Source organism: Pavona decussata, unplaced genomic scaffold (genome assembly GCF_977016875.1).
Source record: "Pavona decussata unplaced genomic scaffold, jaPavDecu1.1 SCAFFOLD_156, whole genome shotgun sequence".
Lineage (NCBI taxonomy): Eukaryota > Metazoa > Cnidaria > Anthozoa > Scleractinia > Agariciidae > Pavona > Pavona decussata.
The window spans coordinates 2,897,002-3,001,945 of NW_028145568.1; the positions used below are offsets into that span (position 1 = coordinate 2,897,002).

Here is a 104,944-nt window from a genome sequence, read left to right on the forward strand (position 1 = left end):
TTTCAAGCCTCCTCAATCGCCGCACGAACTGTTGTGTTGGAGATGTAAAGACACCTGAAATCCGAATTTGGACTAATGATTGCTTTCCAATGGAAGCAGCTAAGATTCTTGAGGGAAAACTTCATGTACGCGCAAGACCTTATCCCTTTTCTGCTGTTTATATTTATACTAGCTTTGTAAATTTAACACCAATAGTTTATTACGTACAGACCGGTAATTTAAATGCTTTCAAGCACGCATACCTTTTTTCTTTTACACATAAGAACCTTTCGTATAGAACGTTGAGACCTTAATTATAAGAACACACTTAAAGCTGAGAGTCAATTAAAAACGTCTTTATTTTTACCGTTAAGTGGATATTATTGAAGCGGGTAAATAAGAACATAAAAATTTAGTCTAAGAGTTCCAATTAACAGCATCAGAGCGTCTTGAGTACCACGGACGCACATCCCTAAAAACATGAGTCACTGAAAAGGAAGTTCAGACTCAGCCCCCCAAAAATAAAACCTTTTATAAAAAAGGGGGATGCGTTTATATGAAATTTAAGATCTTTAAAACGTCCTACTAGGCTTTGTAACGGCACCGGTTTGCATCATCACAGTAGCGGTACGAGGAGTGGGTTGGTTCCTCGGTGAAAAATAGAGAGCATCAATCGCCGGTTAGGACCCTTCTCCAAATATGGCAGAAGCGGAAATAATTATTTGCAAGTTGTGATCACGTGTGACACGTAATTTCAAGTACCCTCGCAATGTGTGGCGTGATGTCATTGATCACAGAACGTTCAGTATGATTACTGGGCCGATATGTCGACCGATATAGCGGTGCAATCGAGATGTCGAGGAAGTGTCGAAAGGAGATACCGATAAAGTATCGGTCGCTAAGCGGTGGGATATCGATGAAGAATGGCTGATGTGTGTCGATGGAGTGTCGGTGTATTGCTACAATTGCTAAATCGGCCGACACACACCTTAATCGATGCGTGGACCAATATAGTGGGACACTGTCCGCGCGACCGAGTCTTGACCGACATTTCGAAGAGATATAGAGCGATTGCTACCATCGATCGAGGCCCCGTCCTGTTCCCTTGATAAATTAAATTGACTTCTAAAATTTCGGAACGACCCCATTAAAGATTGGCACGTATGTAAACTAACTTGATTGGTTTCGCTACTGATAAGCGTTCGGTTTTCACGTTCATCCGATCGATGCTTTGATCTCCAGCGCCACGTTTTCTACTTGGTCAATCATTTTTCTATACACCTCATCGAATTCTACACAGTACTTAATTCCCTCCTCGTGCTTAATTTCTTGGCCTTTGCGAATCGCAGTACTTACTTAGTCGCTTGCAGTATTGCCGTGCAAATGAACTCCGATACTCAGCTCTTATAGAAAAAGGCTGAGGTCTTTAGCCACCATTCGTCGATTAAGCAAGTAGCACTGCTGCTGATTTATGCCGCTTTTTCCCAAAATCCGAACCATTCCAACAGATGACGTGAATTGAAGTGTCTTCACAAATTATTGATCCACAGGAAGTCAGTAACTCTAGTCGTCTAAGAGTAATTTGATTGACCATAGATAGAGAGTGGCTAAATAGTGATTGGATCCAGTGTTACTTGGGAAGAACGTTAGTAAAGGAAAGCCGACGTCCGGCAAGCAGGCCTTTGTGGAGGGGAGGGTAATACGACTCTTCTATAAAAGACTGGCAGCTACCTAGGGTGGTGATGGAACAATAATTTAAATGCGCAATACCTCAACACCTATTTGGCGTTGCCACTTCGTTGGGTTTAATATTAACAAGTGCATAAAGTCTGCCAAGGTGAGGATCTATATCTCGCCAAACAACTCCTTTTCTCTAAAATATGTTTTTATATGAGTTCGTTATGTTTTATTATGACTTCTGTTATATAGGATCAGTAAAGGTAATAAGTATAAATCCAGGCGTTCAGCTAGTGGGGATAAACGTGAGGAGCTGAAAATAAATGAGAAGAGACTGGTGATACAGCAATGACGTCAGGTTTGTATATTACAGACATTGAAATCAACCTCGCAGTACCACGAAAATTTGATCAGTCAACGTAAATATACCTGACTTAGTGTCAGTGACAAAAATAAGCAAATTTTAAGTCTTTCCCAATTACGAGGTATTTTACACGAACGTTCCTTTTCTAACACTATAATCTCAATACAATACATCGCAATGCAAATGGTGTAATGTAACGCAATAAATATATCTTATTGACCAAGCACGAGGCTCGTACTGGGGAAATATCGCGGTCTTGACAGTACGGACCGAGCGTAGCGAGTTCTGTAAAAACAAAAACAAAAAAAAACAAAACAAAACAAAAAAAAAAACAACAAAAAAAAAAACAAACAAACAAAAAAACAGAGGGCCGATATTCTCCCAGTACGGTCCCGAGCAAGCTCGGTCAATAAGAGATTTATTACACGGCTGAAGAGAACTTTTTATTTTATAAATGAAGCATTTCGTCAACAACAAAAACAAACAAACAAACAAACAAACAAACTAAAAAGACCCGGTACTGGTTGAAAAGGATTTTTCAAATCAAAAGTTATGATTAGCCGTTGCAGTGCAGGAATCAGATTCTCTTACTTTTAATTGAACCAATCAGATTATCCTAGTTTTTGGTTAAAAAAATATCAAGCGTGTCAGGAACTGTCAAAACTGTCAAAAAAACTAACTTTCTATTTTCATTCAACTCACTTCTATAAAAAGAAAATAGCTTTGATTCTACGAAAATCTTTCAACGAGGAAAGGAATAGTTTAACAAAGTGGAACGGTTTAACGCTTTGTGGTTTTTAACACCTGGAAAATTAACGTTTTCAATTTATGGCTCTTCTGTCATGTCGAAACTCAAGTTCATTGCCAATCGTCATTGCAAGGTTGATCGGTGGGCAGTCAACAATCACGCGCCGTTGAGTCAGAGCTACAAACTTAATTCAATCTTCGTCGTCGGTTTCAATGATGAGCCTTCTTGGTCTTTTAAATAGAACTGGTTTATTAATAATTTTAACTGACCCTGTCATGAACTGGAATGTGCAGGCCGTTATGGATGACATTTATGTTAGCATCAACAAAGACGGCCAGCTGAGACGGCTCCAAGAGCGTATGAGCTTGAAGAGTAACCTGAACAGCTGACGACGGAGGTCACAACGTTCTGAATTTTAAAAACTGAAGCCAACGTTGACGTAATCGTAGAAACCATGAAAATTTACATCGCTGGAGCTTCCAGTTGTTGACTCGTTTCTTGATTCCATTGAGTGAATCGGGCATCTGACCTTGGTGACTAAAAGAAGCCAATTTGTACGCGCTGAATATAATAAATGTGCTCCCTGAACTTCGCCACGTAGTTTTCGGAATAATTGGCGTTAAGCAATCTACCGATGCTGGTTTTCCTCACTGAATGATCGGACAGCTTTCTCTTGCCCGTTTGAAGGCCAGCATGCACCAGAGGCAGCGTCTGAAAAAAACTTGCATCGTCCGCCATCTTGATTTGAAGTTGAAAGCGGGACACAACGCGAGATCATTCGGGACAATACCCGGTCCAATACTTGGAAAATACTGGTCTGGCAATAGAGCGATCTGATTGATTGATTTTATAGTTATTGGCCCTCGGACTGCCTTAGTCGTGTAATACAATACAATACAACACAATACACAATATTTATTTATTACAGTTCATGGCACATAAAAAAAAAATACAATGCAATAACACATGGAGATAACAACACAACACAATACAATATAATACATTATTATATGGCCGTGTCTCAAAAGGACTGGAAACGATCAAATTCAAGAACTTGATTGGCTAAAATCGATATTAACCGCGGTCTAGATTTTCCCATCTAGACCGGCATCTAGACCGATCTTATTGTAATATTTGTCCCCAAAATGATACAAACAAAAAAATAAAAAAGAAAGAAAAATTGGCTTCTTCCTGTTAATAATACTAAATTGAAGAACCAGTAACGCTAAACGTGGAAACAGGTAAAGAGAATGAGCAAACGTTGGCAAATTTGAGTCCAGCAGAAGAAGCTACGAGCAAAGATGAAGTCGAAATTGAGAAGTCTTTGCAAGCGCAGAAATCTGAAAACACTCAATGCAAGACTAAGAGCAACTTAAACACATGGAAGAAATTTTGTGAGTCACTGAAAGAGTCTATAGAGCAATTGAAAACATACCTGCCCGAATGAGCTCGACCTTCTTTTGTCCACTTTTTTTTAATCTCCGTTCGTAAACAAGATGGCAGCGAGTACGAACCGTGTACATTAAGCGGCTTCCAGCGAAGGTTTAACGCCACTTGCATGAAAAAGGAAGTCTGATCAACATTCTTAAGGATAACGAGTTCTCCTGTAGGAAAAGAACGGTTATTTTGTCTTCATACATTGACGAAGTTTGTACAAAGTTGTACTTTGAACAGTTATCACTTGTCCCGTTTGAACAGGAGACTAGTGACAGAAGTAAGCCAGCTAAATGCTTGAGCCCGCGCAGCCGGGAACAAATAATTTTTTCCTTTTCATTTCCTGTTTGGCCATATAATAAACATCTTGGTTATTAACCGAGCTAGGTCGGTCTGTATGGGAGAATCTTGACCTCGGTCGCTCGCACAGACCTCACAAGGACCGCGTCAGCAAAATAAAAGTGTATAGTCATTGCTCCAGGTAACTAAAAAAATAAACATTCTCAACGAAAACATGACTGAGATATTTCACAGCCGTCAAAGGTTGTTAGACAACCGTCCCAAAACAACAACAACAGCAACAGCACAACTTTATTAACGTGTCAATAACATCTTGTTTACAATAGTAATAAAATAATTAGGGGCACCTATCTGAAATTCTGTAGAAAAAAAAAAAAACCAAACAAACAATAAAACTGAGTCAAGAAGTGATAAAAAAACTTAATTGTTACATAAAAAGTAGGTTTGAGATGTTTCAGTGATGAAGTCCTTAATTAAGATTTAGTTTGTTTTCTTGGGAGACGCTAATAATAAGCACAAGCACTGCACTTCCACTTTCCATAAATCTAAAAGTCTATCCGAAAAATGATAAAATGAATCAAGAAGTAATCAAAAAATCAATTATTGGTTACATGAAAAGCAGGTTTGAAATGTTTCAGTGATTAACTCCTCAATTAAAATTTTTAAATGCGTTTTTTTGGGAAAATCAGAATCCGGATTTTTGAATCCCAAGACCGATTTTGCGTTTCTTTACTAAGATCAATGATCCAAGATCATTCGGATCATGGTGCATCAAAGGAACCGACGAATCTACTCTGGTTAAGGATTCGTCGGTTCCTTTAATTTGATGCACCATGATCTGAGTGATCTTGGATCATTGATCTTAGTTAAGAAACGCAAAATCCGTTTTAGGATTCAAAAATCCGGATTCGGATTTTCCCAAAGAAACGCACCCTTAGTTTCCTTGTGAGTAATGATAAGCGTAAGGACTTTGTTTTTAATTATGCACTTCCTCTTTCCATAAATTTTCAGAACATTACAAACAGTATAAGTTTCTTGATTATAGGTACTGCTGAATTATGAAACTGCATTACAAGACACTTTTCATAGTTGACACGTAATGACAGCCTTAGTATAAGACATCCGAAACGGAAATTCAGGGACACCCAGGGGATTATTTAGGGGGATACCTGTTCGGAAGGCCTTTATTCGCCTCAGAAATTCGGACTAAACAGTAGAGACTGAAATCTATAGTTTTCTTCAGAAAAATGCCAGAACAAAAGCAGCATTGTAACAATGAAAAACTGATTCCTTTCGTTTTCGAAACTAAAAATACGTCGTTAAAATGCGGAAAAGGGTCCGGTTAGTGAAAACCAAAACAGCAAGTAAATTCAGGGAATAAGCAGTTCAGTTTCCTAAAACATGCTGTAAATGAAATTTAAACCACTCCAACAGTTCAATCTGTACTAGCTGACAAAAAAGCCTTTAAAAGGGCACAAAACGATCTGGGAACACAGGAGATAACATTTGAAGTGTCTTGGTTAAATGCTGGATGTGAGCCAAGGCGACACTTTATGTCGCACTCGTTTTGTTTTTAGTGGGGCATGTTTGTTAGCAACACTAGTGAAAAGTTGTTTCCAAACATCCCACATTTCATCTGGCGAATCCCAAAACTCAATATTTCCCCAGGGTAATGACTGCAGTTCTTGAATAAAGAGAGAGAGAGAGAGAGAGAGAGAGAGAGAGAGAGAGAGAGAGAGAGAGAGAGAGAGAGAGAGAGAGAGAGAGAGAGAGAGAGAGAGAGAGAGAGAGAGAGAGAGAGAGAGAGAGAGAGAGAGAGAGAGAGAGAGAGAGAGAGAGAGAGAGAGAGAGAGAGAGAGAGAGAGAGAGAGAGAGAGAGAGAGAGAGAGAGAGAGAGAGAGAGAGAGAGAGAGAGAGAGAGAGAGAGAGAGAGAGAGAGAGAGAGAGAGAGAGAGAGAGAGAGAGAGAGAGAGAGAGAGAGAGAGACAGAGAGAGAGAGAGAGAGAGAGAGAGAGAGAGAGAGAGAGAGAGAGAGAGAGAGAGAGAGAGAGAGAGAGAGAGAGAGAGAGAGAGAAAAGCCTACATTTATAAGTTACAATTGATTTATAATCGTAAATAAACTGACTGAAGTGCAATTTGGTCTGAAATAATACGCGTGATTTCAAAATTGAACGAGCGCGACGCGAGTTCGATTTGAAATCACAAGTAGGATTTCAGACCAAAATTGCACGACACGAAGTTCAATTACCACTTTATTACACCCATTTTGAAATCGCACAGTTTATTTTTGTCAATATTAATATTTATTTATCCACATCAGGAAACCTGACTTTTTAGAAAGAGGGTGAATTTGGGTAATAGAAATTTCAAAATTTTACCCCAAAATGACATGTTCCCCCTTTGTTTTCTGCAATCTGATTGGCTAGTGCAGGTAAACCATGACATTTGACTAGTTAGTATTATTTCATATTCATTTTGAAATAGGGCTGAAAAAAGATGCGATTTAGAACAAAAAATAAGGCGAGAGTCACTGAATCAGATTGCAAGGATCACCAGTGATTTCAAAACGGGTGTAATCAATTATTTTTAATAGAATATAACGACATCAGTGACCCCGCTGCTATCAACGGAAGTCCTATTAAACGATACATTTCAATTTTTCATTGTTTAGTTTTGAAATATTCTTCTGGAATCACTATTACAATCTGCTTCAAGATTTCACTATTACAATCTGCTACCATCCCTAAATAATTAATTAGGTTCATTTTATTAGGTAACTTTAAGGCAGTTTACTATAACTTTATTGTTTCGTTACCAGAACAATACTAATATTGTATTACAAGGAATAATAAATTTTCTGAGCGTAACGGTTGCCCTTCTTTCTCTAAGCTGGATTTTTCTTAATATTCTTTCACAAGCTATCAAAATGGTAATTATATACTACAACTAGAAGCCCATGGGCACTAGACCACAACTGTACAGGGTGAAAACAAGCATCAAGATCCTCTCCCCCTTCTGTTTTTTCTTTTTCAAGATGTGGCACCAATTCTGCAAAGTTAAAAAACATTACGTTTTTCGTTGGCACCACCTTAAACCAAACTTGCAGAATAACTTACTCACCATTGGTAATAATAAAAACACAAACAAACAAACAAAACAACACAAAAGAATTTCAAAAAGAACAGTAGATAACAACAAAAAAAGAAAAAAGAAAACAAAAAAACAAAAACAAAACAACAAACAAAGAAAAATGCTGAAACTGAACAAAAACACCATTGCTAAAAGGGCTTTTAAGCAAAAATAACAGGATACCTATTTTGGTTTTATGCATACTTCCTGTACTAACAATATAGGAAATTATAACAACTGAAGTTTTAACTCGGTCGGTTGCTACATTGCTCATCAATCTACTGAGTTTTACTCGCTTTCCCTGTCAAGTCCGCCTTGTACCTGTAACTTGATAAATGCGCCCACTTCTTTCGACCACAGCAAACCATAACGAGATAACCACCCAAAGCTGTTAACTTAAGCGGTTCCCCCTCGCCGGAGGATAATAGCACACATCAACGAGAGGTTAAAAAGGATAACCGTAAGGCATTTTAAAATTGTTTTTAACATAGTCTCTACGGAATCAAGGCGTATCTAATCGATAAAAGTGGATCATTGGAAAGCTACTCGATTAATCGCCAACACACGATAATTGTCGAGTGAATTTAAGCAATGAAAATCGATAATAAACACGTTGTGGCCTTTGATCGTGTAACTCCAACCTGCAACGTTTGTAATTTTCCTCCAGAACAATCGAGAGTCTACAAACCTGTCTGGTCGGGGATTCTGACAAATTAGAGGTCAATACCATTGCCATCAACTACGTGCTAGACACTGGGTACTAGAAACAGTTGGCCTCCAAATCTGTTTATAAGTGTTTTATTTTAAGTATGTAAATAGTTTTCTAGTCTTGGATGGAAGCCTTCTTGTTACCGGAAGCGGCAGACAATCTTTAGATAGGATTGCTGGCAAGATTGAAAATGGCTTAGACGTGGTTTTGTTAAGTACTGTCTAAACTGTCTTTTACTAACTGACCCGAATAGTTCAGGCTCAGAACAAGGAGATCGCAAAAGGAATAAATAACAAACGAAAAAACGTTACTATCACTATGTACCTTTCGCAGCTCCACCATTGGAAAAACAAGCCACAAACAATACACAATGTCACTTAATCCAGGATGCATATTTTCCTAGTCCAATCATTATTTATTTGAGAAATATGACTGTTAGGTGACCCATAACTGTGGAAAGTAGCTTACGAAGGTTCAACAGTTCAACAGTTTGAAAGTTAGACATGTTCCAAAGTAATCTCATCTACTCTGACCCTAGCTGACCTCGTTTTCTGGGTTGTTTGACGAGATCCTTTATCGAGGTGTCCGTGTGATTTTCTGCCCAACATTTGTAAAAATGCTGACCTTATATTGGTACTAAAGGCGATGTACAACCATGGGTTGATGGCACTATTTGCGTGGCCCAACCAGAAAGCCAAATACATCAGGATATCTGGCAAGTCAATGGTAAATCTTGTTACTGCCCAAAAAAGGTTAAGCGCCTGCCCGGGAAGCCAGCAAATAGCAAATGTGATGACGATGATAATAAGCATTCGAACTGCCCTCTTCTTTGAGATCTCTTGCTGATGTTGCTGATTTTCATTTAACTCATTCCCGGGAACGTGGCGAAACCATATTGCGTGAGCTGTTTTGCCGTACAGAATGGAAATGACAACCAAGGGAACAAAGTAGGTGACGATGAAAAGGTAGAGCATAAAACCACGAATGTTTCCCGGAGGATAAAAGCCGTAATTGCCGCACTGAGACGTTTTCTGATTGATCTTGTAATAGAGTGGAACGATGGACATCAAAACCATTGACACGATCCAGATCAGCGGTGTAATGTACTTGGATTTTCGAAACCAGGGAGTACTGCCCATCAAAGGAAAGATGAATGCGTAGAATCGATCAATCGCCATGACTGTCAAGCAGAGGACAGACGCCATTACTGTGGTATGAGTGATAAATGGGATTGCTCTACACGTGATTTCTCCAAGTAATCCGGGTATCATCCACTTGAAATCACTGTTTAAATCGGAAATGCTCGACGGCATCATGAACACGGTCACCATTAGATCAGCGACGGCCATGTTGACAAACATGAAACTTGTTAGTGATTGCACTGCGGGTCTTTTCCACACGATGTAAATGATGATAATATTTCCCAGCAAGGCTGCAAGCATCGTCATCGCGTACATCACGGTGAGTATGACAATTTCTGCGTCACCGAGAGCCATTTTTAAAATTGAAATTATATCTGTGAATGTCAATTAATCAAATTTTAGTATTTTTGAAGGTAATAGCCCTGATTGGAACCATTATCATACAACTGACCAGTAAAATCGAGTTAGTACGGTTTGTTTAACGGGTATGATGAGTCAATGGGTCCGCTTCTTCCCAATTGATCATATCTACCTACAGTATCTGAACACTTTTTTAAAGTAATAAATGGGAGAAAACGTTTTGAAGAGTAGACATACAACATTTTTAATAGCGAGATGCGGTAGAAAGACCGTGCTATATTTATTCGAAGGAGTGTTTCTAAACCCTTGCCATCTTCACACTTGGTAACAATCGGATGCTAAAATCTAACAGTGCGAAAGCAACGCTTTGTCTAGGGCCGCAGATTATTGTTCCTTAATCATTGACAGGGCTTATGAAAGTTATAGAAATAATCAAACGAACTTTGCCCAAAGCGGAACATGCAACCTTCACTCATTTTGTAGCGGAATGAAAGCAAAAAAAATTAGATGTTATCGAAACGGCTTGAATATGGCCGGTGTTGTTTTCAGTTCAGTTGACAATTGCTTTCTCTTTAAAAAATTCCCCTTGTATATCGAAGGTACTGATAAACGTTGTTCAGTAGGTGAATGTGCACCACAACATGAAACAGTGTTTACTTCGTTTTCTAATCCTGTTATTCTATGCTTAATATTTCATTCTGCTTTCCGCGGATGAAATATTTTGCACTGAACATGTATTCGCCCTTATGTTTCAACTTAGCAACGTTCTCAGCTTAACCGCAACGCGACTGTGCGAGTCGATTCTCTTTCCCGTAAACGGAGGCCCTAAAAACTGGCATGCTTATTTTTATTTCGTTGATACCCAACATGAAGTTTTCTTGGTGCGTCCGAGTTCGACTTTCTATTTTTGGCACTCTTTACTTATACACGAAAGCTGAGCAGACATGGCTTTAAATGTGTTTAGTTGAACGCGAATGGAAGATCAATCCACCTCACCGAAAAAGATTGTCACTGATACATCTACCGATAATTCTTAGCGTACGAAAACCCGAAAGGGTCTCATGAAAATGCACAGAAAAGTTCTAAAAACTTTAAACATAGCTTACACAATGTTGTTGGTAAAGGGAAAATTTTGCAGAAACGTGAATATTATATGTTGCTATTGGTTGCGTTAGGTTCGCATGCAAGGCATTATGGTAAATGTGCAGCCGCGATATTAAATGAGATAATGATAGTACGGTAAAAGATTATCTCATTGTCCTGGTTTGTCATAATAAGCCCCATTAGTCAGATCGTTCAGTCATCAGTCATTTTGCAAATACAATGCAGGACAGCTTTTTTATTACTTTGTGTCCTTTTTATTCAGCCTAATAGCGAGCTTAATATTGGCAGAATTCACCATTGTGTGCAAATCATTTTTAACTCAGCTTAGAAAGAAAGCAAAAATAAATTTAAAACAGTCAAATAAAGGTCTACTACTCGTTTAAATCGTTAGAATACGACTCTTTGTTTTCTTCTGTTGAAAACGACAACACTACCGACAATTTCATTGGCTGCTGTTTGTATGTTAGAAAAAAACTTTCATTTAAAATGCTCCATCTGTTTACTCTTGTTCCACTTTACTTTGACAAGTAATCCACCTTATCGTCTGTAGGAGGAGGAATAGCAAAACTGCCTGAATATGTTGGGTTGTTAGTTATATTGATCACAGTCCTTTGTTTTTTTTTTATTGTGACAAGTCCTGTTTTTTTTGTTCTTCGTATGAACTTGGAATTGTAACGCAAATCCTAGTGATGCTTTCTTTGACTGCCTGGTTGTTACTCAGAGCGTAGTGTCGTCTCTGAGGGAGCCTGGCCTGTCAATTCCGTTTCTTGGGTTTTTCAGTTCATCGTTGTTCTTTTAGTGAAGAAAAATTTTGAACCACTTCAGTTGATATGGCGGTTTCTCAACCAAATGTAACAGAGTTTTTTGCATGGGAATTTAGCTCCGTGGGTCAGCGAGAGGTGCCCCATTACCTTCGAGATTTTGTTTTACATCAAGTGGACCCAGACCTTCAAGGAACGTAGTGTTTATTGCAGATCTTGACTCATTCTGTTACATGCAGAACTCGAGAGCTTTTAGTGAAGAACATTTCTCATATAAGACCCGAAGCCAATAGTATTTCGACAACTTAGTTTCATTTGCGTAAGCTTAGCAAAAGGAGGAAATTATAAATATAAATTATTGTTCTCACCTTTACAAACTGAAGCTAATTTCTTATTCGAATGGAGAGCAGGTGTTCAACACCTATGTAATTCACTTGACGGTTACAAAGGCTGCGATATTTCCTAAGCTGAGTGTGATCTACTTTTACTGAAAAATGTCCCGTAACAGCTAAAAAGTGATCTTGTTCAGGTTTTGACTTATTTGTCCACTGTTGCAACATAGCCACCCTGGATATTGAAAATAATTTGAAAGACAACATAATATGCACGATGCCTTCCTTTTAAGTTACTCAAATGAACTAGATTGACAGGTATAGCAGTCGAAATTACTTTGAAAACGTCCGAATTCTTAGCAATATTAACGTTTCTTGATAGTGTTAGGTAAAATGCAGAAGCAATTAGCCCATATTACCATATTCGAGCAGTGTTACAATGAATATTTCCAGCATTTTTTTGGGGTTCTCGACATTTTGCTTATATCCAAGTACTATCACAAGATAACACACCACCTGAACATTCCCAACTAAAATCCGGGCAAACTGAATTAGCGACTCTTGGTTTTTTGAATTTTTTTTTTCTTTTTCAATAAACTATTCCCAAACAGAACTAATCAACATCTTTACTGTATGCCCCCCCAGTTTTCTATTCAATGTTGAGTAGAAAGCATGTCGATATCACGCACATCTTTGAACATGATAAGGGGGAACGATCTCGAGGATTGCTGGGGGTGCGGAGGAGGGGGAGAGAGCGAGGCGTCTGTCCTGACTAGTTTGGCCCGGATTATACTCATAAAAAACATGAAGCAATTCTAGTGAATACATTTATATATAAGATGAACCCTGAAAAAGGACGCTACGAAAAAAAAAAAAAAATTACATCTAAACCTTGAATTAATTGGGTCCTTAACTTTATAAACGAAGCAACTAAGATTCAGAATTCAGTAAGGACGTGCATACTACAGTGACGAGTCGGCATGTACAAACATGAAAACAAATGAAAACGGGTGGCCATATCCATCACATTGTTAAGAGTCTGCCATTTTAGCATACCCCAAACACGAATTAATTTATTTTTTTTCATATGACAATTTTTCGCTTCACATTACATCCACTTAAGTTGTCAATCGCCGAAAATTTTAGCCCGAGGCTGAATTTGTCATTAGCTTATACAAAATAAAGAAGCATGACTTATGCGAACATAGTGTGTTACATTTTCGCTTTATCTCATATAAAGAGTGCTAAACCTGACTAAACAGTGATATTAGGGATATTTAGGATCACGTTTAAGACGAACGACAAGAGAAAATAATAACCACGTTACCAATGTTCTCCTATATTTGCCGCTCGCCGTGTCCCGTGTCTAGGTGAAGTTGAACAGCTTCCCGTTTGTAGCAAATGCCAGAATTCTTTGCACTATTCTCACCTATTTGCTAGTTCTTTTGATGAAGCGTAGACGCGAATCGGACGTCTGCCTTTTGCCGTTAGACATGAATCTCTATTTTACACCCCTAATTCTCGTCGAAAAGTAAATTATACCGGAAAAGACATTGGTAAAAGTAACTTTGTAAAATAACAGACAAAAGCATTTTCCCTTTGAAAAACGCGACCGCGACTGTATTACTGCATGGAAAAAAAAACGTGACATTCAGTTCGCTAGCCAAATTCTTCTCATGGACATCAACACTTTACAGACATTTGAGGCGTTTTCTCGTCGCTACTGAGGCTCTTGCGTTTCTGCGTCTAGAAAGTTTTTCACAAATGACTATTATCTGCTAAAAGCGTTTAAGGTATTTTTAACCAAAAAGTACCGTTTTTTAAAAAAGCTTCTAGTGAAAGGCGTTTGCGAACGCTATTTCTGCTTTATCTCACTGAGCAGATGATTACGATGAGATAGGAGTCGTCAGCTTCAAACGGTGTTTGGCTTTTATAGCTGATACCAGTCTTAACCACTTATCCTAGACTCAGAGTATGTGTGAAGGTGCGATGAAAGATAAAATGCGAATACCGAACACGGAATGCAAAATGCGAATAAATTACGCCAGTAAAAACAGGACGCTGAAGATATTAAAGAAAAAATATGTCATTGCAACAACTAGCTATGTAGCTATGTACAGCTATGTATTGTAACAATATATTAATTGCGCCCTTACCCTGTTAATGTAGAATTTAGAATCCAGTATGGACATACACAGGAAGATTAATCGAACGTTCATGGTGCTGACCCAAATTCAGTCTACCAAACTCACAACCCATCTTTAAACAAATGCTAGCAGGTGACTGCTTTTGCCTTTTGTGTTTTTGACAGACTCAAATGACCGATCCTTGGTCAGTATGTAATTTATAAATTGCCAAACTGGTGTATTTATTTTTTACTTCAAATTTAAAAGCCTTTGGCTGACACATACATCAACTAGTACAAAAGCGCAATTAACGTTTAGTGTTGAAAAGGTAATTTTCTGCCAGCTGAATAAATAGGTATTTAATGTCGTTTGGACAAATTTCCATATATATAGCTATAAAAAAAATATTGTTGTAGGTTAAATTATAAGTGTTGCTAACGACCCATCAGCAAGTATTTGTCGTGATCCGTACAATCGGCAAGTGTTTGCTTTGACTACTCTTTTCGGCCATCTAATTTACGCTTCTTTGGGTAGCCATTTCAATTCAACAGAAAACTGTGAGTCGGCCTGACGAAATAAGACAGGGCGCGTGCATTAATAGTACTGCCAAAATTCCCATTATCTAGGAGTACAAGGTTGATAATTTCCGAATGGGTACATGTTCTTTGCCAGATAAGAAAGAGCAAATAGCTTTTTGAAGTTGTATCTTCTTTTACATGACGACCGTTGTCAACGAACAAAAGTTAAGCCGAAAAACAGTAAGGAAACTCCTTAAGCAGCTGAGATGTTGCGAAACAACAGAAAGGTAAAAAAAAATTATGAAAGAAATAATAATAATAATAATAATAATAATAATAATAATAATAATAATAATAATAATAATAAAAATAATAATAATAATAATAAATCTTTAGTACAAAACCTCAATTAAAATCTCATTTACAATCAACCTGCTGTTACAAAAAATTCAATCAATTCATCAAAACACTATTCATTCACAAATTCTAAAAAGTAGAAATAACTTAACCTTATATAAAAAAGAGGAAATAGATATAATTAAAAGTTCAAATAATAAAAGCTCAAAATTCTATAAAATAAAGAATTCCATAATAATAATAATAATAATAATAATAATAATAATAATAAAACGATTTGGGCTAAATTATCTTCAATTTTCTGGAGTCGAATGCGTTAAATTTTCGCTTTCATATTGCGAAATTATCTTTTTGTCCCATGTCCCAAGGATCGGCCTTTTGGGCTATTTACGCACCCACAGATTGACAACCCAAAGATGACTGAAGCGCGGTCTTCGTAGACCCGACTGACGAACGGACGGACCTAGATACAACCGCCCATACCCACTACTTTGCTTCCCTAGAGTGGGGGAGATTTGAATTCATCGTTGAAATTAACGTGTCGTGAATATCTGTACAGAAAAAAAAATATGCGTATATGCTTGCCTGTTTTGCATAGATCGTCGGATGTGACTACTACTACTACTACTACTACCACTACTACTTTATGTGGATCTTTGATTGAAATACTGGGTGATCCACAGAAAAGAAAATATTCAATCACAATGTTGTGAGAATTTTAATTGATGGACGTTTTCCTCAGCTGGAAGCACACATTTGTCCACTGGCATAAAAAAAATAAGCTACTTAATTATAAATACTACAAAATTTGCAGAATAACATCTTTGTTACCTTGTAAGGCATAGGTCCTTTGCTAATCCGTTTTTTAAGAAAACGAAGAAACAAACGAACAATGTCGTCTATCTACTAATAGAGATAGTGAGGGCTTAGCCGTATATTTTTAATGCTTCATATTATAAATAACCGACTTTAGAAAATTTCAAATTCAGAGTACTGCATAATAACTACTTGGGTCCGTGCCAGACGAAGACGTCTGCTCACAGGCTAGCGACAGAAGAAAGAAAAAAAAATGAATAAATAAACGAACGGAGCTTTGCTGTTATGTTTCTTTAAAGTGAAAAATTTGGTAATGCTGGGATATAGAAGTTCGTATTTCTCTCCCCCTCAGTGGTATGATTATCAAGTCAAATAATTGTGGTAATTGTTATTTTTTTTCTGCTTATTCAAATACTACCATTTGAGTCATGTGTCTGTTCTTTCTTAGCCTTGAAATATTAGTCTCCTTGTGCTTCCGGGCATCTGTACATCCGATAATCGAGAAATTATAATCATCGGGTGAGCAGTACCGCTCGCTTAAGAATGTTAGCTTATAAAATGAATGCGAACATTGAAGAAAACATTCACCTGGTTAATTTGGTAATGCGTCTCTCTGTAACATCTGAATTTTGTATACGGACGGTGTCAAACGGACATGGAAACGAACCATAGCGAGAAAATAAATAAAAGATATTTAAACAAACCTTTTCAGTTGCCAGTTTTTTCCAAGTTCCTGATCTCCCAACGGGTATGCATTTATTTATTTAGAATCAGCATATTCAAACAGGTATCCATGCCCTTGAGGTGGACGGGGGGGGGGGGGGGGGGTAGTACTATGAATGTGGCTTTTTGCTAAGCTTTATCACTGAGTTGTCAGTGTCTAGTGTCGTCTTTCAGAAAGAGGAGTGAAACGGGCTTTCTGCCTTGGTGGGGCATGCTACCGCTGATTGACATCCACAGATCAAAGTATTTAGTGTCGTCTGGAGTGATAAAATTTTCGGAAGAGGTTAAGCAGAGCTTTAGATTCTCTTGCTGAAAGATTGTTTAGCCCCCAAATGGGAGATGAAAAGTAGCACTCGATACGGCTGCTGCTAATTGTTCAAACCTTGCTAGCAATGTCAAAGGAACATATTTGTGCTTTAGTTATTTTCTTTATCCAAAATATCGTTCAGGACCAGAATCTAGAGGCTTCCTCGATGGTAATAACTTCGGCCTCGCTTCCTACTAAAATGCGATCTTGTTGCAGTTGCTTAAGTTGTGTACTAACTGCGAGGATCTTTCTTCTATTTAAGTTATCGACGAGTCTCATACTGCAGACAAAAGGACAGCAAAAGACGACAACGTAATAGTCTCAGTAATCTTACCAGTGGTGTGTCTTACTAACCATTTATTGGGTTCATATATGCGTCCTGTGTTGTGATCAATAACTTTAGAGAGATGGTAAATTTTAGGCCGGTGACATGATGAATATTACATCCTCCTCATTTCGCTAACGAGCACACTCGATCCGAAAAGAACTCCTGCTATCATTCGGGACCAACACTTAAACGGATATCGGCGGGAATTTTAGCAAAAAAAATCATTTCTTTTTGATGGTCTGAAAAGATTTTAAGACGAACTGTATATTTTTGGCTTTCCTGGCTGTGGACCAGCTCCAGATTTTACCTTAACGTTACAAAGGCGAACAACGACTTTACCTTAGAACACCTTGGATTTACCACTGGTCGATGATGTCAATACGTTTTTACTTCACGCTCGCTCGTATTTTGATTTTCAGGTAAGTGACGCGAATTTCACATTCTTAGGACATGCTTTTCGAAATTTGTTTTTCGTTTTTGTTTTGTTTTGTTTTGTTTTGTTTTTTTTTTTTATGAGAAATTGTAAGCTTATCTGCATAATTGTGACAATTTTGCGCAAGTTAAGCAATCCTCTTTTGTTTGTGATTACTTGGATGGTTTTCTCTGGTTTAAGAGAAACTCAGTAGAAATCAAGAAATCGAGAAGACGGAAGCTCCAGTTCGCGGTTGGCTATAGTGCAGAAGAAACGATGTTATTGCCACCCACGCCAGATGACTTCATTGCCCCATTTTGTGGACCTTGAAGGAAACGGTTCTGTGTATTTATTATGCCATCATAACTAATATATACAGCTATTTCAATTAACGTTGTCGGATTAAAATCAAGCTAAAAGACAAGACGGAAATGTTTTGTGGGATTATTTTTTTATGAATAATTTCATCAAAATCATCCCTGCACGTGCAGGTCATTGTACTGCTAATTACAACCTACTGTTTGCTCCAGGCATGACTGATTTTGATGAATTTATTCATAAAAATCCCACGTAAACTTTCGGTCTTGTCTTTTAGCTTCATGCTTTGAACCGACAACATTAATTGGAATAGCTGTATATTTAGCCAAGCCTAAAAGCGGAGCTCCACTCATGCTACTCTGCTTATTATATGAACGAAATAACGTTACAAAATCGTTATCCTGCCTTCAGTTATATATATCAAGCAAACTTTTGACGTGTCAGCGGAAAATGTTTTGAACCATAAGCTGTTCTTGTTGATCGTGCGAGAGCCGGTCGATTAGAACGGCAAAAGTTCGGCTTCGATTCAGACGTCGAACTTTACATGTGCCGAACCAAATGCATACGTTACGTATAAATTATATAAATTATATCTATCCCAGAGCTCTGCGCGTTCCATCGACTTGGCATGCGCAAAGGACTTCATTCTGCACAAGATGGCGGGAAAAGAGGAATGTGCTTGTTCTTCTTGTTTCGAAACAGCCAAATATACTTCTCTGAGATGCAAAAGACTATGAGAAAAAAAAAAAAGGAATCTATTCTTGATGTGCACACGCACTTCAAACGGACAGAAACTTTTCAATACAGGCTATATCAAAGGCAAAGCCTCAAGACTTCTCAGAACAAAATTTTCAAAAACAACATTTGAAGAAAACATTACTCTATTCAAACAGAGATTACGCTACAGAGGTTACCTCGTATAGATAAAACTGTTTCAGAAGTCAATTTTCGCGAAAGAATGTCGGCACTACAAAACAAACAAAAAACGCGCAAAAACATTTTGCGTTTGTTACGGAATATCGCCCTTCTGTGCCTAACCTAAAACAATTCAGATGAGTAAGTGGCACTTGATAGAAAATCAGCCTCTGCTAAGAGATATCTACAAAGACCCTTCCCTACTTTCGTACTGAAAAGAGAGATCTTTGAAAGACGTACTCGTAAGAGCAAATTAGCTTTGAAGGTCATACTCTTCCTATCTAGACACTAGGAGACGTGTTTGGCCTGTCTTCATTATTTTACCAAAGAAGCTCTTTCATCTTTCCCGCCATTTTGAATCTTGTTTAGTAAAAATAACAGCCGCTGACCACGAAAATCTATTTTCTCACTTTAACTTCAATTAAGTTCGACCTCAATTAGGTTCGACGTCTGAATCAACTACCGAACTTAATTATTTGGGTCTACCTTAATAGGTATTACGTTCGGCTCATGTAAAGTTTGACGTATGATTTAATATTAGGGCGTACTGTTCACAAATATGCACTGCGAATGACGTGCACAAAGTGTTCAAAACAATTAATGACTCTAGGAATATTTCTCCTAAAGAAATAATTCTAGTCTCTGACTAAAATTTAAGAAAAGAATACAGGAAAAATAATGTTCGCTTGTGGCCGAAATATTTTAGTGAGCGCTTAAAATTAAAGCGTGTTTGCAAAACTTATGCGCTGTGAATTGCGAACGAATTACATAAGTCCAGCACAAAATGTTCAAAACAATTCAAAACTCTGTGAATATTTCTCTCACAGAAATAATTCTAGTCTCTAAGTAAACGTTAACAAACGGAAAATACAGGAAAAATAATGTTTGGCAGGGCCTGAAATATTTCAGTGAGCGCGTTAATTTAAATTAGAGCATGTTTACAAAACTTATGCACTGCGAATGGCGAATGAATTAGAGAAGCCCAACACAAAATGTTCAAAACAATTCATAGCTCTGTGAATATTTCTCCTACAGAAATAATTCCAGTCTCTAAGTAAACGTTAACAAACGGAAAATACAGGAAAAAATAGTGTTTGGTTTTGGTCCGAAATATTTCAATGAGCGCTTAAAATTAGAGCGTGTTTACAAAACTTATGCGCTGTGAATTGTGAATGATTTACACAAGTCCAGCACAAAATGTTCAAAACAATTCATAACTCTGTGAATATTTTTTGTTACAGAAATAATTATAGTCTCTAAGTAAACGTTAACAAACGGAGAATACAGGAAAAAATAGTGTTTGGTTGTGGTCCGAAATATTTCAGTGAGCGCTTAAAATTAGAGCGTGTTTACCAAACATATGCGCTGTGAATTGCGAATGAATTACATAAGTCCAGCACAAAATGTTTCAAAACAATTCATAATTCTGTGAATATTTCTCCTACAGAAATAATTTTAGTCTCTGAGTAAACGTTAACTAAAGGAAAAGACAGAAAATATAATGTTTGGCTGTGGCCTGAAATATTTCAGTGAGCGCTTTAATTTAAAATTAGAGCATGTTTACAAAACTTATGCGCTGCGAATGGCGAATGAATAAGAGAAGCCCAACACAAAATATTCAAAACAATTCGTAGCTCTGTGAATATTTCTCCTACAGAAATAATTCCAGTCTCTAAGTAAACGTTAACAAACGGAAAATACAGGAAAAAATAGTGTTTGGTTGTGGTCCGGAATATTTCAGTGAGCGCTTAAAATTAGAGCGTGTTTACAAAACTTATGCGCTGTGAATTGCGAATGAATTACACAAGTCCAGCACAAAATATTCAAAACAATTCATAACTCTGTGAATATTTTTTGTTACAGAAATAATTATAGTCTCTAAGTAAACGTTAACAAATGGACAATACAGGAAAAAAATAGTGTTTGGTTGTGGTTCAAAATATTTCAGTGAGCGCTTAAAATTAGAGCGTGTTTACAAAACTTATGCCCTCGGAATTGCGAATGAATCAGAGAAGTCCAGCACAAAATGTTCAAAATAATTCATAACTATGTGAATATTTCTCGTACAGAAATAATTCTAGTCTCTTAGTAAACGTTAAGAAACGGAGAACGCAGGAAAAATAATGTCTGGTTGTGGTCCGAAATATTTCAGTGAGCGCTTAAAATTAGAGCGTGTTTACAAAACTTATGCGCTGTGAATTGCGAATGAATTACACAAGTTCAGCACAAAATGTTCAAAACAATTCATAACTCTGTGAAAATTTCTCGTACAGAAATAATTATAGTCTCTTAGTAAACGTTAACAAACGGAGAACACAGGAAAAATAATGCTTGGTTGTGGTCCGAAATATTTCAGTGAGCGCTTAAAATTAGAGCGTGTTTACAAAACTTATGCGTTGCGAATGGCGAATGAATTAAAGACGTCCAACACAAAATGTTCAAAACAACACATAACTCTGTGAATATTTATCCTACAGAAATGATTCAAGTGTATAAATAAACGTTAACAAAAAGAGAATCCAGGAAAAATAATGTTTGGTTGTGGTCCGAAATATTTAAACGTTTACTGCGTGTTTACAAATGTGCCCCTGCGAATGAATTACACAAGTCCAACACAAAACATAACTCTGTGAATAGCTGTGTGATTGTTCAGAATTAATTTATCCACGAATATTTGTCGTATGGTAACGATTTGAGTATTTGTGTACAATTTGAACCATTGAAAATACGGAAAATTACCGACAGTTGCCTGCAAAAATGCATTTAATTTCTATGCGATTACTCACCAAGCTCGCCACCTGTTTGTTTTCAACTGACATTTCGCCTGTTTGTTCGTCGCTCTCGGGGTTCAAATTTGCTTTAGTCGCCTGCTTTCTTGACATATGTAGTTTGACAACATATTCAACGAATACAAGAAGTTAGTGTTCTTCAAAATTCTCGTTTGTTTTCTAAAAGAAGTAAGCCATCCCACTTCCCGCCAAAAAAACGCGGGTTGCCGCATAGGTTGAGTGTGACATTTCACAATGGCTCACATAGAGGGTACGTACGCCGGACGGACAGTGACGTCATAACCAAATTTTTTAGGACACATGGGTTTACCAAAATCTCTTATCAATGGGGCTCCGCGAACGCGCCTCCAGCGCGCGAAGCTCCGCTATGACATTGAAACCAGGGGGAAAGGGGGTGTCTTGAAGCTGCCGGGGGGATTCTCCCCCAACCCCACCCCTCCACCCAAGGTCAAGGACTAAAACAAAAAAAGAAGAAAAAAAGGTAGGTGATACGGGTGACTCAATAAAGCATGAACCAAGAAACAAAAAATTGTAAACTGGCAGTGAACGCCGTATCAGTGTCAGTAGAAAGACATGTTCGTAAATAGAGGTTTAGACTTCCGGAAGAGTTTCCACGGAACTCGTACATGTTGTAAAGAACCGATTAAGTTTCCAATTTTAATGATTGTTTTGTTTTTGTAAGCTTTACAATCCATACCCATTTATATTTTTTCGATTCTGTTTGCTGACTACAGTGTGTTTAAGCAGCTGATAAATCTGCTATGAAGGTAATGTCGGTGTTGGGAACGGGTTCATTGTGATAGCTGACGGGAACGAGCAACTAATTTAGGCCAATAGCTTTAAATGGCTTTTGCTGTTTTGCATAATGCGTCGCTCAATCCAACTCAGTCGGGGGAATTAAAAGCTTTGTTTTCGCATGGCAAGCCTCGGCCTGACGCGAATTCAGTGCGAGGCTTTCCGTGCAAAAACTAAGCTTTTTATTCTCCTGAGACTCAACGCAACGTGGCCGCTGTCATTCGCTCCATATTTTTCACTTATCAAACCCGCATGTTGAGTTCACTCTGCTCCCTCATAGATTAATTGTAACAGCCTGTGACCTTTGATCAGTGTGGTGTTGCGCGCCGGCCATTAGGAGACAAAAAAGTCATCAAAAGAATCATATGAAACTTCCATGACGCTCACAAAAGATCTTTCCGCCTGAAAACGTTACGTATTTGCGTAGTGAGCGAGTTCAGCTGGCATGAAAGTGATGGTGCACGTGTACGAATTGGAGCCCAAAAGTACCAAACATTCCATAGGGCACACACAAATGATAATAAATAAGACTAAATTAAAAACTAAATCTACAGAGTGTACTCTAAATTGTGGTCTCCCGGCGCCTTCACTTTCTCTTACCTTACAGATGCGTGATCCTGAATTTACTTTCAGAACGTACAAATAGCGCTGGGATATCGCCAGCTTCACTTTAAGTAAATGCGTGCCAAGTTAAGAATCGATTAATGCTGTCATTCATAAGCCAATCGTGCAGTAAATGACTTGTTACCTGTCGTAGAAGTTCAAGACAGTGCCGCCAGAAACGAAAATTAAACCGAAAAAAAGACCTAGCGGGGCCTTATCGTGTCTTGTGGCACAAACGGAGGAGGTTGATAATCAAATGCAAGATAACGATAATTAGTTAGACACGTCATAAACAGCGGGCTATAAAATTGTGAGCTCCGCAAAAGCTGTTTAGCTTTCGAAGCGTACGTTCGGTTTCTTTCTTCGAATCCTGGCAAGTGCAATTTCATAGCCCTTACCTGTATTCAAAGTAGTCATTTTCCTTTATTGTTTCGCAACTTAAGACGATGTATTTTTTTGGTTTTAAAAAGTGATGTTTTTACATCCTTTGTTATTTTTCAGGGAACTTACTATACCTTAGGTATTTAAAAACAAGTTATTATTGTTATCATCATCATCATCATCATCATCATCATCATCATCATCATCATCATCATCATCATCATTATTATCATTATTATTATTATTATTATTATTATTATTATTATTATTATTATTATTATTATTATCAAACAAGACTACCACACACACCACGCAGTGGTTTGCTCACCCCCTAGTAGCTATGTCCGGAAGAGAAATGCGTACGCCTCTAGTTTTTTTTCTGCCCAAGTGCGTTTTGTCACATAAGCAAGCCTTTTTATGCTGTAAGATCACTTCTAGTGTTGACTCCTCCATATTCAACAATGGGCCACTCTTTTATCTACACTGGCATTGGTCTTCTGCATATCAAGTTAATTTAAGTTTAATCAAGTTTGGTGCTTTGGCAAACCAAAGTGAGCAATGTATCTATTCTATGTTTTCGTTCCTTACTATCGCCTTTCAGTTAAATGTTATCAGTTTCTGTTAAGGTTCATTTATTCGCTATCAATATAAGGGGTATCGAGTTAGTGTTCTCGGAAGGCTGTTATGCTATTATCGCTAGGTTAGAGTTTATATCTTTGTATTATTATATTATTAGTATTATATTATTATATGCTTGTATGCGCTAGTTAAGTTCGGTTTTCTATTTTTCATTATTGTACTAAAAAATTCATTTCAGTTCTGACCGACATTATTAACGACGTTATCGACCCTTCGACATTAGACCTATGTATCAATCAGCGTATCATGATCTGTCTACTATGAACTTTTGTGGACATTTAAATGCTGTTCACTTTGTAGTCAGAAATTCTCGTCGAGTTCGTCTTTCAAACCCTACGCACTGCTCTACCGAATGTGATTCGTTTAGTTTGGTTCAACTGTATTCATTCATATAATTTTAGAGCTTGGCTTTAACGATCTAGTGGACCTCTCGCAACATCTGTTGGATCGGAACTGAAAAATTTATTTCGAGAATTGCACGATACATACTCTGCTGAATTTGTCATTGTAGGGCAGGTACTACATCGTTATACGCGGGACTCGGATGAATGAAATTAATTATTTTTAAAGTGGGCAAGCTTCACAGGCATCTAAGGTCGTGCTAGTGCAGTTAGGTTTTTGTTATAACTGGCGACATAGAGTTTCTGTAAATGCAAAGAAGACCTCTAGTTACCCGATGGAGACTTTGATAACTTTTTAAATATAAAAACAAACGCCGCCAGTTATCTGGCAACAGTTCGAATCGATATAATAAGTGATTATTCACGTGAATTGATATTTCCATGAAAACAATAATTGAATTTCTTTACTTTTTAATGAGACTTTCAATTTATTATTTTAACGTTTACATTTTTACACCATTTAATTGTTATTTATTGGTTTTAATAGTTTTTGAACAAGGAGGGAGGATGGAAGATGGTTGCTGTGAGAAAGAAATTACGTGGCTCTCAGGAGATGTGACGTCATCCGTTTAATCGGGTGAATTCAATTCAATTCAATTCAACCTCAAAGGTGGACCTCAAAGGAAACCATTTGGGACATACTATCCACCAACCAGAGGGGGGAGAGGGGGGACAATGGGAGATGGGGGGATTGGGGGCGGTAAAAAAAAAAGACCAACCCGGGGGAATTAATAAGATAAAGCAAACTTTTATTTTATTTTTCTACTTTATAGTTATACAGTCGAACCCCTACTAGGTGGCCGAGGCCACTTATCAAGTCCCGAAACTATTGTCAGTTTAATACCGTAAATATATAAAACCCCTGTTAAACGGCCACCCCTATTAAGCGGCCTTGGCTACCTACCGATGAGCCACCACTAGGAATTTTATGCACTTAGTTTGGCCTTGTTTTGAAAACAACCAAACAACAACAACAACAATAACAACTGATGACAGATTAGAGTCCGCAATCGAGGTTGTCACTAAAGCTGACTGGTTATCTTTTGTATTGTGACAATAAACCCTGTAAACCATAAACAACATACAAAAACCGTGCAGGTTAGAGCGCCCCAAACTTGAAACAACAGTAACTATCACTAGTTGTTGACTCTGGAGACTTAAGTCCACGGTCCATTACAATGAGAGCTAGGGAATGGAGAGAGAAGGCAATGGAGCTAAGGGAACAGTTGGGACATTTCGCGAAGTTTTATGGATACTTCAACTCACATTGCCCGTCGCAATCAAATGATCTAATTTACTCGTTGCATCTCCGTGTTACCAGCGACGGATGCCTTTGCGTGACTTTTTTAAACAGCACTCTTTTTGCAATTACATGTACTGACGTTGCCGGGTTTTTTCATCGGTGATGCCGCTTGTCCGTTGTGTAGTGTTAATGTTTTATGCATAACACTTGTCACAAGCCTCCAGGCGTGTTTGTATTCAAATAAATTGACGTTCCTGTCACGCCTTTTGCTGATTGCTGAAGAACCCGTATTAAGCGGCCAACCCTATTAAGCCGCCGCCACTTGCCATTTTCACGAGGGTGGCCGATTAATACAGGTTCAACTGTGGTTTTATGTTTTATTTGGGATACTTTTTTTACAATGCTTACACTGTGCAAAAAACAACTTTTACAACAACAACAGCAAGATAAAAACGTAAACCACGCAAACCGCAATACATTAATCGAAAGCTCCACAATGAAAACACACGAAGGAAGACGGGGGGGGAGGGGAGGGGGGGGGCGAATTGTGCAAACATTTATATTTTTATACAAATAATTAAAAAAAAAAAAAAGAAGAGATCGTATACAAAAACGACCATATGTATTTTCACATGTCAATTGATACCGATTTTCATAGGTGGTTGGAAAAAGGAATGACCTTAAAAATTAATTGAAGCGAGTGCCATTTAACAAAGCGTTGTTTTTAAAAGCGTCGCTTTCCTATTAATTGTCCTGAACCTTTTAGCAACGACATAACATAATATAATTGGCGAGTAGAAATACCTTAAGGAAAGTCAGGTCAAGTAATATTCTGATTAATAACTTAGCCAATCAGATGAAGGAAAGCGTCGAAATCAGAGCTGACTTGGAGTAACAGAAAATACTCAGTTTGCCAGTCGACCAAAAAAAAAAAAAAAAAAAAAGTCGGCAGGTTCAAAGACTGAACACCATCTTAGGTTTGCTTATTTTGTTTACGATGGACAAAAGTTGAGTCAAATGAACGCCTTGTCACAATTATGTTCTTCGCGAGCGATTCACTGCAGCAGCATATCCTGGGGCCAATTTAATCAAAATGTTTACACTTGTAACTTACAAACTGGACCCTTGGTATTGCACACTCATGCACGACATGAGTTCGCTTAACATTGTTGGAAGTCTTTACCAATGAGTTTTGAACTCGTTTCTGAACTAATCATTCTGTGGGCTTGTCAAACTAACTGCCTAGCTGGTAAACTACAAGTGTAAAAGTTTTATTGAATTGTTCCCTGGTTTATTCTCGGGCATCACAGTAAAAAATTCATCTCCAAATCCAACTCGAAAATCTAACTTAAAATCCAACTTGAAAATCCAACTCAAAAATCAAACTTGAAAACGCAGTTCAAAATCCTAACTCGAAAGCTAGTTTACCACTTTATTTCACCAATTTTGAAATCACACAGTTTTTTTTTTGTCAATATTAATATTTATTTATCCACTTCAGGAAACCTGACTTTTAAGGAAGAGGTTGAATTTGGGTAAAAGAAATTGCAAAATTTTCCCCCCAAATGACTTTTTTGCACTACATTTTTCTGCAATCTGATTGACTAGTGCAGGTAAGCCATGACGTTTGATTAGTTAGTATTATTTCATATTCATTTTGAAATAGGGCTGAAATAGGATGAGATTTAGAACAAAAAAAAAAGGTGCAACTCGTGAATAAATCGCACCGTTGAGAGCCATTCAGATTGCAATGATCACCACTGATTTCAAAATGGGTGTCATAAATAATTTATAATATATTGAGTGTGACGCCATCAGTGACTGAATTTCCCTGTTGTTGACGGGAGTCCTATTATATGATATATTTAAGTTTAATAAGGAATTTTTGATTGTTTAGTTTTGAAATATTCTTCTGGAATCACTATTACAATCTGCTTTGATATTTCACTATTACAATATGCTTTCAATTTCCTAAATAATTCATTAGTTTTATTTTATTAAGGCTCTAAGGCAATTAACTATAACTTTATTCTTCCATTACCAGAACAATACTAATATTTTATTGCAAGGAATAATTATTTTTTTGGGCGTAACGGGCGCCCTTCTTTCTCTGGGCTGGATTTTTTTTACTATTTCTGTTTCAATCTATCAAAGTGGTAATTATATACTACAACTAGAAGCCCATGGGCACTAGACTACAACTATTGACTATTGACGTTTATTTGCCTTTTTCCTAATATATTTACAATTAATTCATTGCTTAATGTATGGCGAGGTGACCTCTAGAAACCACTAGGCTTATAGTTGAGGCCACCTCGTACCTAACAATATATGCTTACATAGTTTTTGCAACAAGTGTGCGGCTTTGCCAAGTCAGTAATTATTTTAATAAAAACCCTAGCAGTTTATTCTTAAAGTTGGGAAAACTTGTCAGAAAAGTGATTGTAACAGGAAGGGAATTCCAGATGTTTGGACCTTGGTAAAGAATTGTGATTTTTTTCAGATTAGTTCGGCAATGATGCACGCGATAGTTGTTGGCAGTTCTGGTGCTGTAGCCATGAATTTGACTGTTTGTAAAAAACAAGTTGAAAAACAAAGGAGGCAAAAGGTAGTTATGATAACAGTACACAAATTTCGCTATTTGAAACGTGTTGATTTAATGAATGTCTAAAATTTTTAATTTGGAGAATAAAGGAGCAGAATGTGCTCTATAGTCTGAATTGGTAATAGCTTGCACAGCCCGTTTTTGCAAACAATAAATTCTATTTAAGTAAGTTACGTATGTAGACGACTTTGTAAAGTTACAATAGGTGATATAAGGAAAAATTAGCGAGTAGTACAAAGTGAGGTTAGTTTTTGAGGATAGATAGAAGCGGGACCTGAATAACATTCCAATTGATTTAGAGATTTGTTTACATAAACAGCTGATATAATCTTTCCAAGTAAGGTGCTCATCAATGTATACCCCGAGAAATTTAGTAGCGTTGGGTTGTGTTAAAAGCTGGCCACCAAGGGAGAAGGAAAAGTTGTGGTTACTTTTCTTCTGCCAAGGTTTGAAAATCCTACTCCTTTCACCGGGTGAAAACAAGCATTGTGATCCTCTTCCCCTTTTATATTTTTTTTTTCACGATGTAATAGATGTACTGACACCAACTCTGCAAACTTAAAAACATTACGATCCATGTCTTTTGTCGGCACCACCTTAAACCTAACTTGCAGAATCAGTCAGGAAAAAAAAAAAAACCCAAAATAATACAAAAACAAAAAAGAACTTCAAAAAGAACAACAAACAACAACAACAACAACAACAACAACGGCAAAAACAAAACAAAAACAAAAATAAAAAGAAAACAAAACAAGGAAGTCCCATTGGGACGATACATTGTTAGCCACGGAGGCAATTTAAAACCAATTTAAAGCACTGTTTATATTTTTGTCGTTTAACAATGAATTGGCTCGGAACGGATTAACAATAGAATCTATAATACGCTAATACGCACAATATGGGTCGGTGTTATCGTTTGCTAACTGGGCAACTATTTTGTATAATTAGGAACTCCTAATCTGCAAGAATGAAAAAAAAATATATAAGAACAAAAAAGCAAAAAGGATTAAAACAAGACAACAACAAACAAAGAAAAAAAGCTGAAACTGAACAAAAACAGTTACTAAAAGGAATTCTAAGCAAAAATAACAGGATGACTAATTTGGGTTTATGAATACTTCCTGTACTAACAATATGAAAAATTATAACAACTGAAGTTTTAGCTCGGTCCGTTGCTAACTTAATTGCTTATCTTCCAACCTACTGAGTTTTACTCGCTTTCCCTGTCAAGTCCGCTTTGTACCTGTAAATTGATAAATGCGCCCACTTTTTTCGACCATGCCAGCCCATAAAGAGATTACCACCCAAAGCTGTCATTTTAAAAGCTAGCCTTTGTCGGAGAAGAATAGCACACATCAACGAGACGTTAGACGGCAAGACAATCCGTATTCATTGCAAAGTGTAATCCTTACAAACCCGCACGGTTGAAAGGAAATTCTGCAGCGACAAACGAATAAAAAAAATAAGACTTGGGAGAGACTCGTATACGAGAAGGGCGTGCGAGGCAAACGCGCAGGAATCCACACTTTAAGCACCTCGCGGCTCGAGAATTCGCGCTCGCTTTCGGCGATTCCTGTACCCTGCAGGAAAATCCAAGGAAGAAACGATAGTTTTGCCGTCCAACAAAGCGTTCAAAGAAATGGTAGAGACACACCTTACCCTGTCGTTAGACGCATAAATCTAGCAAGACGTAACTGTCTGCTTTCTTTCATAACACTAGGTTAAAAAGGTTAACCTTAAAAGCATTTTGAAACTGTTTTTTAACATAGTCTCTACAGAATCAAGGCGTATCTAATTGATGAAAGTGGATAATCGTAAAGCTACTCGATTAATCGCCAACACACGATAATTGTCGAGTGAATTTAATCAATAAAAATCGATAATGAACACGTTATGTAATCGATGAAATTCGACTATCGAAAGGGTGACTTATACGTAGTTTCCTAAACGAAAAGGCTATCGAAAGCTATTATATTTTTGTCGAAAAACTTGTCTTACAGACTTCAAAACTTTCCTTTGATCATGTAACTCCAATCTGCAGTGTTTGTAAATTTCCTCCAGAACAATAGAGAGTTTATAAAACTCTTTGGTCGGGGATTCTGACAAATTAGAGGTCAATACCATTGCTATCAAGTTAACGTGCTAAAAACCTGAAGGGCCAGTTATGTAAAAAGTCCAACTTAATCCACGGCTTGAGACAATCAGTGGGCCTCCAAATCTGTTTACAAGTGGTTTATTTTAAGTACGTAAGTAGTTTTCTAGTCTGAGATGGAAGCCTTCTTGTTACCGTAAGAGGCAGACAATGCTTAGATATGATCGCTGGCAAAATTGAAAATGGCTTTAAGAACGTGGTTTTGTTGAGTACCGTCTAAACTGTCTTTTAATAACTAACCTGAAGAGTTCAGGCTCAGAACAAGGAGATAGCAAAAGGAATAAATAACAAAGGAAAGCACCTTATTTTTTTTTATGTACCTTTCGTAGCTCCACCACTAGAAAAACAAGACACAAATAATACACTATGTCACTTAATACAGGATGCATATTTCCTTAGTCCAATCATTATTTATTTGGGGAAATATGACTGTTAGGTGACCCATAACTGTGGGAAGTCGCTTACGAGAGTTTAACAGCTCCACAGACGGTTTGAAAGTTACACATGTTCTAAAGCAGTCTCATCTACTATGACCATAGTTGACCTCGTTTTCTGGGTTGTTTGACAAGATCCTTTATCGAGGTGTCCTTGTGGTTTTCTGCCCAACATTTGCATAAATGCTGACCTTATATTGGTACTCAAGGCGATGTACAACCATGGGTTGATGGCACTGTTTGCGTGGCCCAACCAAAAAGCCAAATACATCAGGATGTCTGGCACGGTAATGCTGAATCTTGTTACTGCCCAAAAAAGGGTAAACGCCTGCCCAGGAAGCCAGCAAATAGCAAATGTGATGACGATGATAATAAGCATTCGAACTGCCCTCTTCTTTGAGATCTCTTGCTGATGTTGCTGATTTTCATTTAACTCATTCCCGGGAACGTGGCGAAACCATATTGCGTGAGCTGTTTTGCCGTACAGAATGGAAATGACAACCAAGGGAACAAAATAGGTAACGATGAAAAGGTAGAGCATAAAACCACGAATGTTTCCCGGAGGATAAAAGCCATAATTGGCGCACTGAGAAGTTTTCTCAAAGAACTTGTAATAGAGTGGAACGATGGACATCAGAACCATTGACACGATCCAGATCAGCGGTGTAATGTACTTGGATTTTCGAAACCAGGGAGTACCGCCCATCAAAGGAAAGATGAATGCGTAGAATCGATCAATCGCCATGACTGTCAAACAGAGAACAGACGCCATTACTGTGGTATGAGTGATAAATGGGATTGCTCTGCACGCGATTTCTCCAAGTAATCCGGGTATCATCCACTTGAAATCACTGTTTAAATCGGAAATGCTCACTGGCATCATGAACACGGTCACCATTAGATCAGCGACGGCCATGTTGACAAACATGAAACTTGTTAGTGATTGCACTGCGGGTCTTTTCCACACGATGTAAATGAGGATTGTATTTCCCAACAAGGCCGCCAGCATCGTCATCGCGTACATCATGGTGAGTATGACAACTTCTGCGACGCTGATGGCCATTTTTTATTTATTGAAATGATATCTGTGAATGTCAATTAATCAAGTTTTAGTTTTTTGGAAAAACGAAATGCGAGTGCTCCTATCAGGAGTCGAACCTAAGACCTTCCGATTACTAGTTCGGATGCTCTACCACTGAGCTACAGGAGACTCGTGGGAGCTAAGGCCAATAAACTAGGTTCGTCGGATTTTTTTTTTCCGAGTATGCCTGTGTCACTTTCTTGAATAATACACCATTCTCATTCATTCACCAGGCTGGAAACATACCATCACATTTATTTCATATAACACGTTCGACATTCAAATCCTAGCAGTATGCAGGATGTTTGTCCCACGAACCTAGTTTAATGGCCTTAGCTCCCACGAGTCTCCTGTAGCTCAGTGGTAGAGCATCCGAACTAGTAATCGCAAGGTCTTAGGTTCGACTCCTAATAGGAGCACTCGGATTTCTTTTTTCCAAGTATGCCTGTGTCACTTTCTTGAATAATACATCATTCTCAGTATAACACTTTTTTTAGGAAATAAATGGGAGAAAACGTTATAAAGAGTAGACATATAACATTTTTAATAGCGAGATGCGGTAAAAAAGACGGTTGCACATTACAAAATATTTATACGAAGGACTTTTTATGAACCCTTCCCATCCTCACAGTTGACAACAATCGGGTGCTACAATCAAAGAGTGCGAAAGCAACGCTTTCTCTAGGGCCAGAGATTATAGTTCCACAATCATTTGCTGGGGTAATGAAAGTTATAGAAATAATCAAACGAGGGGCGTCGAACTTTGCCCTAAGAGGAACATGCAGCCTTCACTCATTTCGTTGTGGAAGGAGAGAAAAAAAAAAATAAATCTTATAATTACCGAAACGGTTTGAATATGGCCGGTGTTGTTTTCCGTTAAGTTGACACTTGCTTTCTCTTTGATAAATTTCCCTTGCATATCGAATTTGTGAAGTTGTTTAGTAAGTGAATGTGCACCACAACATAGGGCAGTAGAGTAGTATTTTTTTCGTTTTCTAATCCCGTTATTCTGTGCTTAATCGGTTAGTTGTCTGGTTTTCTGCTTTCCGCGGATGAACTTTTTTGCACCGAACCAGTGTTCGCCCTTACTACACGCAACGTTTTTAGTTTAACCGCAACGTGCCTGAGCGAGTAGATTCTCTTTCCTGTAAACAAAGGCCTAAAAAATTGGCATGCTTATTTTCATTTCATTGATACCCAACATGAAGGTTTCTTGGTGCGTCCGAGTTCGTCTTTGTATTTTTGGTACTCTTTAGTTATACACGAAAGCTGAGAGGACTTGGCTTTATATGTGTTTAGTTGAACGCGAATGGAAGATCAATCCACCTTAAACGAAAAAGATAGTCACTGATACATTTACCTATAATTCTTAGCGTACATAAACCCGCAAAACTCTCATGAAAATGCACAGGAAAGTTCTAAAAACTTTAAACATAGCGTACACAATGCTGTTAGTAAAGGGACAACTTGGCAGGAATATGGATTTCCAATGTGCCTATTGAATGTGTTAAGTTCGTGGATAAAAGTAGTGTTTGAATCGTAGTTGCTTTATTTTGCAAAGCTGCAACCTTATACAAAAACTGTCGGAAACCTTTCGACAGAAAATATCTCATGGAGAATGTTGAAAAGACCATTTCCGAGCCTCTAGATTTCAAAATTTTATGGAGGAGGATGGATCCAGCCCCCGTACAAACTCGCAACCACGGCGCTCGTTTTAAAGCCCGCCTCCCCTCCCCCCCCCCCCCCCCCACCCCCCTCCAACCCCCACAGTTGACAACAGGGGCCGCCGTCCCTTTCAATTCCATTGATTCTGTTTTAACTGACTTATTTTTCTTTAAGATTTGCTATTGACGTTTGAATATTTGCTAGCATTTCTCTAATTTCAATTAAGCTAGGTTCCTTTGACGAATTTTCTGTCATCTCTGCATTCTCTCCAGCTTCACTCGCGGCCATGTTGCTTCGTTTGGCGTCGCTGAGCTCTTCTTCCACATCTAAAGAGCCTTGTTCACCTCGTTTGTTCTTGCGGCTTTTTCTTGTCATCGGAGTTTAACACTTACTTTTAATCACCAAGGGTGAGACAGATTTTGTTCCGCTCATTCGACACATCCGACTAGGACGAACGCACGCATGCTCCTCTTACACTGCAATATGAAAAATTATACTTTCAAAGAACAAGAAGCTGTGGTCCCTCGTTTTCATCCGGTTCTTTTTTAATGATTGCATGGGATTTAAATTTCAACCACCGTTGTAACTGAAAAGTTTCCTTTCTCATAGAAAACGCTCAAAAACATCACTTTTCTGATAGCGTGGGGTAAACTTTTTAAAATTCGATTTGTTTACCGCACAGTCACGCAATGTATAATGCTTTAACTCAACAGATCCACTCAATAAATTTTACTTTACAATTTGCAAACACTAAAGATTTTTAAACTGACTGGAATTCTCATTTTCATCCTTGATCTTTAGTAAGGCTGGTGTAAACGGATGGACGTTGAAATTTACCTCCCGGCTAAGATCACCCACTGGTTGTTTGCGTGCGATGGCGATTCTAACGGGAACTTTTCGCTCTCAAGGAACTTGTAGTTGCGGACAATCAGTCTCCATAATTTACGCCTCCATAAATTGTAGGATGGCGTTTTGTTCGAGTGATCCTGGATGGAACTTGAAGGAGCCAGAGAACATTGCACGGAACTTTAATCCCCCTTAGGAAATATCAGCACAACCTCGACTGCCTAATATTTGAGATGCTGTTCATCCGCGAGTTCAAACCAAAGCTTAACAAACAACGTGATTCTATCCACGCGAAGTTGCTTATTAATTATCCCATATGTTTCTTACTACACCTTTTAGCGTTTTTATTACTATTAATATCTAATCACTTTTCATCATGTGATTTGTGTAAGGTTATTTATTCTACTAGCTTTTTATGCCCCTATTCCTTAATGTTTCTATGTAAATACTTTAGCACTCTCATTCACTTTGGCGACTTAGTTATTCAAAGACATTACAATTGCATATTCAAAGACATTACATTGATCGAGGCCCTTCGATCTTCCTAGATAAGTCGGGAACTTATCTAGGAAGATCGAAGGGCCTCTGCTCGCAGGGTACGCATCCGGCGCTGCACAGAGTAAAAGTTCTTGCTCTGAACTAAAAGACGTACTGTAAAGCGTCGTGCACTCAAAGATATAAAGCGATGGTACTGGCAATACTGATAGCTCTTTTCAATGTCAAAACAGGAAAACAGTCGGGTTTGTCGCGTCCAACCCGAGGGTTGCTTATTATTAAACGGTAAAATATATTCACACAAAATGCCCAACGAACTGACAGGAAAACACTACTACGGTTCAGACTCACTACAAATCACAGAAACTGTTTTTCGCAATCAACTAATCAGCACCAAGGTTTTCATATGCAATTGTTGTTTGGTCAAAGCCTCAAATCTAAACCGAATGTTCGCCTTCCTTTCAAAAGTATGCTTTGAATTTTGTTTCGTATCCAGATCTTTCTTTATTCAACCAATGCCGATCGTTATAAATTTCCCCAAACTTATAAAATTCCATATTTCCACTTACTGCCCAAAGAACCATGCTATACTTACATTTAAAATATCACTACCAAATGGCCTGTTTCGTACTCTCCGAGGGTAGGAATTTTTTTCCTTAAACATCAGTTGAAAAAGCGTATACGGTCAGTCACTTTCACGAAACTGTCTCCTTGCTGTTTAACTGTTTTCGCTAGTTATTGGGAAGTTTCAGACCGCATCATATAACACTCCTAAGCAGTGCAAGGAATTGTTATCAACCCTAGCAGCCTCATGCCTCAGGAAAATGGTATACAAACATTCAGTTGGTCATGCCAAAATTACATTCCTCAAGGTCTTCTGATTACAGCGAATCCCGTAGAGTAAAAGTTTGAAATTTGTTTTCTCGCCGTCAGTTAACACTTTGAACTTGATACCAATATTTTGCTCCTCGAATTTTAGGTGTTGCCTGAAGCTATATTCTGTGTGATCACGTTCTTTGCTAATTAAAAGAGCCGCTATTCATCAGTGGTGACCATAAGAAGCTTAAAACAAAGAGCATTTTTATTTCCAGGGGCGTTGGAGCCCACTTACTTTAATCATCCATAAAGCTAAATAATGGAATGTCCGGCTGAGACATCAATCAAGTCGAATTTGGATGGCGTCATATAGTGTGACAGGTAAAATCAATTCTGGCGCGGCATTTTTCATTTCATGTTTCAAAACCTTCCTAGCACAAAAGTACCTCCAATATGCAATAATTGAGTCTGAGAACAAATAATACTGCTTCCTCTGTTAAGGCACAGAACCCCCTCATTTTTACCTGTACGACTCAGGTACACTGGGCCTACTTTAGCTAACCCTTTTGTTTTCGTCTTTTTTTTTAAGGAATTACTCCAGTGTCCTTGTTTTTGATAGAATCTTAATCATCTGGATTGCGTTTCCAAATTATTTCCTCCATATGCCGTTTAGCCGGCGTGCACAAAGGCGAGGAAAAGAAATGAAATGCTCTCTTAAAAAAATTAGAATACTAAGAACAAATGACCTGGTCAACTGTGTTGATGAAGCCAACCATTCGTATAATCGGGATAGTCAGAAGTGAGATTCACTCTCGTGATTGATTTTTGGAAAAGAGTGGAGATTGTGTGAACCAGTATACTTCTTTTTACAGTATACTCTGGCGGTATACCAGTATATCGCGAGAGTTTAATTAGCCACTTGAGTCGCTGATACATAGAGGTATGTGGAGTCCTCTTAAGAACGGAAAGTAACTAGAATACGACAAAATTTCAGTATGGAAAATATGTCTATCCACACTAAACGTTTGATCTTTCATTGAGTCTCAAGGGAAAAAAACTTCCTCGATTTAAATTTAGTTCAACTGCTAAAGTATTTAATGAAGCTATCAGAATTTCCCGTTACGACTGGGTGACATCGACAATCGGCCAAGAACATCGACAAAGAGCCGATGAAAACAAAAGCGACCTTCTAGAATACTTCTTCCATTGGAAACAAGAGATCAATATGATTGTGCTGACGAACTTCATTGTAGAAAAGGAGCTACTGCAGTAGAACCCCGCTAACTCGAACTCTGAAGGGAAACGAAATCTGTTCGAGTTAGCGGGGTTTCGAGTTATCGGGGTCGATTAAAATATTTAATTTTTTAGGTTAATAATAAAAAGTTTATTGATTTTCAGCACTTCGGTATACAATGTAGTGCAAATTACGGATATTAAACTTATTTCAAGAAAAAAAAAATACATTTTAAACAAATACGATAAACTGCAACAAATGTATTGTAAATGTAACTGTACGTAACGTTCTCACTGGTCCTTATTGTTCGATCACACAATAAGAAAAGCTAATGGGATATGTCAATTGGCCTTCCTGTCGAGTTATAAGAACCAGAAATTCGAGTTATCGGGGTAAACTTTGGTCAAGGGAAGCGAAAATCTGTTCGAGTTAGCGGGTTGGGGGTTCGAGTAAGCGGGATTCTACTTTAGTTTCTAAAGAAACTGTGATATTGCGTCGGTAGGAGGGTAGAGACAAATCAGTGTTTGGTTTAATCAACAGAGTTGATAAGTAATTTAGTCAGCAAGAAATTTCAAAGCTGAGGTTTCGAGTGTTAACCCTTTATCAGAGCGGATCACAGTTTGCAGTGTATTGAGTTGTTATGATGATGGCGGTGTAGTTAAAAAAGTAAAAGCAAATCAGTGATAGACTCATATTTGGTTTTTCATCCAGTCCAAAGCTATTTAAGGTATGAAGTTATTACTTGCTTGAGTTTAAAAACAACACATTTGAAGCTCGGCCTTGCATGCAAACTCGAGGTTCTCTGTCAAGAAATATCTTTGAAGGTGTATACTAGCTAGGGTGTGAGAAATACGTGTAACCTACAGGGTAATGTCGACATTAAGCGCTTAACCGAAAAGCACGGGAAAAGAATACTGCGAAAAAATTGAAGTGAGAACTAAACGATTTCTCCTCAACTCTTCCATTGTACATCCCCTAAAATAATATTTCTTATTGAAGATTGAACTTACCTTCTAGATATGTCGTCGCCAGATCCTCAAGAAAATAAAAAGGATTTGTTATTATTATGACTACATTCAACATCATTGAAATACAAATGTGACATGCCCTAGCTAAAATTATGCCAATCAAGTAGACAACCTTTATCTTTATCCAACAGAGCGCAGCTTAATTTATTTTAGAAGACGTATTCCAGAGGGTCGCTTTTGTTTTCATCGGCTCTTTGTCGATGTTCTTGGCCGATTGTCGATGCCACCCAGTCGTAACGGGAAATTCTGATAGCTTCATTAAATAATTAATCAGTTAAACTAGATTTAAATCGAGAAGGCGTCCACTATTTCAGCACCTCGTGAATCTTGTCATGTTTATTCGATTTCTTCGAATCAGGGAGTTCTTGGAGCGAGATTTAATTATAAAAGTAAACGCTAAAAGCGATCGACGGTTCGACCGTTCAATGGTCCGTACCAAGTTATAATAAACCATGCATATTAATATGCAATTGTAATGTCTTTGAATCACCAAGTCACCAAAGTGCATGAGAGTGCTAAAGTATTTAAATAGAAACATTACGAAATAGGGGCATAATGCATAAAAAGCTAGTAGAATAAATAACCTTACGCGAATCACATGATGACAAGTGATTAAATATTAAGAGCGACTTTTCACAAATATCGACCAAGTGGTGGCACAAGTCAAAAAAATCGATTTCGTTCATATTTTGCTCATAGGTAGTCCCTAGTGAGAAACAAACTGAGCTGTAGTTAGTTTTTCCAAATACCGCTAAATCCTTTCGCGTAATTATGCGAAAAAAGTCCGCTTTCGTTGGGATGGAATTTTCCTTAACTTTCGACGGCTCGCGTATCAATCCACAGACTGTTACTAACCTTCAAATGGCTTTTGTTGTTCTATCAGGTGTTCTTCTTCTGTTTCACGGAAAAACATTTAAAACCTAAGTTCCTTTTACATCTGGAATAGGTTTAGAAAAGCATGGCAATAAATGCAAATTTTCAGCTACCACATTTTAGCACTAAAACATTGCCAGTTTTACCCACGGGCGATAACTTAGATTTCCCTATAATGACTTTTTATGGCTTCACTGTATACCTATTGATCATAACATAAAAACAGAGCTCTGGATAAATGAAAATAAATGACCCGCTGGGTTTCAGATTTATCAGCATTTTCTTGAAATTTGGCGATTGAAGCGCAAAAAAGATGGCGTGACACACTGTCACGGGTACAAATATTTTTTCCTTTTAGAGAAAAATGAAGCGACATTTACATGTAAAAGGAAGTATTTTTCATTCGCAGTAGAAAAATCTTTGGATCGAAAGTTCGGTAGCGTTACGGACAAATTTTTATTTCGGCCGCGTTTCACAGATGGAAATTTCAGAGTATCCGTTCGCTCTGATGCGGAGTCCAGTGCGTTATTGTGTAATATTATTGTGTTAAAACAAATAATTGAAAAATTTATGTTTCTCTTTATCACTGCGGTGAATAAATTAAACTAGAAATAGGGAAAACGCAGCAGATTTGTATTAATTTTCGCAACGCTAAAAAACCGTTTTTGTCTATCACCGAGGGTTACAGTTACACACTAAAAGAATGCAACAGCATAAGCTATTTAAACTTAAATTCAAACGAAAATACAATAGTTTCAATAACAAAAGGAAATTCACTATCACCGATGGGAAGCTTAATTAAATTTTCCTGACAAGTAATGTCAGTGTCCATACATTAAAGTTCGAATTAGCAACCGTCAAATCACGTTCTTTTTCACAATAACAACACGCCCACTTTTGACGTTGCTTATTTGACAGTTTTTCATTCCAAGTCCGATAACAAGCTTCTCGAAGGGATGCTTAGGTAACAGCTTCGTCAGAATGTCCACAATCATCTCATGAGTGGTCACATATTTCAAAATAATTGTTCCGTTTTGCACTCCTTCGCGAACAAAATGATAGCGTATATCAATGTACTTGGTCCTAGCATGACCCACAGGATTCTTTGCCATTGCAATAGCTCCTTGGTTGTCTTCATTAATTACGATGGTTTCCTACATCTGTGGGCAGCCTTCGAAGCCAAATTGCTTCCTGGGTCCTGTAGTGGAGTGGCGGTCATCCACATCACCCGCCCTATCAGCATCTGAGTAACCAATCATGTTTCCATCAGCACACTTCTTGTACCTCAGGCCAAGATATCCAGTTCCTTTCAGATATCTAAGAATCCGTTTTGCTGCAGTTAAGCGGTGACTTTGTGTAGGATTTGCACAGAACTTCATCACAACTCCCACTGCTTGGGCGATGTCCGGACGAGCTGTGATTGCAGCATAAAGTAGGCTTCTAACAATTGACTGGTACGAGATCGTAACGAACTACAGGCGAAAAAATTTCATTATAATCAATGCCATATTTCTGGGCGTAACCCTCCGCTACTAGGCGTGCTGTAAAACGTTCCACTCTACCGTTCACATCATGCTTCAGCTTAAACACCCATTTGCATCCTATAGCTTTCCGACCCGGGGGTAATTCAACCAACTTCCATGTCTTGTTCTCAATCAGAGAATTGTACTCTGCATCCGTAGCCACTTTCCATTCTGCAGCATGATCACCCGACTTTGCTTCTTGTATGGTTGAAGGCTCATCTACCTCACTTAGATGATAGGCAACATGGCGCACGCGGTAGGTGGCAGCCGCGGTGTCTTCATATCCATCGTAACCATAGTTTTATATGTCAGGTGTCTCACGTGTTCTTTCTGATCTTCGGAGTTCTTGCTGTTCTTCTTCCTTTTCTGATCTCCTAATTTCTGCTACTTCTTCTTCATCTTCATCTTTTGCTGTAGTGTCAGCATTCTGTTTCACCTTCATGCTTTTTGGGTCTGGATCTGTAGTCATGACTGACTTCTGTCCGAAATTACTCTCGTTAAACTCAACATCTCTCCCGATATAGAGCTTTCGGTTCGTCTCATCAAAAAGACGATATCCCTTTGACGTCAAGCTGTAGCCCACGGAACGCATCTTCTTTTGACTTCGTGTCAAACTTTCGCCGTTCGCAGTCTGGCACGTAGGCGTAGGCCATACACCCAAATACTTGAAAGTGGCTCACATCCGGTTTCCTACCATACCACCGCTCACAGGGAGTTTCTCCTTCTTTTAGGGCCGTTGTGAGAAGGCGATTTCTCTCATACGCAGCTGCAGAGATAGCTTCGGCCCAAAAAATGTTCGATAATCTTGCATTCGCGATCATCAAGCGTGCTGACTCAACCAAAGTTCGATTTATTCGTTCTAATACACCATTCTGTTGGGGTGAGTGTAACACTGTCAACTCATGTCTAATTCCTTTCTCCCTTAGATAGTTTTGGAATGCAGGTGACAAATACAAATACCATTGTCCGTCCGCAAAGTTCCTATCGCTCTGCCAGCATCGTTGGTAGTTGTGACTTCAAATTCCTTAAATTTGTCAAGCACTTTTGATTTACATTTCAAGGAGTATACAGCGCAGCACCGAGTGTAATCATCAATAAACGTGACAAAATAGTTTGCTCCTCCAATCGACTGTGTTTGCATTGGACCACATATGTCACTATGCACCAGGTGTAGTTTACGCGTCGACCAAATCTCTCCCACTGTGGGAAACGGCTTTCGACACATCTTTCCCGCCAAACATCCTTTGCAAAATGACAGATCAGTAATTTCGTCGACGTCAATCCCTTGCACAGATTTATTCTGAACACATTTCTTGAGGCGTGACTCGTGCACATGTCCAAGACGTTGATGCCACAGGTCACTACGAGATTGTGCAACTGAGGCATACCCAGTAGAGACAACTTGACAATCTAGTTGATAGATTTTATCAGACAGTGACCCCTTTCCACGAAGCTTTCCATTCTCATCCCAGATACGTCTATTATCAGGGCCAAATCCGACAGTGTTACACTTGGCAACTGCAGCTCGTACAGAAAACAGGTTGCAGGTGAGTTTTGGTACTACAGCACAACAGAAGCTACCGTGAAACAAGATGCCCCTAATGGCATTTACACGGAATGCTTAATGTAGCCCCATTTATTCCCCATTGTATGCGTCGCAGATTTTTAAAAACTATCCTCCCTTCGCAATTGAAGTAATTGAATGGTTTTATTCAGAGAGACTGGGTGATACTTTATCGTTGTGTTACAGGAAATCATAACGGAAATTACTCTAAGATAACGTCATGACCCCTCTGAAACTGGTCTGGCTTCCTTTGCGGTGAATTATTTGATCTGTTTGTGAAAGCGTAATTTCTTCGCTGTGAACTCTCCCAATTTCCACCGTTTAAACTGTCAAGTACTACATAGAAGTTATTATTTCGATTTACCGCTTGAAAAAGGTTTGTTTTCTTTCTGAAAACGACAGATCAGAGTCTTAAATTCATACAAGTGGCCGCCATTGAACGAAAGCGACTTCCATATGATGATTTGCTTTCACACAGGTAGAGATGAGTGGGTCCCCTCCCTCGTGATATATGTTCTGATAATGGATTTTGATCGGGCCGTTATTGTTGAAGACAATCAGAACAATAGATCCCTTCTGGGAGAGGGCAGTATTTAATGTAGGTTTAATGAATAAATCAAACGATGATTTGACGTCATACAGGAAGGGATGAGTGGGTCCTCTCTCTCGTGGTATGTGCCTCAAAAATAGATTTTGATTGGGTCGCTTCTGTTGAAGACAATCAGAGCAATGCATCCCTACGAGGAGAGGACAGAGTTTAATGCATAAACAAGACGCCTATACTAGCATTTACGCGTGATACTATGGCTGATTCATTTATTCTAGTTGTGTGCTTCGCAGATTAATAAAACTATCCTTGCTAATGGAATAGTTTGAGTCATGAAGATTGCGTTTTGTCACGCTATTTACGGTTGTACCGGAAATTTTTGAAATTCCATTACGATAACGTAAGCTTATCAATGACTTTTTCTCAGTCTCTTATCGTGGTTATAACACTGTCAAACAAAGCACGATTCCTTCGCCTGGAACACTACAATGTCCACCGTTTTAAGTGTCGAGTGCTTCTTAGAAGTTATTCTTTCGATTTACCGCTTCAAAATGGTTAATGCTCCGTTTGAAAACGGCACACTTGAATCCACAACATGTTAACAATATGGCCGCCATAAATTTAATCCGGGTTTAATGAATACAACAAATTATGCTTTGACGTCACACAGGTAGGGGTAAGTGGGTCCCTCCCTCGCGATATAAGCGACAAGAATGGATTTTAATTGGCCTACTTTTGTTGAAGACAATCAGAACAATACATCCCCAATAGGAGAGGGCAGAGTTTAATGAATAAATTAATGTGCAGATTTGAAGCTACCATGAGAAAAAAAAAAAAATAATAAAATAAAATAAAAAAGATACGGAGCCCGTTTTTAGACACGGTATGCCCCTCGGGGCATCCCACGTAATGAATGTGCAGATTTGTGACTGCGACGAAGAAAAAAAAAAGATACCCGACCCAACCCTAGACACGGCCTGTCCTGCGGGCTTACCGGGTAAAAAAAGATACGGAGCCCGTTTTTACACACGGTATGCCCCTCAGGGCATCCCGCGTTTTCAGGCTTCAGGTTTCCCTAAATTCGCTCACATTATGAGGCTTAAGCTTTCAGGACGCAATCACAAATCCTATTTGGGAATTAATTTTAACTGCCTTTTTCTTTTTAATTCGGGTAAAATTTTCAACGAGGGCTCGTCTTTTCTCGTCTGGTCTAAGACCCAGCGGAACCGTTAATTGACTCACATTTAAACCAGGTCTTTAGTAAAAACTGCAGTGCGAAGACTACGATTATGGAAGATAGAGAGGTAAAACGATTACTACATTATCTACGATCGGACGTATGATGGCCAATTAACGTCTCACTCTACGTACATGTCAGTCTTTGAGCGAAAGCTAATTGAGGATGATTGTTTGGAATTTAGCGAGCAAAGAGGTCCCTGTTTCCCTGTCTCCTCTCTGTTTTAGTTAATTTCACTTAATGTTACCCTTGAATTGAAGATAACGAGCAAAAGATATCATATTAAAGGCACTTACTTCATCAGTTGCCAGTTGTTTGGTGATCGACCCCGCTATTAGACCCTGCTTGGAACTTGGATCTCGGGGTAATAATAGCCGATGCAAACAGCACGTTTTTTCTGTCGTGAATTGTAGTACCGTCGTGAATTCTAATACCTGTCGTAAATTGTAATAACAGTTGTCGTGAATTGTAATGACGAACCTATCGTGAATTGTAATAACCTGCTGTCGCAAAATAGTTTCAATTCACGACAGATCGAATTATTACAAATTACGACAACAGGTTATTACAATTCACGACAACTGTTATTACAATTCACGACAGGTATTACAATTCACGACGGTATTACAATTCACGACGGTATTACAATTCACGACAGAACACACGTTACCGGAATAGCCTTCAAATACTCTCCAAAATGAGACCGACCGTATGGTGAATGGGAGTGAGCGATATGCACGCTGGCTGTTTTCCGCTTCTCACCTTCAATATGAAGGAGCCCAAGTCACTGCTTTTAATGTTTTTTTTTTTTTTCTCAGTAGCTGTTTGTACATTCCAACTCGCTTCACTCATCTCTATACGAAACTTGCTATCTCTTAAACAACAACACATGATATAGGTTGCTCGTTGTTTGGGGGAGCTAAGGGAGGGGGCAGCCTACACCATTTGCAACGTCTTACTTGGTTTATCGAGAGAACGAAAAAAACGAACAGCAGAACAATGCTCCTAACCCTAAAAAGGAAAAAAAAAAAAAAGAGAGACGCAGGTAATTAGGGCCAAGTGAAAATAGAACTTTTGAAAGGTGTACATCTACTGAGCTAGGGTATTTACCTCATTCTCTTATTCACGCTATCATTGTAGTCCCGGAGTCTTGATCAGTACTAACGTTTTGTATTTTTGCCATGACGCGCACTCCGTAAAACATATGGACTATTCAAATCCTTGTCTTTAAATCGTCAATGATTTAAGGTAAGATCTTTATTTAAACACTGTGATTCCTTTAGGTATTACAGTAAAATACCCTTAATTATACAATATAAAATATGATAGAAAGATAATACTAATGCTAATGTATGCTATTAATATTAATAACAATAAATGTACAAATAGACGTCATTTCGATTTGAATTGAAGCACATTTCGATTGTACCATCTCTTGTAACGTTCTATATGACTAGTATTTTCGAGAATCGTTAAATGGCTTTTTTCTGTTTTATGATCCGCAAATAATAACAATAAACAACAAGAAATACGTTCCCTGACTTCGTGGCAAGAACCCCCGTCCTTTGCCCACTGACGCTCCATGCATAATACCCAGTTTCTGCATATTCTAAAACACGTATCAAACATTCATCATCCAGCTAAAGATATGAAATGGGCTAAGAAATGATTAGGATAAAATCAAGTTTTTTTTTTTGGACGTCTTGTTTCAGAACAAAGGCGTGCTGCTACACTGATACAGATGATTTAATTAATTAATAGTTACAATCAAAGCAAAGGAACAAAATTCTTGTGAAATCGGATGTGGCATTTTAGTCTTAAATGGGTAGCACCTTGCAGTGTTTTCTCGGCGTGAAACGTTCTAGGAACTACTAAACTCGGTGTTTTTTTTTACGTAACCTTTTACTCCCCTGCAAACATTTATTTATTTTTTATCTATCTTATTATCTGTATGTAACCAGTTGTTCATGATATTGTTAGGAGAAATTGCAGTCCCACGATCAAGAAACAATTCGTTAAAAGGTAAGAAACATTGTTTGCACCTGTCACGCTGGCAGTAGAGAGTCACGCTCGTTAAGGCATTTGCACTCACGGCATTAATTTGTTCGTTTACAGGGGATTTATGAAGCAACATTAACATTCAGGGAAAATTGGCACCCCAAATTTATCCAAAGTATTGTTTTATATTCTAATTTTCTGATGTTTTTCCATAACAATAAGCTTACTTTCAGCAAACTGTAACTCAAAAGCGTCTGCGCGGTTAACTAAGGCATAATATTGTCTTTATGATCTCACGCTCCGCACTTCGTTCTGTGAGAGAATGAAAGCCAAATTATGTTTGATTACACATCTGTAGCCTGTAATGCGCTGTTAGAGCAGAAGTTTGGTGTTAGTTCGCGATAAATTTTGTTTTTGGACTGATTAGACATCTACGACGTTGAAATATCAGGCGCTAGCGTGACCACCGTGAGACATCTATTTTGCCGAACAAGAAAGGGCTCCCATGAAATTAACTTAAGCTTATTCTATGTTTATTTTTTGTATTTTGTTTCATCAAAGATAAAAAAAAAAATGTTAATAAATAAAGCATCTACTGTTTGTTATTACCGCGTGCGAAACTCTACTCGCAAATATTAGTGGACACTGGGTGTTGATAGCTATCTTCGACAAATGAGTCGACAGGGTCTTGGAAAGGAGAGCAGCGTTCTTTTTTCGCTATTAGTTCTAGAAACGCGGAAAGAAAACATTCCCGTACTGAAAAGTGCTTTAGTGTGTAGTTACCGCATATGGTGAGAGCTTTCTCTAGCTACAAGCGTGTTTCAGCGCACTGTTTGTTTAATAAGGCAGCCCTCGTAGACTTGGTTCTTTGGCTGTAAGTTTTTGATTCTCCATTAATTCGTCTGCTCACCATTCTTGTGAATGCCGATTTAATCCTGCTGCTTAATCGAATGTAAAGCCATGGGTTGATGGCGCTGTTTGCGTGGCCCAGCCAGAAGACCAGATACATAACAAAATCTGGTGCGTGAACTTGCCATGCAGTTATTGCCAGGAAGAGGTGGTACGCCTGCGCAGGAAGCCAACAAAGAGCAAATACCACGACAATGATGATGAGCATTCGGATTACTCTTTTCTTTGTGATTTCCTGTTGTTGGTGAACTTCAACCAGCTGATTTCCTGGCGCTTTATGGAACCATATCTTGTGAGCGACTTTGGCGTACAAGACGGAAATGACAATCAGGGGAAACACGTAGGTGGCGAGGAAGATGTAGACGAAAAAACCGCGAATGATCCTTTCTTTGTAAGTGATTCCAAAAAGAGAAAAGTTATATCCACACGATTGACGCTGCAGGTCAAAGAAAACCAGCCAAGCAGACATCAAAACCATTGACATGATCCAAACCACAGGAGAAACCAATTTGGCTTTTCTGAACCATAGGGAGCGCCGATTTAAAGGGCGAATAACTGCGTAGTATCGATCGATCGCCATGAACACTAAGCAAAGGATGGACGCCATAACTGTGACATTAGCCGTGTAGACGACGGCCCTACAGGTGATTTCTCCAAGTATCCCAGTAATCTGCCACTCGCTCTCCGTATGAAAGTGAGCAATGGACCAAGGCATCATAACCAGAGTAACCAGCAAATCCGCCACGGCCATGTTGACGAACATGAAGCTTGTCAGTGATCGTACTTCGGGTTTCTGCCACACGATGTAGATTAAGAGGGCGTTTCCTAACACGGATGCAAGCATTGTTAAGGCGTACAACACGGAGAATGTGATCGGTATCACCTGGCTTTCTCCCATTTTGCGTGTGGCTTTTATCTGTAGGGGAATACCATGAAAGCAACCATGATTAATAGTAAACATCCTTGCCTTAATTTGAATTATACGTAATTTAAATTATACGTAAGTTATAGATTTGCAAAAATTGTCATACAGAAGGGGTGGGGGAGGGGGGATTGGAGGTCGGAATTACACCACTGTAGTTTTCACTGAAAGCGCGTTAGATACGTTTTTAGTGGGTTCGAAATCTCTTTCACTCCAAGACAATCCCTTTTGAATGAGACCACACTGTTGAAGCATTTCAGGTCAGTATTAAATAAACACTACTGCAATTAAGCAGAAAGTTAAATGAGGAAAATTCCTATATCAATGTATCTCAAATTGTTTCAAGAGATAAATCTAATGTAAGTAATAAACAGAAAGTAAAATCATTAATTAGTATGTTAGTTACAATCCTTATTACGTAAGCAATAATCCTTAGTATGTAAGTAATAGTTCGTTCTTTGTTCTTCTTTTCCCTGCACTTTATTTATCATTTATTATTTATTTATAATATCATAATCTTTGACTGGCCCTCCCAGACTCGCCGGCCAGTTCAATGTACCAGTGTACCGATGTATAAATCAAATAATAACGTTGTAAGTTGTAAGTTAACCGATGATTGAAACAGTGAAATTAAAAGCTTGCATGATGATGTCAATGATTCAAGACTTTTCAATTCTTGAAAATGGGTTACTGAACAAAAACGTTAAAGGGGATGGTCACGAGTAAATTATTATTTCCAGCCAAATCATTTATTTGTATTTTCAGTTAATGGGATTTATACAGAAAATATTTTAAACTTAACTTGACTTTCAATGTGTTTTGTAGAGGCACAGGTTTGTAGTGTTTTTGGTTTGCTATTAATCTGTATTATGTTGTTCATGACTTTGTGATACCTGCCGTGCTGAAGAAAATCGACCAAAGGCAGTATGGGACAATACCTAAACCATGCACTACGTACGCACTTGTTAGCATGATCCATAATTGGCACGTCAGCTCTGATGGAAACTCGGCCGTGATTAGAGTGGTTTTATTTGATTTCCGTAAGGCGTTCGATCTTATTGATCACAATATCTTAGTACGTAAACTCTCAGATTATGATATTCCGAACCACATATCATGTTGGATTGTTGACTTCTTATCGTATAGGAGACAGAGTTAAACTGGCCCAGGATTGCCTCTCCGAATGGCGTTTCATTTCGGCCTGTGTTCCACAGGGGACAAAGCTTGGACCGTGGCTATTCTTGATTATGATTAATGATTTGAATGCAGGAGAGGCAGATATGTGGAAATATGTGGGTGATACCACATACCATCCCTGAGGTGATAGTTAAAGGCCGAGAGAGCTGTATTCAGCAAATGGTAGACGACCTCGCAATACAAGCAAACGAAAGAAAATGCAAAGAGCTTAGGCTTAGCTTCTCAAAAAAACGAACCCGAATTTGGTCCTATATCTGGATTAACCGTCAGACCCTAGAGACTGTGAACAGTGTGAAAGTATTAGGACTCAATACAAGCAATGATTTAAAGTGGAATGTCCATGTGTCAGAATTAGTTAGAAAGGTCTCAACGAGATTATATTTCCTAAGACAACTTAAGAAATCGCATAGTGCCACAAGAGAGCTTCCTCTATTTTACATTACATGCATTCGCTCTATTCTGGAGTACGGCAGCCCTGCTTTTCATCGCACCCTACCAAGTTATCTAAGCGAAGACCTAGAAAGACTTCAAAAACGCGCTATGAAGATTATTTACCTCGAGCTATCGTATGCTAAGGCTCTAGAGCTGTCTGGACTTTTAACACTGTATGATAGAAGAGAGGCAATTGCAGCAAAGTTATTCGATGAAATATGTGCAAATCAATCTCACAGTCTTCATAATCTACTTCCAAGTAAATACCAACCAAGCTACCGTCTGAGAGAACAAAGAACTTTTATTCGTCCGAAGTGTAAAACTGAAAGATTTTCTGAAGAATAGTTTTCTTTTAAGTTTTGTTTACAGTAGTTGAGAACTAGTTATAATTTTGTTTTCTTATTGTATACTGATAGGAATTTGACGTTTGCTCGAATTTGTGATTCTATACGGTTTATGAATGGCAAATTGGATTAGATCATCTCCTTTTTATTTATTTGTTAAGCTCTTTAATTAAACTATCTATTTATCTATCTATCTATCTATCCATCCATCCATCCATCCATCCATCCATCCATCCATCCATCCATCCATCCATCCATCCATCCATCCATCCATCCATCCATCCATCCATCCATCCATCTATCCATCTATCTATCTATCTATCTATCTATCTATCTATCTATCTATCTATCTATCTATCTATCTATCTATCTATCTATCTATCTATCTATCTATCTATCTATCCCTTAATGCGAAGTTGATTACGTAAAAAGACAGGTTCTCCCTAGCAACGAAACTCAAGATGAAACCAAAGCCGCGAAGCACTGTCAATTACAACAGTCGATTGGAATTCTTGGAAACGTCAGTTCAAGCACATTGATCAAAAGAAATCGATCATTGGAACTGCGTTTTTGCATTGATTCTTGTTCTCAGAAAGACGAGAAATTCAAATATGGAAGAGCAGTTGCTGAGCAATAGAGTTTAAACAGTCTGCGCAGCGTTACTAAGAGATTGAAATAACGTTCACGGCATGTGACACGTGACCATGCTTTTATGTTTTATTTTGCACTCATTGTTTTCAAGTTCTTAGTAAAATTGAATGGTTTTGTGCAAGCATCAAAGTCCTGATTTACAGTAGTTTACACTATTCTACCATGATGCACTAATTTTTTTTTGACGAAAACATAAATACTAATCACACTTTTGCCGTTCGCCGTAAACGAAATTCCAAATCTCTCTTTGATAGATATAAATACGATATTTTACGCCAAAAACCCCGAGTGACCAATATTTTTGCAGGAGCAGATTTGTAGGAAAACTGGTGAGCTTCGATATGACGTTTAAAACTTAACTTTGCGTGACTCTTCTTTAAGCCTTTTACGAGTTAATTGAATGGGCAAATAAGCACACTCTAGATAAAACATTTAGCATTTTTACATTTTGTTTTTTGAACGAAGAAACTGAACGATAGTTACTCGAAAAAATAAAATCGTACTGAATTTTTGAAAGCAATCTCGAGTTAAATATGGACTCCCCAGTCGGCTGAAACAACTAAGCGATGATATCAACCAATTTCAGTTGATCTTAATGATGTCTTACTAATGTTCCGAAAGCGATCGAACAAAATTATTTCGATTTGCAGCAGCTGTTGTCCTGACCCATTTGTCAAGTAAACTTTGCCGCTGATACGATCACACTGGAAACCCGCAGAGAGCATTATTTCCGATGAGCTGAAACCCGTTTTCCCTCGGTAAAATCAATTGCCGTGTTAAAATTTGTCCTCGATTATTTTGAAGTGACTTTCAAGTTACGCATGTGAAGGGCTTTACAGAAGAATTATAATGTGCAATGTTGAATTAACGTTTGATGTAAAAGGGTCCTCTCCATCGCCGCTCAGTTTAGAGGGTTTTGCCTGTATTTTGTGCTCCTACGTAAGGTGTTGGTCCGATTTTTTAAATAAGATTTTTATATTTTGTTTTTCCTTTTGGCCATCTGCACCCGCCATTCAAATACCCACGTTACAGACGCATTTGGGCAAAGTTTCCGAGATATATGAGGCCACAAGTGATTTCTTATAAAATACTTTGGTTTTATCAATGCAAATACTTATTATAAGCAGTGTTTGTTTCTCATGATCTAATTTTAATACTAAACAGAAACAATAAAGTATTGAGTCAGGTCACATTCTTCTTTCGATGTACATATCGATTTTGAGTAGAATCCATATTGGATGGTGTCACAGACTTTAAGCGACGTCATAATATTAACGTTATTATAAAAAAAGCAGTTCCTTAGCTGTCAATTGAAGGAAAAGTTTTCTTGAAATATTCTAACAAAGGAAATCCAGGGCATCGCTTGCTATTGCAGCCATCTTCCTTGCACCACGTACACGGCGTGAGTGTGAATTTAAGTGCATCCGGGATCACGGCGTTTTCCCCTTGGTTTGGTGACCGTAATTTGGATCCAGCCATTTTCGCCTATTATTCAAATTTTTAAAATAGTCGAACGACAGAAAAATTAATCCACAGACAGAATATTGCTCACTAACTGCTGGCAAGTCATAAATGCCACGGAAGCGGTACCGGAGAACATGTAATTTGAACTTTCTTGTCATATTGGGTTGGTAAGGGTCGGTTAAAATAAAAGATTGGGAAATCAATAAATGAATAAAATTAATGAATTACAGCGGCTCTTGGCTGTATCTTCCATGTGGCTTCCGTTTTGCGACAAACGCAGTCCTATTGAATTGTGCTCGAAGACGCCGTTAAAAGGCGGCTGAGTAATTCAAAGATTTACACAACGCATATGTACGTGGAATCGCCTGAGATAAAGGAGTATACAATGAGAAAAGAAACGGTTATGTACTTTTAACTAAGGCAGTTTAATGTATTTCTTTAGGATTCTCAGCGCGCATCTCCAAAAGAAATACTGCACAGAACGAGATAAACCGAAATTGTAAATGGAAATATTTGTATATTTTATACATTAAAAGAGTTGTCTTCGTTGTCGGTAAACATAACAAATTGCGTTTAGGTTTCATGGCTGTCAAAACTCAACCAACCATTGGCTGGTTAATTTTGGATCTGTCAGGAAAAATTTATTTGTCGCTTATGAAGCCGCTTTGAAATATATCAAGGCACTATTACCTTAAGGAAATAATATAGTCGAATAACTGAAAAATGTGCGCCGTTAGTCGACCGACTAAGAACTAATGTTTTCGTGAATCCCCTTACGGGCACGAAACAATATCTTCGCCTAAGAATGGGGAGAAAGACCACTTTGTGAAGTGATAACAATTACACCAACAATAACTAGTTATTATTGTTAACTTATTGGGAAGTGTATGCAAGAATTGCAATGACGCAAAACCGAGATGCGAAACTTGAATTTTTATCCTACTGGATTTTGCTTACTGTTTGTGTAAAATTTGTCAATTTCAGAGGATGTTAAGTACTTATTCTTATATACGATTGCATACATTAAAAACCAATAAATAGACCAAAATACAAAACAAAACAAACAACAACAACAACAACAACAAAAGTACTGGAATCGCATTTTTTAATGGTGCATGTGAACAAGTCACAACTTTCTCTAGTTGGCGAGAAACAGGTTTGACAGATAGCATGCAAATTTTCATGACTAAAAAATTTTCCTAAAGGCCCATTAAACTCGAAAAGAATATTTGCACTTTGTGCCTCAGTCGACTACTTCCTCGTCACTTTCTGGTATCTACTGACTTGGATCCTGTGATTGTACTTTCGATTCTATTTTCAGCATTTTTCAGAGTCGCTTCAACATTACTGCTCGCAAAACTTACTTTTTACCCCTGCATGGAGACGGACATTATGTAAATTGGTGGCTTGCCTTTGTAGAAAATGCATAAGACGAAGACACCGAACAAAGCACTATTGCAAATCTCATTACTGAATCCATCAGCACAAAGGATAAACTCATGTGTGGATCGGGACAATTTGTTATCATCTCAAACTAAACTCATCTCTAGTAGATACGAAAATGGTGATCCATGGTGGCATCCAAACGCTGTATAATTGATAACATTGATAACTAACAAATGTAAACTTATATAGGTTAATCATGGTCTTCACTAGACATACCTTGTGGATTTGTGATCTGGATTCACTGTCCGAACGTTTGAGAAAAACCTTGTAGATAGATTCAACGAAACAAATGTTATTTGGACAGCTCTTCCTGCTTTTCTAAAGTCGCTTTAGTGATAAACAGTTAAAAATTGTAGCAGGTGCCTTTATAGTGCATACTACTTCAATTACCGCCTTTGATCTTTGTTCTGCTAATTGACAATAGATGCGTTGCTAATTACGGATTCTTTAAATTGACGTTAGCAGCTGATTGGAAAGCCAATCCAAATAAACTTCCTGCGTGCAGAAGTCTTAACCAACTCCAGGGCCAATGAAAGATAGTTGGAAATGATATAAGTGGGAAATATGAACCCGTTAAAGTAAATGATTTGTAATTTTTGTGATATTTAATATTCGTTCAACAGCTTTTTTTTTAAAGATAATTGTACACGGAACATCATCACGATCAACTGCTGGTATAACATTTCAATTTCTTGTAAAGAATTATTTTGCTCAACTGAAAAGCACGCAAACAAAGCGGAAGCGGAAGGGTTAACGCCCTCAGTTGCTTCGCCTGCATATTAAACCGATGATCATCTGTAATAATAGCCATTTCATTTGTTGGCGGCCCATCATCGGGTGGCACACCGTACATTTGAACTGCTAACATATGACCCACTTGTTGCCTGTTAAAATACACTATTCCGAAAATATAGTCACTGACAAAATTTCAGACGTGCCTTCCAACTAACCCATAGGGGATGTCGCCTTATTGTGGTGCACTGCGGGAGAGGAAGCCCCAAAGGAGGTTTCAAATCTGCGAGCTATTTTTTTTTTTTTTTTTTTTTTTTCAGTTTTGCATGTCTGACTGCCTCGATAAAAACTACTACGTTACCTATAGGATTAATATTGATGACTTGGCTTTTTCTTTATTGTTATTATTATTATTATTATTATTATTATTATTATTATTATTATTATTATTATTATTATTATTATTATTTGGTTTCTTTGTTTGTTTAAAGAAGATAACCCCGAAAAGAATTGACTACCTTCTCTTAAACAAAAATCTTTCCAGAGACAAATGTAAATTTGCATGTTGTGTCGGTTGTTCAACGATTTTCTTTTTGGTTTGTTGTTTGTTTGCTTGTTTGTTTTTTATCCACGTGAAAGCATGGACCATTTTATTAACCAAAAGGACAAGTTCACTGGCTGTGCACTGATGCAAATAAGCGCTGAAAAACATTGCTCGCCAAGGATATGCAACCACAGACTGCTCCGCATACGCGGAACCACAGTTCGATAAAATTATGCAAACGAGAACAGCAAAGGTAGTGTATGTTTTTAGTTTTGAATCTTTCAAGAGCGATTCAAACCATGGCGCAGCGTAAGCTTAAGACAAACACATAAGTCTTATCAAAGACAAGAAACATAAAACGTTTGGCTTGGCAGTTGGACCCGGAGTTCAACAGAGGTTTTTTTGTCGGCAAATTAAATTCCCGTCGTACTTGATTTTAAGATTTACATGTCTAAGTGTAATTTATTGTCCTTTTAAGTAAGGCAGTTTTCCCTGCATTTACAAACAAGAACTTAAATTAAGCCAAGAAAAGAACTGTCCGTCGAAGTTTGTAGAACCCTTCGTTAACTATGCGAAACTTCTCAGCGCGTTCTGTAGATATATATATTTTTAACTTTTCATACCCCGAACACAAATACATCAATGGGGCACCTGTTAGTCATTGTCGTTGCCGCAGTTTGCAAGAAACCCGACTGTCGCAAATTTTCTTATTTTATCAGAAGGGACAAACAACTTATCACTAACACCAACTATTTTGCTTGATGTGGGAAGTTACATGTCGATAGCACTGAACGATTATCTTTCTGTAGCCGGAAAACTGTCATAACAAATTTATTTCGACAAATTTAGAAGGGGCAGGGCGACCATTTTCGTTGTAACTAGTTTTTGAGTGTCTCATCTCTCCTTTTATTACACTTGTAAAGCGACTTGTTCAAAAGTTCAAATGGTCAAGTACTACAAAATAGCTATAGATCGCTCAAAGCACCATACTCATGCTTATCTACATAATGTCGAGATTAGAAATAACAAAAATAGGGTTGCCGGAAAAGCGAATTACATTTGTCAGGCTCGCATATGTACACTTGGATTTTTTGTAATCATTTGTTTTAAGCCAGGCGCGGGAAGAGTGGAGTTGGGAGGGCTGAGACTGAACGACCTTATTGAATGATCTCAGCTATTGTATTAAAGATTTACATTTCCAGTTCTTGAAACTTTTGAAAACCCGATGTGATGATGTAAGATATCACACATGTGACAGTGTTTCATCACATATCAAACGCCGAGAAAGGGGTTGAAAATACTACGCATAGCGGAATATTCTTGACGGACTTCGAGGTTTTTGATATTGTGATGAAACACTGTGACAAATTTTCGATATAACTTCTCAAACAAACTCGTTTTGAAGCGAAAATTAAGGATGCAAAGGATGAAATCTTTTAACTAACTGCTGATTAATGTGAGGGTATTAAAAACACTTTGAGCCTTGAAAGAGAAGAGAAAGTTGTCTGATATTTGTTCTGCAATATGATAAGTTTAAAGAAAATGCAAGCCTGCTATTATAGATATGGGTACAATTATTGAAGGAAAATAGATTTGAAATTTTGAAGGAAGATTTGAGTTGTAAAATGAATACATAAATTCACGGATTTAATATAGGTTAATGTCCTAAAATTTTAATCAAGTTAAGTTCCTTAAAAATAGGGTCTGTGTGAACATCATAACTGCCAGGGACTTGTTCACTATCCGGAAGAATCAAAATTCGTTTCTGTGTTTTGACCCCAAAACTAAGTTATAGTCAGTACAGACAGGGAAGGATCATAGAGTCGTATGGAGCATATAGAATAGTATTAATTCGAACACGGAACTACTTTGGCCATTTCGCCACACAGCCTTAACGCATCTTTGATGCAAAATCATGAAAACGACAGAATAAGCGTATGAAACTTAACACCGTTAACATTTATCTAAAACATCATAGCCTGATTATTTCACGAACCAACAAACACCAAAACTGTTAAGCGTGGGATTTTACTTGATCGAATGACGAGTTCCTTTTCCGTGATAACAGGTAAACGTTTAATATCATTATGCTCACGCGTAAAAGCTTACTTTAAATGGACGTTGGCATAGGATATTCAGCATCATATTAAAGACAGGACTTGGAGAGGACGGAAACATCGCGTACTGTAAGTACCTCCTGGTGTTTCTCATAAATCCTTAGAAAACTTTTCTAAGGATTTGTGAGAGCTTTATCTGGAGTATCTGTTTGCGCTCCAAGTTTCCTCATCTATGATTTCGGCTTTTTGTCACCAAGTCGTAAAAAAAGTGTCTCAGTTATCATATGGAGGAATGTTACGAATCAGTGACAAGTCATCACTTGTCGAACTTTCTTACAGAATATGAATGAAATCGGGAAATCCACTGACGTGATCGAATCTGAAGGGAAGCCAAAGTCACGAGTAAATAAATCAGCACTAAAGAATTCTGCGGAATGCCGGCGCTTATGAAAACGTGATTATCATTGGACGAGAAAGAGAAATTTTGGGAAATTCACGGTGGCGGATTTTCATTAACTATTGTGTTGAGATATAGGTGATGCCACAAGAGTGCCAATGACAATGAACTACTCACTCATAATATTGAAATGTGAATCGAAACTTGTAATAATATGTTGTAAAACGCCATTTTATAGTTGTTATGAAATTTAGTTACTGTTAGTGACAGTTATTGTTGTCATTCCAGAGTCATTTTTAAGCAAGGGATCGTATCTCGTGACATTTTTGACTCAATAGTAAACTACAGTCCAACCTGTTTATGGTGGTCGCTTACGGAAGGTGGTCGCTTACCAGAGGTCAGACCAAAGGTGGTCTAAATTACGGGTAATCTACATATCGTCATTACGGAGACCTAACCCTTTTGCCAGTGCTTATCGCAACCCATAGTAATAACTTTTCTTAGCTACAAGTATATTAAGACTGGTCCAAAATTATTCTAGGCAAAAAATCTTAGGGTCTATAATAATTGATTGTATCTCACAAATTACTTTACACAGCGAGTGAGACAATTCTTCTGAAAGAAACTTGACTCTTTTATTACTCCAGGTGGCGCTGTCTACATTTTTTAAGGAAACGGAACCGACATAAGCAAAAAGTTAACAACTCTTCTATAAAACCTGTGATGTCCGTGGTAACCAGCATTTAAAACACCAGCGGGCCTTTTGGTTGCAAAACAATCCCACACTTGTGCGTCGATAAGTTTGGAACAAACAATAAACTCCTGCAGAACAGTTGAACGCATTTTATTTTCTCAGAGGCCACGCGTGTCAGTTTAGTTTAAGCTGAAAACGTGCTTTGACATCAGTTAAGTATTAAATCATTACGCACTACACGACAGCTCAACACTGGCTGGACTCTCCTACAAGGGATTCAATCTGATTAAAGTTTATTTCCGTGTATAGTATAGTGCATGTGTATTTTGATTAATTGTTTTAATGCTAAGCTTAGCCTATTTCGGGAGACACTTCCGGTAGCTATGACTGTGAGATTTACGGCGTCCGCTGTAATGATGTGGCCAATATGTTATGGCGACCCATTTTTTTCAATTTCCGCCCGTCACGAGAGATACAGCCGATTGTGTGTCAAGTGATCGCCTACGGGAGGTTAAAAACAATTGGAGATTTTAAACAATCATCTCTAAAGTGGTCGCTTACGAAAGGTGGTCGCCTATGAGAGGTTCCATCTATAGCGATTTGACTTGAAAACGCTTGGTATTTTGGAAAAAGTAGTCGCTAATGAGAGGTGGTCGCAAAGGGAGGTTCGACTGTACTTCGGTTAATGTTAATTCGATTCATGCTCACAAGTTATTTGAGAAAAGAAGTAAAATACATAAAAATATTCACTAGATGAAAGTAGTGTTTGAATCGTACTTCCTTTATTTTGCGACGAGAATTTAGAAAGCTACAGCCTTATACAAAAACTGTCGGAAACTTGTCGACAGAAAACATCTCGTAGAGGATGTTGAAAAAACCATTTCCGAGCCTATAGATTTCAAAGTTTTTGGAGGAGGATGGATCCAGACCCCCGTACAAACTCGCGACCCCGGCGCTCGTTTGCAAGCCCCCCTCCTCCCCCCCCCCCCCCCCCCCCCCTTCCAAGAGAGGGGCCGCCGTCCCTGTCAATTCCGTTAATTCTCTTTTAACTGACTTATTTTTCTTAAAGATATTTGCTATTGACGTTTGAATATTCGCTAGCATTTCTCTTATTTCAATTAAGCTAGGTTCCGTTGACGAATTTTCTGTCATCTCTGTATTCTCTTCATCTTCAGTCGCGGCCATGTTGCTTCGTTTGGCGTCCCTGAGCTCTTCTTCCACTTCTAAAGAGCCTTGTTCACTTCGTTTGTTCTTGCGGCCTTTTCTTGTCATCGGAGTTTATCAGGCGATACTAACCTAGGTTTAATGAATGAATCAAATAATGATTTGACGTCACACAGGAAGGGATGAGTGGGTCCCCTCTCTCGTGATATGTGCCTCAATAATAGATTTTGATTGGGCCGCGTCTGTGAAAGACAATTAGAACATTACATCCCTACTAGGAGAGGACAGAGTTTTATGCATAAATTAATGTGCAGATTTGTGACTACAGCGAAGACCCAACCCAACCCGACCCAAACCTAGACATGGCCTCCCTTGCGGGCATTCCGTGTAAAAAGAAATCTACCCGTTTTTAGACACGGTACGCCCCTAAGGGCATCCCTCGTAAAAAGATACCCGACCCAAACAAAAAAAAAAAAAAAAGAAAAAAGAAAAATAACGACGACGAAGATATCGAGCCAATTTTAAGACACTTGCTGCCCACAGGGCATCACACGTAATTAAGCAGGTATGCCTAGATATGTCGGGCATTGTGTACGTTCCCTAAGTCCTCGCATTCCAACCAATTTCAAGAATGTTTAACAGAGTCATTTAATTTTGAACAAATTCTTCTCTGGATTCATTTGAACTCAAAGTTTCTCTAAATTAGCCTCTTCCAGGCGTTCAGTTAGTTGGGGCGCAGCGCGAAAAAAGGCGCGCGAAAAAATAAAGAAAAAGCGCGCGAAGGGAAGCGAAAGAACGCCTGTGGGCAAACTTAACAAACGGTCGTTCCGCCCACTTATATGGCTTGTGGTTTTCAGTTGTCAGCAGATGTCAATCAGACCCTAATCAGAATTCCGGGAAATATGATCCTTCAATCTTGAATTGCGAGTTGGCGCGTCTTTCCTGTTTGATTGTGCTTTTCATGTCCCTCAATTCTCCGTTTTTTTCTGCAAGCGAATTGACAGTCTATCCTCCGACGTGTTGCAGGTTTTGCCAGAAAATTGTAAAGTGCCAGGGAACAAAAATTCCCGGAGTATCTATTTTTAATGTTGTTTTTAATAAGGTTTCGGGAGCAGAGAGCTTGAATAGTGTTGGCCGACCTTGCCAGTTCGTTGGGGCATGAACTGAAAAGAGACCCAAGATTCTCGAATGTAAGTTGTTTGACCTGTGTAAGAATACTGGCTAGAACGCATGTCAGTATTGTGAAACTATTCTCGGGGATTGTGGAAAGAGAATCGCTGAAAGCGGCAAAACGACAGACGAACGCTAGATCGCCGACTGGAGATGTACTCCTTCCGCGAAACGTGCTAACACGCACTCAACAGATCTACAGGAATCGACCAGCAAATCCTTGGCGGACAGACAAGTGGTGATGACCAAAGTACGTTGGAAGTATCGCCTATTTATATTTGTGGCCAAATCGATTCTGCCATGAATATCGACGGAGAACAAACAGTCATTAAAGTGTTAAGCTCCTTCGTTGTTTATGTCGTGATGTTCAATCGTCTTATGCGCCAGTGATTTTTCACTTTCGTGTTGTTTGGTGAATCAACGCTCGTGGACCAAAATTTATTACGTTTCTGGCTAGGAAACAGGATTTATCCTGACGAACGTCTGATATTTTTTCGCGGTTGCAACTCCAGACGTAGACTGATCTCCTTTATCCTTATAATGATCAGAACTGAACGAGACGAAAGTTTAATGGGCTTATCTCGGCTCAATTAATTTAATGGTTTTTTCCCCAAATCCCTAGAAAAGTAGCTTTTTGCGAAAAATTATTCGCGAAAATAAAGTAAAAGAATTCTCGAAGGCGCTCCACATGCGGAAAATTTTTAAGAATGTTGTTTATCGCAGATTTGACACTCGATGAAAGGATGGCCGCCATATCGAATTTCTCATCTGCGTCAGCAACGTTGTAGCGTTGACAAAATCTGTCAAAATTGACCAATCAGAGGGTATACCAGATCCTGGTATACCGGAACGACCGTTTGTTAAGTTTGCCCACAGGCGTTCTTTCGCTTCCCTTCGCGCGCTTTTCCTTTATTTTTTCGCGCGCTTTTTCTCGCGCTGCGCCCCAACTAACTGAACGCCTGGAAGAGGCTACTCTAAATTCGCTCGCATTATGAGGCTTAAGCTTTCAGGACGCAATTACAGACGTTATTTGGGAATTAATTTCAACTGTCTCTTTTTTTTTTTTAATTCGGGATAAAACTTAGACGAGGGCTCGTCTTTTCTCGTCTGGTCTACGACCCAGCAGAACCATTAATTGACTCACATTTAAACTAGGTCTTTGGTAAAAAGTGCAATGCGAAGACTAAAATTATGGAAGGTAGAGAGATGAAATGATTGAAATGATTACTATATTATCTGCGATCGGACGTATGATGGCCAGTTAACTTCTCACTTTACGTACATATTAGTCTTTGAGCGAAAGCTGATCGAGGTTGATTGTTTGGAATTTAGCGAGCAAAGAGATCTATGTTTCCCTATGCCCATTCAGTTTTAGTTAATTTCACTTAATATCACCTTTGAGTTGAAGATATCGACCAAAAGATATGATATTAAAGGCACTTCCTTCATCAGTTGCCAGTTGTTTGGTGATCGTCCCTGCTTGGAACTTGGATCTCGGGTAAAAGTAGCCGATGCAAACAGCACGTTACTGAAATAAACTTCAAGTACTCTCCAAAATGTGACCGACCGTATGGTGGATGGTAGTAAGCGAAAAGCAAGCTGGCTGTTGTCCGCTTCTCACCTTCAGCATGGAGAAGCCCAAGGCACTGGTTTTAACGTTTTTCCCAGTAGCTGTTTGTACATTTCAACTCACTTCACTCATCTCAATACGAAACTTGCTATCTCCTAAACAACAACAGATGATATAGACTGCTGGTTGTTTGGGGGAACTAGGAGAGAGGGCAGCCTACACCATTTGCAACGTCTTGCATGGTTTGTTGAGAGGACGAAAAAAAAAAACGTACAACAGAACAATGCTCCCAACCTTAAAAAAAAGTGCAGCTGCAGGTTATCAGGGCCATGTGAAAATAGTGCTCTTGAAAGGTGTAGGTCTACTGAGCTAGGGTATTTACCTTATTCTCTTATTCACGCAATTGTTGTAGTCCGTGAGTCTTGATTTACTAACGGAACCGTTCTGTATTTTTGCCATGACGCGCACTCCGTAAAACATATGGACTATTCAAATCCTTGGCTTGAAATCGTCATTGATTTAAGGTAAAATCTTTATTTAAACGCTGTGATTCCTTCAGGTATTACAGTAAAATACCCTTAATTATACAATATATAAAGTATGATAGAAAGATGATACTAATGCTAATGTATACTATTAATATTAATAACAATAAATGGACAAATAGACGTCATTTCGATTTGAATTGAAGCACATTTCGATTGTACCATCTCTTGTAACTTTCTATATGACTAGTATTTTCGAGAATCGTGAAATGGCTTTTTCTGTTTAATGATCCGCAAATAATAACAATAAACAACAAGAAATATGTTCCATAACTTCGTGGCAAGAACCCCTCGTCCTTTGCCTAATGCTCCATGCATGATCCCCAGTTTCTGAATATTTTAAAACACGTGTAAAAAATAGCTTCATCATCCAGCTAAAGATTTGAAATGGGCTAAGAGAATGATTAGGATAAAATCAAGTTTTTTTAGACGTGCTAATTTTTTCAAATAATACACAGCTTGTTTCAGAACAAGGGCGTGCTGCTATACTGATACAGCAGCAAAAAGCAAAGGCATGAAATTCTTGTAAAACCAAATGTGACATTTTAATCTTAAATGGATAGCACTTTGCAGTGTTTTCTCGGCGTGAATTGTTCTAGGAACCACTAAACTCTGTGGTGTTTTTTTACGTAACCTTCTCCTTCCCTGGAGACATTCATTTTTTTGTATCTATCTTATTACCTGTATGCGACCAGTTGGCTATATTGTAAGGAGAAATTACAGTCCAACGATCAAGAAACAATTCTTCAAAAGGGTCAGAAACATTGTTTGCCCCTGTGAGACTCTCTTGTTGGAGGTTTTTGTACGGCGTTAATTTGTTCGTTTACAGGGGATTTATGGAGCAACATTAACAAACTATTTAAGTACTATAATATATAAGTCACATCCAATCTAACTTTTTATTTTCAGGGAAAATTGGTACCCCAAATTTATCCAAAGTATTGCTATATATATATTCCAATTTTGTGATGTATTTCCATGACAGGATACGAATTCACCTTCAGCAAACTGAAGCTCAAAAGTGTCTACGCGGTTAATTAGGGCATAATATTGTCTTTATGATTTCACGCTCAGAAATTTGTTCTGTGAGAGAATGAAAGCCAAATTATGTTTGATTACACATCTGTAGCCTGTAATGCCCTGTTAGAGCAGAAGTTTGGTGTTAGCATTAATTCGCGAGATATTTTGTTTTAGGACTGATTAGACATCTACGACGTTGAAATATCAGTCGCTGGTGTGACCACCGTGAGACATCTATTTTGCCCAACAAGAAAGGGCTCCCATAAAATTAACTTAAGCTTATTCTATGTTTATTTTTTTGTATTTTGATTCATCAAAGATAAAAAAAAAAATGTCAATAAATAAAACGTCCAGTTATTAGCGCGTGCGGAACCTTACTCGCAAATATTAGTGGACACCGAGAGTTGAAGGCTACCTTTGAAAAATGAGTCGACAGGGTCTTGGGAAAGGAACGCGGCGTTCTTTTTTATCTATTAGTTCTAGCAACACGGAAAGAAAACATTCTTGTACTGAAGAGTGTTCTAGGGTGTAGTTACTGCATATGGTGAGAGTTTTCTCGAGCTACAAGCATGCTTCAGCGCACTGTTCGTTTAATAGGGCAGCCCTTGTAGACTTGGTTCTTTGGCTGCAAGTTTTTGATTCTTCGCTAAACCGTCTGGTGACCATTCTTGTGAATGCCGATTTAATCCTGCCACTTAATCGAATGTAAAGCCATGGGTTGATAGCGCTGTTTGCGTGGCCCAGCCAGAAGACCAGATACATAACAAAATCTGGTACGTTAACATGCCCTGCAGTTATTGCCAGGAAGAGGTGGTACGCCTGCGCAGGAAGCCAACAAAGAGCAAATACCACGACAATGATGATGAGCATTCGGATTACTCTTTTCTTTGTGATTTCCTGTTGTTGGTGAACTTCAACCAGCTGATTTCCTGGCGCTTTATGGAACCATATCTTGTGAGCGACTTTGGCGTACAAGACGGAAATGACAATCAGGGGAAACACGTAGGTGGCGAGGAAGATGTAGACGAAAAAACCGCGAAAGATACTATCTATGTAAGTGATTCCAAAAAGAGAAAAGTTATATCCGCACAATTGACTCTGCAGGTCAAAGAAAACCAGCCAAGCAGACATCAAAACCATTGACATGATCCAAACCACAGGAGAAACCAATTTGGCTTTTCTGAACCATAGGGAGCGCCGATTTAAAGGGCGAACAACTGCGTAGTATCGATCGATCGCCATGAATACTAAGCAAAGGATGGACGCCATAACTGTGACATTAGCCGTGTAGAAGACGGCCCTACAGGTGATTTCTCCAAGTAGCCCAGTAATCTGCCACTCGCCCTCAGTATGAAAGTAAGCAATGGACCAAGGCATCATAACCAAAGTAACCAGCAGATCAGCCACGGCCATGTTGACGAACATGAAGCTTGTCAGTGATCGTACTTCGGGTTTCTGCCACACGATGTAGATTAAGAGGGCGTTTCCTAACACGGATGCAAGCATTGTTAAGGCGTACAACACGGTGAATGTGATCGGTATCACCTGGCTTTCTCCCATTTTGCGTGTGGCTTTTATCTGTAGGCGAACTGAAAGTAACCATGATTAATAGTAAGCATCCTTGCCTTAATTTAAATTGTACGTAATTGATAGGGTTGCAAAAATTGTCATACAGGAGGAGTGGGGGAGGGGGATCGGGGATCGGAATTACACCACTTTAGTTTTCATTGAATGTGTATTAGATACGTTTTTAGTGGTTCGAATCTCTTTCCGCTCCCAGACTATTGCTTTTAAATGAGACCGCACTGTTGAAGCATTTCAAGTCAGTTAATTAAGTATTAAATAAACACTACCGCAATTAAGCACACATTTAAAGGAAGAAAATTCCTATATCAATGTATCTCAATTTTTTCAAAAGATAAATCTAATGTAAGTAATAAACAGTAAGTAAAACCGTTAATTAGTATGTAAGTATCAATTCTTAGTACGTAAGCAATAATCCTTAGTACAGTTGAACCTCTCCACAACGGCCACCTTGGGGACAGAAGAAAGTGGCCGTTGTAGAGAGGTGGCCGTTATGGGGAGGTAGGTGTGTAATATGACAACTTTTTTTCGGGAAGTACAACATGTTTATTGTGCCAAGTTCATGCTTACTGTAGACACAATAAAACGTAAATAATGTTTTGAATGAAAATGTAAACAAGGCAAAACGAGCAAGGTTCGCAACATTCGCTATATTATTGTAGACAATTTATGCTTACTGCAGCATAAAAATGGAACACAATCAAAATACGTATATCATTAAAATGGCTACAGAAACGTAATGTTCCGAAGACAAATGTCGATTACTGCATCAGTTTATAAAAAAAAAAAAAGGTTTTTACAAAAAAGTGCTGTACTGGCCGTTGTCGAGAGGTTATTTTGGCAGTTGGGGGCGCACTTTAGTGGCCGTTGCCGTTGTAGAGAGGTGGCCGTTGTAGAGAGGTTTAAACAAGAGCTAATGTATGGACTGTCCGCCGGGACAAAAAGAAGTGGCCGTTATAGAGAGGAAGCCATTGTCGAGAGGTGGCCGTTAGTGGAGGTTCGACTGTATGTAAGTAATAATTTGTTCCTTGTTCTTCTTTTCCCTGCACTTTATTTATCATTTATTATTTATTTATAATATCATAATCTTTGACTGGCCCTCCCAGATTAATAAAGATGTAAGTTGTAAGCTAACCGATGACTGAAACAGTGAAAAGCCTAAATGATGTCAACGATTCAGGAGCCGGCCAAGAACTTTTTAATTCTTGGACATGGGTTAACAAAAATGTTAAAGGGGATGGTCACAGGTAAATGATTTTTTCCTGCCAATTCATCATGGGATTTATAAACAAAATGTTCTGAACTTAACTTTACTTTCAATGTGTTTTGTAGAAGCACAGGTTTGTATTGTTTTTGTTTTGCTGTTAATCTGACATAGTGTATTATTACCCTTAATGCGAAATTGATTACGTAATAAGACAGGTTCTCCCTCGCAACGCAACTCAAGTAGAAGGCAAAGCCGCAAAGCACTGTCAATTACACGGGTCGATTGGAATTCTTGGAAACGTCAGTTCAAGCACATTTATCAAAAGAAATCGATCATTGGAACTACGTTTTTGCATTGACTCTTGTTCTCAGAAAGACGAGAAATTTCAATATGGAAGAGCAGTTGCTGTTGGAACAGAGGAAGATGACAACATACTTGATGAAGGGGATGTAGGGAAACAATTGAGGTTGAACAGTCTGCGCAGCGTTAGAGGGATTAAAATTATGTTCGCGGCAAAAGACAAACGGCAAAAATGACCACGTGACCATATTTATCTTTCATTTTGCACTCATTGTTTTCAAGTTCTTAGTAAAAGTTGAATAGTTTTGTGCTAGCATCAAAGGCCTGATTTAGTTCATACTATTCTACCATGATTCACTCATTTTCTTCCCAAAAACATACACGCCTATCTGACTTTTGCCGTTCGCCGTGAACGAAATTCTTAATCTCTCTACTAAAACGATTTGATTGATTATAAATACGATATTTTTACGCCAAAAGCTCCGAGTGACCAAAAGTTTTCGAAGAGCAGATTTGTAGGAAAACTGCTGAGCTTCGATATAACGTTTAAAACTTAATTTCGCGTGACCCTTCTGTTTTAATTTTCTTTCAGCCTTTTATACCTCCTTGTTTGAGAGTTCATTGAATGGGCAAATAAGCACACTCTAGATAACACATTAGCATTTTGACATTTTTTTTTTTTCGAACGAAGAAACTGAACGATAGTCATTCGAAAAACTAAAATCGTACTGAGTTTTTGACCGAGTTAAATACGGACTCCAAGTCTGTTGAAGCAACCCAACGATGATGTCTACCAAATTCAGTTGATCCTAATGATGTCTTACTAATGTTCCGAAAGCAATCGAACACAATTACTTCGATTTGCAGCTGTTGTCCTGACACATTTGTTGATTAAACATTACCGCTGATACGATGACACTGTTAAGGAAAAACAGCAGAGAACATGATTTTCGATGAGCTGAAACCCGTTTTTCCTCGGTAAAACACATTCTCGCGTTAAAATTTGTCCTCGATTATTTTGAAGTGACTTTCAATTTACGCATGCCAATTGTTTTACTGAAGAACTATAATGCGCAACGTTAAATTAACCTCTCCATCGCCGCTCAGTTCTGAGTTTCTTGCCTGTATTTTCTGCTCGTACGTAAGGTTTCCCAAAGGTCCGAGGTTTATTTTCAATAAGGTTTTTATGTTTTGTTTTGCCTCTTTGCCATCTGCACCCACTATTCAAAAGCTCACAAGACCGCAGCTCTAGGCATTTGAGCAAAACTTGCGAGATTTGAGGCCACAAGTAATTTCTTATAAAATACTTCTGTTTTATCAAATGCTTTTACAAGCAGTGTTTGTTTTACATGATCCAATACTAACCAGAAACAATGAATGAAAAGTAAATTAGACCACATTCGTCTTTCGATATACATTATAATCGATTTTGAGTAGAATCTTTATTGGATGGTGTCACAGACTTTTAGCGACGCGATAATATTAACGTTATTATAAAGAAGCAGTTCCTTAACTGTCGATTGAAGGGAAAGTTTTCTTGAAATATTCTAACAAAGGAAATCCAGGCCATCGGTTGCTATCGTAGCCAGCTTCCTTGCACCACGTACACGGCGTGAGTGTGAGTGCACTCGGGATCATGGCTTTTCCCCCTAATAGTTTAGTGACAGTAATTTGGATCTATCTTCGCCCATTATTCAAATTTTTAAAATAGTCGAACGTCAAAAAAATTAATCCAGACAGGAAATTGCTCGCTAACTTTTGGCAAGACATAAATGCCATGGAAGCGGTAGCGAAGGACATGCAATTTTGAACTTTCTTGTCATATTGGGTCGGTTGGTGTTGGTCGGTTAAAATAAAAGATTGGGAAATAAATAAATGAATGAAATTAATGAATTACAGCGGCTCTTGACTATATCTTCCTTCTGTTTTGAGACGAAACGCACTCCTTCTGAATTGTATTCGAAGACGCCGTTAAAAGCCGGCTGAGTAATTAAAAGATTTACACAACGCATATGGAAGTGGAATCGCCTGAGATAAGAGAGCATAAAATGAAAAAAACAAACGTTTATGTACTTTAAACTAAAGCAGTCCAATGTATTTCCTTAGGATTCTTAGCGCGCGTCTCCAAAAGGACTACTGCACAGAATTTAATGCACCGAAATTGTAAATGGAAATATTTGTTTATTTTATCCAGTAAAAAGAGTTGTCTTCGCTTGTCAGTAGACATAACGACGTGGTATTAGGTTATCATATAGCTGTCAAAATTCGACCGACCATTGGCTGGTTAATTTTGGATCTGTCAGGCGAAATTTCTTCGTTCTTTATGAAGCTGCTGTGGAAATATATCAAGGCAATATTATCTTAAGGGAATAATATAGCCGAATAACTGAAAATGTGCGCCGTGGATCCACCGACTAAGAACTAATGTTTTAGTGAATCTCCTTACGGGCACGAAACAATATCTTCGCGTAAGAATAGGAAGAAAGACCATTTTGCGAAATGATAGCAATAACACCAACAATAACCAATAATTTTTGTTAACTTATTGGGAACTGTATGCAAGAATTGCAATGACGCACAACCGAGATGCGAAACTTGAATTTTTATGCTACTGGATTTTGCCTGCTGTTTGTGTAAAATTTGTCAATTTGAGAGGATGTTGTTTTAAACTAGGTACTTATCCTTATATACGGTTGCATACATTAAAAACCAATAAATAGACCAAAATACCGAAAAAAAAAAAAAAAAAAAAAACAAGAACGAGAGCAAAAACAAAAAACAGATATCAGTGAGTTGTTCGGGTTAGGAATATTCTGAGACTGGAGTAGCATTTTTTCTAATGGTGCGTGTGAACAAGTCACAACTTTCTATAGTTGGCGAGAAACAGGTTTGACAGATAGCATGCAAATTTTCATGAGTGGAAATTTTCCAAAGGGCCCATTAACCCCGAAGAGAAAATTTGCACTCTGTGCCTCAGTCGACTACTTCCTCGTCACTTTCTGGTATCTACTGACTTGGATCCTGTGATTGTACTTTAGATTCTATTTCCAGCATTTTTGAGAGCCGCTTCAACATTACTGCTCGCAAAACTTACTTTTTACCCCTGCGTGGAGACGGACATTATGTAAATTGGTGGCTTGCCTTTGAAGAAAATACATAAGACGAAGACACCGAACAAAGCACTATTGCAAATCTCATTACTCAATTCATCAGTACAAAGGATAAACTCATATGTGGACAACGTGTAATTATCACAAACTAAACGGCATCTCTAGTAGACATGAAAATTGATGATACATGGTGGCATCCAAACGCTGAATAATTAAGCAGGGAAAACTAACAAATGTAAACTTATTTACGTTAATCATGGTCTTTACTAGACATACCTTATGAATTTGAGATCTGGATTCACTGTCCGAACGTTTGAGAAGAACCTTATAGATAGATTCAACGAAACAAATGTTTATTTGGACAGCTCTTCCTGCTTTTCTAGAGTCGCTTCAGTTATAAACAGTTGACATTTGTAGCAGGTGCCTTTATAGTGCATGCTGCTTCAATTACCGCCTTTGATATTCAGTTTCTGCTAATTGACCGATAGATGCGTTGCCAATTAAGGATTCGCTAGATTGACGTTAGCAGTTGATTGGAAAACCAATCCAAATAAACTTCCCGCGTGCAAAGTGGAAGCGGCAGAGTTAATGCCCTCAGTTGCTTCGCCTGCATATCAAAGCGATGATTATCTGTAATAATAGCCATTTCATTTGTTCGCGGCGCATCCGTCGGGTGGCACACCGTACATTTGAACTGCTAACATGTGACCCACTTGTTGCCTGTTAAAATACACTGTCCATATAAACTCCACATAACGAAGGAGCAAAACAAGGAAAACAGAACAACAACAAAAACAAAACAAAAGAAACAAACACACAAACGAGGAAATTGATTGAATTCCGAAAATATAGTCACTGACAAAATTTCAGACGTGCCCTCCAACTAACCCATAGGGGATGTCGACTAATTATGGTGCACTGCGGGGGGGGGGGGGGGGGGGGGAAGCCCCAAAGGCGGTTGAAACTCTGCAGGATAGTTTTTTTTTTTCAGTTTTGCATATCTGACTGCCTCGATTAAAACTATCACGCTACCTATACGATTAATATTGATCACTTGGCTTTGCTTTCAAAATGTATTATTATTATTATTATTATTATTATTATTATTATTATTGTTATTATTATTATTATTATTATTATTATTATTATTATTATTTTTATTATTATTATTATTTGGTTTGCTTGTTTGTTTGTTTAAAGAAGATAACTTCGAAAAGAATTGACTACCTTCTCTTTAACAAAAATCTTTCCATAGACAAATGTAAATTTGCATGTTGCGTCGGTTGTTCAACAATTTTTTTTTTTTTTTAACCCAGGCCACGTGAAAGCATGGACCATTTTATCAACCAAAAGGACAAGTTCACTGACTGTTACAAACTGACTTGACCACTGATACAAATAAGCGCTGAAAACATTGCTATCGCCCAAGGATATGCAACCACAAACTGCTTCGCTTACGCGGAACCACAGTTCGATAAAATAATACAAATGAGGACAGCAAAGGTGGTGTTTGTTTTTGTTTTGAATTTTTCAAGAGCGATTCAAACCATGGCGCAGCGTAAGCCTAAGAAAAACACCCACTTTGTCTTTCACTTTTGAATTATTAATGAGTTTGAGAAGTACGCAGTAAAACACGAAGCCCGAAACCCTTATGAAAACGTTTCAAATCATACAAACTTCTCATATGTATGAATTCATGTTAGCTCCATTTGGAGTCATTTTGGATAGTGATGAAGAAAATGGCAAATTATAACTACAATTATTTTCGGCGCTATGCGCTAGCATAGATTTTAATGTGCTCATAACACCTTGCACGCGCTCGTCCTGAGTAAAGAAAGCTACAGTAGCATCACAAAATAGCATCCCACAGAAGGTAAACGCTTAATTCCCGGTTAATTGCTTTCTAAGAACCGCGGTAACAATCGACTAGCTTTAAAAAGCGTTTTTACCGAAGTCATACAAAAACTTGTTAAGTCTCTTAGCCAATCGTAGTTATCTAGTTCTGACTATACAAATTATTTTGCCTTGTCTCAAAAAAAAAAAAAAAATTCATGCACTGTAAGTAGATGTTGCAAAAGAAAATGGCATTCTCAGCGATGGTTGTCGTCCCTGTATTAAAGTGAGAGACCAGCTTGCTTACAGTGAAACACACAGTGACATAGTCTTTGAACACGGGACTACACTGGCCATTTTGTCACACGGCCAGTACGCATCTTTGATAATATCAACATGAATTAATGTTTTGATGAACAAAACGTGAAAGCGACAGAATATGAAACATGAGACCGCTAGCATTTATCTATAACATCATGGCTTGATCATTTATTACTGAGCGGTTTAAGAGCAGTCTTATTGCTGGCGAGCGTTAGCGAGGCAGCACACTATTCTTTACTATAGCGAAAAAATCGGAAACTTTCACGGATCTAAGATAGGAAGCATGTGCAGTTGGTTGGTTTTTATTATTCGGGATATCCCTCCCTGCGATGACGGCACTTAAAATTACAAGATGTCTGACAAGAGTACCAGGAGATTTACAGTTGTTTACATTGTTCCTCGCCCGTTGAGACAGATCATTCACATTATTCTTCACCAGTTGAGGAAATAAATTTGACCATTGAGTCAAAATCTCTGCCCTTTGAGGTAAATCAGTCATGTTGTTCTTTGTTCGGCGAGGCGAAAGCAATCTTGCAACAATAGATGTTGGGGTTGGATATTTCAGCATCGTATCAAAGACGGTAGTTACGTTCCTTTTTGCGGCAAAAGGTTAATGTCAGCTTTGTCACTATTAAGTGAATAAAAGCTCCAAGTGTTAGCATGGCGGATTGTTTTCAGCACCGCATGGCGAGTTCCTATTACGTGCAGCTTACTGGTATGAATTCCTGTTTGTTCCAGTTAAGATGGAGTTATTTTAAATATTCATGAAAAATATGGCAAATTATAAGTCGGTTGATTTGTTATCGTTTCTATAAGTAGGCGCCCAGCTCGCCACTTTAAACACAGGGACCTTAAGTTTTTTCTTCTTTTTTTAATGTAATTTTTTTTTATTTTGTCATACTACACACATTACAAATTACAATACAAAATACAGGTTTTCGTTTTGAAGGTAAAAAATTGCGAGGACTCTTAAGCGAAACCACGAGGTCTATAAGAAATTAGGTTTCCTCACGAAATACAAGAGTGAATAAACAGCGTACTAATAAATATGGATGAACTAGAAGCAGTAGATCGGAGAATTGTATTAAAAAATAATTGTCAGTTCTTAATAACAAAGAAATGCTTTAACTTATTGTTGATGAATGTTAGAATATTAAAAAAACTTTGAGCCTTGAAAGAGAAAAGAAAATTGTCTGATCTTTGTTCTGCAATATGGTAAGTTTAAAGAAAATGCATGACTGGTATTAAAGATATGGGTACGATTATTCAAGGAAAATAGATTTCAAATTTTGAAGGAAGATTAGAGTTGCAAAATGAATACATAAACTGACGGATTTGAAATACGTAAATGTCCTGAAATTTTAAGCAAGTTAAGCTCTTTAAAAAATGGGTCTGTGTGAGCATCGTAACTGGCCTTGTTCACTATCCGGAAGAATCACAATTCGTTTCTGTATTTTGACCCCGAAACTAAGTTATAGTCAGTACAGACAGGGAAGGATCATAGAGTGGTATGGAGCATATAGAATAGTATTCGAACACGGTGAACTACCTTGGCCATTTCGCCACACGGCCGACGCATCTTTGACACAAAAATCATGAAGACGACAGAATAAGCGTATGAAACTTAACACGGTTAACATTTTTCTATAACATGATAGCCTGATTATTTTACGAACCAACGAACACCAAAACTGTTAAGCGTGGGATTTTACTGGATCGAATAACGACTTCCTTTTACGTGGTAACAAGTAAACGCTTAATATCATTATGCTCACGCGTAAAAGTTTACTTTAAATGGACGTTGGCGTAGGATATTCACCGTCATATCGAAGACAGGAGTTCCTTTTTGTGGCAAAAGATTAATGTCACTGTTCAAGTGATCCTGTCAATGTGCAGCTTTGTCTAATTAGTCAGTAGTATATCATGAACCAGATGCCAATTAAAAGTAACGTCATGGTGCAGCAGAACTGAAACACTCGCCACCTACCAATGTGGCTAAGGTTCGATTCCCAGAGTTGACGCTTTATCAGTGGGTTTAGTTTGTTGTTGGTTCTCGTCCCTGCTTCGAGAGTTTTTCTCCGTTACTCCGGTTTTTCTCCCTCCGAAAAACAATTTCCAAATCCCAATTCGATCTAGAAACAGTGGACGAATAGCCCTTCTGTGGATGTACCACTGAAAAATTCCCATTCCCACTTTTAATTCGTGAAGAGTTGCTCGAAGCAAAGAACATTAGCGTGGGATTCAAACAATGGTGCTAATGTGTGTATAATGCAGTTTATCATTGAATATGTGGACTTAATGGAGGTCTACATTTAACACAATTTGAAGTCTCTTATTACAAGCTAATATTAATTGCTTGACATGAAAATTTATTCAGTTCACAGACATGTCTCATCTCTTGGTAGTCGAGTTTAGGCTGTAAAATTAATGCATTACGTTCTATTGTTGTTGTTTTTGTTTCTGGTGAGCAAGGAAGACACAATCGTACAAACAAACAAACACACGCCTGTTTATTTAAACGTTTGATACGCACACGCTTGATATTCAAATTTCAAAAAGATCCAAAACATTAATGGGTTACCTTACGCTAAAAATATAATGCAAAACTGACGACGACTTACTCGATCGCGAAATGGTTCGCCTTAATAACAAAACATTGCCAGTAAAACCAAAGTCTTACTCTAGTATCTCACCACAGAGAACAAATCCTACAAATGCTTTCATTTTTTTTAAGCGTGACATCAATGATAAACGAGCATGTAGAAATGTTTAATTGTGTTCGTCCTTTTACAATCAGTTAGTGACGGAGTTATATTCTCAAGGAGTTTATGGCCTGGGTCAAGGGCTTTTAAGAGGAAAAATAGTTTATTCTAGATAACTTTAACAAATTCAACGGCACTGAGCTGAAATTTGGAAGATAAAAAGATCTCATCATTCTGAAAATTTCTAAGCATAATAAGTAGTGCTATAGATCATGTCACGTGATCATTTTTCTCAAAAAAAGCAAAGATTTGACAGGTAGGCGACGGTTTTAAGAGATAACATCAAACAAAAACGCGTTTCTAACAAAGACGAAATATCTCCATCGCTTCACGTTTGGAATGATCGTCCATTGTTCTCCAGAAAAAAATTATCAGGGCAAAGGTCATTTTTTAGTCCACAATTCAACCTTTGATCGTTAATTTCTCCAATTTAAAAACCTAAGATATCCGTCTATTAATTATTAACTACAAATTCTAATTTTAAAACCTCACTAAATCTTCAATATTTCTTATTTCTCTTAATTTTACCAATCCTTCAAGAAAAACTATCTCCTCCCAAATATACCCAAAATTCACCTAAAAATTCACAAAACACCCAATAACATTGGTTTCCGTTTTAAGCAGAGAGATTTTGGATTGCTTGAAGCGTGAACGAGATATTTCCATGAAACCGATTTTAATCGGCATGAAAACGGCTTTAAGGTTTACCCCCGCCTTAAACTGCTTGAGTATTTATGGATTTTTTTAAAGGTGTGAATTCGTATACGAAACGCAAGTTAGATTGCTTCACCTTAATTAAATCTCCAAAAACCTTCAAATTGATCACTCTAAAAGTGATACTTGCGCTCGAGCAGGGAGAACCCAAACTTTATCGACGGAATTGGCTCAGTTTTTACCAGCCCTACACTCGATTATTATGTGACGCCATCGGAGGTTCAAGCTATAAGCCTTCAATAAAGAAGAACCATGCTGTCGCTCGAAATCAGACAAACGGGCATTTACTGAGCTTCGATTGAACAGAAATGGGAGTAGCTAATGAACACATTTAATTTAAGCAAAAGACTTCTGATATTGTCTTCCATTTATCCACTCCTACAGTTCCAAAGAAACTCGACGATTAAAAAAAAAAAAAAGAAAAGAAAATCCGCATAGAATTAGAAAATAAAAACAAAAACAGTCCAATTAAAGTGAACGCGAAACTGTGAACCTTATAGCTGAATTTGAATTCAGTTACGGTAACGAATGCACTGTACTCCAATAATCTTTGATTACTGCTAGTAACATAGCATAGCTTTTTGGATTCTAGTGATCTGCTTTTCCCACATAGTCGAAAGCCGCACAAAATATCTTTGTTTTAGTCGTAAGGGGTCATTATTCTAAAGAAACCGTGGGGGAGTGGAAACGAATATTTAGTTTTATCAATAAAGTGGCCAACACTCGATTCTTTCTACAGTGGCCAAAATAGATATCTTACTCTTATCTTACCCTGTTTTCCCCTACTGCGAGTAACTACGTCAATGTCATTTTTCTTTTTGACTGTTTCTCCTTTTCTGATTTCTCTTTCCCGCGGCTTAGCGGATCAGAAATTTTACCAACGCTGTTAAATGACTCAAGCGTCCGTTCGTGAGATGACTGATGATGTGGTATTGATGGAACGTTGAAGCCTTTTTGAAACAGTCTCTCATTGGGAAAGAAGCACACGATTTAAGCGGAGAGAATATGAACTCCAGTTGATGAAAGACGAGCTTGCAGAGAGCCACCTTCGAGGAGAAAGTTGTGTGAAGCTGTAAAGTTAGGAGTAGACTTTATCTGTCATGTATGCATACCTGAAATGATTTTTATCCTGTCATACGACAAAATCGTGTAAACAGGAAGACGAATCCAAGCCACTGAAAGCACACCGCCTTATTCTTTCCAATTTCACTGCCATTTGCTACTGTTGTTTATCTGTTGACGCCGTTTACAAATTGTAAAATGCTCAGAAACAGTATCCACTACACTTGCATTATTATGACACAATCGGAAATATTTGCATGAAATCCGTTCTAGAAGAATGATTTCATCGTTGATCTGCACATCCATGATTTAAATCAATTATTTTTTCGAGTGGAATATTTCGACCGTCTTTGAGAGCATATTATTTACCAACTGCTTGCGAACGCGTATAAAAGACCTTAAAACAACACATTTGCTGTCATCGCAAAGTGTTCGAAAGTGCTCGTGAACCAAATCAGACCATATCACAGGAAACGCAAATGAGAACAAGTGAATGGATATTTGCATAGAGACTAACACATAATAAAAACATCAGGATTTGCAAACAATTTACGAAAGCGGAAATTTCAGCAAAATATAAATAAATAAATATAAAGCAGAATGACTGAATATAAGACGCAAAAAGTTAGATGGTATTCCCACATTTCTGCGTTGCACGACAATTTGCCGACAGACGAGGCTTTAATTGTGTTCGTGGCGTTTTATGGTTTTCCTTGCTATGATTGTAATGACATTATCTTTGAAGACTAAACAAGTGCACAGTTGAAGACGGCCTGCATTCTATATATAATACCATTAAACATTGAGAAAATCTCGCTTGTATACGATGTTGTTTAAAAGGATTGCATTACCAAATAAATACTACCATTAAAAATTATAACGAAGTAATAATACAGCGAAGACGGCAATGAGGTTGTAAGAATTCTCGCCAAAACTGGTATCTTTTTGTGTACTACCTATTACTCTATTACGAGGGCCGGGAGTATTACTGAACTTTATCATATGACTTTCTCTGTTCGAGGTTTATAGAGATTAACCTGCCAATTTGAAATCGTGAATGGGAAGTTTGGCCAAAAATGAAACTGTTTTCTCATTCATTTTGTTAAGGCATTATTTCAACGATAAAAGCACAATATGTAAGTGAGAATATGAACTCCTGTTGATGAAAGAAGGGCTTGCAGAGAGCCACCTTCGAAGAGAAAGTTCGGACTGTGAAGTTAGAAGTACTTAGACTTTATCTGTCATGCATGCATGCATACCTGAAATGGTTTTTATCCTGTCATGTCATGCCACCAAATCGTGTACACATGTAGACGAATCCAAGCTACTGAAAGCTCATGGCCTTGTTCTTTCCCATTTCAATACAATTTGCTACTGTTGCGTATCAGTTGACGCCGTTTGCAAGCTGTAAAATGTCCGGAAACAGCACGCACTGCACTTGCATTACTACAGCCCACCCGAGCTCACGTCTTTTGAGAGCGAGTAATAATAAATCTGATTAATTACCAGTGGAACGATGACCATTGATTGCAATTTGTATTGTATTGTGTTACAGGCGGCCGTTGAGAATTTGAACGCTTTATAAGACTTTGTATGGAGAATAAAATATCGTCGACTTCGTGCTAAATATCAATTTTTATTAAAAAAAAAAATTCATGTGGTATTTTTTGTTTACTAGTTTTAAGGAGCCGGAAGTGTTATTGAAATGCAGCATACGACTTCCTCTCACGATCTCGAATCGTATAATTAGGTGGATTTTTACTTACGTCAACTGCGGCGAGACTTTGGTCATTCGATGATTGACACTAATAAGCTTACGCTGGTTTGATTAGAGAAGTGCGTTCGTAAGGAAGGTTTTAACCTTACTAAAGACCGCACTTTGGTTCTTTGAATATTCACCATTTACAACGCAACTAAGTGCCGCCTGTCAAGTGGAACGGGACCCGTTTACAACTAACAGGATCAGTAGAACTGAATGACAACCAAAATATTCTTCTTACGCTTTGCATTGTTTTCTCGCATGTATAAATCAAATCGGAATTTGTAACATTTCACCGATGTCGATTTTTTTTTTCGGCTTAAGCTTCCATTATCGATAATCCGTAAACAGCTTAATTTCTAAAGTGATAGATTTTTGCGTGTTATCTTAAAAGATTTTTTATGTATTCATTTCGTATCTACTGGCAGTGTAGGCTATTAAGGTCCTTAATAGATTCTTATTCAGTTTCTACAGCTACCTAAATATGGGTGTGATCCCTTTCTTGTGTGTCATATACATATAATTGTGCTACGAGCAAAATACAAACCCTATCTGATGTATTTCGGATTCTTTATGCCCAGTACTGATCATGAACTTAGGCCATTTAAAATCAACCGGCGTTGATGAAAACACACGCAAAGGGGATTCTTAAAAGCATAATTCTTGTTTTAAATTTAGTTGTACCATGAGAGGATTTATGCCAGCAAAGTTTTCAGATTTTCAGGTGTTAACCAAAGTACAAAAACTGATCTTCAAGCTTTCGAAACGACTTGTAGTTATAAATTTCCAAGCGATGTTTCCATAACACTTTGTTCTGAGAAGGATGCCCCACTTACCTCCTACCTCTTCTCGGGCGTTTGGAAAAGAAAGTTGCGACAAATCCAGGCAAAATTTATCAGCGATTGCAACCTGTTGTGTCGAAATCCTCAAAAATGAAAACTCTTTGAAAAGTATCATTGTAATATCCGTAAATAGTTCAACAAAGGGGCATTTTCACAGAGATTTCTCTGTGCTTTGGTCAAAACCAGTGCTCAAATATTTGACAAGGTACCCTTTCTCTACTATGATATTGCTCTCAAAGCTCCAAAAAGAAAATATCAAGTTATTTTCCCTGAGTAACAAACCGTGATCAGTCTTTTTGGGCGATTTCTCAAAAACTTATGCTCGGGCAAAACTTGAAAATAATTGGCCAGTTTTATCAAGTTGCAATCCATTTCAATCCTGGCCAGCCGTAACCACAAATAATTAAGGTGGCTCTATTGGATTTTCTAATAGTGACACCTTCCAATTTTAAATATAAAACACTAATGGCATAGCTGGTTCAGAGCGTTACAGAATTTCCCAAAGCGTGTGCGACTGACGGCTACTGCGCTATTGTTAGTTAGATAACACTGACCTACAGATTAGAATGATCGGCTTCGTTCTCCGAAGGCAATGGCGCGTTGTCGGAAAAGCATGGTCCGTTAAAATTATGTACGAGATCTGAGCTTAGTCCCTGTTGAAATAAAGGCTTTCAAAATGTCTTTCTTGACTGAAAATTGCGACTGAGACGTTTATTGACAGAATAATATGCAGAGTTCAAGCGAGATATCAATGATAAGACTGAGGTAGTTAAGTAGTAGAGATAGCCTGCGAGAACAGGCTAATATTCCGGCTTTTGTTTCACCCTCCGAAAAATGTTATGATAGAGCATCCGAACTAGCGACTCATATTGGAATCGAGAACTCAGATTTTTTTTTTTTAGTACGCCGCTAACAAAAGAAAGAGAAAGAACAAGATGCCTGCTATACTGGCATTACGCGAGATGCTGGGGCTGATTCATTTATTCCAACTGTATGCTTCGCCGATTGATAAAACTATCCTTGCTAATGGAATAGTTTGAGTCACGACGATCGCGTTACGTTGTTTTCCGTGTGTTACGCGACTCAGACTATCAGCGGAAATTTGTCAAATTCCATTACGATAACGTAAGCTTCTCAATGACCTCTTTTCAGTCTCGCGTCGTGGTCTAAGACCGTCAAACAAAGCACGATTCCTTCACTAAGAACTCACCAATTTCCACCGTTTTACGTGTCGGGTGCTTCTTAGAAGTTATTCTTTCGATTTACCGCTTCAAAATGGTGAAATTTCCCTTTGAAAACGGCACACTTGAGTCCAGAACATGTTAAAACAATATGGCGCGACTTAATCCGTCTTTAATAAATATATCAAATGATGCATTGACGTCACACAGGTAGGGGTGAGTGGGTCCCCTCCCTCGCGATATAAACGACAAGAATGGATTTTGATTGGCCTGCTTCTGTTGAAGACAATCAGAACAATACACCCCGACTAGGAGAGGGGTGAGTTTAATGAATAAATTAATGTACCGATTTGTAGCTACGAGGAAGAAAAAAAAAACAAGATGCCTGCTATACTGGCATTACGCGTGATGCTGGGGCTGTTTCATTTATTCCAACTGTATGTTTCGCCGATTGATAAAACTATCCTTGCTAATGGAATAGTTTGAGTCACGACGATCGCGTTACGTTGTTTCCCTTGTGTTACGCGACTTACACTTTCACCGGAAATTTTTGAAATTCTATTACGATAACGTAAGCTTCTCAATGACCTCTTTTTAGTCTCGCGTCGTGGTCAAGGACTGTCAAACAAAGCACGATTCCTTCGCCATGAACTCACCAATTTCTACCGTTTTAAATGTCGAGTGCTTCTTAGAAGTTATTCTTTCGATTTGCCGCTTCAAAATGGTGAAATTTCCGTTTGAAAACGACACACTTGAGTCCAGAACATGTTATAAACAATATGGCCCCAAATTTAATCCGTTTTTAATAAATAGATCAAATGATGCGTTGACGTCACACAGGTAGGGGTGAGTGGGTCCCCTCCCTCGCGATGTAAGCGACAAGAATGGATTTTGATTGGCCTGCTTCTGTTGAAGACAATCAGAACAATACACCCCGAGTAGGAGAGGGGTGAGTTTAATGAATAAATTAATGTACCGATTTGAAGCTACGACGAAGAAAAAGAAATCGTCCCGTTTTTAGACACGGTATACCCCCTCAGGGCATCCCGCGTAACAAGATGCCTGCTATACTGGCATTACGCGAGATGCTGGGGCTGATTCATTTATTCCAACTGTATGCTTCGCCGATTGATAAAACTATCCTTGCTAATGGATTAGTTTGAGTCACGACGATCGCGTTACGTTGTTTTCCGTGTGTTACGCGACTCAGACTATCAGCGGAAATTTGTCAAATTCCATTACGATAACGTAAGCTTCTCAATGACCTCTTTTCAGTCTCGCGTCGTGGTCTAAGACTGTCAAACAAAGCACGATTCCTTCACTAAGAACTCACCAATTTCCACCGTTTTACGTGTCGGGTGCTTCTTAGAAGTTATTCTTTCGATTTGCCGCTTCAAAATGGTGAAATTTCCCTTTGAAAACGGCACACTTGAGTCCAGAACATGTTAAAACAATATGGCGCGACTTAATCCGTCTTTAATAAATATATCAAATGATGCATTGACGTCACACAGGTAGGGATGAGTGGGTCCCCTCCCTCGCAATATAAGCGACAAGAATGGATTTTGATTGGCCTGCTTTTGTTGAAGACAATCAAAACAATACATCCCGAGTAGGAGAGGGGAGAGTTTAATGAATAAATTAATGTACCGATTTGTGTATACGACGAAGAAAAAAAAAAAGAAATCGACCCGTTTTTAGACACGGTACGCCCCTTCAGGGCATCCCGCGTAAAAAAGAAATCGACCCGTTTTTAGACACGGTATGCCCCTTCAGGGCATCCCGCGTAAAAAGTCACGAAAACAGTATTGCCATGGCAATGCTCTCTTGTCTCTAATTTACGATAAAGTGGCGCCTAGATTAATACCGATGGATCATGATAAAGAAGTTCAGTTCTTCAGAAAACCTCAGCAGTCACACCACCAAAAGAACTTCAACTTGGTGAGGGTCTTTGAAAACTGGTGTGAATAAAACGGGCAAGAAAATTGGCAACTAAATGTTGAGTCGTGAAATAAAGGATGAATCAGTTCAGACGCCACTAGCGTTTTTCCAAAACCTAATTTCTCCTCGCCTAAAGTGCTTGGTATATTATTATACATATTCGACAAACGCTCGTGAAATTTTTTGTTCATGTGCCTTTTAAAAGGTCATACATTGATTTGGGAGTACAGTAAACAACATTCGTAACTATTTCGCTTTCATGATCTCGGTGGGTGCCTCAGGCATGTCATCTTTTTGGGAGAGTAACACGCAAATCTAATTCTTCAGTTAGCTTGTAGATGATCTAATAAACGACAGATCGTCGCAGTTACATGTATGCCAGCATTTTATGCAGCTCTTAAAAAGAAGCCTAAAAAAAATCAGGCTTGAACAGAATTCGAACCCATAACCTTTGCAGCACCACTGGTTATCTTGTGAAATCAATTTATTATACCTTGTTCTCTATTAAATCAGGACGAATTAATTTTGGTGAGCGCTCTTTTTGCGCGCTGTTAATAGGCCATTTCCGAGTTGCTGCTAAACTCATTATGAAACCGAGGCTAAGTACAAAGTTTTTATTATAAAAATTAGTTTTCATTCATAAACAAACAAAACTAATTTTCATATAAAACGCTTTTGCACCTAGCCTCGCTTTCATAATGAGGTTGACAGCAACTCGGAAATGGCCTATTAAGTGTACGCGTTCATTTCCGCGACCTCGATTTCCATCATTTTAGTCCCAAATTCTGGATCCAATCCAGATGTTGTTGAAACCAATAAAACAATATCTTTCCATTTTTCTGTGCATTAATATTGTACAATATTTGTGGTTCATGGTCGCTATCAGAGGAGTAAATCTCAACATCTGCGTCTTGGATTTCGACCAAGATAGGTTTCGAGCTTTTATATAAATGTTTACAATCTTTCTCCACGAAAAACGAGACCTCCTCTATTCCTTTTAAAATTTTCGACCTTCCTGAATCGCTACACTCGACAACAATAGCTGTTGGTATTTCAAAGCCACCTTGAATTAGTACGGGCCTTTTTAGCTTCACTGAAATAACTCCTCAGGTAAATTTGGCACCTTGTGTTAATCGCATAAATTCTCTCAATTTGAAATCATTTTGCACCCTTAACTGCTGACGTTAATTTCCTTTACTGGGAAGAAATTTTCCTTTCAATTCGCGTTAATTTCCAATACCTTAATTAACACAAGGGTTAATTTCCCGATAACAAGTATAACCGTGGACGAGGAGTGTTAAGATGGAAGTGAATGTATTAAAAACATACACTTTGACTGTAAAAAAAAAATAAAAAAAAAAAAAAATAAAAAATAAAAAACCGCGGATGAAAGAATAACGACACTTTTTCTAAGAACGTCTAATTTTTGGGCTGAGACTGAACGTTCTTATCTTCTCTTTTTTTTAATTGGGAAATTTGAGCGTGGAAAGTTCTTAAGATGTTCTTAAGTTATCTGCTATAAATCTATGCGGACGTGACCAAGATACATATTATTTGGGTTGATTGGACAATATAGACTTTTTACCTGTATTATTTTATCCGTAATTATACTGTTCGTTTTAAAAAAAAACATTTGGACAAAATAAATTGTTCTTAACTGACGCTCAGCCTGGGTAATGTTTTTAGTATTTTTCTTAAATTTTAATTAATCTCAGCCAGAACAATCTGTATTAGTTTACACAGTAAAGTTCCAAAGTGATCTGAAAACACAAGAAAAGACCTTTTAAGTATTTTGATTAAATGCTTTTATTGGATACCCCTGATTTCAAACAAATGTATTTTACATGTTTCACTTCCAGCTTTTTAAGTGAACATGGCAGTTTCCCCTACTTTTCCAAAACAAGGCCCTCACTCTTGAAAGCTGAAAATTCTATAACTGAAGTGTTACATCATGACAGCAGTTGCCGGTTGGTCGTATTTTAAAAACACCTTTCGCAAACGCAGTGTACAGATCCTAGCGAATCCCCCTGTAGCGGCGGTGAGCGATGAGAAGCGATTTTATTCATGAAGAACATGGAAATTATGTTAAGCTGTTAAAGAACGCCGGACCAGTTTCACGTTTATTTGCAGACTGGGGAAATATAGCTTTACGTAAGGTTTCAAGCAAATATATTTTATAACAGAAAACGCCACGGTGTTGTTTTTCTTAATCTCCACGAGCAAAGACTAAAGAAAAGAGGGAAGGAAAAAGAAAGAAAATTGGCATTTCCCTATTAGTCTTTGGACTGTTTTCTGTAGCATCAGGGAGCCACAATTTCTATGCGGTTTCGCTTCTTTCATCATTCCACTATCATGTGGTTTTAGCCGTATGGCGGCGGACTTCAATTTACTAGTTAATTATATTCAAATTTGCATCTCTTGTAACATTTACGCTAAAGAAGGCAAAGTTTCTGACAAACCATGTCGGTGAAATTGAAAATCGTTGTTTTATTTCTGAAACTTATGCTGTCCGGACCTTTTGGCTATTGTTCTTTGTTTCTAGTTACTGCATTTACTACTGATAAGGGGAAAGTTGGTGGTTTTTCACCTTCAATACAATTTTATCTGAGGATAATAAGAATTTTATTTATTATTGTCTACTTGAATGACGAAGACAGCAGTACGAGCGAACATATGAACGAAGAAACTCCCGATTATTTCGGCAGGAACCTTGTTTAGAATTTAGGATTACTATAGAGGAGAAATAACTTGAATAATTTAGCCATACCTCGAACGAGCTCCATTTTGGGTCCGTAGCTTGCCTTATTGGCCAGTACTAAATAAACCACGCTAACATTTTGACACCGTGGTGTGCGTAAAGTTGCTCAAGAACTTTAACCTACCAGAGATTCACGCGATGTTGCGAGCGAACGCATAAGCAGATGATCCCCATTTTGAAATCCAAATTCATGTTTGCGAGACGAAATTGTTAAAACGTTATCAAACGTTCTTAGACCGATTTGAACAGTGTCAGAGCTTACAATTATTTTTTTAGTGATGAAATGCTCAATTCAGAAAAGATTGAGTTCAGTTTGCAGCATTCTCCTTTAACACGATAATTTCATTGTAAACGGTTGTATGCATACGGAAATTTTGAATTACCGTGCATGATAAAAGTCTCTTGGACTTAGTAGAACAATCTACTTGTGCATAGCTACCAAGTGTGCCCGTAACAAAAAGTGTGTGTACATTGCCTGGTGTAATTGTGTAAACCACGGTCTGATCTACAGACACATAAGGATTACAAATCCAGACTATTGGAGCAACTCGAAAAAGTCGAAATTCACGATGTGTCGAACATCCTAGAGAATAAATACTTCCTTGCTGAGCAAATAAATATGACGCTATGTAATAAGTTGCCTTTTTCAAATAGTGTCTTACCGACTATCGCCGAGAGCTGATATATTTTGCCATGGTCTTGCAGTTGTGAACATTTGCGAAACCTATTGATTGAAACTAAGATTAATTTCTTACCTTAGCGCAAAGATTCACTAATGCGTGGTTCATAGAAGGGAAATTAACGATTCATGCGCCAGCTTCCAATCATGCAATGTGTTGTTTTGCTAAGGGTAATTTTCATTTTAAAACTTCCCATCTTTCAAAGGAAGCAGTACATTTAAAACCATTACATACTATGTTAATTGCTTGTGATATTGATACGCGTGATTTTAACATGTTTTCTTACCTTAGGATAACGATTATCCTCAATGAACGCGTCCTTTACAGAAGGGAAATAACGATTCATGCGCCACCTTCGAATAGTATAATGTTATCCTTTCTTAAGGATAATTCACATTTCAAAGCACGGAACGCTACGTGAAATATTTATGACATGATTTAATTCACGGGAGGTCTTTTATTCCTATGTTAATTAGCAATATTAGCTGTTTCTGTTAGCTCGACTTCCATTCATTATGGTTTATCTTATGACTTAATTTCTTGTTTGGACTGCGGACTGCCAAATGGTGCCCTAAAGAAGACGTCTCATGACACTAGAAAGTTAACATTGCCTCAACAGCGCCTATGCGTTGCACGAACGTCGCTCATAACCCGTCTTGTTTATCGTGTCACTAAATTTGTCCTCACTTATGAAGGTGGCGAGTACTGAGCAGGTGCACATAATCGGACAGGAAGAGATAACCAGAATATATAACATCTACAGAAGGATTCACTTGGTTGATTACTTAGCCTCACATGCAGTCGTTTTTTTTTTTTAGATACCTTTGTTTTAAAGATTAATTAACAGTTATTCCATGAGCGCGCGTTGGATATGAGATGGTAAAAAAAAAGTAGCCAACGAGGTGCGAAGCGCCGAGTTGGCTATAACTAATCTTATATCCAACAAGCGCGAAAGGAGTAATTGTTTTATTAAACTATCTGCGTTTGGATATTGCTGTTGAAGTTTACTGAATTTTATTTTAAGTAAAAATTTCTTTCAAATTAAAACGACCGGATGTTGAGGCAACTTCCGACCAAAGCGCACGAAACGTAATGATCACATGACACGCGCAGCTCTTTGCAAACGGAGTTGAATGAAAAATCGTAAGCGAAGAAGATCGGACACAGTCGGACATCTCAAATTCAAGAAACGTTTAAATGTACGAGTTACCACCTTTCTGACACAAGCATTCAAGTGCTTTTGAAGTTCCAGCTCATCGAGAAGCGTAATAGTTGTGCACATTTGAGAAAATGTTTCGCTGTGTGGTGCCGAGCGAAGGAAAAGATCAAGGACGGCTTTTTTATGCTGAACTGAATTCCTCGCGGACAATTTAAAACACTTCAGAGAAGTCCAAGTGTACAAGGTATAACCCAACTGAGACAAGCATTCAATGCAAGATTTTAAACTTCAAGGTTATCGAGAAGCGTAAGAGCTGTGCACATTTGTGCAAATGTTTTGCTGAGTGGTGCCGAGCGACGGAAACGAACATTATGGCCACCGCTCGTACGGATTTCATAGATGAACTTTTCCTGAAGTCTTTGTAAACGCGTAAAAAACATAAAGGCAGGCATAAAGCTCTTCCTGAGAAATTTCTTCGATCGGTTTTAACCTCTTACCGCCAGGATTTCAGGCAACCCATCCTGAAATTTTTGAAGGTAACCGGTTGTTATTGTTGTGGTTATGTGATCTAAAACGTACACTGAATCGTAAAATCTTGCAATTTTAAAGATTTTAAAGGAAACTTCGGAGATAGGTACCATTAAATAGTGCCATACGGAACTTTGTGGCTTTTATTGTAGTTGTTATATTGAGATGGCATTGTCTGGTATTTCTTTCTTTTTTTTTTTTTTTTTTTTTTTTTCTCCATTTTTCTGAAGAAACTTTCGCTTACCGCCGAAAAATAAAATTTAGCTTAGCAACAACAGGGGCAATCGTTTTCCATATAAGGTCAAACTACGGTATATGAGCTGATAACCGGGATTTAGTGAACCAATCAGAACGCTAGAAATGCATTATCACAGGCTGAGAATTTAATAAATATCAATAAACCTTTATACTGTTTTATTTTTAAAGTGACTATGCGATTCAAGGAAAATTCAATACCTATCTGTCGTTCACGTGAATCAATAAGCCAAAAAAATTTAACCAGTACAATTTGCAGAGCCTCTTAAAGGGGAAGTATCCCCCGGGGTGGGGGGGGGGGGGGGAGGAGGCTTTGCTTGGTATGTGCCGCTGGCCCACCCCATTATTGTCCTTTCTGAGGCCAGTTATAGACCCCATCTTAAGGGCGATTTACACGGTACGACTTTGTCGCATGCAACAAGCTTACGACAGGCCTGCGACACGAATGGTTTCGTGTAAATCAAACCTACAACTCGCCTACGACTGTCGTGTACGTCACAAAAAATGTTGTAGGATTTTAAAACATGCTTTAAAATCCTACGACAATCGAGAGTGATTTTTTTTTCATGACGCGAGCAGCATGGAAATCGCATGCGACAGTCGTAAGCAAAAGTTGTACCGTCTAAATCGGCCTTTATACACTTTTGGAAAAATGTAATTTTCGCCATCCCACTAAGTAAAAAAAAAAAAAAACGAAAACCATTCCATGAATAAAGTCATGAAATGGACATGTTTAGATGATAGATAAATAAGGAATCTGTACAAGTGTCAGGTCTGTGTGGTATTCCGTACTCGAGTTAGTGACAAAACGTTCCACACATTTGAATGAAGAACACTTCATTTTTTACCTACAGTACAAGCATTCTGGTACGTTTGCTTACCGTAAATATTGACAAACGTACCGTCAAAAATAGTCAGGTGACTGCTGCATTTAATAAACAACTTTCTGAACTTTTTAACCTAGACCATTTTGAATCCCTACTTAATAGAATGTTCTTAACCCAAAAGTCCGAAAATGTGTGACCCCATTCTAGCAACTCTATTGAAAATGCAACCCCATTATAGTCAATCCAGTCGTGAAAATGCGAACCCATCCAACGGCACATCCCCATTAGCCTTTTATAAGGAAGTCCCCCCCCCCCCGCCCCTCGTGGAAGTATCATGAGGTTTTTGATATATTTTGATCTTTTGTTGAAAATGATGAAAAAAGACCTTCAATCAGCTGCCAGTTATATAATTCTAGAATGACAAGAGGAAAGAAATCAACTCAATTCTTGAAAGAAACAACTCATGCATTTTGGAAACAAAACTTGAAAAAATTATCCTAACATTTTTCAAGTTTCAATCCATACCGGCCTAATCTGTCTCTGGCCAGAGGCCTAATCGACAGTTTTATTGCACTGGGGTGATATTTTTTTACAAACTTGACTGGTATAATAGAAAATGTATTCAGCCATTAAACACATATTGCCTATTTTAACAATGAATTTATCACTAATTAGACCACTCGGCCTACTCTGGGACCTTAAGTCGCCGTAACTTTGGGCGACTTAGGGCGATTTAAGGCGATTTAAGGCGACTTAAGCAAAACACACTGTAAAATTAAAGCGATTTTAAGCGACTTAAGGCGACTTAAGGAGAATTTTACACAAGGTGCAGTGAGTAAGCTAGACTGTTGCCCATGTATAGCTAGGCCTATTAATATAGCACAGTGGACAAATACAATTAATTTGCCTTGTTTAGCTCCCACATGGATATGGAACCCTTAACCTTAAAGGGAAACATGATGTGCTTGCCTGTGAATGATTTATTGTAATCCACCAATCAGGAAACCAAGCCTTAAAATGCATATAGCTGTTAAGATTACTGAGAAATTACCCAGGCTTCATCATCACAAATATTTCAAGTTCTTAGTACAGACACCCCAGTTCAGGCCCAGAAGGGCCTTCAATATGACCTTAACTAACAAGCAAAGACTTGAACAAAATGTGTCTAAGAAAGGAACTAAAATATTGCTTGGATTGCTATAATGCAAGCATTATGTATCAGGAAACTCCATGGCTGATCATCCCCCGAAAATTTGACATGATGCATATTATGTCCACAAGTGACCACATCTGGAATTTTTTGATACATAATTCATCTATTAAGCGAGAGTATTGATCGGTAATAGATATGTAAAGAGTATCAAAAATCACTCAATCAACCACAATGATATATTTAATACACAATAAGCTTAACAAGCTTATATCAAATAATTTGATCAACTACAGCATTTTGTTACATTCACTGTTAATATAACACTTATGTCAATAGCTGAATTCCTCCATGCCAAATTCCACTAATGTTGCTTGATGGCCGTCGTTGCCAAATTCATACCAATACGAGAAATCCAGCTATAAAAATGCTGATTCGCCTCCCTCTGTAGCGTTTTACCTGTTTAAAAGTATATATATACCGTTGAACTGATGACAATATAACAGAACAAGAATACGCATAACAAATTCACAAAAATGTACACAAACCTCGAAAGCATGCATTGGTGCCACCATTTTGAAGACGATCGTCCCTGCATGCATTTCTTCATCTCTATTTGTTTCCAGTGCCCACACTTCCCTGCCATACGGAGCTTGAGCCCGCAGTACAAGCGGCAGTCAAAACTGGTTATCCTACGTCATTAGCAAGTGACACTTCACTGTGGACTAAATGACGATACTATCGAATTTGTTTTTCGATCACCGCTCCAGCCGCTCCAGAGTTCTCGAGAATGGCCTATTTCTCCAACCTAAAGCAAACGGAAACCACTAGATACCTTTCCCCAACATCCTGGAGCTTTCCACACAGCCACTTAGCTTCACTTAGTGAATAACACCTCACAGCGTTAAAAAGAAGCAGAGCGAAAAACCTTGACAACCGTGGCCGTCCGACGCGGGCAGTGCTTTTAAATGAGGTACTCCTTAAACAGTTTGCGCTATTCTATGCGTTTAAATATAAAATATGGCACTAAATAAATTAATAAATATGTATACAAGTATACAGAATAAAATTGTTTACACGACTGTATACGCATGATTTTTATTAAATTTAGTTCGCGGCTTAATGATGTATCCCCAAAAAAGTTTCAATTTCTATTTTTCAATTGGTTGTAATGGTTGATAGCATGCGTTACTCACTTTTTTCGAGTCACCGCCCCGAGCTTGTTGTGAGTTATCAGCGAGTAAGCTGTCAGTATCTTTTTTTTAGCTGAGAATCTGAGTCTCACAACAGACATTTCCAGGCCAGATTTGGGAACTGAGTTCGTACAACATGTACCTCTAATATTTGCTAAAATATTATAAATATCTACCTCTTGCTCTGAGTTTCAAGTTCAGATTCAAAAATCCAACCAAGACGAACAATTAGGTAGTGAACTGGCCCGCAGGTAGCGAGTGCTAATCGAGGGGGGCCAGACTTTCAAATCACTCTCTTGCTAGTTTATAGTAGTTAGTAGCTAGTTGTTAAAATTTCAGCTATTTACATTTAGACATTTCACCTATAAATTTAGACTTGATTCCTGTTCTTGTTATTCAGATTTATGACGATAATCCAAACCCTGATTCAAAACAGTATAAAGTTTAAGCCCCAAATTCGCATTATTTCCCTTATTAATAAAACTTTACGCACCTGTCAGACAAGTAGATTTCATAAAACTGCAGATTGTTCAAAAATCAAGAATAATAAATTTAAAAATTCTAAATCCCATCAATTATTATATGTTCCTCTTGACCCAGAGTTTTTGAACGTTTTTTGTTGTTCCTCATTATGAAAGCCAACACTAAAGAAAACCATATTATATTAACTGATATTAGTATAAGTGTTCAGCAATAATTATTGTTATCAATCTTACATGTCGAGACAACTCTTGGCACTTCATTATTTTTTATCATGTTTGAAACTCAATGCACAAGGAACAACCCAAACTACAATTGTGGATGTGATGAGCTAATGCCAAATTTCTGACAATTATGGCTACATCATGAAGCCCAATCCTTGATGGGATTTTGCAAGGATATGTCCTTCAGTGCTTATTCACAAAAGCTAGCCAGTATTCCCATCAACCTCATTATCAGCCTCCCAACTGATTGTAGCTTTCTCCACATGCTCCTGTTTACCATCCCTCATTCAATGAAATATACTGTAGATGTCATCAATCACATGGGATCTATTTATGTTTGGCTATTTACTGTGTTGCATCTACTGTTTCGAGTCTCTTGTAATTGCCAAAGTCATTCTTCTTTTATTTAGTTTTGCTTATTTTTATTGAATTGCCACAGAAGCCAACAAAATATACAGAAAAACAACAACAACAACAACAACAACAGATACAGAACAAGTACAAAAGAAGGAGGGGTATGGCAGGGGGAAGTAACAGGGCTGGCTCCCAATTGACCACTGCTCCAATATAACTAAGAAAGAGAAAAAACACCCTGAAAACAAAGTCAACAAGAACCAAGAAAAAATAACAGTAATAAAAAAATTAATAGGTTATTCAGGGCATTTTTTTATTAGTCAATCGGTTAGTAAAAATTGAATTTTCACAGGCGTGCATTTCCTTCTAATATTTTGTCTGGCTTTTTACTTTTGCTGTTTCCTTGTTACCTTATCTCAAACTCGCCCTACATGTACCTTCCACCTCTTGCTCATGGCATTCACTAACTTGATAAAAATGTCTGATGTTTGGCATCCATAAATTCTTACTCTAGCTCAAATGTGGTGGGGGGGAGGGGTGGGGTCTATTTCCTCCCTTTCAATCTCCTGTTTGGGGTTTCACCAATTGGAAACATTTTATTTTAAATGCAATGGGATACCAAGAGCACTTGCTAAGTTCTGTTTTCTCCACATAGTTTTAAACTGCGCAAAAATATTCCTGTATTAGTGAGCACTACCCATAGGAAACCCAAGTATCTTGGTGCGTACTATTGTTTGCGCAGTAAAAATAGTACGCACCGTCCTTCAAGACATTTAGCATTTGACACTCTCCCACACACGCACCCTGTCTAAGGGATGGATCTGGCTGGCAATACATTTACCAATGTTATTCAATTTATATAATTTCTTTATTTATAACAATAATATTTAATGGCACAAATCGGTAAATTAAAAGTAAACAATATCTAAAACAGCCATAAGGATAATCTGTAAAATTTTAGGGTAAAAACACCTCATACTGAGACAGATCACCAATTACCAAAACAAAAAATGTAGGGACAATAAATGACAATAAAACTAGCCACAAAGTTAGTAAGTTAATTAATGAAATTATTTAAATTATATTGAAATCACATATGTTGGTCGGTGGGCGAAGAGTCCAGTCCACAGTTGATCGATGTAGCCTTCCGAGCTATTGCTGGGCTGCGTTTCAACATTTTACAGACACTGAAAATAGCCGCACACTGTAAGTGTCTTTTTGAGTTTTAAAATACAAGTGCTGCAGGAGGATTACAAGCAGAGGACTTGGAAAACTCTCAAAGATTTATACTCGTTACCTAGCAGAGAAACAGGTCGGGAATTTGTATCCCTAAACACTACAGTTCCCACCCGGCGAGATCAGTCTCTTCCAAATGTAAGAACAATTTGAAAAGCATCTTTTACAACCAGAATGTAAACAACAGCTGTCCGTAAATTGCGCGATCTCCAGAGTAGTAATGGATCCAATGCTGGTCAAAGTTGCGAAAATCGGGAGAGGGAATCCGAGTCCAGTCGGCCAAAGCGTCGGAGTCTTTACTGTGAACCTCACGCGGCGAAGATCGCTCTATACTGGTCATTCAACCGAAAACAAAACGACGCAGTAAATCGATCAATACTTATAGTCGCCGTGCTACGTCGTGAACTTGGTAAAATCAAAAGGACGAAACAGAAAACAACTCTTCAGGCCATGCTAAATATTTTTCTTGCGCTTGCAATAAGCACTTCATGTAATTTCTCCTGCTTGGCACAACCAATCACAGAGCGCAGATATCAATGACGTATGAAAACTCAGTTTTGACCCGTTGCTGAAATCTGATTGGTTGATTTAAATTTCAGACGCACGGACCGTATGGCAGGCTTTTAAACGCATGCAACTTGTGAATTCCTGGATTTATTTTAAGAGGTTTTGGAATTATTTCCAGTCGCAGTGGAAAAGATGTCCGTAGAATTGCATTTCTACTTAATGGTCAATTACAGGAAATATTTTGGCAATCGAGATTTGCGGCAAGAAACTGAATTCAATGTATGTATAAAATCAGAACGAGCTTTAGCTAGTGTGGACGCCTAGCACATTTCAGTTTCTTCGTTTGTTTAAAAATGCTAAGTCAAATGGTTGTTGTGAAATAGACACTCATCGCGAATGGATTTGGCAAGTCAATATCCAGAAGTTATCCTTTCTTGCATTTATGTACTGTTCGATGGCACCTGATAAGCGGCAGGTCTATTCCGGGGGTGAGGGGTGGGGGGTGAGGGGTGGGGGGTGAGGGGTGAGGGGTGAGGGGTGAGGGGTGGGGTGTGAGGGGTGAGGGGTGGGGGTGGGGGTGAGTTTAACTGGGGTGAGTTTAAATGTCCCTTGACAGAAGTTCAGTCGGTTTCCCCATCAGTTAAACCTGTGATAAGGCCCAATTTTAACAGTGCTCTTATTTATTTTTACGCGGTCGCTCGCTAAATTTTTGCAGAAATGGTTTTTAAATACCAAGACTGAGATCCTGATCACAGGTTTATAGTTCTGAGATACTACGTCTGCCAACAACCGCGTCTCAATTCATACTAAAGCGCGATAAGAGGCGCCTCATTTTTCAGGCTACCGATAAACTAACCAATGGAATAATGACCTTTGACAGGCTGTTGACAACATTATCACAAGATGTTGATTTCATGCAAATGATCACTAAACACGTTCTTAAGTTGACTTGAAAGTTGACCTGGCTGAACAAAAGCAAAACACTATTATTAAGGATATTGTGTTTTATTTGTGAAATTTTGGCGTAAATAATGGATTAAGCTTTATAATACTTCAGAAGTATGTTTACTGGGGCATTTTGTTTATTAAACTCGCCGCGATACGTAGCCGGATCCTAGTAAATTATTTTCATTATTTTTCACTCTGACGCCATTGAAAAGTTTCACGGCGAGGTTTACATTTCACGGCGTGAAATATTTCACTCCTTTATAATTTTACTTTCACGGCGTGACCGGGCGGCGTGAAGTTATTTCCCAGTCTTCAGATTCACTCCCAGAGTGAAAACGTTTCGGAATAGCGTGAACACGGTGTGAAATTTACACCTCACAGTGTGAAGTTTCAAATACACGCGCCGTGACCGTGAAAAAAATTCACTATTTGGAGTGAAATCCATAAGCCCTCTTTTCGCGTGGAGGGTCAGATATGGAGACAGTGTGACAAAGGGAAAGGGGTTTCTGGGTTGCTATGGAACCCATTTTGTTTTAGCACCTAAGATAGTGTGTGAATTAAATCACTGATTAAATTCAAATAAATTAGCAACAATGTAAAAATGATAGTTCTCAGGAAACTTATCAGTGTCACATGTACCACGTTACAATACACTCCATTAGTGAATGTCGGGTATTAGATGCGTCTCAGATCTCAGTAAAATAGGGGAAAGAAACTACAGTCTTGAATCTTGAATTGTTATAGTCTGAAATGTCAGCTGTCTCCTCCCCATAACCCCCTGTGGGTTAGGGAGAAGAGACGGCTGACATTTCAGACTAGAATTCGTTTCGAACAATTGGCTCACCCCTCACCCCCCACCCCTCACCCCCTCACCCCCCACCCCTCACCCCTCACCCCTCACCCCCCACCCCTCACCCCCGGAATAGACCTGCCGCCTGATAAGTTTTCCAATCTGTAAGTGACTTATAGTGGATAATTTTAACTTTCATACAGTGTGCACTTAAGCTTATAAAGTTTATCAATTCTTGATAAGAGACATTGACTCTTGATTTTTATTTAGGACCTAGTTAGAAAAAAATTATTATCTTTTTATTAGAAAAGAAAAACTCATTTTATTTATTTGTGTTATCCAAAATATTCCAATAAAAAGTTCATGCATTAAAAAGGTTTTCACAACTCTGTGCATGTTTTCCTGTCCATGCCTCAGTAATTGCACCTGGCTTAAGCCTCAGCACAGTTTGAATCCATTGCTTAATTCATACCTGCTTTAAAACACATGTGCTAATACCGTATTTATTTGATTAACCACCCTGGGCACTTGATTTTGGGACCATGAGGGTCTCCCAACATTTTCAGCAAGCCAGGGCATTTTTAGAGAATAACAAGACAAGGGATAATGGGGGCTGACAAGTTTATTTCGCTTGAGCAAGACACAAAAAGAACAAAATCTAACATAAACAATGTAAAAGATCTTTGAGTACCGTATCTAAAACCAATTTTGGAACACAACTGACACTGATCTTACTTCATGCTGGGCTAGTACAGAAATGTATTTTGTTGGGAGGGGGCCGAGTGGGCTTTTATTTGAGGGCAGGCTCTCATTTACTTTTTGGGCTTTCAGGGATGGCGCTTATTCGAAGTGGGTGCTTATTCGTAAGTGGGCAGTTTATCGCATAAATATGGCAAACTGCCAAGAAGGCTTCTTGGAGTGCAAGAGTATTGGAGCCATGCCAGTGAAAGAGTATTCTTGTACCATTAATTTAGGGTTTCTGTTAAAACGTGTAACAGCCAGGTCTTTTACTTTTAGAAAGGGTCCTCGAATCCCAGCTTTTAAGTTCTCACATTTGCATGGGGGAATGGTTGATGGAATTATATATAATAATATGACTATCAGTTGAGTCACTGACAGAGATCAGTAACCCAATTAACACACTATTATGTACAACAAAATTGATATTTGTTTTTATTGAAATGGGGAAGTTTATCCTCTGGGGGAAATTTGAGCTTTTTCTAACCTGGGTGATTTTTAAAAGATCGGCAGGGGCGGGGAGGGCTCCCATATAAAATTGAAAGGGATAAACTTGAAAAGTTTGAAAAGAAGTCCTAAAAGGTATCAGAATTCTGTTTTGTGGGCATGATCTGAACAATTTTTTTTAATCATTTTAATTAAGAGGTACCAAATCAGTTGATTGACATTTGCTGCCTGTCATATTTTTTGGCTCATTACCCTAAAAGCTACCACAAAGTATCTGATGGAAGTAATTTTAGATTTTGGCACCCTAAGGGGTATCAAACCACAAATATTAACCGGTCAGTATAAAATGCAGACTGCAGACTGCAGATTGCAGATTGCAGACTGGGCATAAAATGCAGACTAGGTATAAAATGCAGACTGCAGACTGCAGACTGGGTATAAAATGCAGACTGAGACCAAAACCGTCTCTTCGTCAAATACAGGATACATTTTCAATTTTTAACTTACCCTAGTGTCACGCAATCACATTTCCGAGATCATCTCCCACGAAATTGACCTTATTTTTGACCGATTTCTCGACAGTTTGTTTTCTTTATCTCGATTGGTAACTTTAATTTCCTGAGGCCCTTTCTTCACAAAGAAGACGCGAGCTTAATCGCTTTGCATTAGTTCGAAAACAATTACGCCCATGACGGTTTTCATTATTATAATGAGGGAAACAAACTTGATTTCCGAGGCCGGGGCAAGAAATTTGAAATCTTCAGATTTTAACTAGCTTCCTTGAATATTACCGAAGTTTGTCAAAGACAAATTGTATACCTCCAGTATTCTAGCAATACATGAAGACATATTTAATTTTATTAAAAAAAAAAAAAAAAAAAAAACATTATTTTACTGCCACCCTAGCCTGCGTAGCTGGCGGTTTTGGTGGGCGGGAAAGCCGGGCCAAAACGAGTGGTGCAGCTGCGGGTGAAATGGGGAGAGAACCGCGACAGTCGCGGCGAAGCCGCGTCAACGAGCGGCTTCGCCGCGAGGAACCGCCTGCCCGGATTCCAGTCATTTTCGTTTGCCGCCCCCAAAATTTACATATTTGACAGCCTGTCGATACCCAATTAACCCAACCAATCAGATGGCAGATGGTAAAATGAAACCTCGGCTGGCTATCAAAACATATCCTGGAAATTCGATGTGTCTTTTTCGACGCCGGCAAAGGCCGACATTCCGAAAAGCGGTGACAGTATAGCCTCTCATTTTATAATTGTAGGGATAGGATTTTAACCGTGTAGTAATCATCCTTTGTATTGCCGGGCCCGGCTATTTGCTTTCGTGGCAAGATGTTGTGTTTCTTAATTGTCACGGTTGTTTTTCTCTTGATCCTTTCTCTAGCAAAGTAGCTTCTTTGAAAGCTATGCAATGCGTTAATTTGAGGGCTAAAGGCCGCTGTAGTCATGGCTGTGTTTTTGTTATCGCTCCGCTCCGCTCTGTAACTGTGAGGTTTGTGTTGCGGGCGGGGGAGCTTAGTATTTTCCTCCTGTGCCGCTTTGATTACGCTATAGAATTATTAGGCAATTCTTCTGTGTTGCTATGGCCAGGGGCTGCTACGAGTCCTTTGGCTGTTCTTTGATTCTGTGGCATTTTAGGCTATGGTCAGGCAAGACCACGGTTTCGATCCAAATCTTGTGGATTGATCTCTTCAGTTGCCGATTCTTTCGAAATGATAGAGCTCTCGGTATCCTTTCAGAATACGCGCTCTTTTTTCGAAATTTATACCCACGTTTCGGATCAAATATTCTGCTTGATGAAGTTCGCTGTCTTCTTTCAATGCTGCGAGAATGAGGGTTTGTCGTCGAATATTAAGATTAATAAAACATTTGATTGACGTTTGTAGAATCTCATCCAATGAAAATGGTCCGTACGCCAGCGTACGGACTACTCAAAAATGCCCCGAATCCGGGGCATTTTCACTCAGCTTTGGATAAGGTGGTCTTTGGCGTTTACAAAAGGGTTCCTTCTTTCTTTTAAGTAGTTTTCTTGAGGAAATAGTTTGAATTTTTGGAGGAAGGTTTTAGGAAAACCTCACATTCAGTTGTTTCTCATCAATTAGATTCAATTGGTCATGTTTTTTAAATTTTGATTTATTTTTCAGAAGCTGAGTTGCAACAACTTCTAAACCTAGTTCTTATTATTAAATACAGGCCAAAACAAGCTTTGCAGAGCACAACATGTGAAAAATATGGACAGCCAAGAAAAGGCCAGTGCTCCTCCTTAACCAGCAGTTGAAGAGCACTGACCTTCCACAAGGGCTTTTCTTGATCTTTTGTCCTCAACCACCAGTTGACAAATAGAGTCAATAAAAAAACTCTTTTCTCTCCATTCATCATGTCTCCTCTTTGTAACTCTTTCCATTACATAGGCTTCTGTTTTAGGGACTGGTCATAAATTAGTGGGAAGGGAGGGAGTGAGGGAGTGAGGTGGAGATTTTAAATTGAGCAATGAAAATGATGTGACCCTCCATAGCGATGCAAATGAAATTTCATGACCCTCCCCCTGAACAGGTAGTACAATGTAGCTCAAATACCAGAAAACTGTAAGTTACTTACTGGAACCATTTTGCCCCAACATAATTCAAATCATCTATAGAGCCCATTGGCATCATATAACTCCATTATGCTAGACATTTCCTTTACATTAGTACTTTAATACTTAATACTTGTCTTGCTTTCGTTAAATAATGACTTAAATTAACAAATTGTATTTTGTCTTTTATATATGACTCGCTCTTCCTGTCATACTATAAATTATGATCACAAGAGCATAAATTTATGTGACCCTCTGTTTTTCGCAGCTTATTTTTTCATGACCCTCCACCCCCCCCCCCCCCCCTGCCCGCCCCCTGCTCCCTGCTAACAGGGAGCTGAAGCATAGACAGTTCCTGAGCCATGTATGGCAATCACCCCCGTCAATTTAATATGAGATTCCCTCCCCCTCCCCCCTGCCGGAGGTATTTAAGGCGACTTAAGGGGACTTTAGGCGACTTAAGGCGACTTTAGGCGACTTTAAGCTACTTAAGGCGACTTAAGGTCCCAGAGTAGGCCTACCACTTATCGTTCAGCTCGCTTCCACCGTCTGAGTCACGCAACAGCTGGTAGTTCTAGATCTAGCCTGCTGCTGGATCCGGATAGTAGAAAAAAAAAATCTTTTCAGTGCCGCAGATTTTAGCAAGGCGTTAAAGTCAAATGACCGTACGCCGCACTTCTTGACTTGCTTGTGAAGGCCAAGAAAATCAATGACGTTTTTTTTTAATGCCGAAAGAGAGCTTTGTTCTTCTTAGACTGTACCTCTTGTCTTATATCTTTCTATTGGCTTCTCCTCCCCAGCTCGATACATACTGTAGAATGTGCGGAATGTCACCAGGGAATTCCATGTGCCCAACGGCTAAGAGTTCATATAACTACTGAATGTGTAAAATAACTGACTTGTGGATTAAACGTTTTACATGCATGGTCTCACCATGTCTCTTCGATTCGATATGGTCTCAGAAGTAAAAAATCAGGAGTAAGATCCGCATCGTCCGGTTACGTTCCTGGATATAATAACAGTCCTCAACATGGCAATGGCATCGAAAACCTGAGCCGCTCAGTTTCGAGGGAAACGTCGCGCTAAACTGGAAAAACTTCGTACAAGAAGTAGAAATATAACTTCACCTTAGAGTCATCGCTGGACTCACACACTGGATGAAGAAATTGGACATGACTTAACAAACAAAAAGCTATCAACTTGTCTTACAAAAAGCACTAGGCAAAGTGAGACTCCCGGGTCGCGAGTTCAAAGAGGCCCGGGCCATCTGGTTTCTATACCTGCAGATCGTACCATAGGGCAGAATGTGTAGCCGTCGTAGCCGCATTAACTACCAGAAAGAAGACCGTCACGTAACGGTTTGATATAGACAAATCTTGAGTACCTTTTTTTTACCGTTACCTCTTACTCACTAACGTTTAAAATTAATATTGCTAACGACTAAATTTTGGCCATTTTATGGCTGACGGTTATCCCCATTGTGGCCCCTTTATCAACCTAGCCTCCTGGGCCGGGTTGTTCGAAAGCCGGTTAACGCTAATCCAGGATTAAAAATTAACCGAGGTTTTCATCTTGCACATTAAAAATGATTTTAAAGGCTCATTTAAGCCAATGGTAAAGAAAAGTCTAGGGCAAAACTAAAGCACAAAACTCTTTTGTACAAATCCTTACGGATTAGTAAATATACTCGAATCAAAGTTCATTTTTACCCAGGATTAGCTTAATCGGGCTTTCAACAACTGTGCCCTGGAGGCTAGGTTGAATCCCGTGCCGTCGAGCCATACTTTTACATAGTATGTTATGTGTTGCATTTATACTTTTTCTACAAAGGTGGCCTCCGCGGCCGCAATGGCGTGAAAAGGGAAAAACTGAGGTGATGCTGTTTGGTACCAGTAAACGGTTGAGTCTGTTTCATGACCGTCAAGTCAACCTCTCGGTCAATGGTTCTTCCATCAACACCACTACATGCTATAAGTACCTCGGCGTGCATCTGGACCCGACACTTAATTTCGAAACGCATTTTCACAAAATTTGCAAGAAGGCAGCAGGAAGAGTGAACCTTTTACGGCGCATCCGCCCTAACATTGATACTTTTAGTGCCCAACGAATTTACCAGTCGATGGTTATGCCAATATTTACGTATTGCAGCTATAATAGTCTTGGTTGGTCGGAATCCCGTAAACGCATGATCCGCTCCATTGAGAAACGAAGTCTCGAAATCATTTCCCCGAAATGCAGTCCGCAGAACTGTGATCTTCGGTTTTTAACAACTGACAACTTTTTACAAAAGAAGGCATGCTGTCTGGTATTTGACTGCCTTAATGGAACTGTATGCGACGCTTTAAATACTAGAAACAATGGGAAAGCAGCAAAACTTCCCAAGGTCAAACTGGATTTTGCACGCCGTAGTTTTTATTTTTTTAGGTGCCTCGACATTTAATTCTTTACCTTTAAGCCTGAGAAGCATTAATTCTAGATTTTTATTCAGGAAAGCCTTGGACGATTTTTATCTGTAAATTTTTACTGTAGTTCTAAATTAGGGCATGTTTTGCTTTTACATATCAGTTCTTAATTATTCTTATTTGTAAGTTTTTAATTCTTAGTCAACAGGACCCCGTTGATAACAGTATTCTATACTGAGGGGTTATCCTGGATAAATATTCGATTATTATTATTATTATTATTATTATTATTATTATTATTATTTCCATAAGACGTCATCACACCTCTGCGGACTTCAAAGGAAACATCTTGTTATTGTCATAGCTTGAATACTCTCAGAGTTATGGAAGGACAAGGGATGCTCGATGCAGATAGGGTTAAGATCTTGGTGTTTTATTGACCTTTCGATGAGTATTCGTTTATCTCAACTGCGGTCCCTGCAAAGCTTGGAACCGTATTTGTCAGAAATGTTATGTTCAGCATTAAATTTAATTTAATTGTTGAAATTTTCAGAAATGTAACCGTTAAGAACAGGTTGAACTCTACGTATACTTAAAAGATTACGAAAGGAAATATCAGGTATGTTTTAGCTTCCGTAGCGAAGGTGTTATTACTGTCAGTAAAATCATTAACCAGTAAATAATCTGAAATTTAATTAATGAAAAAAACTTAAACGGAACTTTCATGTAACGTAGTCCTATATCACAGGTATAATATAGTGTCAAAACATAAAGAATAATGGGAAGTTCAGTGGCAAATCTAAGGGGGCTATTCATCCACTGTTTCCTGATAACATTGGAATCTGAAAATGTTAATTTTAGTCAGAGGAAGGAAAACTTGGAGGCACCAAGAGCAGGGACGAGAACGAACAACCATTTCAATCCACAAGGCACATTAGAAGGGAGGCGATTGCTCTCACCACTGCGCGATTCCTGCTCTCCACTGCGCGCATTAGCATTCATTACTGATTTGCAGTACTCACAAAGTCATCAAACCATGTATTCTCTATCAAGCTAATGATAGAATTGCTATCGTTAAAAAAACTGAACGAGTCATGACTTAAATAGTGTAGCAGCTCGAGAAAGCTTGAAATTGTTTTAATTTTGCAGTAACTGCTATTGTTTTTTAGGGTTGGGGGTATTGTTCTGTTGTTTCTTCTATTGTGTTCTGGAAGGGTTAACAAGCCAATCACGAGAGACCTTATGAAAGCTGCTAGATCGCCCCAAAGCTAGCTAATCGAAATTATTGTAGTAATAGTTCGTCATCACACCACTTCCGCAAATTATAGTGCACGTCTATATATATATATGATGGTCGACGAGACGATTATTTCTTCATTTCATTCATTTGGATATCTGACGGCTGTCGTTATCAATTCGCGGATTTCAATACTCAACATGCGGAAGTTTTTTTTTTTTTTTTCAATTTAAGTCGATTTCGTTTTTTGGAGCATGAGCCCCGGAAGGTTTTTTTGACTTTCAGGCTTCAATTCTTTCCAGATCCAGAACTCATCAATGTAAAGCTCAGCCCAATCGTTCCAATTCTTAGTGATGCCAGACTCAATTTGTCCAATTTGAAATTTCTGATTTCTCCGATGTTCACTCAATTCTGACAAGGAACACAGCCTCCTTGTTTTTAAACAATAAGTTAAATTACCGTGGGTACTTCGACACTCAAAAAGTGTCAGACATTGTAGCAGGGACTTTTGGGGCTATTTAGCTCTGTGGCTAAGCGAGAGGTGCCCTGCTACCTACCGGGATCTTTTACATTAAGTGGACCAGATCTTCTTCACAGGAACATAGCGTTTATTGTAGATCTTGACTCCGCCATTCTCTTACCGGCAGAACTCAAAAGCTTTTACTGAAGAACATTTTTCATATAAGACCCGTAACCAATAGTATTTCGACAACTCAATTTTACTTGCGTAAGCTTAGCAAATGGAGGAAATTCTAAAGAAATTACTTTTCGCGCCTTTACAAACTGAAGCTCATTTCTTATTCGAAAGCACAGCAGGTGTTCAACACCTATGTGTTTTACTTGACGGCTACAAAGGCACCGATATTTCCAAAACTGAGTGAAATCTATTTTACTGAAAAATGTCCCGTAACAACATATGCCGTGTTGCCTAACGCCGATTTTAATGACTTTGAGAAAATAAAACGTTGAACGCCCTTATTAGTACTGCCGTTAGCGAATGAAGAACCACAACGATTGAGCTTATAATTTGTGTAGTTAATTTGTTTTTCTTCTCTAGGGTCCGCTTGTGTAGATTTCAGACTATGCTTGCCAAGAGGAATTGACCATTCGTTTTAAAATGAATGAATGTCACGCAACTTTAGTTTTTCTTTCCTTTTCTCTGTCTGTGAAGAGCCGATCGATATGTTCGAAATAACACCTCAAAAGGTCGGCTTTTCTTGCACTTAAAATAAAGATGTTTTGAAAAATAACACATGCAACGACTTGCTCAAAGATTTAGCCATTTTATTGCTCTTAATACGATACAAATTTTAGTTGATAAACGGCTAAGAAGATGATAAAAATAACATGCAATTTATCATATAAGCCACGGATAAAGTAATCTTTAGGCGGTCCGCATGCCCTTTGGAAGTAAACCATTTGATGTGGCGTTAAACTACGAGCATTTAAAATTCGGTGACAAAAGGCTGAAAAGGAGAGCTTCTAGTTTTAGTTTAATTTCCCTCCTTTCCTCTGTAGTAAATAATATTCTTTGAACTTTTAAGCAGCGCTAGCTGATGTGTTGAGCGAGTTTGTCAAGACATCGATAAATAATAATAATGCTTAATTTCATCCATTATACCTTTGAAGGAAAGAATGAGATCCTAATCGTCGCAGTTCTCTAAAACGCTTTTCCTAGACATTACAAGACCATGCCAATGCTAAAACAAAAACATACAACGCGTGTTTCTCCTAGAAAACAAAATGCGAGAAACAAATTAAAATGGAGCAATTGTTGTTTGAAATTTTCCAAGTACTTTGTTTAAATTAATTTCTCAACTAAATCGTTGATTGTTTGAGCAGCCATGTCTGTTTTCAACAGTTTTATCCAGTGGATAAAACGTTATACGGCCCAGCGGCTGGATAGTACTATTCAACCTTCCAACAACCTGATAAGTGGATAATTTTTTTTATCCGTTCGACAAGTTATCCGCTCTTTGAACAACCGTGGCCTGTAAGTTTCGTTTGCGAGGCCGGATTTATTGGCAATATTCCAGTCACGCATGCAATACGATTCCGGCAAGTCGCTGGGAAGAATCGAATAAGTACCATGTTTAACTTTCACGAATAACGACTGATTGGCTCTCGTCGATATCGATAACTACCTGACACCGTACAAATAACGATTGTACAAACAAACAAAACCCGACGTTCTTTATGAAAAAGAGACTAGCGTTAACGATCGTTTTTGCTCACAAATGTGAAAAAAATAATTAAGGTAAAGAAAATGAGGTACATTTAAAACGAATTTCTAAGTAAACATGATGTTCATGGAATAAATGTGATGGTATATTTTGAGCCTGGTAAATTAACGAGAGTGATGCATTATTCAGTAAATGAAACTAACTAGTAATCGGAAGATTAACTTCTGTTAGGAGAACTCGGATTTCGACTTTTTTTTTCTAAACTGAACCAACCAGTAATCCACATCATAAGAGTAATCATGAGAAAAATACTTTTCTGTTTTCTCCTTTTGTGAGTAACATTAACATCGCTGCCAGGCCATCATCATAAAACGTCCAGGGATTAGTCGATTATCTTTAACATTCTCCTTTCGGCTGAGTGCCGCAGGTATTAATACTGAATCCTGTGGATTTGGAGCTAGCGATCTTCAGCATTTGTAAATTTCGTTTTCGTATCCTAAAATAGAGAATAGAATGTTTTATTTGACAAGATAATCATGAAAAAAGCAATTAGCTTGTTGAACTGTGGGAATATTTTAATAATTAAGAA

General features: G+C 38.3%; 4 protein-coding genes across 16 annotated transcripts; all 4 read right to left on the reverse strand.

Moving 5' to 3' along the window:
• Positions 1 to 7,070: 7,070 nt before the first annotated feature.
• On the reverse strand, positions 7,071 to 38,082 carry LOC146465290 (QRFP-like peptide receptor). Of its 5 annotated transcripts, none has more exons than XM_085128545.1 (2): positions 38,049 to 38,082; positions 7,071 to 9,856 (listed from the first exon to the last, which is right to left on the reverse strand). In XM_085128545.1, the coding sequence occupies exon 2, from the start codon at positions 9,834 to 9,836 to the stop codon at positions 8,838 to 8,840; it is 999 nt and encodes a 332-aa protein (XP_084984671.1). In that variant the 5' UTR covers positions 9,837 to 9,856; positions 38,049 to 38,082; the 3' UTR covers positions 7,071 to 8,837. The 5 variants fall into 5 exon arrangements, with proteins under 5 accessions (XP_084984671.1, XP_084984668.1, XP_084984670.1 ...); XM_085128542.1 differs by lacking the exon at positions 38,049 to 38,082 and adding an exon at positions 23,044 to 23,237; XM_085128544.1 differs by lacking the exon at positions 38,049 to 38,082 and adding an exon at positions 21,646 to 21,830.
• On the reverse strand, positions 30,963 to 31,986 carry LOC146465291 (QRFP-like peptide receptor). The gene has a single exon (XM_085128547.1). It carries the CDS (start codon positions 31,962 to 31,964, stop codon positions 30,966 to 30,968), a length of 999 nt encoding a protein of 332 aa, XP_084984673.1. The 5' UTR covers positions 31,965 to 31,986; the 3' UTR covers positions 30,963 to 30,965.
• A 7,025-nt stretch (positions 38,083 to 45,107) lies between the features above and the next one.
• LOC146465292 (G-protein coupled receptor 83-like) lies at positions 45,108 to 85,490 on the reverse strand. 9 transcript variants are annotated; one of them, XR_014868256.1, is made up of 3 exons: positions 85,407 to 85,490; positions 62,681 to 64,644; positions 45,108 to 45,709 (listed from the first exon to the last, which is right to left on the reverse strand). XR_014868256.1 is itself a non-coding variant. In XM_085128531.1 (2 exons), exons 1-2 carry the CDS (start codon positions 85,464 to 85,466, stop codon positions 63,628 to 63,630), a joined length of 1,077 nt encoding a protein of 358 aa, XP_084984657.1. In that variant the 5' UTR covers positions 85,467 to 85,490; the 3' UTR covers positions 62,016 to 63,627. The 9 variants fall into 9 exon arrangements, 8 of the variants coding, with proteins under 8 accessions (XP_084984657.1, XP_084984661.1, XP_084984663.1 ...); XM_085128531.1 differs by lacking the exon at positions 45,108 to 45,709 and having other exon boundaries at positions 62,016 to 64,644; XM_085128535.1 differs by lacking the exon at positions 45,108 to 45,709 and having other exon boundaries at positions 62,016 to 64,655; positions 85,407 to 85,475.
• LOC146465293 (G-protein coupled receptor 83-like) lies at positions 45,716 to 53,518 on the reverse strand. Its single transcript, XM_085128541.1, has 2 exons — positions 53,390 to 53,518; positions 45,716 to 47,633 (listed from the first exon to the last, which is right to left on the reverse strand). Exon 2 carries the CDS (start codon positions 47,613 to 47,615, stop codon positions 46,617 to 46,619), a length of 999 nt encoding a protein of 332 aa, XP_084984667.1. The 5' UTR covers positions 47,616 to 47,633; positions 53,390 to 53,518; the 3' UTR covers positions 45,716 to 46,616.
• Positions 85,491 to 104,944: the final 19,454 nt, after the last annotated feature.

What these genes read in the sequence shown, in the direction of transcription:
- LOC146465290 (XM_085128545.1), bottom strand. Translation starts at nt 9,836, where the DNA reads ATGGCTCTCGGTGACGCAGAAATTGTCATACTCACCGTGATGTACGCG.
- LOC146465291 (XM_085128547.1), bottom strand. Translation starts at nt 31,964, where the DNA reads ATGGCCATCAGCGTCGCAGAAGTTGTCATACTCACCATGATGTACGCG.
- LOC146465293 (XM_085128541.1), bottom strand. Translation starts at nt 47,615, where the DNA reads ATGGGAGAAAGCCAGGTGATACCGATCACATTCTCCGTGTTGTACGCC.
- LOC146465292 (XM_085128531.1), bottom strand. Translation starts at nt 85,466, where the DNA reads ATGAATCGTTATTTCCCTTCTGTAAAGGACGCGTTCATTGAGGATAAT. An exon ending in AGGATAATCGTTATCCTAAG is followed by an intron (nt 64,645 to 85,406) that starts GTAAGAAAACAT and finishes GTTCGCCTACAG; the next exon opens with ATAAAAGCCACACGCAAAAT.